At 38.2% G+C, this 144,179-nt stretch overlaps 2 protein-coding genes across 3 annotated transcripts; one reads left to right on the top strand and one right to left on the bottom strand.

Annotated features, from left to right (window-relative positions):
- Positions 1 to 50,686: 50,686 nt before the first annotated feature.
- Nkx2-4 (NK2 homeobox 4) lies at positions 50,687 to 52,769 on the top strand. Its single transcript, XM_052725805.1, has 2 exons — positions 50,687 to 51,152; positions 51,567 to 52,769. The coding sequence occupies exons 1-2, from the start codon at positions 50,699 to 50,701 to the stop codon at positions 52,187 to 52,189; spliced, it is 1,077 nt and encodes a 358-aa protein (XP_052581765.1). The 5' UTR covers positions 50,687 to 50,698; the 3' UTR covers positions 52,190 to 52,769.
- Positions 52,770 to 58,443: 5,674 nt separating this feature from the next.
- On the bottom strand, positions 58,444 to 143,828 carry Xrn2 (5'-3' exoribonuclease 2). Of its 2 annotated transcripts, XM_052722859.1 has the most exons (30): positions 143,644 to 143,828; positions 129,393 to 129,520; positions 129,202 to 129,313; positions 128,688 to 128,799; positions 127,649 to 127,707; positions 127,483 to 127,572; positions 126,669 to 126,741; positions 126,395 to 126,445; positions 125,791 to 125,948; positions 124,625 to 124,699; positions 124,406 to 124,539; positions 124,256 to 124,313; positions 124,065 to 124,172; positions 112,576 to 112,620; positions 110,488 to 110,619; positions 107,924 to 108,042; positions 104,976 to 105,111; positions 100,480 to 100,587; positions 100,299 to 100,388; positions 99,620 to 99,692; positions 94,931 to 95,014; positions 92,369 to 92,466; positions 91,675 to 91,754; positions 89,874 to 89,930; positions 78,602 to 78,670; positions 78,383 to 78,514; positions 76,252 to 76,379; positions 68,618 to 68,681; positions 62,936 to 63,074; positions 58,444 to 58,633 (listed from the first exon to the last, which is right to left on the bottom strand). In XM_052722859.1, exons 1-30 carry the CDS (start codon positions 143,716 to 143,718, stop codon positions 58,568 to 58,570), a joined length of 2,853 nt encoding a protein of 950 aa, XP_052578819.1. In that variant the 5' UTR covers positions 143,719 to 143,828; the 3' UTR covers positions 58,444 to 58,567. The 2 variants fall into 2 exon arrangements, with proteins under 2 accessions (XP_052578819.1, XP_052578821.1); XM_052722861.1 differs by lacking the exons at positions 127,483 to 127,572; positions 127,649 to 127,707; positions 128,688 to 128,799; ... (1 more) ...; positions 129,393 to 129,520; positions 143,644 to 143,828 and having other exon boundaries at positions 125,791 to 125,844; positions 126,669 to 126,728.
- Positions 143,829 to 144,179: the final 351 nt, after the last annotated feature.

The following is a 144,179-nucleotide window of genomic DNA, read 5'->3' as shown; positions in this document are numbered from 1 at the left end:
GCCACCAAGACTGTGGAACTGGGCTTTTTGGTGCCTTCCCTTTGTTGGAGATTCTCTGAGTGGGTGGGGTTTGGAGAGGCAGGAATGGGGCTTTCCAGATCATGCAGGAGTGAGCTGGAGGTTCCAATTGAACAGTGTGTATATGCTTGCTGCTGTTTCATTTTATTAAGTAATCTTCAAATTTTATTTGTTTCACGGTAACTCATTGTCTTGGATTTGGACATCAGTTGGTGATTTCATCTCATTCTGGAGTACTTCAGGCACACCATTTATCAATGCTTACATTAAGTGTTATGGCTTTATTTATAGAACAGGTACATTAGTTACATTTAAAGTTGTCTACTCAAACTATTTTCATTTTAGAAAATATGGTATCAGTTTTTTTATATCAGAAACATTTAATTATCCTCACTTAGCAGAAACAGTCTCCCAAATGAGGAACACTTTTTAAAAAACGATATAAAAGTTTTAAAAATAGTGTAAACAAGATGGTCCACCAGACAAATGTTTCACAAACAACACTAGTTTCCAATCCCGAATATTTGCAAGTTTATATAACTTGATATATATGGAGCTTAATTGACACAGATATTTTCCCAAATGTCTCTCAATCTGCACTTGAATTCTCTACCTAGAGTTTCAGCAAATTATAGTTCTGTCCTGATTAAGTACTTGATTGTTGTCAGTGATTTTTGAAGGTTTTCAATGATTTGCTTAAGTTCCACTTCAGACACTGTGATCAACCTCTGTATCAATTCTCCTACATCCCTACAGCAAGTATGTTCTGAAGGATGCTCATAGGGTCTTGATCATATCTTTGCTTTAGAGAGAGGTGAGAATCGAGCCACTGACCTAAACTCTGGAGAGCTGGGTATTACATGGCTTGGTAGGTAGGAGCTCAATTACATATTTTTCATTCAGCGGACTAATTCCTTTGAAGAATCTTAAAGAACCTAGGCCACATGAGGCTTTTTGTGAAAATTTGACAGGCAGCTCTCCACCAGATTAAAATTCCAAATCTTCTTTCATCATTTGCCATATTGATCAATACCATTTTGAATATCTGTGATTACTTTTCAGAATTTTGCCTGAGCAAAATTCTATACACGAGCATCTGGTTTTCTTTCACTGTACCTTAGGTACCTCTGCTTGTGATAACCTCCTCTACTCTACCCCAGTTAACAACATTTCTTTGGACAGTTGGCTGCTTTTCTAAAGTATGTATTTTAAATAATATGCTATATTAAAATGAACAAACATAGCATTGGCCTATTATCATACCTTGAAAATGTTCTCAGCCTTTCATTTTACCCTGCAAAAAAAATTTAGATGAAATAGAATATTACATATTCAGAAAGATAAAAATGAGTGCCTTTATGTGCAAAGAACTCTGTGTCCTACTCTACAGATACTTGCTCAGCCATGTTCATTGGTGCTCTATTCACAATAGCTAGGTAATGGAAACAACCTAAATGTCCTTTAACTGATGAATGGATAATGAAAATGTGGTGCATATATACTCTGGAATACTACTTATCTGTAAAGCAAAACAAAATGATGAAATATGCAGGTAAATGGATGGAATTAGAAGAAATTATATTGAATGAGGTAACCCAGACTCTCAGAACAATATAGACAAATGCCACGTATTCTCTTCTTACTTGTGGCTCCCAACTCCAAATCTTTCAACATAAGCAGCTCTCACCCCTTGTCTTAGTTACAGTTTCTTCTGCTGTGAAGAGACACCATGACCATGACAACTCTTCTAAAGGGAAAAATTTAATTCTGGCTGGTTTACAGTTTCAGAGGTTTAGTCCATTATCTTCATGGTGGTATGCAAACAGACATGGTACTGGAGAAGGAGCTGAGAGTTCTACATCTTGATCCACAGGCAACAGGAAGCGAACTAAGTGCCACACTGTGTGTAGCTTGAGCATAGGAGATCTCAAAGCCCACCTCCACAGTGACACACTTCCTGCAACAAGGCCACACCTACTCCAACAAAGCCATACCTCCTAATAGTGCCACTCCCTATGGGGGCCATTTTCTTTCAAATTTCCACACCCTCATCAAAAACAAACAAACAAACAAACAAAAAACTTCTCTTTGTAACAGACAGAGACCATTACAGGAAACCACAACCAATTAATATGCAGATAACAAGTGATCCTGTGATTCCCAGCCCCAGTTGACACATCTACAACACAACTCCTGCACCCAAGGCTCAGGGATATCAAAGTAGAGGAGACAGAAAGATTATAAGAGCTGAAGGAAAAGCAAGTCTTCTCTGAGATTGTGTCTCCTAGAAATATCAGGGAAGTCTCATAAATGTGTAGTGGGTAGCTGTTCCAGCTTTGACCTTGAAGCACTAACCCTAATGAGCAGCCAGTAACTGCCACACCTGTCTATGACCCCAGGAGTGTGGCTGAGACAGGAGCCCTTAAGACTGAGATCTGTAAGTGCTGGCTCTCTTGGTTCCTCGTGATCCTGGATACTGCATTGCAGACCAAGTCAAGAGTTCTCCAGAGAATCACGCTGGACTGCACCTCACCTCTCTCAGATCCTGTAACCAAACCCTTTACTGGTTGTAAGTTACCCCGAAATAAACCTCGTTTAACTACCAGATAAACTACACGGAGTTGCCTTGTTAAATCCCCGCTTTAAACATGGCTGTCTAAACAAGATGTGAGCAAAGACAACACCAACATGGAAGGGGGAAATCTCAGAGCCTGATCCTAGACAATATATATAATGTTCCATGTGTACTTTACCACTAAACCACATCCTAGCCCAATGACCTATTTTCAGTTTTTAAACATATCGACCACCTTTAAGATTCTAAAAATCTCTAACCACTCTTCTGTAAAATCTTAACTACTTATTTCACAACACATTCCTCCTTTTTAACACTTATCTTCCCTGGTATGTTCCATGCTCTTTTTTAGTGGTTGTTCCTCAAGACTCATCTTCTTCTTTGCTTTCCATTCACTATTTTCTCCCTATGAATGCTAGTTGGGTTTTGTCAACTTGACACAAACTTGACAACAAAGAGGGAATCTTAATTGAGGAACTGCCTACATCAGACCATCCTCTGGGCAAGTCTACAGAGGCATGCATGTCTTGACTGATGATTGGTGTGAGAGGACCCAGCCCACTGCAGGTGGTACCATGCCTAGACAGGTGGTCTTGAGTAGTATAAAAAAATGCAGGTTCAGTAAGCCATGAAGAGCAAGCCAGTAAGCAATGTTAAGCAATGATCTTCCATGGCCTCTGCTTTTCAGTTCTTCCTGTTCCTTCTTTGAATTCCTGTCCTCACTTGCCTTAATGATAGCCTGGGGCATGGAAGTGTGAGCAAAAAGAAACCCTCTTTCCCAAGTTTGTATGCATTTTGTCACAGCAATAGAAACTAAACTAGAACACTAAGCATCCCTCTCTTGCGATTGTTTTGTCAGATGCCTAAATCCAACCTTGGCCCACTCCTGAGTTCCAGGACTATATTATCAGCCAGCCTAATTATTTCTCAGATATTCCAAACTTGAACAACATTAATGATCTCTCCCTCTTCAAACCATAGCTTACACTGAAATCCCTAACCATCCATTCTAGTTCAGTAATGCACGGCTTGATATTCCTCCTTTATTCCTGATCTCTAACAGGGCTCATCCTAGTTTGCTAGAGGCCTGCCAGAGTAGCTAGTATTAATGCCACCATCCAGCCTCTTACTAGACTGTAGTTGAAGTCCTTAGCATGCAAATCAAGCCCCTCAAATCCCTTGCTGATCCAGGTGTAGTCCGACTTTCTGTCCCCACTTCCCTATCTCTCTTCATACTTGTTTTACGTGGTTTCTAACTGAGTACATCACATGCCTGATTCTGTTGTTTCTCTTCACAGGATTGCTGTTCTCTCTGCACTTCCATTAGCCCTCCATCTGCTGATCCTACTTATTATTTCCAGGCCCAGTTTAAGTAACAGTTCCACAACAAGTCTTTCCATATCCCTCCTGCTATATTTGACTGAACTAGACTTAGTTCTCTGGGCTACCACCATGATTTGAACCCTTGTTTTGATGCTCTCTGCAGACTAACAAATAGACTGTTTCATGGCATGTGGACTTGTCTCACCTTCCACATTTTTAACTCCTAGGGGGTAGGACTACCTGTGATCCAATTCTTTTAATTTCTAGCAACTCCCAGTCACATGGTAAGCTGTGAACAAATGTTTCAGATGACTTTTATTTCTTCCTATTACAATTATGCTAGTTGCCCTGAGACATTATAGCCAAACCTGCCAATTTTATTTTGAAGTGCTTTTTTTCTGATAGACCAGTCATAGCTCACTCCTTTATCTAGCTTCACATCTCACCTCTGCTCTGTCCTATAAGGCATCATTGTTCTATACTCGTACCTGCCATCTTTTTTTCTTGCCCTCATCTGTGATTCCCCCCTCCCTTTTTATTTCTCCTCCCTCTTGCAATCTCTCACTTCACCCCTTTAAGTCCCTCCCCCATTCTGTTGTTATTAAACAGGGTCTTGATATGCAGGCCAGGCTGACCTGGAACTTAGTCCAGGCCCAATCCTTCTGTTTCAGTCTTCTAAGAAAGAGATGGGATTATAAGCATGTGCCAACTGACCTGGTTTACCCTCTTCTCTGAAATTTGCTCTTACGAAAGAGGTGGGATTACACTTTATTATGAGGATAGGTAGAGCTAACAATTCAATTCTCTTCAAAGACTTCTATACTGTTCTCTTGTGACAGGATAGTGGAGACTGTAGAAAATTACATCAAGATTAATATATGAAAATCCAATGACAAAGCATAGAGAGGTTGGGGAAAATTATGAATGGGAGAGGCTGGGAACTATAAATGGTCATACACTGAGTGACTGGACTGTTTTCCTCAACTCACCAAGACTCTTCTATTCTTGGGAGTGTTCTTCTCTATGTCTAGATCTAATGGGTCCCTGGGACACAAAAACCTGGGATCAAATGTCCTCTGAACTTACACCGGAAGCTCCTAAGCACGTTTCCCTAGCACTATTGACTTCCTCACTGTTTCTCTGATCTCCATGGCTAAATTAAAGGCATGATTTTTGTCTCCATATCCCTTTCTGGTGACTGTGGGGGCCCACAGAGACTCCATAGTGTGGCCTTATTTCATCTTGACTCAAGGCCAGAGAGTCAGAGCTTGTTTTGCCCTGCAAGGCTGCATAATAGGATGTTTTGGCCAAAGGTGTGGTTACCAGGTATCTTGTACATCAAGGCCTAATTACAGGATGCTTTGCCATAAGGCATGGCTACTAGATGTTTTGAGAATTAAGGAGGTGTTTACACTTGTTTGTACTTTGAACCCTGATGTCCTTGAGAGGGCGAGGTCTTTTGCCCTGCTTGCTTTGGGTATAAAAAGGCTGTGAGTAATAAACTCAAGGCGGCCAGGCAAAAGTGGTGCACGCCTTTAATCCCAGCACTTGGAAGATAGAGCCAGGCAGATCTCTGTGAGTTCGAGACTAGCCTGGTCTTCAGAGCGAGATCCAGGATAGGTATCAAAACTACATGGAGAAACTCTGTCTCAAAAAAAAAACCAAATAAATAAATAAATAAACTCAAGGTGACTGAGGTATTAACCCAGAGCCCTCCCAATGCTATTCTGTGTCTCTGTCTTTTTCTTTTACGTCATCTATTTTTTTACCAATCTGTTATTTCTTAATCCTCACTCCTCCCTTCAAGACTGTTCAGAAGTTGTGCAGGACCCAGCAGGTGTCTGCTGGGATTTTTAGTTTGTCTATATTGTTGCTTTTCTTTCAAAATCTAATAAAATTGTCCTCAAGTTTCCTTCTTAGTCTGTTTTTTAATTATTTAAGAGACTATGAAACCCCCAAAACAGAATCTCATTTTCTCCACTAACAATCTTGTAACAATTCTTCAGCCCCTACCAGGTGGTTCTGCACTTGAATGATCCTATAAGCTCTAGCAACACACTACAAAACATCTTATAGAAATTCTAACTTGCAAACCAAAACAATGACATTCAATAGAGGTTAGCAAACTTGTTCAAGGACAGCTAGGCAGTTGGCAGCAGCCTTTTGAGTCCGCTGTATTTTCACTTTTCATCATCCCTATGAAGAGAGCTTTACACATCATCACTCACAATGCTGAAACAGTCTCCCACGAAAACCCATCTCTCAACACTAGCTCATCTTATCTACAGCCAGTCGTTGTTCCTATTTTTGATTGCTGAATGTATTATATTTTTCTATGTTTGCTAAGTAGGTTTTCATGCATTATAAATAATGCAGAAAGACAATGTCTCAATATGTGAACTAACTAAACATCAGTCTTTATTTTGCCAGATAATTACAAAATAATAAACACCTAGAAAAATTCAGATATAGTTTTCTATACTCTATTGTCTGCAACAGCATTGGGTTTGATTAGCAAGGGGAAAAAGAGCTGAAACGAAAAAATGGAAGAGGGTTATTTACATCCTGGTTTGTTTATACATCCTCTAAGAAGCTGTAATGCAGCACAATTTCAATGATTGTCACAAAATTGGTAGTTCTCAGCAGCACCTAAGATTCTCCATTGACCCGATTGTTCCTGGAATTCATTATAAAACAAAGATAAGGATAATTTTCGTAGGATTATTGTTAAGAGTCTGATTGTGTGTATAAGCAACTACGATTTTCAGTTTTCTGAATATAAAAGCATGCCAAACAGAAAGCAGTGATTAGGAAGAAATCCAAGGCATGTCATACTCAAACTTCATAATGTGTCAGTATTTGTTCTGTTTTTAGAATTCAAATTCAGAGAAACAGCAACTATATCCTTTTGGATTCATCTTTACTTAATATTCACTTCCTGGAGCTCATGCAAGCATTCTACTTCTTATATTTGCCATGCATCTGTGCTTTATTTTTATTTTTTTAATGGTTAATCTTCTAAATACTGCATAGGTAATTTCCAAAGTAAAATGTCTTCCTCAGTGCATAAAAGAAGTATATTCAACTAAAAATAAAGGCCCAATGGTGGTTAATTTGAGTTTACTTGTATAAGCATTAATGTGAAGGTGTGTTCCTCACTCTACAATAAACAGGAACTTTAAACACTGTGCCTTTAAACAGGAACATTTTGGTTTGGGTTTTTCCAGAAGCGATTCCTGCTTTTAAATATAATTTTCATCTTGTAAGTATCTGATTTTCCTTGGACTCAGATAGAATACTGCACAGGTAGGTAATGTCATTTCTTGCTTAGTATTTTATTTGAAGGCATATAATGTTTTCTCATTGACTTCTATTCCTCATTGGTATTGTTAATTATGATCACCTGATCAAGGTGTGTCCAATTTCTCAAACTAATAAGCCATCTTTAAGAAGATACTTTAAGGTGACACAAATGACTGTTACCTATCAAAACTTCTTAGAAAGATTTGTCAATGGATACTAACCTGTACTTAAAAGGAATAAGTTCTGTTGGTCTCTTACATAGTAGAGTGACTGTAAAAATAATGCCCCTGTAGATTTTCCAAAACATTAGAAGAGTAAATTTTTGATGGTTTCACCACAAATGTAACAGCCTGAGGAGATTATTTATTTATTTTGATTTAAACATAACACACTGTAAGCATGAACTAAAACACCAAATGATACCCCACAAGTATCTACCATCTATATACCCATCTTTAAAAAGACATAAGCAAACAAAAACCACATGCAAATTGAAATTTAGTATGTGATAAAGACAAGCATCTGAGCTGAGGAGATGTCTCAGTGGGTAAAAAAGCTTGCTCTTAATCATGAGGACTAACCTAAGTTTGAATTCCCAGCACCCATGTAAAAATTCAGGCATGGATGTAGGTGCCTGTAACTCCAGCATTGATGGACTAAGACAGGTGGATCCAGAGAACTCACTAGTCAGCCAGCCTAATCAAAATGAACTTCTGTTTCAGTGAGAGATCTTGTCTCAAGGCAACAAGGCAGATTCATAAAAGATATCTGATGTCCTGGTCTGGCCTCCCCATGCGCGCGCACGCGCACACACACACACACACACACACACACACACACACACACACACACACACCACAGTGCAGTCACTTGCACTTTCTTGTGTGGGAACCTGCACTCCCGTGTGTATCACACACATACCACCACCACCACCAACAACTCAACAACATATGTACATGCACATACCACCTTCACACTAAATAAAAAGAACGTCAGAGGCAAGCATCTTAGCTGACTCAGGAGAAAAGAGGTGTTAGATGTTAGGACAACTAGGGGATCATACAGAAAAGATTATGTTTTTATCTACTTCTCACACCATAAGAATTTTAAATGGATCAATAATTTCACTGTAATGTGGCAATAGTGGTGCATGCCTGTTGTCTCAGCATTTGGGAGGCTGAGACAGGAAGATTGTTATGAGTTTGAGGCTATATAGTGAGTTCAATGCCAGTCTGAACTACAGATTGCACCTCACCACCCCACTTCAAAGTTTTTTTCCACATAAAAAATGAATTTGGGGAAGGGGCAGGGAATAAAGTGAATGTCTCTATAATCTAAAAGTAAAATTATGACTTTAAAACCTAGATATGTGCTGACAATATAGTTCTGTTGATAAAGTGTTTGCTGCACAAGTATAAATTCAATCTGAGTTCAATCCCCAGTAGCCACATAAAAATTGAGCCATGGTGATGCACATTGTAATTCTAGTCAGAGAGGGAAGAAGAGACAGGATGGTCTCTGGGGCTCACTCACCATCCAGTTTAGCCTAATTAGCAAGTCCTAAACCCCAGTGAGAGAATCTGTCCTAAAAAGACCTAGCAGGCAGCTCCTGAGAAATGATAATCTAGGTTGTCTCTGGCCTCCACATACACACATGCTCAGGTGCATCTACACACACATGTAAACCATGCACACAAAAACACACAAATACAAACTAGAAAGAATAAAAGAAAGCTAGGTCACAAAATGGGCTCCACAATGGCAGTGCTGGTGCTGTTTAAACAGGGAAGATCAGGTCCCACCAGAACTGGGTTTTTCTAGAAAACAGAAACCTAACCTCCAACACTCATTCTCATCTCTTCCTGGAGCGTCCCCACACTAATTCTCAGGCTGTTTGGGCCTACAGGCCACCTCCCAGGATAAAACTGACAAGGCTTTTCCTTCCAAGCTGCTGTTTTCTACTCTAGTGAGCCAGCCAGGCAGTTTGTCCTCCAATAAACTTTTTGCCTACCTACAGAGTAATGTAGTTTGGTGGTTTTGCTGCACTCACTAGGAAAATACAGGGTTGACATTCTTATATAGGAAGAGATTCCAATGAAAAGGAAAAAAGTCAATAGCCCAAACTGAAAAGAAAAAAAACCAAGAATTTGAACAGAAAATTCCAGGAAAGAAATTCAAATTGTGTTCTAGTTGGCTTTCTATTGCTATGATAAAACACCATAGCCAGAAGCAATCGGAAGAGGAAAGGGTTTATCTTACAAGTCACAATCAATCATCAGGGAAGCCAAAGCAGGAACTCAAGGTAGGAACCAGGAACCCAGAGGCAGGAACCTGGAGGCAGGAAGTGAAGCAGAGACCACAGAGAAATGCTGCTTACTAGTTTGCTCCACATGGCTTGCTTAGCCTGCTTTCTTATACCAGCTAGAGTGGACTGTGCCCTCCTACATTTGCCTACTGGCAATCATATGGAGGCATTTTTTTCAACTGAGGTTCTCTCTTTCCAGAAGACCTTAATTTGTGTCAAGTTGACAAAAAACTATCCAGCACAGCTGGTGTCCCTAGGTTCATTCTCTGTGTGAAGGGAAGAGGGGGGAGGGAAGGAGAGGGAAAGGGAATAGTAAAGAAATTCTTAGCCATGTGAAAAGTTCTTTACCACATGAAATGATGTTGAACCTTATTTGCAATAAGAAAAATGTAAATTAAGAGAAAACTGGAATATCATTTATCAGATTAGCAGAAGTTATCAAAAACACTAGTGGCAGAAATACAAAATGACATAACCTTACCAGGAAAAGAACTTGGAAATATGTTGCAAGGGCAGTTCTTTTACCCAGTAATTCCATTGTAAACTCCAAACACATCCTGGAAAGAAAAACATGAAATGATACATATTATTTACTTCAGCATGCTTTGTAATACCAAAGACTTGAAACAACTCAAATTTCAATCAGAAAGAGGACTAGGTGAATGTATTATAACACATCCATAAAATGGAGCATCATTTACCTGTTTAAAATGACTAGCAAATATATATTACCTCCACACAGTGATCTCCAGGATATATTGGCATGTGAAAAAGTAGATTCCTGGGAACTTCTCTAGCACCCTGTTTCTCCCTGTTCCCTTGATGTCTCCCTCTATCATGCTATTTCTTTCCTTGCTCTCCCACTCTGTCTCCGTTCCAGCTCGATCATCCTGTTCCCTTATGTTCTCATCCCCCATCCTCTACCCTCCATTGCCCCTCCTCACCCCCAGTTCACTCATAGAGATTTCATCTATTTCCCCTTCCAAGGGCAATCCATGTGTCCCTCTTAGAGTTCTTCTTGTTAGATACCTTCTCTGGAGCTGTGGGTTGTACTCTGGTTATCCTTTGCTTTACATCTAGTATCCAGTTACGAGTGAGTACATACCATGTTTGTCCTTCTGAGTCTGGGTTACCTCACTCAGGATGATATTTTCTAGTTCCATCCATTTGCCTGCAAATTTCATGATGTCATTGATTTTTACTGCTGAGTAGTACTCCATTGTGTATATGTGCCACATTTTCTTCATCCATTCTTTGGTTGAGAGACATCTAGGTTGTTTCCAGGTTCTGGCTATTATGAATAATGCTGCTATGAACATAGTTGAGCATGTGTCCTTGTGGTATGATTGAGCATCCCTTGGGTATATGCCCAAGAGTGGTGTAGCTGGGTCATGAGGTAGATTGATTCCCAGTTGTCTAAGAAACTGCCATACTGATTTCCAAAGTGGCTGTACAAGTTTCCACTCCCATCAACAGTAGAGGAGTGTTCCCCTTCCTCCGCATCTTCTCCAACATAAGCTGTCATCAGTGTTTTTGATCATAGCCATTCTGACAGATGTAAGATAGTATCTCAGAGTTTTTTGATTTGCATTTCCCTGATGACTAAGGATGTTGAGCAATTCCTTAAAATGTCTTTTAGCCATTTGAGATTCTTCTGTTGGAAATTCTCTGTTAAGCTTTGTAGCCCATTTTTAAATTGGATTGTTCAGTTTTGGGTTTGTTTTTTTTTTTTTTTTTTCTTTTTTTTTGGTTTTTCGAGACAGGGTTTCTCTGTGTAGCTTTGCGCCTTTCCTGGGACTCACTTGGTAGCCCAGGCTGGCCTCGAACTCACAGAGATCCGCCTGGCTCTGCCTCCCGAGTGCTGGGATTAAAGGCGTGCGCCACCACCGCCTGGCGGATTGTTCAGTTTTTAATGTCTAGTTTCTTGAATTCTTTATATATTTTAGAGATCAGCCCTCTGTCAGATGTGTGATTAGTGAAGATCTTTTCCCATTCTGTAGTCTGTCATTTTGTCTTACTGACCATGTCCTTTGCCCTACAAAAGCTTCTCAGTTTCAGGAGGTCCCATTTATTAATTGTTGTTCTCGGTGTCTGTGCTACTGGTGTTATATTTAGGAAGTGGTGGCCTGTGCCAATGCATTCAAGAGTACTTCCTACTTTCTCTTCTATCAAGTTCAGTGTAACTGGATTTATGATTTATGTTGAAGTCTTTGATCCACTTGGACTTGAGTTTTGTGCATGGTGGCAGATATGGATCTACTTGCAATCCTCTACACCTTAGACTACTAGCAATAGTGGAGAGGGTGCCTGAACTGATCTACTCTGGCAATCAGATTGGTGAATAGCCTAACTGTCATCATAGAGCCTTCATCCAGTAACTGATGGAAGCAGATGTAGAGATCCACAGCCAAGCACCAGGTCAAGCTCCAGGAGCCCAGCTGAAGAGAGAGAAGAGGGATTCTATGAGCAAGGGGCATCAAGATCATGATGGGGCATCCTACAGAGACAACCAAATCAAACTAGTGGAAACCCATGAACTGTGCATAGGTGAAAAAGTTGTTTAGCTTGGCCTGCTTAAGGGGCCCCTGGCTCATGCACCAAGATCCATCCCTGGTGCATGAGCAGGCTTTTTGGAGCCCAGAACCTATGGTGGGATACCTTACACAGCTTTGGCTCAGTGGGAAGGGCTTGGACCTGCCCCAACTGAATGTACCAGGCTCTGCTGACTCCCCATGGGAGTTCTTGCCTTGGAAGGAGGTGGGAAAGGGGGGTGGGTTGGGGGACAAGAATAGGGGGGGGAGGGAAGAAGGAGGAGGGAGGAAAGGGGCATCTGTGGTTGGCATGTAAAATGAACAGAAAATTTCTTAATAATAACAAAAACGTAAAGTAAAAGTAAGTGTATACAGTATACTCCCCCTGGCACACAACTTCATTATGGGAACATCAACTGGATCATTTTATATTGTGGGTAATTACTTGTTTAATGTCTAATAATAGCACCAAGGTTTTAAAGTTTACGTTTTTAGGAAAGAGATATGAAAATATATACTCCAGGAGATCCAGAAATTGGAGGGAAAATTCAGAACTCAAAAATATGTTCATGGAGGTATTACACAATATTGGTGTACACTGTAAAGATGTGTCTCTGCCTATCATGCCTTCTGATTGGTTTAATAAAGAGCTGAACGGCCAACAGCTAGGCAGGATAGGATTGGCAGGATTTCTGCGGAGAGAGCAGAAAAGGAAGAGGAATTTAGACACACAGGTTTTGCCAGGATACTCAGAGCAAGTTGGACATGCTGTACTGAAGAGAGGTAACTGAGCCATGTGGTAGAACATAGATTTAAAAAAAAAAATGTGTTAAGTTATAAGAGCTAGTTGGAAACATGCCTAAGCTAAAGGCCAAGCTTCAAGTAGGCAGAAAAGGGGGAAATGCTATGAAATAATCCTTTTGTACACTGTGAAGATATGTCATTCTTATTGGTTTAATAAAAAGCTGATTGGTCAGTAGCCAGGCAGGAAGTGTAAGTGGGAAAACCAGACTAAGGATGCCAGGAGGAAGAAGGGCAGAGTCACAGGAATCAGAGAAGATGCTAGGAGATACAGAAGAAACAGGACATATAGAAAATGAGGTAACAAGCCATAAGCTACATGGCAGAAGGTAGATAAGAAATATGGGTTAATTTAAAATGTAAGAGTTATTGACCAAGTATTTACAATTAATATTAAGTTTCTGAGTGGTTATTTGGGAAGTAGCTGCTGAGGCACAGGAAAACTCTGCCTACCATCTCCATGTCATTATTTGGGGGCTAGCAATCCAAAAATAGTCCAACAAGAAAGCTTTCTACATGGAGGCCCAGCATGGTGGTGCACAAATTCAATCTCAGCACTCAGGAGGCAGAGACAGGCAGAGATCTTTATAAGTCAGAGGCCAGCCTGGTCTGTAGCAAGCTCCAGGTCAGCCAGGACCACATGGTGAAACCCTGCCTCAAAAAACAAAAACAAAAACAAAAACAGAGAAGTAGAATATAGATGCAAAATACCTAAAAGTGTATGAAACATATATAAGGCAAATATATACAAGTCAGATATATTTTATATACTAACAACGATCAAAATTAAGTTAAAGTATTTTACTTTCAATGGCAAAATCTACAAAATGTTTGGAGATAAATATGTACCCTAAAACATGCCTGTTAAAAAATTTTAAAGCTCTAATTAATGTTCATAAATCCAGGTATGTATTGTGGAACATAACTAATTTTAGAACTCTGGGAAGAGAACAGGAAGACCACAGGTTCAAGGTAATCCATAGCTACATGGTGAGTTCAAGTTCAAGATCAACCAACATGAAATTCTGTCTCAAAAAAAAAAAAAAAAAAAGGTTCATCAATTCTACAGCTCAATATTGTCAGGATGACAATTCTCTGTAAACTGATCTATAGAGTCTAAAACAATTCCAGTTAAAATCCCAATACAATGCTTTGTTGAAATTGAATGTGTGTATTGAATGGCTCTAAAATCCTTTCAATTTCATACAATCCATTCCAGATTAGGAAGAATCCTGTTGGAGCTGGCTGTTGTGCTCTTTCTCTCTTTCTCCCTCCATCTCTTCCCCTCCCTCTCCCTTCTCCTCTCTGGTTTTTGGAGAAAGGTTCTTGTTATGAAAACCTGGCTGGTCTTAAGCTTGTCATCTCCTGCCTCTGCCTCTATAGTGTCGGGATTACTAAACCCAGCTACCCAATCCATTTTGGATCTGTTTGAAGCCACTTTCTCAATCTGTTTGAAGCCAGTTTTGTAGTACCAGAGAGACAAAACAATAGTAACTGCCAGGCAGTGGTGGCACACACCTTTATCTTTCTGAGTTCAAGGCCAGCCTAGTCTACAAAGTGAGTTCCAGGACAGCCAGGACCGTTACACAGAGAAACCCTGTCTCAGAAAAAAATAGTAAGCACTCTCAAGAAAATGAGATTTAATCTGTCAGCCAGGCACCTTAAATTAGATTTTTACATTTTTGGCATATTTTTTCCTTTTCCCCCCTCATATAGTTTATCATTGAAATTTTTGCTCAGAGATATGCTCCCACAGCTAAATGTTTCTTATCAAATGTGAAGTAAATGCATCTTTTACTAAGGAAATGAAGAGACAGAAAGAGAAGTAAAGGGGTATTTTGCCTGCACGCACACACACACACACAAAGGGATAGGATTGCAAGTATTTAGTTATAAAAACCAAAATTAAATATAAATTTAATATAAATTCTGTGACTCTTAAATCAATAAAAAATAAATTTGTGGAAAAATAGTTACTTGTTTTTTGAGACAGGTTGTTCTGTATAGTAGGCTGGTCTTGCTGGTCTTGAATTTATACATGAAGCCAGTCTTAAACTCTTCATCTTCTTGTCTCCACCAAAGTTCTGGGAGTATAGTTGTGTGGCATCACACCTAGCAAAGTATTTCACTTAAATTTAAAAAACATTGTAAGTGAATGTAAGATTATACGACTAACTTTATAAATATTACAAAATGAAACACAAAATATGCCATTATGTGTATCTAAAACTTAATTACAAAAATAACAGGATGAGAGGGTAGAGAAGTACAAGTGTACCAAATCTCTTGACTAACAGAAGATATTTCAACATACTGCTTTTCTCTTGTCTCTGAAGATTATAGAAATAATGACTATTATTTCTGAAAAGTGTGAAAGTAATCACTAGCAGAATTTAAGACAGGAATATGTCTTTTTGATTGCTGAAAATGCAGAAAACATACCCAAGTATTTATGAAAAGAAAAAGAAAAAAGGGGAAATAACAAAACTAAAACAAGATGACAAAAGCAAGACAAGTCTTACAAATTATAATAATAATTAAAATACATTCAAAGACAAATCCCTTGACTCAGTAACAACAATGCCTCATCAAAAAAACCAAAAGGTCAGGTGAGTATTAGCCAGGCAATTCAAAGAACACAAAATCAGGTTACAAAATTAATATCAAACAGTTAAGAATTTAGGGCAAACATTAATTGGGCAAAGATATTAAAGCAGATAAAGAATACAATTTTCAAAATGAATTAGTTTCATGAAGTTGTACTTTCTAAGTAGAATTACATTAAAATATACAGATGTTATATATTCATATCTTACATTTGCAAGGATACATTTACCAAGGCTTTGTAAATGCCACAATGCTCTGAAGTTGCCCATTGTCAGCCAGGGTTGACATTAGTGTCAAAGACAAACCTTTGGGTTGCTGCATCTTCTTTGAGCTGTTTGCAGACCAATTTCCAAAGATAGAAGAGAAGTTTTCTTCTCTAAACACCAAAGAAAGGGGAGTTGGTTATAAGGGCTCCTCCTGTCATAGAATTATTCCAGGATCCATATGCCAGGGTGGTGACTTTACATATCATAACAAGCAAGTCCATCTATGATGAAAATTTCAACCAGAGCATACCAGCATTTTGTTTGTGGCAAATGCTAAAACAAACACAAATGCTGGCCAGTTTGTCATCTGCACTAACAAGACTGGGTAACTGGATAGCAGGCACATGAACTTTGGGAAGATAAAAGATAGCAAGAGTCTTATAGAAGTCTAGGAATAGCCCAAACTAGCAAGATTAACTCTTAATATTTTGACTTGTGTTCATCCCAACAACCTGACCATTTCTTCTGTAGCTGAGAAGGATACTCATTTCCTTCTAAGTCTAGCTGGATTGCAGAGCTGCTTATGATTATGAATAAAACCTAAACAACAACAACAAAAAGAACAAAAATTACCAAATTTTATATGAGCAGTGGTGGTAGGAGGCAGAACAGGCACAAGGAAAATAATCTTTTAATGATTGTTGCTGGCATATCAAATAAACAAAAGGTAACTCTTTTGGTCAGGTTCCTTGGAAAGAGGCTCTGAGAAAGCTACTGCCTGCAAGAAATTTATTGGTTGTACTCTTAAAATTAATACTTGTAAGGGAATGGTGAAAACTGAACGGGTACAAAGGAAACCCAAACCATGCTGCAGGTGCATTGAACACCTTAGATCCTGCAGGAAGCTTTGGAGCTGGCAGGATCTTTCAAAACAAAGTCCCCACTGAGGGAAGGCTTGAAAATCTTTGTATTTCTTTACAAGTCTCTAGGGCAGAATGCATTCCAGAAAGGTTTAACCTCTCTGCTGAAGACGGTTACTGGGAACGGACTCAGCTCTGTTCTAATCAGCTAACAGTCTCACAGTGTCCAGGGCAATGACAATACTGTTCTCAACAAAAAGAGGAGGAGCTAGAATCTCATGAGGACCACTGGATGAGAACAGTAATATATGGAAGAGAGGTGAACTGGATATACACCCCCTAGATTACTCTGATATGCTTCTTCCAATACAAGCCAGAAGCACTAAAACCTAAATAATGCAATGTTTAAGGCTGACTTAGAAATGTATCATGCCTTTCAGGCTGGAGAGGTAGCTCAGTGGTTAAGAGCACCTGCTGCTCTTCCAGAGAACCAAGTCAAGTCACAGCACCCACATGGAAGCTCACAATCTTCTGTAACTCTAGTTCCAGGGAATTCAATGCTCTCTTATTGTCTTCATGAACAGGAGGCATGCACATAGTGCACAGAAACACATGCAGACAAAATACTTACACACGTAAAATAGTAAGTAAAATTTAAAAATAATGCTTTTAAATTTAAAAATTGAACTTACTTTCCTAGCCAGCATCTAGGCAACATTTACAAAATTTTACCAAATATTAGATTATAGAAACTGCAGAAGTACATTAAAAGCATATTATGTCCAATATTGTTCTAAAGATGGTAAATATAAGCTATAAAATAAGACAATAATCAGCTAAAATTAATTGCTGATTAATTAATAATAAATTATCAGAGTCCAAAATAATAAGGTTAAATCAAATGAAATACAGAAAGGACACTACTATTGCTAACAAGCAAAAGTTGTTTTTGGATCAAGGGGGGGAAAGTGAAGAAAAAACTTTAACAGAAAAGTGAGCAAAATAAACATGATATTGCATTGGTTGGAAGCCTTGTGACCTGCAATACTGTCATCACTGCTTTCACCAGAGCTCCTACGGCTGCCTTTTCTCATTTCCATACATGTATCAGACCATATAATCCTTCTGTTAACCTATTTTTCTTTCTAGATTAGGCAGATTTTCACTAGAAAAAATATGCTGGAGTGAAAGGTTAAGTAAATAGGAAATAAGCAGAATAATTTGGCCTGCATCTCAGTCCTCGTATATCAGGAATAGTCACTTTGTGTCTTGTGTCTTGTGGTACATGAAGAAAGGTGTACAAAGTATGAGGAAGTCTCACAATGGGTTTATCTCTGTATTTTCTGGTAGATAATTAATGTCATAATTTTCCTTCATTGATTTCTCACTGCATGCTTGCAAAAGTCTTATCTTTCAACTTCAGTGATAGCATTATATCTAAAAGGTACCAAACACAGAAAGAATGGTTCAGGAAGAAACAGAACTTCAAGTAATCAACTTCTAAAATGTTTAGATGAAAAGGCGGAGGATATTTTAGATTAAAACCATTGTGAATTAATACCACAATGGAAATTGGAGCCTATAATTTAGAGTATTAATTTTAAAAATTAAAAGGTGTATTAGTGAGGGTTCTTGATAGAAAGAGAACCACAATGAAAAAAAGAGATCTATACACAGTCGGCCCTTGAGATCTATAAAGGACTCGTAGGACAGTCACTCATGGATACAAAAATCTGTTGCTATGCTCATTTCTTACATGAAATATCATATACATAGAGTCTATATATTTTTCCTAAGTGCTTTATTTTTTGTTATTGTGGTCTTTGAGGTGCTGGATATTAAACCCTTAGCCTTATGTATGTTAAGGAAGAACTCTACTTCTGAGCTACACCACCAGTCCCCTATCTCAAATAGTTTGAATTATCTGTTATCTATATCATATATAAAGTCACACAATCTAAATATCCATTATACTGTATCATTTAGAGAATAATAACAAATGTCTATACACATTCCATACAATTTTAGAAAATAATTTTGGTCTATAGTTAAAGACACAAATGTGAAGTTCATGTATATGTAAAGTTGACAGTATGTATAGGACCTGGTCAATAAGACTTTAGGAGTTAGAAAATCTGTTATCTACAAGGCAGAATCCCATTCCCTAGAGACGGCAATCTTTGCTTTTAAGACTATCAGCTGACTCAATGAAGCTCACCTGAATTATGGAGAGTAACATGTTTGAATTCATGTACACTGATTTAAATGTTAATTGCTTCTAAATAATGCCTTCATAGTAACACCTAGACTGATGTTTGACTAAACAACTTGGCACTGTGGTCTAGCCAAGTTGATATAAAAATTAATTATCAAATTAATTGTCATGAAATTTTATAGTATCTGTGTATAAATTCTATACTCTAGAAACATGTAAGCATCACGCTATTCCCAGGACCAATATTTCTAGATGCATTAGAGCACCATGCAATTCCATGCATAAATCTGAGTCACTTGAGAATAACTACTAAGAGCAGCCTAGAGCAAGTCTTCATAATTCATTCACATCTCTTAAAGGACAACAGAAATATTCGAGTGGTAAACACAATAACAGTATTTGATGTAACCATATTATTTTAAGAACTTAGAACACTGAATGGCAATATTGGAGGATCATAATGTATTAAAGTTTAATATTTTATAAGTCCACTCTGCAAAGAAGGTGACTAAGGTTTAGTATTTTAGCATCTTTTCTTGGAAACTATGGCTGTTAATATCAGTTTTACACTTTGATAGCACTGTTTCATCAATGTATTATGTTTATTTTTATAAGAAGACATATTTCTCTTTCAATAGTTACTATGTTGATATATTAACAGCAATTTTGATATGCTACAATCATGACATTAGCTACGTCATGCTGAAAGTTTTTATAAAATAGTGCTTGCTGAATATTTTCTGAATTTTGAGTTTGTTGATTTGATTCTATTTGACATATGAAGCAAATCTATAATCTCTTTACATTTTACTTTTGAGTTCTAGTTTTAAGTACACTGAACCAACAATATTATTATTAGATTATTACCTTCATTTTATGTGACAAATTGCCTCTTTCCAAAATTGGATCAGTGGCTATTTTTTCTTTTTTAAAAATTTTTTTTTAATTTTGTGTGTGTGTGTGTGTGTGTGTGTGTGTGTGTGTGTGTGTGTGTGTGTGTGTACAGAAGTGAGAGCAGGTGCTTGTGGAGGCCAGAGTTGGAGCTGGAGTTACAGGTATTTGTGAGCACCTGGTGTGGGGGTACTAGGAACCAAACTCAGATCCTCTGGAACACCAATAAGGACTCTTAACTGATGAGTCATTTATCCAGCCCCTTATTTTTAATTTTTGAAGTGTCTACATCATCATTTTCATTTTCACCAAATATTTCCAGCAAAATATCCTTTCATTCCATGAACTTAATTGAAGTGTGAAATTTCTGTTGAATTGTCAGAAATTTCTGGTTTAGAATTCTGATAAAGAGAACACAAAGTTTTATTGTGAAATGTGCTTGATTAATGCTTTGAAAAAGAAAGCAAACTTTTGTAGATAGGATTTTAAAAGATACAGTATAAAACAAAAAACAGAAAGCTAATCTTTTAAAATAAAAAACTACAAAAAGAATTTATAACTCAAGAACCTGTATATGCCAACCTTACACAGAATGCAAAAATTGCATAGCACTAAGTGGTGAAATATAAGTAATGAGCCAAATTTATCTCAAAACTAAATATATTCACACACATGCACATATATCTTATCTAAGTGAAAAAAATACTGAACTCAAACGGCCATTTACACTTTCCACAAAAGCAGATATATCTATAGGAAAAAAATCTCTATTATGTCAGTTTGTACTGTTGAAAGTGGTTACCAAGAAAGACAGAAAATCTAAAAAGCAAGCAGTTAAGAGCAGTAACTGCTGCCTAAAGAAATAGAATGAAATTACTGACAATGACAGAGTGATTTCAGGAGGAAATGAGAAAATCATATATCAGCAAATAGAATTTTCACAAAGGAAAATAGCCCCAGTTTATCAAAACTTTGATACTCTGTATTCTAGAAATAAATGCACTGCTGACATCTGATTCATAGAACATTAGTAACTAAATCACCATGTAATAGAGAAACTCAGAAGACTGAGGCATTACTATTAGAAGAGTATAAGGTCATTGTGCACCCATATGGTGAGAATCATTTACAATCTGTCTCAACATAAATGTCTGAGTTGCCCAGATATCTCAGGCTGAGTGTGGTGAATACCCACATCACGATCTTGTGAGTTACTGGCATGAGTATTTTTAAGGTAGTTAGTTGATTATTTCTGGCTATTAGCAACTTTGTAAATGTATTTGAGTATTAACACACCTATGAAGGAGTGAATCCTTTTCTCATCTCTCACCATTAGAGGAGCCTATGGATATGTAAATGAGACTGCTCAGAAAAAAGAGAGACTACTAGTTTTTTACTTTTGACTGCTATCTGCATTTGAGTTTTCCCTTCTCTATCCCTTTGCCCCACACCTGGACAAGCTGAGAAAATCTAGGCACTCCTTTCCTGCTTTTCTTGAGCCATTTCAGATTTGCTTGGAATGCCTGCTCTGCTTTCTCCAGAACTAATTATGTAAGTAATAAAGTTTTTTATACCTTCTTGGTGTGTGTGTGTGTGTGGTGTCACTAATATCAACATCTGAAACCAATTTTGAGAAGGTGTCCTTTCCATTCCCCAGGGGTAACAAAATAGTTCATAATATATCACTGAATAGGAATTCCTTCCCCTGTATTTTTCTTTTATTCAGAAAAATCCAGGCTACTGGTTAGTGGCTTACAAATTACAATGTTGGTATAGATTTGGTGACAGCTGTAGATTAAAAAAAATGGTTAACTTAATGACATTTAATTTGCTTACAGCACTTTTGGAATATTTGTGGAAATGACTGTGAGGACACAACATAATCAAACTGAACTCCTGATCCTACCTTACTTTTGTGGTGTTCATAAGATTCTATTTCAATACTTCTCAACATTCCTAATGCTGCAACCCTTTAATACAGTTCTTCATGTTGTGGTGACCCCCAAGCATAAAATTATTTTGTTACTTCATAACTGTAATTTTGCTACTCTTAAGAATCATAATGTAAATATCTGATATGAAAGATATCTGATATGCAACCCCTGTGAAAGGATCATTTGGGCCCCCAAAGGGGTTGGCACTCACAGGTTGGGAACTGCTGTTCTATGTCATTAGATCTGTTAGAGTGACTTCAGATTATATTACCCTTCTCCATTTCGCCATTCAGCATTTTCATAACAAGACAGATCTTCTGTGCTTAGACTTTTTTTAAAAAGGCATTAAAATCAATACATTTAAATATCTTTTTATCTGAGAAAAGTGTGAAATGCCAGAAACTACAAAAGAAAACAACTATATAAAATTGTGTTCGTTTTGTCAAGGCAGAGAAGAAGGTTTTCAAGGCCATAAAACATGGTAGCTTCTGTTGCCACCCAATAATAGTTCAAAGATAAGAGTTGCTGGTGAAGGGAACAGAAATCCTCCCATATCTTTTCTTCCCTCAGTTATGGTGATGTCCAAAGTGATTGAGAACCTTTGGCAGTATAAGGAAAACCCCAGTGTTTAGTAGTGGTGCTCTATCCCTAGCTCTCTGCACTACCAACAACAATAGAGACAAAAATCTATCTATAGCTAAGTAAAGCATGAGGTAGGGATTAGTTTAGAGCTGTGGTGGTTTGAAAGAAAATGGCCCCCAAAGGGAATGACACTATTAGGAGGTGTGGCTTGTTAGAGTAGGTGTGGTCTTGTTTGAGGAAGTGTGTCACTGTGGAGGTGGGCTTTGAGGTCTCACTTATGCTCAAGTCATGCCCAGTGAGACAGACCACTTCCTCTTGCCTTCAGATCAAGATGTAGAATTCTCTGCTACTTCTCCAGCACCATGTCTGCCTGCATGCCACCATACTCCCAGCCACCATGCTCCCACCATGATGATAACGGATTAAACATCTAAAACTGTAGTCCACCACCTCAATTAAATGTTTTCCTTTATAAGAATTGCTATGGTCATCATGTCTCTGCTCAGCAATAGAAACCTTAACTAAGGCAGAAGTCAAGCACCTGGTATATATACTACAGGTCTTGTCAAAAACCACAAAGAGCCGGGCGGTGGTGGAGCACGCCTTTAATCCCAGCACTCAGGAGGCAGAGCCAGGCGGATCTCTGTGAGTTCGAGGCCAGCCTGGTCTCCAAAGCGAGTTCCAGGAAAGGCGCAAAGCTACACGGAGAAACCCTGTCTCGAAAAACCAAAAAAAAAAAAAAAAAAAAACCACAAAGAAAAAATGCTTCAGATATAGGCAAGGGAGAAGTAGGAGTCCCTCCAATCTTGATGCACATTTTTGCAACTCAAACTCATTTAGACAACAAAGATAAAAACAAAGACTCATTTATCAGAAGTTCAAAGATACATCTCTACTCTCTCAGTTATGTTTATTCTTAAATATAAACACATTTTTCTAGAAACTGATATTTAATTATTGGACTGTGACAACCTATGACAAGGATGGCATAAATAATTTCACTGTGATATCAGAAAGGTTTTCAGATGACAAGTTTAAACATGTTAACATTTTCATTTCATTATTCTGGCAACATAATTAGTTTTAGGATATAAGTACAGAAGGTGTTTTTAAAAAGGTATGGAAGGTGTTAATTCAAGTACAATCTCTTTATTTCAGCTCTGAGATTTAAATGTCCCGCCAAGTCCCACGAGTCCTGGAGCCCACTTATAAAATAAACACACAGACTCTTACATTATTTAAAATGCTTAGCCATTAGTTCAGGCCTATCATTGTCTAGCTCTTACTCTTATATTTAGCCCATTTCTATTAATCTATACTTTGCCACGTGGCTCGTGTCTTATTGGTACCTTACATCTTCCTTGTCCTGGCATGGCTCTAGCAGTCTCTCCGACTCAGCCTTCCACTTCCCAGAATTCTCCTCTCTCCTTGTCCCGCCTACTTCCTGCCTGGCCACTGGCCACTGGCCAATCAGTGTTTTATTTATACAGAACAATATCCACAGTACTGCCAATGAATTATGGTTGCCTAAGGCATTTTTAGAAGTAAAATATATACAGAAATTATATAGAGTTGCTTTTCACCTTAATTTTTTACATTTATTTATTTATTATTTGTGGTATGGCATCATGCACTCACCACAGAGCATGTGTGGGAGTCAGGAGACAACTTGCAGGACTTTCTTCTCTCCTTCCACCCTGTGGGTCCTGGGGATTGAACTCAGGTCATCACTCAGGCTTAGCAGCAATTGCTTTATCCACTGAGCCATTTCATCAGCCCTTCTTTGTATTTTTTCCATGTCAATAATTAGATAAGTAGAGAAATACTGATAACAGTGCTATGTCTTAACCACACTAATTAAAAATTTGTAAGATTTGTAGACATTTAGATCAATGAAATGAAAAAAAGTTCAGGCATTATATATATATAACTGATTTTCAACAAAGGCAATTCAATAAATGATACTCAAGTAACTAGATATTCAAGGTAAAAAAGAAAGAAATAATTAGAGAAGAAAATCAAAACAAATTGCATTCACTCCTTCTCACACGCTATGCAGAACTTGACTCAATGGACCAGGACCTAAATAAAGGCAAAACCCAAAACTAAAACATTAGTGAAAAAAGCACAAGGGTGTTAACGAAATCCTGGTTACATGATTGCACATTTGTCAAAACTCATATACTTAGAAAGACTAAAAAGAACAAATTTTTACACATATATTTATACTTAATTTTGATTATTTTCCAAGTATGAGTGTTAAAACAGTATTATTTTATCTGACATTATGACATACTCCTATAATTCCAGCACCCAGGATTCTAAAGCAGAAGGGTAGCAATTTTGAAGCCAGCCTGGGCAAATGAATATCTTGTGAGTTCTAGGACATCCTAGGTGACATGAAGAGACCCTGTCTTAAAATAAAGAGAAATCACTTTTTATACAACTTCTGCCACTGGCCACCAAATATGACTTGGATAAAAGCCAAACTTTACTGGGCTTAGCTCTTTTCTGTGAATGAGCATAAAGGACAATGTCTTACTTTATAGCCTCAGCTGGCCTGGAATTCACTGTGTAAGCCAGGCTTGCCTCAGACTCACAGAGATTGGCCTGTCTCTGCCTTCCGAGTGCTGAGATTGAAAGCATGGACCATCAAGCTCAGTCCCAGCTCAGCTCTTTAACAAGTATATTGAAGTCAATATAAGTGGCTTCTAGAACATAATATATTCATAAACATTAAAGTAACTAGGATACTAGAAATACTTTAGAATATAAAACTTAGAAGCCATATATTACATTTAGTTTAGAACCATTATTACTTCAAAACTATATTTCCTAGTCCTTGAAAATAATCTTTTAAAGATTTCATTTTTTAAGCTTTAGAAAAATGAATTTCTTCAAAATGAAACAGTAAAATGTACAATAACAATAAGTACCTTTCTTTCATTAGTAATAATAAAGTATTTAGTGAAAAAGCAAAACAAAATAAACACACTGCACACAAGCTCTGTATTTTCAGGAGTCTTGCTATGCACAGCAGTTTTCTAAGAATAGACATCAATCCCAAGATCTCTCTTTTCCCTGAAGAAAGAAGGTTAACAACATAGAAGTTTGTATGTAAAGAAAATTCTATTCTCTCCTTGTTTCACATACATGCTTATGAGCATGTCCTGAAAATCATCATTATACAGAAATTCATGTTTGGCTATAGAGATCTCCTTAAGGTACATGCCAATGAGCTGAATTAGTAACTGATTCCTTACCTTCATTGTAAAGGAACGAACCTTAGCTTAAAACCTGAAATGCAGTTCATAACACTAACTACATTAGTTCTTTCGAAGACCATCACCATTATAATTGAAAACTGGACTTAAACTCTAGTTAGGCAGGCTGAGTGTGTGAGGTAGAACACCTATTTAGACTTTAGGTTCAAGCTTTAGTACCCCTGCCCAAAAAAACAAAAAACAAACAAAAAAACCCACCACAGATGATTATTTAGAAAGCAAAGTGGACCTTTTCTTTAAACTTTTTTTCAGTGCTGGGATAGAACACAAGGCCTTGTGTATGCTAGACAAGTGCTCTGCCACTGAATCCCATCCCCAGATCTCCTCTGAAGGTTGAAAGAATTACTCCTGAGAATCAAAGAATCACCACATTGGAAATTATATAGTCCTACTGCTCATCCAAGATTATTTTTCCTTTACCATAAGTACCTGAGTTTGTTGTTTAGCTTCTATTTTCACATGATCACCTGAGGCCCTCAATTCCTCCTGTGTTCATGAAAATCTCAGTGGCATTCTCAAACCTATCCACAATTAAAAGCAGACTTTCAAATTCTCAAGGTACTATCTATATGTATAATATTGTTAAATACTGTGGTGGTATTGTGTTCCCCAAAATATTGTGTACCCTAATGAACTTATCTGGGGTCAGAGAACAGAAAAGCCATTAGATACTTAGGATAGGTAGTGGTAGCACACGCCTTGAATCCTAGCATTTCAGAGGCAGAAATCCATCTGTTCAAAGATACAGCCAAGCATGGTGACTTACGCCTTTAATCCCAGAAAGCGAGCCTTTAATCCCAGGGAATGGTGGTAGAAAGCAGAAAGGTATATAAGGCGTGAGGACCAGAAACTAGAAGCTTTTAGCTGGTTAAGCTTCAGGCTTTTGAGCAGCAGTTCAGCTGAGAGCCATTGGGATGAGGACACAGAAGCTTCCGGTCTGAGGAAACAAGATCAGCTGAGAAGTTGACCAGGTGAGGTTAGCTGTGGCTTGTTCTGTCTCTCTGATCTTCCAGTGTTAACCCCAATACCTGGCTCAGGTTTGATTTTATTAATAAGAACTTTTAAGACTCATGCTACAAAATACTTTTCTGAAAGGCCTTTATTTTGGATTAAAAATTGGATTAGCTCTATCTACACATAATTTCTACTAATAGGTCATTTGATACCATAAAGAATAAATCTAATTTTGCTCTTACATTATAATTCTCAAAATATTTGAAGATAACTTTAATTTTTCACTTAAAATTACATATGTAGCTGGCAATTCCCAGGACAACAACAATAAATATCTTTTGGTCACAGGGTTTTGCTTTATAGCCTAGGCTGGCCTTAAACTCACATCATGCATTTCCCTGCCCAAAATAGGTATGTATTTACACCATGCCTGATAAAGTTTTTTCTTTTCTTTTTTTAAGATTTACTTTAATTATGAGAATGTGTGTGTTCATCACATGTGAGTTCTGGTGCCCATGGAGTCCAGGAAAAAGTAACTGATCCCCTGGAGCTGAAGTTACAGGTAGCTTTGAGGCAACTGATGTGGTTTCTTGAGAACAAAACTTAGTTCTGTTCAAGAGAAGTATGTACTCTTAGTCACTGAGCCATCTCTTGGCCCCTTGATAAAGTTCTTAAAACATGAAATTCTAGATTCTAATACATAGCTTGCTTAATGGTTTCTAAACGTTCATGACATTTTAGCTCTGATGTGAAAAAAAATTATTTTTATGTATCCCCTTTTATAATAAAAGCAGAAATTATGAAAAGTTGAAGTCAATGGCTTTTCTTAAGGCCCACCAGAGGATATGTTCTACAGAAAAGCATAAACCTGTAATCTCAGCAGGAGGAGGAATGTTACAAATCCCAAGATGGTGTGGTTCCACAGTGAGTTTCAGTACAGTTTGAGTTGACTCTGTCTCTGGAAAAATAAAACACAAACAAAGCCTCAAGGATAGAAGTCTACTGCCATTGTATAATACAGAAGAACAGAGAATCCAGAATTAATTACAGCCTATATCTGCCAACCTGGTGCAGAAGTGAATGGTCTATAAGCTGGTAAGAACAATTTAATGGTGAACGCGATTAACTCCTGTAGTCTGAAGGTCAACTACTATGAGTGAAAAACTCCTGGTAGGTACAGCATTAAGAGAATCCACCTTTCATGAGTCTTACCTATAAAAACCCTAGAAAGTATTTGTAATTAAAAGACAGTGAAGAGTCCTTTAAGATTCTGATAGCGAAAGGAGAAAGTAATAACTGTGACATATACCAAGAGACTTCCTCTACCTATGCCCACTCTCAGGAGAAGCACTTTATCAGAGACATGTGATCTGAAGAAAGATATTTCTCTACTCCAGTCACTGTAACTTTTCTGACCAAAAGGATTCGAGAGGTACTCAGGAGATGGAGGCAGAATGATCATGAATTTGAGAACAGTTTCAGACTATGAGATACAGTCTCAAGAAAAATAAGTTATTGTCATCATTAAAACATTAAAAATTCTAATGGAAAGAATTACAAGTAACAACCCATAGGTAATTTAAGCAGAGAGCTGAAAACTAAAGTAAAGAAACATTGTACTTCCTTTTTTATTCTTTCCAGGTGTTCAAGATACCAAAGTGACAGACATGGTAGGTCCTCTGGTTGAAATCCTCTATTTCCCTGGGTCTTCCACAATCAAAATCTATATATCATCTCTGTGAAGGAATCAAGAAATGGCTGAACAGAATTCCTGCTACTGGTGTGGATGACATGGCAATAGTCACAGTCAAGAAAGGCAACTGAATTCATACCCCAAAAAAGGCGGGCTGTTGCTGTGGAGAAATTAAGATGAGATAAAGCTTCCATTATCACAGAATCAGTTGCAAATGAGTGTGTAGACTTATGACCCAGGATTACATCCAATGTAGCCTGTACTACATGGCCTCTCAGTGTATTTGTAAAGTATAACACCCATTAAAAAGTCCTTGTTTTAAAGAAACTTGCTATAAATCATAATCAGTAGGTAGATTTGAAGAGTTGACAGTAGAAACTTTCCTAACTCAAATACAAAGGGAAGAATGAAAAAATAAGAACATCTAAAAACTGTGGGGAAATTTTCAAAGCTGGAACATATACCTAATAGGAATAAAAGAGAAGAAGAAACAAAAGAAATAATTGATGTAATAATGCCAAGAATGTTCCAAAATTAATGATAACACCAAACCGAAGATCCAGAAAGCTCAGAGAACACTGGTAAGATAAATCTACACTTAATCATATCATACTCAAGAGCAGAAAAGTCATAGTAAATTACTAAAAACTATACAAAGGAAGAAAGTGGGATCAAATATTCAGATATTAGCACTGTGGTAATGATGAAAGGAAATGACATTATCTATAGCTAAAGAGTTAGAAAGCAGGGGGAAATGAAGAATCAAATTTAGAAAGTAAAAAAATCCTCCTACTTCCCAAGGTATAGTTTCTTGTAGCTGATATGATTTCAAATTATTTTCTAAGCACATAAGCACACTGGTAAAATTTTAAGTATATATTTAGTGTGCATGATAGTTGCTTTTTTTAATGAAATGCAATCATGTGGATGGATAATCTCTTAACCTTTTTTATGAATATGGGTATTCTGCCTGCACATATGTCTTGTCCACCATGTGTGTTCAGAGCCTGTGGAAGACAGAAGGTGGCATCAGATCTCCTGAGACTGGAGCTACAGCAGGTTCTAAGTCGCCATGTGGATCATGGGAATTGAACCCAAGTCCTCTGGAAGAGCAACCAGTAGTCTTAATTGCTAAGCCTCTTAATTTTTTTTTAATCAACAGTATCACTGTTGTCTTTAATGGCTATGAAAGTAGGTGAATGTAGCATTCTCTCACTCTTTTCAATCACTCAGAGCATCATTCTAGTGATGAAAATACAGAGTATTCGTAATACTAAAAATGTGCTGTCTGAATAATTTTTATGTGTAAGCATGTCCAATGATATTTGTAAGATGCTTTCCTGGAGGTAGATTTGATAGATAAAAGGAGATGTCCATATAAAACTTCCAGGCAAAAATGCTATATTATTTTACAGACTTGTCAACAACCTGCCTGTGTGGTCTTATATTCTCTAGCTCTATGTATAATGTAGATTTTCCTGGGAGCAAAGAATGTTTTTTCATGGATATTTTATTTGCAAGTCCTTCACACTATGGAGGAATAAACACTTTTTTTCAGGTGGTGATTTATCCAATATCCTTTGTAAATTATTCTCTGCTGGCTTGTTTGAAGGCACTGTCACTATAAGTAGCAATATCAACTATTTTTATACAAGTAGTACAAATTTTCCCTCATCATAAGTATTTTTTGTGAGTGTCACAGCTTGCTCAACTACTACTATTCTTGGCATTTTTTCTCAAAATCTCAAAATGTGGAAGGCTGCAGTCACTTCTTAGCAGCTTTCTCCCGAGCTGCCAAATCTGCCTCTTTCTGAGTAGCCAGAAACACCTCTTGTTCCTTCTGGTAAGCTGCCAGCCCTTCTGCATTGAGATTTTTTTTTTCACTACTCAAATACCCAGGTAATGGGCAAAGGCAATGATAGATTAGATAACATACTCTAGGGCAAAAGTATCATCTTTAGTTTTGACATAAGAAATCTCATATATGTGCTTCAATGTGACCAGGCCTACAATCTCTTTCCTTGTTTGCCAAGCCCCCTTCTAAATTCCAGCAGCTATCTTTAAGAAGTAGAAAACAGTGGGTTTAATCTTGAGCTCAACTGTCCTGCTAGGCTTCACAAAAACATTTATAGGTAGAGGAATGCCTCCTTTGATGTCTTGTCTTCTCATGAATTATTACAAAATGGATAAATAGTTATCAAATTGATAAGTTTATCAAAATTGGTAATAGAGACACCTTGATGACCCAAGGTGCTGCTCATTGGGGACCAAGGCCCTAGGCTAGCCTGCCATGCCTGTATAATGGTCCAGATCTTACCTTGGGCTTCCTGAGGGCTAAAGTTACCCAGCTTAGCCTAAACATGATTCAGGGACTAACAGTCTTAGTTCACCTCCCTATCATATGTCTTTTAGCTTTGCTTGTGATATATTTTGCTGCATTGGAATTTTGAACTCCTACAGAATTTAACCTGTAATGTTTTCCAAAAGCAAATCCACACTCTTCATTCTACACATGTACAAACCAAGTCAGACCAAGTCACTTGCCAAGTTTACATTCCTACCTAGTATTCTATCAAAATACAGCTATTTCCACTTAATTATCTTGAACAACAAAATAGCAAAAATGATAAATGCAATTGATAATTTTAATATCATAGAAACCCAAATGTTGTATCAATTTTCATGTCATTAAAAAAATTCAGCTGGGTGGTTGTGGCACAGGCCTGTATTCACAGCACTTGGGAGGCAGAAGCAGGTAGATCTCTCTGAGTTTAAGGACAGTCTGGTCTACAGAGCAAGTTCCAAAATGGCAAGGACTACATACACAGCAAAACCATCTTGAAAAACAAACAAAATAAACCCAAAACTCTAAAATGGAGTATGACATCTAAGGGAAGATCAAAGGGCTATCCTGTCTGGAGATTCACCACAGGAGAGAATCTGAGCTGAGCCTTGATGTACAGTAGTATATGGGCTCCTGGGAGAACAGCACAAAGGCAGAGTGGCAGAAGTACTATTGGGCTAATAAGAAGACCAATCTGACTGCTCACAAAACTTGTTCTGGAAATAGAACTGTTAGGAAAGTCACCTACAAAGTTATTGTTGGGGCCCTATAAGAGCAATGGATATTCTAATTAGAAATCAAGGAAATTGAGTACTTCTGTAAAAAGTCTCTTCACTTCTCTTAACCTATGAGATGGCTAGATACAAGCTGGTGTTATTATGTAAGGAATCCTGAAGAGTGATATAAACAAATGCACTCTTTTTCTTGATGGATATCCTGAAAAAAATGAGGAGAAGGAAATATGGTAAAAGCAAGCAGCCTAAGATCTACCAACAAAAAGTATGAGATCTAGGAGTTGAGGGTGTTGCATGGCAGTAGTTTGCTGTTCCTGTTGCTATATTTATTTATTTACTTTTATTAGTATGCAAAAAACAAGTTTGAGATTTATTACTGATCAGAACATAATGGATTCAATTTCATATTTCACTACTTGTGAAGAGCAAGAAAAGGGAGTGAATATTGGAATCATACAATGAGCACAAAGTAGAGGGGAAACAATAACAAACCCAAGGGTGTTGCAAAGATAGTAGCAGCAATGATAACAGTAAAGTCTAAGAAAATAATACTGGATGAAATCTATTGTGAGAGCCCACAGAGGTTTCCTAGTGAGATCTGAGCTTGCTTTACACAGCAGGGCTGCATTAGTGGATGACTTAATCATGTGTGTGGTTACCACATGTTTGGGATGGTCTGCACTTAGCTGTGCTGTGGAGGAGGTCTTTTGCTCCACCCCTTGGCATTCCTTTAAAAGCCCTTTAGAAGAGACAGAAGGGGTGGGTGGTTTTGACCCAGGCTCTCCTGAGGCTATCTTGTGTTTCTGTCTCTCTCCTCTATATTTCTATCTACATATTCCTCATTTCTTCCTGCTAAAGAGTACCCTGGGGGAAAAAGTGGGGGCAAACCCCCTACAATCTATCAGACTGTAAAATAGAGGTGTGGCAATAGTGTTTAATTTTTCTAGCCTCTCACCACCTTACTTTTGTGAGCTGTTCTCTACCTCTCCCATCTCAAACACATAAATGTCTTTAATCTAATAGTTTTGAGCCCTCCCCCCCCAGGTTAGTACTTGCACCAAGCGCAATATTTTAGTCCGTTATAGGATTAGACTGCCAGACATCCTATAGAGGGTTGCTGTCCTTGTTTCTTGCCAAATAGAGGTAGTGATATGAGAAGGAAGAAATGACACTATTGCATAGAGAGACAACAAAGAATAAGTGTCCTAGTGAGATGTGAATTACTAATTCCATTTGTCCCTGAAGCTCAGTTGTATGAGCTTGTCTATGAGACTATTCCCAGTAGTATCCAAATGAATCCATCTTTTCACATAAATTACTTGAAGTTAGTTTCCTTAAACAAAAACAAGTTGTGAATACCACAGAGGTTTAAATGTAAATTAGTAGCATGAGTTTCTGCATGAGGCTGAATTTGTTTCTATGTAAAACTTAAAGAAGAGTAAAAGAGATTCCTGTTTGGTGATTCTTGGAATTTTAGATCCATACATTTCATCTTGAGTATCTTCAAATCTGTCCTTCTCCATCCCCATGGCTGCTACTTTAATTTAGGGAGGGAAGGAGGGAAGGAGGGAAGGAGGGAGAGAGGGAGGGAAGGAGGGAGGGAGGGAGGGAGGGAGAGAGAGAGAGAGAGAGAGAGAGAGAGAGAGAGAGAGAGAGATTGAGAGAATGAACTAAATGTTATTGAAGCCATGTTTTAGCTGGTAACTTTGTCCCTAAAGCATCCTTAGAGTCTATGTGTCACTCAATAAGTCAGATGGAGATCTACCAAAAAAAATCCAACTTTCACAGTTACATTTGGTCATTTGATTATGAGATCTCTTCAGCAAACTAACCCTGGCTGGCTATTTCATTTATTTCCTTTCTGCAAACTTCTTTTGCTTTACCTCAACTGTACATCCTTTAAGAACAGACAATGCTTACTCTAAATTTAAATGAGGGGAATATGTCTCCATTGGAAAACTGGACCAGGTTCATGCTATTTAAACAGAGACAATGACAGATAAAAGTCTACCTCAAGGTATACTTGTAGTAAATTAGTTGCAACTCTGTGGGTTTGGGCCAAGATTTTGGCACCAAAATGTGAGTTTTGCAACTCTGGAGGAAGGTAACCTGACTACTTGGGGAGTAAGGCAATACCTTGTGTGCTTAGGACAACTCTGATGGCTGGAGCTGCAAAGAGACAGCTGGATACCTGGAGGGTGAGGTATCCTGGACACTTCGAGCTGCTTGGGGCAGCTCTGCCCTGGAGGTGTCCTGGACACCTGGAGCTGCTTAGGATAGCTCTGACAGCTGGAGCTGCAAAGGGACATCTCAGCCCTGGAAGGGAAGTTCTTCTGACTGCTCGGGAGAGTCAGGCCTGGAACTGCTTCAGCAGGGAAGGGTATCCTGACTGTTTGGGAGAGTCAGGCTATACCTGGTGTGGTGGGGGATGGTCTCCCTGCAGGATATAAAAATCCTGCTCCTCTTCTGGAGAGCCACTATAGCTGAACTTTGCTCAGCCCCCACTTAAGGGCACTTCCTAGCAGAGCTCTGCTTCTCCAGCCTAAGAAATTGCAGAAATGTAGCAATCTCCTCCAGCTCTGGAGAAAAGTGTTACTTTTTCAGTTTTTTTAGATCTCCCTTGCTTTGTTCACCGAGGGACATCTCAGCAAGGATTTTCTGTTCAGCTCCTCCTTACTCTGTCCACTGAGGGACATCCAAGCAAGGATCTTCTCTATGCCAGTGAATGAAGATCTTCACACCCAAAACTCTTTTGAGAAAGAGATTATTTGGGAAGGAATCCAGGAGAGTAGCTGCCTCTACCAGGGTGGAGAGAACAGCCCACAACTGACCAGGCAAGGTGGTTTATACAGGATGTCTTGGGGGCAGAGTCAACCAGTGGTTGGTTAGTTTTTTTCTGCCCAGGGATTGGCCAGTTTTGTGGGCTAGGGACAGAGATGAGCCTGTGCTTCTTTCACTGGCCTTATCTGAACCATCTTTCCCTAGTTCTGGACTCCAGGGTCAGGGTGGGATTCTTTAGCCAGCCCCCTTTTCCCTACAATACTAAAACTCTAGACTGACAGAATGTTACATGATTTTGGAAAGTGCTCAGGTCTTCAAGAGTCCAGAGGAAGGAATATGTAGACTTTTAGCTTCTATGTGGCAAACAGCAAGAAAATAGGGGGATGTCACGCCAATACCACTGTAGCACCCTCACCATGATAGGGGCTGAGCATTGTGAAGAAACTGAGGGTAGAGAATAACCAGATATAGGAGGCCAGTCCCCATGGATCCGACTGATTCGAGAATGAATAGTCAAGCCAACCAGGAATTATGCTGCTGGTATACTGGTTAATTGGCTCTTCAAAAAAAAAAAACAAGCAAACAAACAAAAATGCCCCAACTTGTAGATTTTCAATGTTCTGTGATGGGAATATTTCCATTAAATTGACTTCAAGAAATAAGAAGAAACCCCTAGTTTGACGCAGAAGAGATACTAGCTTTGTCTCACTCACACAAGTCATTTTGAGCCAGTCTGACATGTAGGAGCCAGTGTGAGTTTGAAGCAAAGATCTCAAAAGGCTTACAGAAGCAAGTAAGCAAAATGCTTGATGTAAAGAACTAAAGAGAAGCAGGATTTATTCTGCTCATGGTTTCAGAGACTTCAATTGCTTACAGTGGGGAAGGTATACCAGAAAGCATATATCATGAAGAGAAAGCAGACAAAGAGGAATGTTTTTGCTTAGTTAGTTTTCTCTTTCTTCTCCACTCATTCTGTCCAAGCTCCTATCCTATGGAATTCTGTGGCCTACATTCAAGTACAATCATCCCTTTAAATTAATCCTCCCTAGAAATAAAGACACACCCTAAAGTGTGACTCACCAATCCCCTTGTAATGAGTCTTTTTCTGTCCTGCCAGCCAGCTCCCAAATAATGACACAGAGACTTCTTACTAATTATGAAAGCTTGGCCTATAGCTTAGGCTTGTTCCTAACTAGTTCTTATAACTTAAATTAACCCATTTATATTAATCTACATTCTATCATGTGGCATTACCATGCTCTCTTCCATCCTGTACCTCCTGTTTCTTCTCCCTGTTTACTGGCATCTCCCCCTTCTTCTTCCCAGAGTCCTCTCTGTCCTCATAAATCCCTCCTAATCACTTCCTACCTAGATATTGGCCATCCAGCTTTTTATCAAACCAATAAGAAGGTACCTTAGCAAAGACACATCTTCACAGTGTAAACAAATATTCTGCAACATCCCCTAAATTATTTTAAATCTGAACAAATTGGCAATGAACATTAACTATGGCAAGTCCATCACCTGCAACCTGACATACAAATACATTACTTTAAATCATGATTTCTCACCACTGTCTCCCCAAAAGGCTAATTTATATTTCTGTGCAAACTTCACTAGCCCAGTCTAAAAGTCCCCATAGTTCCATCCAATGTTATTCAAAAGCCCAAGTTCAAAGTATATACTAAAGGTCAAGCCATTCTCTTACCTGTGAATCCTTGCAAAATAAAAATGTTCTATATTTCTAGTACACAGTGACACAAAACAAATGTTCCTATTTTCAGTAAATAAATTTTTTTAACTTCATGTGTATGAGTGTTTTGGCTGCATGTCTGTACACACATGTATGCATTTTCCACAAAGGCCAGAAGAGGGCATCAGATTCCCCAGAACTGGAGTTACAGACTGTTGTGAAGTACCATGTGGGTTCTGGGAATCAAACTCAGATTCTCTGAAAAAGCAATCAGTTCTCTTAACTGCTGAGTCATCTCTCCAGCCCTAATATTCCTATTCTTAAGAGAAGAATGGGACACAGAAAGGAGGGATAGGACCAAAGCAAGATCAAATCTAGGAGGGAAAACATTAAATTCCACAACTTTCTTTCATACACCTGGAACACATGGTGACCTGATGTGAGCTCTACCAAGTGTGGGCAGTCCCATCCCTATGGCTTTAATGTAGGCCTATATGGCTTTTCTTATGCTGGGTTCCCTTGTTGCCTATAGCTTTTCTTGGCAGACTTCCACATTCCTACTATGTCCAACATCCTAGAGTCTCCATTACAGCTTACAACCTCAGGGCTTCACATCTTGACCTCTCATGGGCTCTTTTCAAGGGAAACTGACACACTATCTGATTTCTAGACCTTGCTTAAAAATACAGATGCCTCCATGACTCTGTAATTTATATCTGCATGCCTGTAAGAGCAGTATCACATGGATGATGCAATGGCTGGGCCCCTGTGGACTATGGTTGCAGTGGCCTTTAAGTGTATGGGTAGTTAAACCTAAGAAAATTCTTCCACTCTGTTGTTGTCTGATTGATATAAATATGATGGGATAAAAGGGTAGATTATTGAGTCTACTTTTTTTTTTTTTTTCGTTTTTCGAGACAGGGTTTCTCTGTGTAGCTTTGCGCCTTTCCTGGGACTCGCTTGGTAGCCCAGGCTGGCCTCGAACTCACAGAGATCCACCTGGCTCTGCCTCCCGAGTGCTGGGATTAAAGGCGTGCGCCACCACCGCCCGGCCTATTGAGTCTACTTTTAAAAAGCAACAACTTCTTTAAAATGTTTTACATTGCTCTGTATTTTAGTTTATTGATAAAAGTTAATTTTGTTATACTGTTTATATATTTCTACTCTTGTTCAAGGTATTATGTTTATGCAACTCATTTAAAATTGTAATGTATAATTAAGAAATACAGATTAATAGTCATCTATGATAATCAAACTTATAGTCATATTAATTAGGTTTTCTAGATATGCAGAGATATATTTTAGATATATAGGTCATCTTCAAACACTTCAAAGACCTACAGAATACTGCATTTAAAATGTTTTAAGAACTTAGAGTTTTCTGGACAGTGAGACACGTCTGCTCTTGACAGCACCAATTACTTCAGAGAAGATGATGGGCATCGAAGAAACTCCATAGGAGTTTGCTTTCTTTATGGTATAAGTTAGCCATTTGGGCAAGAAACTGTTCTTGCCTGGACTGCTTGATAATATGTTATCAAGACACATGGAAAAATGACCTCTAAATTTTGCCAAAACAAGGCGAGATGATCCTTCAGGTTCCTGCTTTACATAGGAGACTACCAGACATTCTGCAGGACACAGGAAGAAGCAACTGAGAAACTCTAGGCCTATAGGCTAAAGGTGGATACCCCAACATTGCAGAGAAACTCTGGGTGACTGTCCAGACAGCCAGCTGTCTCTGTCATTCTAGATTTTTGGAAGTTGCTTACAATGCTCTTCCTGTTTACTTAGGTAATATTATATCCTTCTGGGGTCTTTGATGTAGCTGAAGACTAGATAGTTATAATTTTCCTTGGTTATGATAAAAGATAAATTAGATATGAAATTTTAGACTCACAAATATAGGACAGATTATAGAGTATTTTCTTTAATTTTGCCAAAAACAAATAGACTAGGTATTATAACTGTAATTCTTACTTGATAACTGCTCTATTATATGTAATTTTACTATATTAAAGTTAAAACCTTCCTTTTTGATTAGACAGAAAAGCGGAAGTGCTAGGGGATGTCTTTCTGTACACTGTGAATATGTGTTGCTCTGATTGGTTGAAAAATAAAGCTGTTTGGCCAATGGTAAGGCAGAATAAGCTGAGGCCATACATTCGAACTGGAGAGAGAAGAGAACAGTGGGGCAGATGCTGTGGGCCACAGCCAGGAGAAGCAATATATGAAAGTATAGGTAAGCCACAAAGTCATGTGGCAATGCATAGATTAATAGAAATGGGTTGAGTTAAGATATAAGAGCTAGCTATCAAGAAGTCTGCCAAAGGCCATACAGTTTGTAAATAATACTAAGCCTCTGAATGATTATTTTATAAGCAACCACAGGAATGCAGGGCCAGGTGGCACCAGAGAAATGTGGGGCCATGGGGCTAGCGGGACCTGAAAAAACTTTCAGCTATATTTGGCATTTACTGTTCACGTTCCTACCTACATTCTAATATTCTGAGCTCCCACAAGAATCACCCATTAAACTCTGCTTAGAGCATTCAGGCCTCTCTAGCTTAAACTTCCAAACTTCACTATTCTTGTGTGGCTTTTTAGAACAACCTTCTAACTGGATGCTCTGCATCAAGCATTAATATTCCTGAATTCTTTGTCTATACTGATGCTAGTATGATTTCCCAAAATAAAAATCTAGTCTTGTTCTTTGTGGATAAAATCTAACTACTTAATGTTTAGCAAAGTTCTTTATAATCTGGGTCCTACCAAACTTTCCAATTCTATCTCCTATTGATTCTTAGTTTGTAGTTTCTGCTCCATCCACATGAAACAATCTGTCACTCTTGGAATACTGTACATTTTCTTGGGCTTGGCACGTGTCTATTTTTGTTGCTATAACAAGGTATCCAAAGTTGCACACTTATTAAGAAAAGTTTATTTAACTAACAGTTATAGAGAATGAGTCCAAGATCAAGTGATCCCATATGTTTGACCACAGGTGAAGGCTCCCTTAGCTGTACCACAACATAGTAGGAAAAACACTATATGTAATAAAAGGTCAATAGTGAAGAGTAGCCTTATTTTAATAACAATGCACTCCTATAAGAAGTGATAAGTGAGGTCTCAAGAAAACTGTATTAACCCCATTCAAAGGCAATGCCCTAAATGGTATATAAATGGCATATTTATTGATAGGGCTCCCTATTTCCCTTTTTTGGTGCTCGAAATTGAACTTAGGGCCTTGTGCATGCTAGAAAAGCACTCTACTACTGAACTGCATCCCCAGTCACTGTCCCTCTTAAGAGGGACTAAGTTTTCAGCATTTGAAGCTTTGGGATACAAATTCAAATCATATGCAAATCATAGCAGTAGGCACTAAGTGATCATTGATTTAAATTACTAGATGCGGTGATATATGCCTATACTCCCACTCCCAGCTCTAAGAAGGCTGAGACAGGGTTGTAAGTTCAAGGCAAACCTTGGCTACATAGGTTCTAGGTCAGCCTTTTTGAGCCTGTCTCAAAAAATATATATACCATTCATTCATTCATTCATTCATTCATTCATTCATTTACACATACATACATAACTTCTACAAATGCTCCTAAAATATTCTTCTGTCTGAATATTATTTCTACCATCTATCTCCTTGACCTACAAAGCTAATAAAGTCTTAATCTATTGTTTCCTCAATGCTATTCTTCCTTGGTATATAATTTTCCATTGCATTCCATTTGCTTAATAAAGTTTGATTGATTTCAGGATTATGCAATTCATTTTATTCTAAAAATATATATAGATAGGGGGTAGATAGGTAAAGATAATAAGGAGAATAAAGAGGAGGGTAGTTATTGTATACCTGAAGATCCAAGTTTTCACAAGTAGGATATTATTTCACATTTTGGCAGAGTGGCATGTGACAAATGAAGAAGTGTCATGAGGTTACAGTAAAATGACAGCGCTGAAGGAAATAAACTTTTCTATATATCTAGATTTATAACTATATTAACATTATTCCTCAGCCATCACTATTTACATATTGGAAATAAGTCTTTTGTTGTTCTTATAAGGGAGTGAAATGAAGGATAATGTTGTGGAATATTATTTTAAGATGTGTTACATTTGTTTATGATGGGAAATAGTTGTTTAATGATGCAAAGATGTATTGCATTCTTTTATGCGGCATTTGTTTAACTCTGTGAAGCTGTGTTACTTTGCCTGTCTAAAACATCTAATTGGTCTAGTAAAGACCTGAAGAGCCAATAGCTGGCAGGCAGAAAGAATAAATAGGAGGAGAAATCTGGGAAGAGAGGAGTAAAGATGGAGGAGAGAGAAAAGAGGAGTCCAGCCACCCAGCCACACAGCCAGACACAGAATAAGAAGGAAATAAAAGATATAAAAAAATAGAGAAAGGTAAAAGTCTAGAGACAAAAGGTAAATAGGATAATTTAAGAAACGCTGGCTAGAAACAAGCCAAGCAAAGACCAGGAATTCATAAGAAAGAATAAGACTCCACAAGATTTATTTGAGAGCTGGGTGGCGCCCCCCCCCCCCCCGCAAGGAGCAAAAGATTAAAAAACAACCAACAACAGAATAAAGTAAATATCTTGGGGGAGGTGGAATTCTTTTATCTGTCACATTTTTACAGTTAAGAACAGTGAGATTCAAAAGGCTTAAATAATATTTGCCACCACATTTTACAGTTTTGTGGAGTAGGATTCAACCAAAGTCCATGTAATTCTAAAACATAGTTACTTTTTAATATAGTATACTGTTCTTAAAATAATGAAGATAAAAATGAAACCAGTATTCTAAGCTAATTTTTTTAGTTTGAATACTAATATACTGATACCCCTGGACATTATTTCAGGGATCTGTCTCTTCATACTTTATATATTCTTTGGTTAATTTTCTTTTCTTTAAAATGAGTGATAGTATTTTTCAAAAGCAAAAAATACTGTATATACTAAAATACTTATCTAATACTTAACTGGACTATTAAAGAGTTTAAGGCTGTAAAGATGGCTCAGTGGCTCAGGCACTTGCCACCAAGCCTGATCAATCCCCAGGACCCACATGATAGAAAGAGACTTGTTTCCAACAAGTTGCCCTCTAACACACATCATACACACACACACACACACACACACACACACACACACACACACGCACACGCACACGCACACGCACACGCACACGCACACACATACACGCACACACATATACACATGCACACGCACAGGCACGTGCATACACAGGTGTGTACACACACAAACAAATACCATGGTCCATGTATACACAAACACATACAAATGTAAACACAAAATAAATGTAATTCTAAAATTTGGCTATTAGCTAGTGTTGATGAGAGACATGAGAAGAAAGTTTATGCACTCTTATATGTAAACTGATAGTCTTTTGAAAGATAATTTGGCAGCTGCCACCAAATGTAAAATAAACTCGACCTTTGACTAAGTTTGACTTCTAGAAACAGACCTTGCAAAATTTTCTGTACAACAAGGATCTATATGTATGTTACCAAAACACTGTTTATAATAGAAAGAAAAAAGGAGAATGGGGATCGGAGGAAAGAAGGAAGGAAGGGAAGGCAGGAGGAAGGGAGGGAAAGAGGAAAGGAGAGAGGGGAGAGAAAAAGAATGAACATAAACTCATTGGAGACTGGTTAAGCAACTTATGTGAGCTCATACTGTAGAACAGAATGTGATCATTAAAAAGATGATGGATATCTACACTGTCACAAATATTTATTATATATATATAAATAACAAGGAAATATGTGTAACTACTTATGTGCCAATAAAGAGGAAGTATAGTCGAGTAAAGGAAATCAGAGTATATGTAAAGATACAATTACATAAAAAGATAAGTATGTTCTAGAAACACAAAATTACTACAGAATATAATTATGTATGCACATATATGTATTTATGCACACACATGTAGAGCACACTATACCATACCTATATACATAAATGTATAAAGAAATACCTGGAAAAGCACCTTAAAAAAAACCCTCAATAGTGATAGTTCTGGAGACAGGGATTGTGTGTATGCAAAGGTGATTTTCCATTTTACTAGCATGGGTTGGTCAATAGTATCTGTAAAGGGGCTAGCAAGCAAAAAACTTAGGACTGTGGGTCATATAGTCTTTGTTGTAGATGTTTTGTTGCAGTATCATGAACACAGCCATAGACAAATGAGTGTACTGTGTTCGATAAATCTTTATTTATGAGTACTTAAATCTGAATTTTATAGGGTTTTCACATGAGATGAATAAATATTATTTGATTTAATAGCTGAGCATGCTGGTGCACACTTGTAATCCTAGCACTGAGGAAGATAAAGCAGGAAGATTGACATGAGTTTGAGGTTAGTGGATACCAGACCAGCCAGGACTACTTAGCAAGACTCTTTCAAGAAAAAAAAAAGAGTAAAACCAATTTAGCTCCTGGGATATACAGAAAGAGATGCTAAGCCAAATCTGGGGCACAAATTTTAGATCTATGTGAATTTCTGTGAAAACATATATTTGTAATGACAAGGAGCATACGTTTAGGTGTGGACATAAGAAATTTGAATAAAATACTATAGAGTCATTGTCTCTCAATACATTAACGATGAGTGACACATGGCCACTGAGCCCTTGAAGTATGGTTACTCCAAGCCAGGAGTGCAGTAAGCATAAAACTGCACAAGCCTAGCACAGGTAAAACCCTCCTTAATCATTTCATATACAGTGGCTACAGAGATCATTCAGTTGTTAAGAGCACTGGGTTCAGTCTAACCACCCACATGGTGGCCCACAATTGTCTTTAACCCCAGCTCCAGGGAATCCAATGCCATTTTCTGGCCTCCATAGACACTGCACACACACATTACACTTACATGCTTGAAAAACATTCACAGACATAAAAATAAACAAATTTAAAAAATTAACTTCATGGATAAAAATAATATTTCAGATATATTTGGCTAAGTACAACCCACCAACTCAAGCATTTTCAATTACATATTGCCTTATATTTCTATTAAACAGCACTGATATATGTATATATATATATATATATTATATATATACACCTTTATTACTTGAATTGATTTGCAACAAGCTTCTCTTTGTTACTTGTAATCTTAATAATACTATGTTGATATTAATAATAAATAACAATTGTCTGTAAATTTGCAATACATTATAACATGAGAAACTATACTGTTAAGTTTTCTAATGAAATTACTTTATTATTGTAGGATTTGTAAGAAAGAAATACCTTTCATCTATTAACCACTAACAGGCACTTGAAACTTTCAGGCTTTCTATTGTGCTCATACTATAAACATGTGCATACGTGTATATACATAGCCACTGAATCCATACATATCCATATGGATACAACTATCCAGATGAATATTAACTTTGTAAACTTTGAGTAGCCACCAAAGTCATTGGGCAATACAAAACTAGTCTCTCATAACTGACACTCAAAGCTAGCATAAATCCTGATCCATCACCCTTGTAGAATTACAAGAAAGTGATGCACAGTTTTTGGAGATCTCCTTTCCTCTCCTATTCAGAATATTTAATTCCATGCCAATGTCAATCACACTTTTAAGTTCTATGTTAAATAAGATAAACACATAAAACGCATGACAGCACTGAGTATGTTACAAAACATTAATTTTTCACCTTCCAAGTAGGACATGAAGCTTTATATATAGTCTGTAAAGTTAGATGTTTTCCTTCCTATTCTTTTAATAAAGTTCTTATTTGTGAGATATTGATAAACTGCCTTTTTTTTTACAAATCAGAGAAAAAACAAACTGCATTTTTTTTGCCTCATACAATTCTCCTGGATGTCAAAATATTCATATGAGAGATACAACTGGCTTGAACACATACAAATGATACAATCTAAATAAAGAAAGCTAAGTGCAGTTTGTGGTTAGCTTTCCTTTTCTTTTTTTTAAAAAAATAAGATTTCACTATAAAGCATAGGCTGACTTCAAACCCAACATCTTCCTTTTATCAGCCTCTTTACTGCTGGGATTAAAGGTGTGTGCCACCATGCCTACCTTTGTGATTGGACATTCATGGTCATGAACAGTCAAACATTTTCATGACTGCTTACTCATGTTCATTTATTATCTATAAAAATAAATTCAATCACAGAGAATACATTGAATATACACAACATTCTCCATTTCTTTTTTGGTACAGGTATAAAACAGATACCCTAATTTGTTCATTAAAAAACCATGCTCAAATAATCTCTTTTGACACATTTTTTTCATGGTAAGGCTCTTGTCTTATGTGACACTTGTCTCTGCTAAACCTGGTTTTATGCGAACAGGATTTCAGAGGGCATTGGAAGCCCCGGGTTTCCCTTCCATCCTCCAGTGTCTTTAGAAAGCAATTTCTAAACCACCATTTCCACTACCCTTTTAATCTCTGCAAATTGTTGGTAAAAGCTATGTCAAGGCAGTCTGCCAACAGCAGCTTAACCATATATGTATTATCACTGATTATTCTAAAGAAATATTGTATTTAAGAGAATCCACTGTAAAATATGTGTCTATCAGATTATAAAGACAAAACATCAGACCTTTCAACATATATCTTCACATGTCTACAGTGATAAGCATACAAAACATAAAAATGCATTCTTAAACTGCCTCATGAATTATTTTATTACCCAAACCGTAGGGCGTGTGTGTGTATGTGTGTGTGTGTGTGTGTGTGTGTGTGTGTGTGTGTGCAATGTTTGTTTATATTAGCTAAAAATTAACTTTATGAAAGTATCAATTCAATTGTTAAAACTTTCATCCTTACTACATAATTTGCCTTTACCCACTGAGGCTCACCATTTTTAGTGTGGAATTAGTGATGTGTTGAAAACTGATTCTACATATATAGACTTTTCATTATGGAAAAGGTAATTTGCCATTTTTGCCTTTATTTGAGATTATTATACATTCTTAACAACATACTCATACCAACAATAAATTGCTTTCATTTAAACTAGTACAGAATTTCTGAAGCAATTCTTATTTCAATGGAATTTTATTTTAAACTGAATTGCAATGCCCTATGCTTTGTGAAACTTTTGTGTTTTGTGAAATTCCTGTATTTTCAAAAGGAAAAAAAGCAAACAAGAAAAAATGGTTTTAATCAGCTTTCTCATATTATTGCTATATAATTTCCTATAGGGCAAATTTCATATGTAGTGTTTCATTTTTAAAAATCTTAAAATAAACATTAGACTTGTTAAAAGGTCAGATCCCATTCTTAGATCACTTCACAAGCTAGGTATTTTAGGGCAATGATTTCCAAGTACATTTGACAAACGTGTTGTGGTTTGAGACTGACTTTTTACTGAGGGGATAGTTTACAGCACTTGGCCTTGGGGTTGATCCTCAGCACTGCAGAACTAAAACAGCATTAAAAACTCCACTACTATTTATTTGTTTGTTTATTTATTGACAAAGTCTCCTCTTATAGCCCAAGGTGGCTTCACACTCACTATGACACACAGGCTAGCCTTGAACCCACAATTCTTGTGCCTCAAGAGACTTGAGATTACAAATATGTTACTGTATTCAACTTGATTTTATTTATTTATGAGATCATATGAGACAACTTTATCAATCAGGTTTTCCTGATGGTACTCACAATGAATAGAGTAATTAAACTATTTTGTATCAGGCTTTTTTAATGCAAATTATTGAGCTAATAACTGAATTGGTTGAAATTTACCCAGTTTTATGAAGACACTAGTTTATTGCTTTCTTGTATGCACAATTCTCAACCTAAAATTCAGACTTATATACATAAACAGCTGCTAAATAACATCTCAACATTAGCAACAGACAGAAAAAAGAAAAAGTTAGAGAAAGTCTAATTGTAATATTGCTCAAGTTATTCCTTCCAAAATGTACATAAACTTTAGTAAGAATGCAATAATCTAATAATCATCTCACCAAACATTTTTTAGAGTTCTCCTTCAAGTAAGTTATGGCAATAAATAACCCAACTACCCAGCACTGATATAAAAAGGACACCTTCTTTGATCATTGCAAGCTAATGTGTAAAGCTAAAGTGATACCATGTTAATATAATTTGCATTAAAATCACTTGACCAGTTAGATTGAGGAAACTGACTGCATATGAAAAAAGTTATAAAAGTGTATATTTTTAAAAGCTATGTGTAAGTCATTCCTATTAAGAATGTATAGAGATACAACATTTAAAATTTGCTCCCTGCACAAAATAATAATTTTTTCTTAAAATTCAAAGTATTCTTTTTTCTATAACAGACATTTAATGACATTCTAAAACATGTGAAAGAAATAATTAAATGGAGATAAGAAAGTTTTAAAGTTTCTATGGTACCAAGATATACAAGTAAACTTGTTATTCAGAAACAAAAATTATATTTCAATATTGTCAGTTTTCCTACAGCATACATAACTTTACTGTAAACCATTATTTTTAAAACTATAGAAAAATGTAGATATCTAGTTCAAGTTTATATTCCTAAGGTAAGAGAACTGTAATATAGGTGTATTTTTACTTCTTGTTATATATACCATGTTATTTTCTGCTGTGAGTTAAAAACTAAGATTACAGCTTTCCTATAATATTAGGAGAAGTACATTGTCTGGTTTGGGTTGTTTTATATTTCTTGTTTGTGGAGGTGTTTTTTGTTTTGTTTTTTCCTTTGTTTTTTGCTTTGAAGGAATCATATTTGAAATTTACTATTATGATTTAGCCAAAGATAATATTTCTGATATTTACCATTTGTTCTCATGCTATACTAATAGTTGTACTATTAATAATTGTACTAATTTAAAACAAACTCATTGGTTAGACTTACCATCAGTAAGAAAGCAGAAAACAATTTTCAGTCTAAAAGTATACAAATCATAGAAAATGATCAGTCAAGAGTCTTTTTGCCAATAGTTAAATTATAAGGATTTTTTTATTTTGTAAAGAAAATATGAGAGTACTGTGTATCAGAGAAAGTAATAAATATAGGAGTAAAATTAGCAAAAGAAATGTAAAATAATTTAAATAATCAATTAAAATCAAAAGCATTTAGGAAGACTAAAAACAAAAATGGGAACTAGATTCCAGAAATCGATAAAATTAGCAAAAATTTAAAATAAATTTCATTTTGTCTCCTTAGCATTTGTTTATATACCTTTGCTGCACAAAACTTGTGCTGTTGACATGATTCTTTATTTCTTTCCAAGTAAAAAGATCATAATTGTAATATTACAGCTACTTCTTCAACATGAGAATTTCACTAATCAAATTAGTTTACAACTATTTCAAACTAACCACAAGTGCAGCAAATGTCTCATTTCTAAAATAGAACTTACGTTCTTGATTAACCAGCAGAGAGTAATATTTTCAAGAACAGTTCAACTTGATGTAGAAATTCAGGAGCCATTGACAATCTATGTGCCACCAAAGGAAGACAAAACCTCCCTCTTGGTTCTGGCTGGAACTCTACGTCAAAGGGGGTCTGTCACAAGGCCTCTCCCCTCTTCCCCAGGCCCCTCTGGTTGAGCTTCATGACAACAGTAAATCCCAACTTCAGGGAAGGCTCTTTCTTCTGGTTTTATTTTAGGGTTTTGTTTGTTTGTTTGTTTTGCCAAGGTTTTTGTTTCTAAGGTTAACAAACATATTAGAGATTTTCAATAAAAGTCAATTTTTTTTAAGGCCAGGAGAACTTACTGAATCTTTTTGTCTTGCAATTTTTTCTTTATCTGCTATAGGCTATCTTAGTAACAGTGTTGTGTGATGTGTGAAACTATAAAAATCTGAACTCTGGAAAAAAGTCAAGGTACCAAAAACCAAACACATACTGTGTGTAAAGCAGTATTGTGCTTAAAAATGTGGAGCCAATCCCAGCAGCAGAATAAGAATGTCAAGTGTTGTGAGGAAAGGAAATGGGAAATGAGACTAGAGAGAAGAGGAGGAATTATCTCTTTTCACTACTATATTCCCTCGAGAGTATTTGTCTCCGTTCTTCCCTTCCTTCCTGCCTTCCTGCCTTCCTTCCTTCCTTCCTTCCTTCCTTCCTTCCTTCCATCCTTCCTTCTTTCCCTTCTCTTTCTTTCTTTCTTTCCGCTGAGTGACAACATGAGGTCAGAGAATAAAAACAAAACATTCCTGAGAAATACATTTTCTGTGACAATTTCTGTGCCAAAAATAATTAACAATCTATTACTATAAATTTCTATTCAGGATTTGGGAAGGAAATAATTGGATGAAACAAGTTTGATGGAAATCTTCAATAGAATACCAAACTATTTTGTCTTTAAATATACATGTATACATTCTGCAGATTCTATTAACAAATTCATCTGCACACACACAAATAGCACTTGCATTTTAAAGGTATGAAATGTCTAGAGTAAGACACAAATAACTGATACAAGAAAACGTTGAAGATTTTAAAATGTGTTTTCTTTCAGAACTGCTCATGTCCAGGAAGGGAATTCTACTTGGCTTATGATGTTCCTAAGCAGGCAGAAAGTGAATTCTGGCAGAGACTCTGTTTGTTTTGTTTTTCAAGATGGGAAAGTTCCACGTGTGAGTGCACTGATAAACTAAGCAGCAAAATATATTATAGCTACTTATAAAATTACCACACTGAAGTTCTACAAATAAAATGTCACAAGATAAAATGTATAATTTGAAAACATAGTAACATTCATCTGAAAAAATTTTAACCAGTTTTCCCAGCTTGGACAACTCATCAACACGAAGTTTATGATAATGTTTTCATTTTTTAAATGTGTCTAAACTTGAAAAAGATAATGGTTTGCATGAGACCTTCATATTCAGATATTATGACAACTATATTTACTTACCTCATCTACCTCATCTTTGATTAAAGTTTAAGATTACTTCTTGTTGTTTTTGAGCTATTAAGTAGTATGCAATACAATTTAAACAAAGTTTAAAACCCATATTTTAAAAGAATCCCAGCATTTGAGCAATCAATCTCTCTCTCTCTCTCTCTCTCTCTCTCTCTCTCTCTCTCTCTCTCTCTCTCTCTCTCTCTCTCTCTCTCTCTCTCTCTCTCTCTCCCTGGCTTCTCTGTATATCATTAGTTTACTGAAATATAAGTAGCAGTTCCAGTTCAAGCTCAAGTGTCTCAAGTTCAGGAAAGACCTGTAAAAGTAGCATCATGTCAGACTGTAGCAATATCAGTCTTGTTAGGACAAATAACCGATGATTATAAACAACTGGTCGAGCCTGGCATGTTGTCCCACAGTATGCGTTTGAAAATATTAACCACTCCTCTGGTTGTCACTTTCTTTCCTTGAGTTATCATATGGTCTTTTTTTTCCCTACAAAGGGCAGATTCTTTGCAAAAGTGTGCTGAAAAAAACACAATTGTTGATTAAAATAATAGGACAAAACCACCAAGAACATTCAAACCACAGGACTGAACCCAAGAAAAAGATAATGCTGAACTGTTCAGATCTTCAAGACATGGACATGTGCTGCCAGGTTAAATTTTGGTAGTTATCCTTTTGTTATTAGACACAATAAAATCTTGCTTAAGAAACATGTTTCTTTCTTCTACTCCGGCTTCCAGGAAAACTTTAAAAATGTGCCTTTATTTTCTTCTTATCCTCATGTTTTCAAATTTTACCCATGCTTGCACACTTCTTTGTCCTTTTTCTCATTCAGCATCTGGTGTAAGTTCGTAAGTATAAGTTCTTTGTCATTCAGGCACATTTGTTAACCGAGAGATGACAATTTTTAAAAACCAGCTGACAGGTTTGCGTTTTTCAAGAGGCGCTGTCGTCTTCACCTGCTCTGCATCCACATCCATTTTCAGAATCCTCAAACAGGTCATTTTTCCATTACTACCCGAAAGACCTGCTACAGACAAGTAAAAATACTTGAAATTTCTGAGTCTCTCTCTCTCTCTCTCTCTCTCTCTCTCTCTCTCTCTCTCTCTCTCTCTCTCTCTCTCTCTCTCTCTCTCTCTCTCTCTCTCTCTCTCTCTCTCTCTCTCTCTCTCTCTCGTCAGGGTAGTTACAGAAGAAGAAATCCTAATCAGATTCTGGGCATGGGAACAAAGGAAAGACAGCGGCAATGGAGGTGCAAATTAAATATGAAACATTTTTAGCAAATACACTTTCTCTTGTTCAATTTCCATCCTGAGAGTAGGAACAGCATACTTACGAGCCAGCATCTCTGTTAGTCAGTATCTCTCTGTGTTGTCTCTCTTCTTTGGATTTGGATACTTTGAGCTAATTTGGAAGTGTCCGTTAGGTTGCCTACAAAATGATGCTTTAAAGGACCTAACGATGCATAAATTAGGGAGCCCTACAATGGCAGAAGACGGTCATTGTACCTCTTCTCTTTATGCGCTCTTATGGTGGGACCCAAGAGCCCTTCTTTCTTTCTTTCTTTTTTTAACACTTTAGATGATGGAGCCAGTGAGGGGCTGGCAGCTAGAAAGGAGGTGAGCCCTACAAACCACCCCCCTCCTAAACCTAACAGCTGGTTGTCCCCCCACCACCACCCTCGACGTTACACTGAACTTTGCTACAAAGTCACTTTAGGCAAACTCCCTGTCTGAATGAAACAAGAGTGGGGGTCTTTCACGGGCCTCAGAGTTTCTATTTCTCGAGGGCGAAGGTAACCCAGACACAAGTGTGAAGGATGAAGATAGCAAAGGGGGGTGATCTTTTCAAGAAACACCCGACTGGCCCGTTACCTTTTTTGCCTCCGTTATGGGGAAGGGGGGGCGAGAGAAAAAGATGTCAATGACCATTGTTTGCTCGTTGGGGATGTTGCTCCGCCCCCCGAGTCTGTCGTAAACCTGGCGCTGGACTAAAATAAACCCGAGATTCTGCAGAATCTCGGGGGCTCGCCGCGCCGCCGACCGCTCTCCACTGGCGCTGCCGCCGGGCCGGCCGAGGTGGCGGCGACGAGCGGCCGCCGCGTCCCGCCCGCCCGCCCGCCCGCGCTCGCCCCGGGCCCCCCTACCTGGCCGCCCGCCGAGCCATGTCGTTGAGCCCCAAGCACACGACGCCCTTCTCCGTGTCCGACATCCTGAGCCCCATCGAGGAGACCTACAAGAAGTTCGGCGGCCTCATGGACGGCGCGCCGCCCGGCCTGGGGACGCCCCTGGGGGCCGCCGCCTACCGCGCGCCGCCGCCCGGCCCCTCCTCGCAGGCGGCGGCCGTGGCGGGCATGCAGCCGCCCCACGCCGTGGCCGGACACAACGCGGCGGCGGCGGCGGCGGCGGCGGCGGCAGCGGCGGCGGCGGCGGCCGCTACCTACCACATGCCGCCCGGCGTCTCGCAGTTCCCGCACGGCGCCATGGGCAGCTACTGTAACGGCGGCCTGGGCAACATGGGCGAGCTGCCCCCAGCCTACACGGACGGCATGCGGGGCGGCGCGGCGGCCGCGGCCACCGGCTGGTACGGCGCCAACACGGACCCGCGCTACTCGTCAAGTGAGCGGGGCCAGGAGCGCGGGACTGAGGGCGAGCGGGCGGCGCGGGCTTTTCCCGCCCCGGCCGGGGCGCGAGGGTGCTGGCGTTCCGGTCAGCGGCGCCCGAGGGCCGGCGCGCGGGGGGTCCGGGGACGCGGCCTAGGGTTCGTGAGGGGTTCTGGGTCACGGCTGGAGACGCACGGGGCGGCCTGGGGCGCGCGGGGGGTTCTTGGGAGCCCCCCGGGGCGCGCGGGGGGTGGCCGGGCCCCTGGGCGCACGGGGGGGAGCGGGGCGCGGGCCGCGGCGCCCCTGGGGGCCTGCGAGGCAGTCGAGGGGCCCGTGCCGTCACGGAAAGCGAGGGGGGCGACGGCGGCGGCGGGAGCGGTCCTCGCGGGCCCGGGGCTCACCGGCCGTCCTTCTCGGGCCCCCTCCCCAGTCTCCAGGTTCATGGGGCCGTCGGCGGGCGTGAACGTGGCCGGCATGGGTGCGCTGACCGGCATCGCGGACGCCGCCAAGTCCTTAGCGCCCCTGCACGCGGCCGCGCCGCGAAGGAAGCGCCGGGTGCTCTTCTCGCAGGCGCAGGTCTACGAGCTGGAGCGGCGCTTCAAGCAGCAGAAGTACCTGTCGGCGCCCGAGCGCGAGCACCTGGCCAGCATGATCCACCTGACGCCCACGCAGGTCAAGATCTGGTTCCAGAACCATCGCTACAAGATGAAGCGACAGGCCAAGGACAAGGCGGCGCAGCAGCTGCAACAGGAGGGCGGCCTGGGACCCCCGCCGCCGCCGCCGCCGCCGCCGCCGCCCTCGCCTCGCCGCGTCGCCGTACCCGTGCTAGTGAAGGACGGCAAGCCGTGCCAGAACGGCGCGGGCACCCCGACGCCTGGCCAGGGAAGCCAGCAGCCGCAGGCCTCGACGCCCGCGCAGGAGCTGGAGGAGCTGTCGCCCAGTCCGCCCGCGCTGCACGGTCCCGGGGGCGGTTTGGCGGCCCTGGACGCTGCCACCGGGGACTATGGTGGAGGAGTGCTCGGCGCCAACCTGCTCTATGGCAGGACATGGTGATGGGCCCCCCGGGGTCCGCCTGCGATTCGCAGGATCTGCCAAGAAACTGCAAGAACGAATGGGGAAAATGTACAGAAGCTGAGCTTTTAGTGCATGGAGATAAGAACGAATGAGTCTCGGAGAGGGTCAGGCTGCTTTGAACCTCTTTGCTGGGGGTGGGAGAAGGCTATGGCCCCAGACCGAATAATGTGACACCGCACTTTGAGGTGGTGATTTTCCTTCTTTTCAGAAGTTCCTAAGTTATGCGAAGAACTGACAGGATCCACATTCACCACGTTCCTAACCAAAGCTCTCAGAGTTTTAGAAGTTGGAAACTTTGTTGGTGTTTGTATCTCTATAAATCAACCAGCTTTCACGATGAATCCTTGAAGTGGAATTTATTTTGGGAGATTAATTTGCAAAGCCCCTCCCCTAAGTGCAATTTCGTTAATGCTTGATTGAAAGTAAATTGAATTGTAGCCCAAAGTGGATCATATACACAGCAACATGATTGCCGAGGAATTACTGCCATTTGGGTAAAACAGAGCAATGGAATAAAAAGAATCGAAATCCTAATTATATGGATCGTTACTGTTTTTACATTTAAATACTGATTTTAAAATATCTTGTTCATTATTAGGCAACCAAGTAATTGTATATTATCCTTGAACAGCGCAATCCCCACCCCCAAGATGAAGCTCATCATAAAGAAGGGTTGCAAAATATTTTTATGTAGAATCTGGTCTTTCCAAATTAGCTGATAAACATACAATTTCCTTCTATAAACATGGTATTTATTCTCGTTAAAGTATTTTTGCCTGAATTTGAACTCCTCTACAAAGTACTAAAAGTACTAAAACAAGCAAGTAAAATTGCCAGTATTACTATCAATCTATTTTAAAACATGTCAAGGTGATTTATTGAATTGTAATCAAGATATACAGAAAATTAAGATAACTATACTTTTCCATCATATTTAGAACTTAGGAGTTGCACCAATTTTTATTGTATAAATGTATTTACTCTTTAATATGCCAATTTATATTTCCAATATTTCAAATGGATATTTAAATATAACTTAAAAAACCTTAAGTACTTTTTTCTAAGAGTTAAGAGGTCATTTCTTTTTCTTAAATGTTGTAGGGATTTTTTTTCTTTTTCCTTTTGGCACAGTGTGGCAACACAGCTCATTTTCTCATTATTAAAATAGTCATATTGGAGGGGGGAAAGCCAACTGAATAGTGTGAACTAACAGAATTAATGGAAGGTAAAAGAAATAAAATGGGCAAAACGTACTTTCAAATAATCAAAACAGATGGTCACAAGAGACCCCCCCCCCCAACCCTCTTCTGCATTTGAGTTTTTAGAAGAACAAATTTGGGACTGAAACATTCGATTTCCTTTCATGGTTTGAACATTTTTCTGGAAAGTTCCAAGTAACTGTATAGGAAGGCACATAGAAGTCAAACTTGATCTCCAAAATGTACTTTATAAAGTAAATCCTCTTTAAAAAATAAATTAAATAAATAAACTCTAGTTCCTCTCACTGCAAGGAAAGGGAGGGGCTGTGGAGCAAAGAGATTGTCTTTTGTCAAACCACCAGTGTGCTTTTTTGGAGGATGGGATTTAATTTTAAATAGACAAATTAGTAAAACAACAAAAATAATGGTATGATAAACATACCGAAAAATCTCCTAACTTGGGTTTTGCATCATTAGTAGACTGACTTCAGAAATCAGTGTTAATCTCACTGGTAAAGTTATTACTGATGTGCTGGGATTCAAAGTGCTTTGTTTTCATCAGTTTGACTGTTACCTCTAGAAAATATGTTTTAAAAACCCACACAGTTTATGATTCTTTTTTTATTTTTACAGATCAACACTTACAAAAACAATAGCTGTATGGTCCATGAGCATCCAGTGATACCCTTAAGGAAAATAAACTTATAACAGTTTTTTTCCTAGAAAACTTATTTCCAGGACAAAGAATCCTTTAAATTAAATGAACTCTACTGAAAATAATGTCACCGGGAGCAAACAATCTTTTTTCCATTCACCATTTTCTTAAAGTGTATTTACTGTAGCCATATCTTTTTCCATCCAGCATTCTCTTAAGTAGTTTAAAAAAAAAAAAACAAAAAAAACAAAAAAAACCCAAGCTTGAGGAATTGCTGCAGAGGGCTTAACATTCTACACCCAGAGACTTACTGAGCACATCCTGACATTAGGAAAAGGTTTGATTCCTGAAACATTAAAAGAAATGTTTTTACTATAGAATTCCACTTTCTGATTAATGCAAAGCAAGAGCCTTTTTCTTCTTTTGCAGTTGGTGCTTCACAGATCTTTTATGAAAATACAAACGGCTAGACTAGGTGAAACTCATTAACTGAAGAGGAGGATAAGTGTCTCCACAACCAAGAGGGAGGACTGGAGCAGGGGCTGGGAGGAACAAAGCCCTCTCTTAAGTTGAGCTGAGGCCATAGCAAAACCGGGTTTCAGAAATGCTAACTCTGCAGATGTGACATTTTGCAATACATTTTGGGGTCTAACATCTTTTCCAGCAGAGGCCTGGAAAGCAAAATGCAGAAGGAAAGTTGCAGGGAGTAACAGCAGGGATGCTAGGTACTTCCGTGTGGTCTTCATTTGGATGTAAATTGAAGTATGAGAGTGTGTGCAGTTTTGAAGGACACAAGAAGGATGTTTCGTATATGCAAGGGTGAGAGTGTAACCCAGTTGTCCTATTTAAGGCTTTGCTTAGAATCACAATCTAAAGGTCAGAACAAGTAGTTAATCAACACAGATGTGTTCTGCTGGTAGCTGTTTACTTTCAATTTAAAGCAAATCAGAGACTCAATCCTGTTCACTAAATGCACACACCTTCCACAGGCTTGCTTTGTTAACTACACCGAACAGTAATGGTTCTAAAAATGAATTTATGGGCCATAATTATATAAAGATGTATAGATTTGATTTTTAGGTGTCAATTTGTGCAAATGAGAAAATAAAGCATTATGTGATAGCAATATAAATTCCAGTTCAGATACAATGAAAGCACAGATAATACTACCCTGCCATTTAATACCACAGTATTATGGTGGACCCCTGTATGTTAATTATAGGTTTTTTGAAACAATGTTATTTGCTATCCACAAGCACAATCTCAAGTGAGACAGAGAACTCAGATACATTTATAAGACATGAGTCGCCTTCTTACTGTTAGGAGAATTGGTAAGTTTCTGGGGGAAATTTCAGAGATGCCAGACTGGGGAACCACATCCATATCACCCAGAGCTCTTCCCTCCAGTGAGTATGGAGATTTGTGATCTCCAGGTTACTTTTTCTAAGTTTAATGGTGATCAAAGTTTCTGACAGAGAATTTTTGGTTGTTTAGTTTTGCTTTAGAATGTTTATCTGAAATGGAATGAAATGCTGTTTTTTTTGTTTTGTTTTGTTTTGTTTTTAAATCTCTGTAACCTCAGTAATTGTTTAGGTAACTTCTAATAAAAAAAATTAACCAGTAATACTGTATAAGCTTAAAGTGCACAATTTTGCAGTAGTGAATAGCTTTAGTGCCATTTCAAACATACAAAGTAAAGCATGTTGTCTTTTTACCCCAATTCCGTTGACAGAATAAAGAAAAAGAGCCACAAAGAATACCTGTTGGAATTAATACTGAGGAAGCATATTTCAAGAATTGGACGCTTGCTACTTTGTTCATTCTTTGACCTTTTTCCTGGTTAGAAATAGACTGGGTCAGTCACCAGGAATATAGTTGATGGCACCTTCATTTTCTGACCCTTTCACAGTGTGTATGAAGTCTTGAGAATAAAGACAGAGTTGTAAAGCCACTATGTGGCTTCTGATTGGGGACAAATTGACTCTAGAGAATGTCTAGATTTCAGATTTCTAGGCACAGCTAATTCTTAGTTATAGTCAAAACTTCGAATTTTAAACAGAAACCTGGGGCAGTGTGAGGGGTTGTGTCTCTGATTTTCCTACAGGTTCATCACGTGCACTTGCCTGGAGAATTGAAAGGATGAAACTGCAGGTCGAGACTGCAGTGCTTGGAGCTGCATCCAGGGAGTGGAGAGAGAATGCTGCAGTGCCCCCAAGATGGAAGGTCTGAGATTCCCCACACCCACCCTACTCCACACTGCCAGTCTGCCTGCTCCTGGGCAGGCTTTGGGGTCCTTGAGACTGTGGGGTGTCAGAAACCTGGGGCCAATGGCCTCAGCTTCCAGACTCCACAGGAAGGCTAATCGGGCCAGACACAGCACAACCTTGATTATGAGGGGCAGCTAACTCTCCTTGGCCCTGCTAGCCCACTGCTCCCAGGCATTGCCACCAGCTCAGCCTCAACTGTGAAGTCCTTGTGTGTCCTAACCCTTCATCCTAGTCCTGAGCATCTGACCTCTATGCAGAGGTGGAAGGCTCCCTATGCCCACACAGCCCCGTTTTGATGCCCCAGGTCTTTGCAAGAAAATTAACCTACCGGTCATTATACCGTTTGCCTCTGAAAAGCTAAATGGCAATCTAATACCCATTCGCAGACGTCTTTGTACTTTCACATCACCCCCTTGGCATTCTAGGGCTAAGGTAGTCGCTTGCTCCTTACTAGGGTCTCTTAGCAGATGTTTCCAGGCACTGACAACACAATTTATTGACTCTGAAAAAAGGTGCCCTAAAGGTAACATAATGGAATACAAGTAACAAAACTAGCCTGTTGCTTGCAACACTAAGACTTGCGGTGGGACATTTACAGCTGTAAATATCCCACTTGAAAGCTTTAAATAGCACTTCACTGAAATAACGTTATTTTTCTATTCTAACATGGTTACAAGTCAGTCAGAGACTGGGGAGGGGGAAGAGAAGGATCCAAGGGTTCAGGAACTGGAAGATTTCTCAGGACACACCCATTTCACAAGAGGGAACCTAGTCAGCTAACTTCATTAGGCCTTCTGCTTAGACTTCTTCAGGACCCATCAGCCAAAATCAGAATTTAAAAACTAAACCAAAACCAAGGAATCGGGGAAATAAAAAGCATTAGTGTGGGTTTGGGGAATCCATGAAAATATATACAATAAGACACATGCTCTCTTTGGAATATACAGTACTTTATTTAGCCGGCTTTAATATTTGGAAAATGAGAGAAGTTAGTAGTAGGACTCATTACTATAATGTGGAGTGATGGCAACATACAAAGTTGACAATGCCTAATGGAGACTTTGTTTCAACAACAAAAGGACCCTGCTGCTTTCACAGCATTAGCAGTGAACTCAACAATTCAAAATGCCTGTCTATTCAAAGATAAGGTGGATTTTTCCCACATAAGCAAAGATTAACAAGTGTGCTTTAGCTGTGTATTACAGCACAAATGTCCTAAGTCAGAAGGTCAAAGAGAAATCTTACCAGACAAGCTTAGGCTAGGATGGAAAATGGAGACAAGGCCTCAGTCTTTACAGGAAGGTGTCCTGTCTAAGTTTGTTTTGGTAATTAAATGAAAACGCTGTGTGTGAACTCGAAACACACAGTTAGGGACTTAGTGTGCTCAACTGAAAGGAAGGAAGAGCCCAAGTTGAATTCTACTATGAATTATCATTTAAAATATGCTGAGTATAGATTCTTTAGCTATAAATTAAAATTTTGAAATTGAATTTTTAGATGGTCCCTAAACTTAAGCAATTTAGAAGTCCTTAAAACCAGAAAACAAGTATGAAATTTGTAAAAATGTAAATATTCACAAAGATGTATTATTAACATGCTAATATAATAAATGCTTCTGTTGAAGTGCCGACCATATCCTGTTCAAATCTACTGCCACTGACTCACTTTTGACATCTAATTGTAGCAACTGTTTTCTGTAAAAGTTGACTTACAAAAAAAGGCATCCTAAGTCAAGACTTTCAGCTGAAATAAAGAAAACAAGACACCAGAGATTTTGAAGTTTAGTTATTTTTATTTTTTTTTTTTTTTACTAAAGTCCACAAATTTCTGTAAGACAAGTACTTTAATGAAATGTTTCCAAAGAAATGCTGAGCAACACAGGCTCTAGTCTGCTGAATGTGCAGTTCAAATGTCCATACCTAATTATTCATGTGTGTCAAAATCAGCATAAAGCTGGTTTGAATTTTAACCATAATGAAAACCCAAGACTTCTAATTTCATCAAATGTGTTTACAAGCAATAATAAAATTCAGACCCACTGTATTATGCAACATACATCTCTGGAAAGCAACATAAAACAGTGAGATCAGATCAGTAAAAATATACACACAGTTAAAAGAAATACACAAAGTACTGTAGTTTTATTAAAAACTACTACTTGAGAAAGAAATCTCCTTTCCACAAATAGCATAAAAGTGTATAATGATGAAAGGACTTGGAAAAGCTTTACAAAAGCCTAATTCCAACTGTATCTTCCCGAGGGTGGTGGCAAAGGGTATTTCCTTCCTTCTCTGGGATATCCCTGAAAGTAAACAAAAGAAAGAGTTTATCTTCTGGATTAATATGCCTAATAAAGAAATTAACTCTACATCTTTGTGTAAAAGCACGTCATGAAGAAGTGGACTGTTTAAGGTACATCACATGGGAAGTCTTCTTAAGTATGCGCTCTGAGCCTACAGCTCTACATAGCTTGTTACAAAGAACCACACAAAGGCTGAATTACTGAGCATCAAGCCAGCAAACATTAATAACCACATCTAAGAAATTCCCTAAAATACAAATGAACAATGAAATGTTTCTTACAAATATGTACAGTGGGTTTTCTTTTACATTTTTATTAGTTCTTTAAAAATTTCAAACAATGTATTTTGATCATATTCATCCCTTTCCCCTACTCTTCTCAAACCACTCAACTTTGTGTCTGTATTTTTTTCTTAACCCATCAAGTATAATTTGTGATACCCATATATATTCTTGGCTATATGGCCTTCACTGCAGAGTGGTCAATCCATCTTTATGTGGCTTATTATATTACTTTTACTGTCTCTTTAAAGACTTTCTATTTTTTGAAACTATTTCTTTATATAACTGTCTACTCTCCTTTTCCTCTCTCTTCCAAGCCTACATACATTTTTACATACAATGTAAACCATTTAGAAGTTTATTCCATCTGAATCTGTCTTTTGTGTATCTATAATCCTTTTCTTTTTTTGATGTCTATTATTCTTTAATTATAAAGAAGTAAATAAGACGCCATTAATATCTTTCCAATGTTAAGAGATAAAAAGGATAAAAAGTACATTTGTTTCAGCAAAACTGCATGTATTTAGTTATATAAACTTACTAATTTGAATTCTATTGATCTATACATACTTGTTTTAGTCTACACCTGTACAAGTTAAGGGAAACCAAATAAATACTAATGTCTGTGGGATTTAGACCATGTAAATATCAATGCCAGTCTTTGCTCAAGGCCCTTAAAAAACTTAAAAGATCTCCACAACAAAATTCACTATGCTTATTTTTAAATTATCTTCCTTTACCTGTCAGCTAATATCTCAAAAATTATGAGTTTCTCACTTTCTCACCTCAGAGGAAATCTCTTTTCTACAATTTATATATTTTTTTTTTCCAATTATTGCAAACTGCAGCATGGCTAAGACTTAAGTGGCAGCCCTGGCTCTGACTCCGCCCACTTCAGCTTCCCAACATGGTGGAGGTACCCAGGAGAGTCACGCTTACCCAGCCAACTCTGGGGTCCAATGCTGCCCATCAGGTAGCATGCAGCTGACCCATAAACCCGCTTTGTCTGTATAAGTAAATGCTAAATCTGCCATGCATCCTGCTGTGCAGCTTGGAGACAGCTCTGTGTACTGATGTGGGAATTTCCCATGCTGTGCTCAAGCCTGAATACTGCGGGTATCTCTGTACCATGGCCCGAATGAGAGACACAAGTAGGAAGCTGTTTTTGGCTCTGTTATTGTGTGTTTAGGTACCTTTTTAAAACTCTTTTAGGCCTTATGGAAATTCGAGGGCCCCAAGTTGGTATGCCAATATAGTGGTAAGTTTCTCAGGCCTGCCTGGCCCTGAAGTCCTTCAGCCGCTTATAAAATAATCACCCAGAGGTTTAATATTATTTACAAACTGTATGGCCTATGGCAGGCTTCTTGCTAGCTAGCTCGTTCATCTTAAATTAACCAGTCTGCTGGCATCTTGCTGTTCCTTGGGTAGTGGCTAGGCATTTCTCCCTACTCTCTTTTCTTCTCTCTGCATCTCTGCTTGAATTTCCTGCCTGCCTCTAAGCTGCCTTGCCATAGGCCAAAACAGCTTTATTTATTAGCCAATGGGAGCAACACATATTCACAGCATACAGAAAGACATCCCACAGCATTCAAACAAACAAACAAACAAACAGCAACAACAACAAAAACCACCACAACTTCCCCTCTCTCCCAATGGCTATCAGCTGCCAATAGTTCCTAAACTAAGGGTGGGACTTTGTGTCCACCTTCCCTTTCCACACTGGGATTTTGTCTGGTTTGAGCCTGCACAGGTATTATTCATGCTGTAGAGACAGTGCTTTAAAATTTTCCCACCATTCTGAGCCCTTGGTAAGAAAGTCATCTTATTTAACCAAAAGAGACTTACTGAGGCCTAATGACCAATTATTTAGGAATGTATTTTTTTTGTTCAATGAAAAACCAAAACATTAAGTAATAAAGTTACTACATAATTATGCTTGCAAAAACATTTCTATACATAAATAATTCATATGGTTGGGGATATATCTCAGTGGTAAGAGCATTTGCTGAGTGTGATACTGGGTTTTATTCTAAAAGAAAGACAACATTTCTATTTAGGACCACAGGCTTCCACTTTGTCACTTAAGCAGTTTACACTATACAGTATGATAGATCCTTGAGGCTGCAATATGGGCTAAGGACTTGTTTAGACATATCAATGTCACTAAAAATAAAATGAAGGCATGGACATGATTCTCTGTAATAATATATTGTAATTTTAATGGTCATCATTTAACAAAAACCAAGTGGAAATAAGACTGAAAAGAATGAGTGTATTTTCTAAAAAGAGTCTTCTAACTTGTTTATATATCTTCTCAGTGAAGAACTCCACCTCTTCTAACAGCTCCTTGGCCTCTTGCAGAGGCAAGAAGATGAACTGGAGTTCAGTATCTCCAGTTCTACCTCCAAACTATGAGGTTACAGGCTTTCAGTTCCTGACTTGCAAAATGAAGTGACTGGACATCTCATTCTCCAAGGTTTTCTCAGTTCTAAATGTCTTCATTTTAAAAAATGCTGTTATTTTAATTGCCTAGTGCCATCTAAACCCCAGTAGCACAGAGCAGCAATTTCCTGATGTGAATTTTCAGAGGTGGTGTGCTGTGGGATGGTCTGTATGGCAAATGTGTTGCTAATTAGTCAATAAATAAAACACTGATTGGCCATTGGCTAGGCAGGAAGTGTAGGCGGGACAAGGAGGAGAATAAAGCTGGGAAGTGGAAGGCTGAGTCAGAGAGACACTGCCAGCCGCCACGATGACAAACAGCATGTGAAGATGCCGGTAAGCCACGAGCCATGTGGCAAGGTATAGATTAATGGAAATGGATTAATTTAAGCTGTAAGAACAGTTAGCAAGAAGCCTGCCATGGCCATACAGTTTGTAACCAATATAAATAAGTCTCTGTGTTTACTTGGTCGGATCTGAGTGGCTGTGGGACTGGCAGGTGAGAGAGATTTGTCCTGACTGTGGGCCAGGCAGGAAAACTCTAGCTACAGTGTTGGGTGAAAAATTTAAAGGAAAATTCTATGAAATGATTTTAATGATTTATAACAAAATTTTCTCAAAAGGCATTAACTATAAACAATTAAGGCAACTACTTTCTTGTAAGGTTGAAACAGACAGGTTTTCCTTAGATGTCAGAGATCTTAGGTGGGGGGGGGGGGGGCGCACAAAGTAAGAACAACTTAGAAAATCAATATGCAAAGCACTACAAAAGGCCTGGAGGGAACGCCAGGTAAACAATTTAGAACCCCGTCACATCACTGAGAGTACCAAATGCCAGGAACACTACACACTCTGAGTTTCATCATTCTAATCCTGTTCTCCACCAAGGAATAGATTCAAGTGCATATAAATTCTGTCCAGGGTGTCAAATTGCTAGAAGAATTTATGTTAAGTAGACTCCAGCCTTAAATGTTGCTAGGATTGGATGGAATTAAAAAACAGAACTTGTATCATCTCAACTTATCTATGAATTATAGTGCTCATTAGAATCAATCACATGGCACTTTCCATTTAGTAAAAAAATGTATAGAAAAATCTTCAAAGAAAAATTTGCTTCCACAAAGAGGGACTCGATGAATCAGGTAAGAATTCTGGGATGAATAAAGACAACTGGTAAAGAGGCAGGGTATTTATTTATTTTTGTTGTTGTTGTTGTTGCTGTTCTTCCTTTCAGCGTCCAGTCAGTTTTCGTTTGTTAATGATGGATCTAGTTTATATTAGAAAATGATATTCTCCAGGGTAAAAAAAAAAAAGTGTTTTGGTGACTGTGACTCCTGCCTATTGACTGCTATGATAAGGGATACTTCTAGCCCGGGATTCTTGAGGATTGTCCGTGTATAAACTATTTAGGTGAGGTACTTCCCTGAGATGCATTTTTAACGATGACAAAAGTTGAGCTAAGTTACTCTATTAATATTTTCTCCAGAACTACTGGTAGGAAAATATTAAGTCCTAAGAAGCAAGCTAAACAGTGAGTAATATTCTGCTTTTTCTCTGCAACCCACATTGTATTTATTACCTGTCTCCCTCCTCGATCATCACGTCTGGGTGGATATCCTCCAGGCCCAGCCAGCATCTGGTACTGGTTTGGCTGAAAAGCTGCATTTTGGGTTTGGAGCATACGGTTCCACGGCAGTAGAGGTTCAGCTCCGACACTTCTGTAGAAAGACATATTTATATCAGAAGTAAAGCCTGCTTTACAACACAAACCTAAAATAGTCAGGATGTCTCCTCCAAATTTTACGACAATCCAATTTGCCTAGATTTGTTTATATAGGATATGCAATATGGTGGCCTTTATGTCTCTTGTAACCAGTGCATTTCATAAAGCACCACAACTTACTAAAAGGGAAGTTTGGATGTAATGGGATGGCTAAGATGGTCCAAGTGCCTGCCTTACAAGTCTGATGATCTAAGTTCAATTCCGAGGACCCAAGTTGGAACCTTCACATATGCACTGTAACATACATAACCCTGCCACAGTAGTGTGCACACACACAATAATAAATAATTTTTTAAAATGAGGATGCTTAAAGTTAACTGATTAACTTTTACAAAATATTTTGTACAGTTTTAAATGTGAAGTTTCTTTGTATCATTTGAAGGTCTAGATCCACAATCAGCAAGCTGGCTACATTTATGATGCTGTCCAAAAGAGTAAACATGTACCAGTAAGAGAAAGAGGCTTTATTTTCAAAAATGTCCAGACTCGTTCTTAGATTCTATTCTTTCTAGTTAATTGCAGGTTGCAAGTGAATTCTTACTGCTGAGTATTTTGAATCCAGGGTAGGGGACTTGGCTGTTTTTTCCCATCCATTATTCTGCTCAATATGTCAGAAGGTCTGATCGTGAAGAAATCTTTTCAAGTTCTATTGATGCAGCTTTCAATTGACCATGGTGACCTAGCAACATGAGCACTAATTGGCATGGGCTGACTGGCATTTGGTGTACAGTTTACATGGGAACGCAGATTCAACAGCTATTATAACCCAGTTTGTTGTCCCAGATTACTAGTTGAAAGACATGTTTTAATTGTCTTCAAGTGCCTATTTTAACTTTAGATATACAACAACAGGTACAAGGCATTAAATCATAACTTAATTAAAACCTGTCACATAAACAATGTAGCAAAGATATTTCTAAAGGCAATAATCACTATTTAAAATGGAACTTTCTCAGTATTCAATTTCAACTTTTATTTTATAGTCAGGAGAAAAACTAAACAGAAGCAAAACGTTCCTGTGTACCTTAACGTTAGAAACATTGGGGCCATAAATGATGCTAGGAAGAATTCAGTGACATTTTACACTAGGACTGGGCAGCATTCACTATAACAATATCAGCATCAGAATTTCATTTCTTCGTGAGAGAGAAAATCTTAGGGATAAAAGACTGATGTTGTGCTCACTGGGTGATGGACTCATTCTTACAGCTGGCTATTCATCTGACTATCCCCTCTACTCTTTCTTCACTTACAACAAGCCTTCTTAAAAACAACAAAAATGCAAAGTGATTATTCTTGTGACCAGAGCTCTACTACAACAGGCTGCATGGGATTCAAAGTCAGAGTGAGGTGCTGGTTCTTATCAGTACAAACAAATTCTGGCAAGAGCGGCCTATCTGATTCATAAGAACAGCTCTATGAACACACAAGATTGGTCTTTTCTGGCCTCTGCAGAGATGAGTGATCTGATAATGGGTTATGATCAAGGACCATCAATGTTGGGATGTATGTGCAAAGCCCACAAGTCGAAACTGCAACTCATACACTGCATTGTGATTAATTTTTTTAATCTTATAAAATAAGCTGGAAAACAAAGCCATAGTGTAAAACATACAATTTTTCTTTTTGTTCAAAATAATCACTAATATTTTTGCTAAAAGATAATTTCTATGATAAAAATAACTAATAATAAAATTTAAACAGAAAGAACAATTTAGCAGTGGTATGTATTATCACTCCCGTTTGAGGGCAGAGACACATGTATTGACCACAAAGCAATCATTTTTATGTTAATTATATTAATTTGCAAATATAAGCAAACTGAAAATTATTTGACAAAAGTCTGTAAAATGTGAGAGGTAAACCCTAAAGTTGGCCCACCATAACTTTTAGTAGTTAGGACAGGTATAGTGGCACACACCTTTATTCCCAACACTCTGGGGGCAGAGGCAGGCGGATCGCTATGAATTTGAGGCCAACCAGGTCTACTTAGCAAGTTCCAGGATAGCCAATGCCACACAGTGGGACCCTGTCTCAAAAAAGCAAATTAAATAAATACAAAAATAATAATTAGTGGCTATAGCCAGGCAGTGGTAGAGCATGCCTTTGATCCCAGCACTTGGGAGGCAGAGATAGGCAGATCTCTGTAAGTTCAAGGCCAGCCTGGTCTACAGAATGAGTTTCAGGACAGCCAGGGCTACACAACACAGTGAAATCCTGTCTCAGAAAGAACAGAACCTAGTTAGTGGTTATAAACTGAGGTAATTTATAAGCCAAGGCACTTCTTAGTAGGTACCACAGTGGCAACAATATTCTTTTTTTTTTTTTTTTTTTTTTTTTTTTGGTTTTTCGAGACAGGGTTTCTCTGTGTAGCTTTGCGCCTCTCCTGGAACTCACTTGGTAGCCCAGGCTGGCCTCGAACTCACAGAGATCCGCCTGGCTCTGCCTCCCGAGTGCTGGGATTAAAGGCGTGCGCCACCACGGCCCGGCGGCAACAATATTCTTATGTTTCCAAATTACTGCTCTGGAGAGTAGTTGGTAACTGAAGTCCACAATTTAGGTAGTTTAAGTTTGTACTATGGTTAATCACAGTTTTTAAAGGTTTTCCCATCATTGAGCTGAACATCCACAAGTAAAAAAACTAAAGTAAATGGTTGCCTTGTATAGGCTGAAAAGAAACTAAAATGATGGCTAACTCTGCTTAGTACTGGCACCATTAACATGAAGTTACTTTGTTTTGGGGAGGGGAAAGATGGCTTGTTTGTTTTTGAGACAGGGTCTAAGTAGCCCTGGTAGGCCTTGAACTCAAATCCTTCTGCCTCACCCTCCTCAGTGCTAAGATTACAGATGTAAGCCACCATGACTGTCTCTTACTGATGTTTCTTTCTTAAAGAAATGACATTTATTTATTTTTGTGTATTCACATTTGCATGTGTGCATGAGTGTGAGGTCAGAAGACAACTTGCAGGAATTAGTGTTCTCCTTCCACCATGTGAGTCCTGAGGATACAAATCAGGTTGTCAGGCTTGGTGGCTGGGGCCTTTACCCACTGAGCCCTCTCCCTGGTCCTCTCACTGTATTTTTAGGTCAAAGGAATATATGGATTTAAAGTACTATCCCAAAGGAAAAAATAATTCAAGACAGCATACCATAGTTTAGGAAACAAGAAACATTCAAAGGTAATAGGATTCTCAACAACACTAAAAGATAGTGCACTGGAAATGCCCTGAACTAGGGATTACAAAAACTTGGCTCTCATAAGACTACCACCATTTACTATCCATAATTTCTTGGTAAAATAAAACTGGTTCCTCCTCTCTGTCTTGTAAGGTCTGAATAACTGGAATGACAAGTGCCTTGGAAATGAATAACGGATTGTATCCACTTATTAGCTACAGCTTAGGAGAGCAGAATTCAAACTTTCTTTTTATTTATGAATAAAATGGTTTAGTTCACTAGTACTTGGTAGGCTGAGGCACAAAGAGTGCAAGTTGCAGACCAATGTGGTCATATAGTAAGACCCTACCTCCAAAAGTAAAGAGTTCCAATTCCTAAATAACCACGAGTTAAGGATTCTATAAATGCTTACCTTTAACTTTTTCTTTCAGGGATGATTTTAAAGTACCTAAAACAATCCAAAATACATACAGAACTCATTCTTAGCTTCCTGGGTTCACAAAGTCGTCAGGGTACTAACAGTACTTGGTAAGGTAGAGTAAGAACAAGAAAATGGTCAACAGGGCAAGGAAGGGGACAAAGATGGTAGTCTTAGAAAAACTTCACGTGTGTACAGAGAGAAAGGATAGCCACTGAAAGTGCAAAAGGAGCCTCAGAAGTGCAAGCCGAGCCTTCATTTCCTTTGACGTGCTGTGGCTCAGAGTAAACAGTCTGCTGAGTTCTGTTCTACGAAAAAGTTTCTTGGTAAAGAACAGCATGGAAGAGTGACCTTGGATAACTGAACTATGTGTTTCACTTTTAGTAAAAATGAAAATTAATTACATCTACTTTAGAAGGTTGCTGGGAGAAACATACAGTCACATTTATGAAAAGATGTTAACACAGTGCTGATAATTCTTAAGCTGAAGATAATCATTAGAGATTGTTATTAACATAGCAAAAAAGTGAGTAACAATAGAAAGAAACCAAGTACAATAATTTAGAAGAATTTATCCCTTTATTTCTATTTTAAAATGGTGTTAAGTTGGTTGTGTTGCATACTTGTAATCTCTACTCTCAGACTTGGGAGATTAACACAGGAGGATTGGAAGTTCGAGGCTAGCCTGGGCTACTTTGATGATAAATAGTACATGCTGTATGCTTTGAGCATGTGCACAGAAAACATCAACATGTACTTACCAGTTATATTAAATTTAAAATATGACTTGCATGAGGTAGCTGACACCATCAGTAAACAGTTGAATTACACAAATCTTTATAGTAATCTTGAACAGAACAACAGAAAGAATTCTAGAGGAGCTAAAGAACTATCGAGTGTTTGTGCAAGAAGAGCACTATTTCTAGCCCCATTTGTTAACGCACTACATTCATTACAGATGTGAACAGACCAAAATGGCTAACTCAGCAAAGAAAAAACAGATAGTAACTGGAAAAGGGAAAAAGGAAGCTTTACTGTGATGGGACTCCATCTGTTTTTGCATTTACTAATGCTAGCAAAATACAACCCAGTCTGGATTTTAAAGCACCATTAAAAATATTATCCCACAGATGTTAATATAATTATTCATAACATGCCCAGCTGACTTCTCATGGATAGTCCATCTGACTTAGAAACACAGAACTTATGAATGAAGGAACACATGTCAAACATCCCTTGTTATTAAACCATGTCACATTCTTCCAAGTCCATGGTACTTATTAGACTGCAGATCCCATAATCCTCTTCTGAGTCCCTTCTGCATTTAATTCAGTTGAGTCTTAAGTAGTTAAAGAAACTGTTTTCAGTGGCAACTAATAACTACTGACCTACAGTGACACTGCCCTACAATAGGCCTGTCAGCCCTGAAAAAGTTGTACCAAAGAAGCTGATTAGGACTTGAAGAGGTCTGTAGTAAGAATCAATAGCTGGTCTGTACTAATGCTGTGCTGCTGGCAGACATGATAAAAGTAGAAGACCATTAGTTATGCCTCATTAAACTGCACAACCCTGCTAAAAAGAAATTTGTTTAGCCTGACAAAAACCTAATGCAATTTTAAACTCTCTGTGTTGCATTTTTAGAGTACCCCAAAGCTTCAATAAAACAAAGCCCAAGAGAACCAAGAAACATAGGAAACTATATAAACACAAGCATTTTAATTTAAAGTAGTAACTTCATATTTCCTAAAAAACAGGTGCAGGGAAAATGATCTGGAGTGAGGGAAAGTGTTATTTCAAACTAGGTAGGTTTTGGTTTGTAAGTAGCCAACACACTGCAGATGTCGATACAGGAAGCATTTAAAGCATGCTTGCTTTAGCATTACCTGTCAAATCTCTGCTGCTGGAAAAGAGGAGGAGGACCTCGCCAGGAATCTTGGGGCCTCATATCTGGAAAATAAATGGGAGGAGTTCACAGAAGGCTTATTAAAGCATTCTCTATCACCTGCCCACATAGTTTATAATTCAAAGTCTGAAAAGGAAATGAGATAGTGTGTAAACCAAGTAAGCAAGCTAGAATCAGAATTAACTATGAATGCAAAAATAACCAACAGAATCAGCAAAGACTTTTGTTGATTATGGTTTTGTTGCTAACAAGGTGGTTTTGGTAACCTTGGCCATCCTGGCACTTCTCTCTCACTTGTTACAGTGTGTGACTATGTAACACATACACACACTTTTTACCTGTGTACTTTAAATGCTATACAAAAAAGAGAAGATCTCAGCCTTCTTCCTGACTGTACACTGAACTAGTAGTAACTCTAGTAAACTGTGATACTTTCCTCATGAGTGTGCCAGCTACAACACTGTCAAGTGGAAAGCATACAATCTCCCCAACACAAACCACCAAGAGAAGCTAATGAAAGAACCACCCATTTTCCCACATTTCTGGGTCATCAACCCACATCTCATTACTGCAAATCTGAACTGGCAACTTTAGAAGAAACCATATGGCTGCTGCTCATCTACATAAACTGAGCATTACAAGCAAGGAAAGACCCACCAACTCCTAGTCAGGCATGGCATTCGCATTCAAAGCACTCAGAGGGGCAGTGTCAACTAACCACTGCTCCTGGCTTCAGCCTTGCTGTTACCATCTGCCTTTAACAGGGTCTGCTTTAACCTAATTAAAACAGCTGGATGCAGACATTGTGTAATGAGTTCACTGTGTGAGGACAGTACCCACCTCCAGACCCCCAAGAGCAAGGGCAGCACAGCTTACCACACATATTCAGGACTACATTTCAACAGAAACCCAAACCCAAACCATGCTTTTCAAATTTACTTTCTTTTTTTTTTTTTTTTTTTTTGGTTTTTCGAGACAGGGTTTCTCTGTGTAGCTTTGCGCCTTTCCTGGGACTCACTTGGTAGTCCAGGCTGGCCTCGAACTCACAGAGATCTGCCTAGCTCTGCCTCCCGAGTGCTGGGATTAAAGGCGTGCGCCACCACCGCCCGGCTCAAATTTACTTTGTTAAAGGAAGGAAGAAATGAAAGCTTTAGCTAAGAACCAAAAAATGAACAATTTGGTTTTACAAAAAAAGAAAGAATTATGCTTTTAAAAATACCGTAACGCACAAATGGGCAAAGGAAAGTACGTGGCAACTGATGACGGTAGCATGACAGAGCTGCTTCCTCTGCCCTGGGCTTTCTTCCATCTCCACAGGACTGAGAAGGCCAGTCTGAGGCAATTCTCTCCATGTGGACATACTCCCCAAATATTCACACCAACCTGCATGGTTTCCAGCAGCCGACTAGGGACTCGTTTTTTCAGAAAGGAAAGGAAGCTCTTCAACCAGAAAGCCAAGTAGTCTCTCTAGCTGAATTACAATCTGTTTTACTGCTTAAAAATGAAGTACTAGCAGTCAAGCCGAGCCACAACACAGAGGTTTCTCAATGGTCATCAGATATGAAATACAGCTCAAGGCCTCAACAGAAATTCTGGAAGCTCTTTACCATGAAGTTTGCAGAAATGAAGAAGAAAGTTGCCTAGTGGACCCAGAGTGAATTACTACCACTGACTATAAATTGCCAGAAAAATCTGTATTTTACCTTATTTTTTGAGACAGGGTCTCATGTATCTTAGGCTAGCCTTAAATTCTATGTAGCTAAGGATGACCTTGAACTTCTGGTCCTGCTGCCTCTACTTTTTGAATGCTGGGATAAGAGGTAAGCACCACTACCATGCCTAGTACACATGGTGCTAGGAGATGGAACCCATGGCTTTGTGCTAGACAAGCACTCTACCAACTGAGCTAAACCTTCACCCCAAGGAAAATCTTAAACAGATAAAGCCTAGACATTCTTCCAAGAACAGCATTTATTTCTTTTGTGTGGCTTCCTTGGATGGAAAACTTGACATTTAGTAAACACGGTTAATTTTCAATGAGTTGCAATTTATGAGAAAGCAGTCTACTCAAAGTGAAAATCAGCATTTGCACTTTTTCTGATTACTTTTTTAAACCTGAAGATCAATGACCAATTCAGATAGCATACAAAAATTAGTAAGAATCAATTAAAATGTTTAAAAACTATCATATTTAACGTCTTTATGTGTAGAGAATTAGGTAACAGTCTGACAAAAGTAAACAAAACAAACCAACAGAGTGAATCTATTCAGACCCTGTTAGCACTACACTGCATGCCTCTGCACTTCACCTCGGAAACATGCCTTTCTTCATCATTAAGACTTAACTCTCTAAGTCTGGTTCCATGGTGTCCCCTAATAACCACAGAATACATACTCTCTATGGTACTTAGAAAAAGCTCTCACACGAAACCTGATTTATTACAGCTCAAATGAACAGAATGAAAAAGAAACATGTACATTAAAATACACTTTCTATAGCACTTTATTCTGAAAATGAAAGGGAAAATTTGTTTATTTTCTCCTAGAAAGTGTACAATTGGAGGGTAATGCCATTACCACCATCAATACATACAAATTCAATTCAAACTTGCTGCATATTAAATTAAGAAAACATTATTTTCAGGAGCTGGAATTTACTACACAAGCAACAAGGGTTAGCACTTCCTAACAGTCTACCTTTAAGTTCTAGAAAATGGTGACAAACACTCCTTCCCATGTCACAATTTCCAGTACATCAAGTGCTTCCATATATAATTCTCACTTTTAGAACAATCTCTCTTCACATAATCTCAGTATTAGCAAATATATGGTGTTTTCTAAAACCTGAGCAAATACAAAATTTTTAAATTTTCTGTCATATAATTATTAAGCATCCTTTGTTTTTAATACAAAAAGAAAAATGAAAAACAAAAAAATTGTCAAAGGTACCTTTAACAATTTTTTTTTCATGTAGCTCTGAGTAATACACATAGCCCTTAAGCATTCATAAAGCAGAACTATTTCCTGGCTGGTAAGTAATGAAGTAGACAGTAAAACAAACTTATTACCATTCATTTGTATGGCTCTAACAGAAGATCTTTTTGAGTGGAAGGAAAAAAACCCTATGAGACAATGAATTGCACTTCAGAAGGTACAAGCACAAGGGAATAAAAAGACAGTTAATTTTTTCCTTTGGTCTTTAAAAAACCTATCTGTTTTCTAGAGCTTTAAGGCCACATCAACCAAGCTTTGCCATTAGCTTCTCAAGTGACAATTTATTTAATCATCTTGCCAATCACAGAAAAGATTCCATGTTTACTGACTACAGTAATCACAAATCACTTTTCATATGCAGCTAATTGACAAGTTTACTGACCAAAATGAGGAGAAGTCATACATCAGGTTCTTTGGAATGCAGAAACTGAATGCTAAATTCATACTGAGTATTCAGGGCTACACTTGACTCCAACAAGTTATCAATAAACAAACAATTACAGCCCCAAAATGTCACATTAAAGGCAAACTAAAGACCAACCATAAGAAACGCCAATGGCCAACAGTTGATAGAAGTGGCAGTTTGGCCAAATGGTTCATCTTCAATGTATTTTACACCATATTACAGAAAATAATTATGGCGCTAAAAACATTTTTTGTAAGATAAATGTGGTTTCATTTTCAAATTTACTAAAATAAAAAAAGTTTCTGACCAAACTTTCAAGTTTCAAATTTATAGTGATTTTCTTCTACAGGTTATGGGCTCCTGTTAAGTCAAGTACCACTGACCTAGGGCAGCATTTCCCAAAGACAGATGTTGTCTTAGTTAGGGTTTCTATTGCTTGAAAACACACTATGACCACGGCAACTCTTATAAAGGAAAAACATTTAATTGTGGCTGACTTACATTTTCAGAGGTTTAGTCCATTATCATCATGGTTCTACATGGTGGCATGCAGGAAGACATGGTACCAGAGCTGAGATTTCCTATAACTTGATAGGCAGGCAACAGGAAGTGATCTGAGACACTGGGTGTGCCTTGAGCATATATGAGATCTCAAAGCCTGCCTCCACAGTGATATAATTCCTCCAACAAGGCCATACCTACTCCAACACAGCCACACCTCCTTACAGTGCCACTCCTTTTGAAGGCCATTTACTTTTACTTTCAAACCACCACAGATATGTTGGACTGTGTTATTGTTTGGGGGGGGGGGGGTTGGTTTTTTGAGACAGGGTTTCCCTCTGTGGCCCAGTCTGGTCTCAAATTTGTGGAATCCTCCTCCTGCCTTAGCCTCCCAAACGGTGCTGGGATTAGAAATGTGTACTATGTCCAGTGCAACTGATTTTTGGTAGTCACAAATTAGGCCTTTATTTTGGTGTGTGTGTGTGTGTGTGTGTGTGTGTGTTTTCAGATTATTTTTATTTATCTGTTATGGATGTTTGCTTGCACATGTCTGTCTACCATGTGCATGCAGTACACTCAAAGGCCAGAAGAGAATGTCAGATTCCCTGGAACTGGAATTACTAATGGCTGTGAGCCACCACCTAGGTGCTGGGACTTGAACCTGGGTCCTCTGGAAGAACAGCCATTGTTCTTAATCACTGAGCCATCTTTCCAGCTCCTGCTGTACATTTTTTAAAAAGATACATCCAACCCATGTTATAATAGTGATATAACTTATGAATTTAAAATAAACTGAGTAAAAAGAAAAGTTAAAGGTTAAGTATCTACCAGACAATATCTAAATAGACCACAGTGGAAGTAGGCTGTTACAACTTAGGAACATAATGCTTTGGGTTAGTTATGGTTTAAGTGTCCCTCAAGGATCATATGTTGAAATATGATTCTCACTGTGAGGTATTAAGGGTCCCAGGCTACTATTTAAGGCACTGAAGTAGGATTACTTTAGCCCAAAAGTTCAAGGGAAACCTGTACAAAATATTAAGATCTTGTCAAAAAAAAAAAAAAAGGAAAGGAGAGGGTATGAGCGGAGAATGATAGGGAGAAAAAGAAGTGATTGGGGTTAGGCTAAGCTTACCAGGGTAGATCCCTCGTGACTAAATCCTGGTTAGTTTACTCAGCCTCTACAGAGTGAGTTCCAGGACAGTCAGGGCTACACAAAGAAACCCTGTCTCAAAAAAACAAAAGAAAAACAAATGAAAAACCAAAAATCTTTCAAGCTGTCCTACCTTCGGCATTTCATGAACACGGGATGGAAGGAGCCGCTTCCATCCCATGGTTGGCACACACTTCTACCTTTGCTGCTCAAGTCTCTTTGGCTCTGCAGAAGTATATCCCATGCAGTACTTAAGGATCCTGCTAACTATCTTCTAAGAAACAGTAGCAAAACTAAGATTACACTGGCTGTAGCATTTCTGCGTCTCAATTCTTTTTCTTATGTGGTACAATTATAGACAGAAATAAATGGTTAAGATCCATAAGAAAAAGAGAACCGAAAAGGAATGTGTCAATAAAGAGCTGGCTTTGAAAATGACCTGGACATGCTCTCACTGCTTCCTAGCAAAATCTCAGGGTACAGAGAGTTCTTTCAAACTCATTAGACTCCTCTATTGCACATGGCAGGCATTAATAACAAAGGTAAGGAAACACTCAGAAATGTCATCTGCTAGATATTAGAAGCAACTAGTTATTCAGCAATTGCACTACATAGATTTCCATGAATTCACTAAACTCTGCACCCCTCTGTAACACACACACACACACAAAAATAGAATGAAGTATTGGAGAGAAGGCAGCAGTTAAGAGTACTCATTCGCAGCACTCATGTCAGGTAGTTCACAACCACCTGCTAATTCCATCTCCAGGAATTCTGATGACCTCTCTGATCTCTGCAGCACCTACACACATGTGGCATACATATACATGTGGCATGCACACAAACACACAGACACAAAAATAAAAATCTTAAAAAAAAAAAAGTATGGAGGTACAGAGTTTCCCTAACAGTGAGCTATGACATTGTACTCAATTTCAGTAAGTCATATAACACAGCAAAGCCATAGCATCAGATAGCGTATTGACAACAAGTGGGCCATGAAAAAATGAGACCTTCAGACCTCATTTCTTCTTAGATACTACATCCATAAAATCTGTGCTTCAAATTAGAAATTGGTTTGTAAATCAACTGGCATTAAAATTGGGATAAGCGGGTCTTTGTGAGTTCGAGGCCAGCCTGGTCTACAGAGCGAGATCCGGGGAAGGCGCAAAGCTACACAGAGAAACCCTATCTCGAAAAACCAAAAAAAAAAAACAAACAAAGAAAAACTGTGATAAACACAGAGCCTGTAGACATGTCCTAACCATCACCAATTACCTGGCACTTAATAACTACCTAGCGTACCCTCCTAAAGCCAATGCCTAGCTCTATGGTATATAGTACTGAGATACAATTTGGATCAAGAAAGGATGGCTTAAGTCTGGTGTGGCAGATCAAGCCTGTTATCCCAGCACTCAGAAGGCTAATGCAGAATTTCTGTAATTCTGAGACCAACCAGGGCTACATACTGCCAAACAAAGCCTTATCTCAAAAACAAGAAACAACAGTAACAAAAAAGCAATTGAGATGGGAGGGAGGAGAAGTGGAGGGAAGGAGGGAGCAAAGTTTAATGATTTCTGAGTTCTTTGCACTACAACAGCATTCTTTTTATTCCACGTAGTAGCAGAGGTCAAACACAGGAGCCAGACAAGCAAGATAAGGATCTACTGTTAAGCCACACCCCTGCTCCCATCCTTCTTTTGAAATTTAATTTTTGTAAAATACTACAAATATTCAAAAAACAGATTTTAAGCGTTATTGCACCTCCGAATTAACAAATGCTAGCCTTTTGCCAAAGCCAGACTGTTGTCCCCACACTGCGACCTTTGTCTGGTTGGATACCAACCATATAACCAGGAATGGAAAAGTAAAGGCCTTATTAAGATAGTGTAGAGAACCTGGTGCCTGATCTGTATTTTCATGGTGAAAAAGCAGAGCCATGGAGCTCAACAAAACAAAACAAAACAAAACATTAAATGGGAATAAAGTTAAATTCAGTGGAAAACCTAAGCACTCAACTGTTTTCTATCATTAATATGGCAATCAAAATATTATCTTACTTCTTTTGTGGCTAACATTCTAAACTGTGCCTAACACAAGTGTTGAGAAGTGAAAGAAAGGCCAAGGTTCTCTCAGATGAGAAATATTACCACCTAAAGCAATGCCTGGCTCATGTTAGGTAGAGCTAACATACAATTTGGGCCAAGACAGGAATACTTTTGCCCTTCAGCATCTAAATGATCACTATTTCAACTCTTAAAGTATTTGTATTAATGGATAAACATCCATCAACTAAGTATCTGCACCGTGAACTAAGAAATAGGTTTATAAAATAAAGAAAAGGAAGAAATTCAGTTCACCTTACTTAATTAGCTAAATATAAACAAGAGAGAAAGTATCTGAAACATTTTTCATACAGTGTTCTCTTACAACTCTTCTAGCAATGTTTAATTCTATTTCTCCATCGAAACAACCAATCTTTTTGGCAATGAGGATGAGAGCCAGCCTGTGCTGTCCTATTTCATTTAGAATGTAAAGTAAGCGATCAGTAAAAACTTACTTGACATAAGTTTTGGAATCTGCGCTTGCCCTCTCAACAGCGGCCTGTATAGGCTGCCCTGGTAAGTTGCGGGTGGCGGTGCAGTGCTGCTGTAAACACCAGTCCCTGAGCCTCTCGGCATAACATGGCTGTCAAAGAGACCCCGCATAAGAAAAAGGGTTGAGAGAGATACACAAAGATATATTAACACATGAAGCTAACAAATCAAACACGAGTGTTGCCTCTTTATTTTAGACCTGATTAATATAAAAATAAGGTTCATAACTAATGTTCAAAACTGTACACATGGTAATAGTGGTAGCAAATGTTCATCTGCCATATAAGATGGTCATAATCCTCTAAACATCTAATTACTTATGCAAAAGGCAACAACTCTGTATGCATAAGCTTTTTTTCTCAATGATCTGTTCTGTTAATGTCACTACTAATTACTATCCTGTATGTTGCTATTTCAATTTACCAAATCAAACACTGCCCTGTATCTTTCTTTACTCTCAGTAATTATAACATGCAATCTAGACTATTTCACTATGTTACTGAAACTTTTCTCTCATTTAGTGCTAGATTATAGGTTCTGATGAACAAGACATATTTAGGTGTACAGCTATGCTCCTTTAAAACTATTTTCTCAAGTTCCAAGTAATAAGAATTTACATAAAATATTGTCTTTGAAACTAGGAACTCTACCTAAAAGTACTTCAATGTTGCCTTCTAAAAGATTAAAAATGATACAAAAATCTTACTCGTCTACTCTAAAGTTGTTTCTTTAATTACCAAGAACAAAGAGTTTCCAAACAGTGACAGTATTAGCTGACATTTTCAGTGTTGAAGTTATCACCATTTCATAAGGCAGGCACAATTACTGTCCACTTTACATATTAGGAAACTTAGATGTTCAGCGGTATAACTTTTATAAATATAGGAAGAAACTTCAAAAAAAGAGACTAAGTTTTACTTTTAACCTCTAAGTCACTATTTTTCTTTAGACATCTCATTAATATCAAAAATACCTATTAATGAGTTATAATTGTAATTCCTGAACTATGAGTTATTAACATTTCCTTCAACAAGTTGCTTTTTCTGACATAGGGTCTCACTTTGTAGCCTGGGTTGGCTTCCAACTTGTGATCTTGTCTTAGCCTTGCAGGTATTATAGGCATATGCTACCACACCCACCCCAGAGCATCATTTTTTGTTTGTTTGTTTGTTTGTTTGTTTAAAGTTTTTTCGAGACAACGTTTCTCTGTGTAGCTCTGGCTGTCCTGGAACTCATTCTGTAGACCAGGCTGGCCTCGAACTCAGAGATCCACCCGCCTCTGCCTCCTGAGTGCTGGGATTAAAGGTGTGTGCCACCACCCAGCCATCACCATTCTTTTTATCCCAGCCTTAACTATCATTGTTTCAAAGTCCTCTAAATATAGCTTCTTCTATCACTAGGAAAAAAAGACAATCTGACATCGAATAAGAGTAAAAGATAAAAACCACAAATGTATAAAGGAAATATAGATGATCAAATAAAAATTATCTTAGCTGGCATAGAAATGTCAATTCAAACTACAGTGAGATACCAGCTTTCAAGCAAAGGAAAACAAAACTTTAAGAGCCTGGTGTCTTTATGTACTAATATATTAGTTAATACTTCATAAAGATACTTGGTTGTAATGATACATGACAAATGCAAACCTCATTGATATTAAAAACAATATTTCATTCCTTTGTCTGTTAGAAAACAAGAAAAACCTATTAAGAGAATAGACTCTTCGTGCAATAAAAAAAAAGCAATATATTAAGAAATACAGATGTGAACATCTAAAGTGAAGAAAGGTTAATCCCAGCACTCTGAAGACAGAAGCAGGCAGATCTCTGTGAATGAGGTCAGCTTGGTCTACATAGTGAGTTCCAGACCAGACAGCCAGAAAGATCCTATCCCACAAAAAACAAACAAACAAACAAAAACAAAAAACAACACAAACAAAGGGATGGGGGTAGATTATCAAAATTACTAATATAGATACAAAATTGTTGTACTGTATAGTCTCTTAAGTATCTGTGGCAGAATTACTGACTTGTTTATAGAATGACTCAGGGGGAAAAAAACCCATACTATATAAACAGGAATTGTAAAACTCACCCTAAAGTTCTAAAGGCAGACTGGTCCAGATGAACAGGCCGCCGATCCCGATTAAAGCCAAGCTGGGGTTTCCACTGCCGCCCATTGCTGGATTTTTCCCAATCACCAGGTTTTAGAACTGCTGCTGGCTTTCTGGACATTTAAAAATACACTATTTAGGATACAGGGATGGACGCTATAACAAAGCACAAATCTAAGTAGGTAGTTTACTGTTGTTACCTTGCTCCTGGAAGCATTACAGCTTTAAAAACATAATCTTCAGCAAACTGTGGATCTTTAAAATTAATACTGAAAGAGAACAACGAAAATTTTAAAATGACTGTGTCATTGGTTTTAATTATCAAGTAAACAAAGAGACTTTTTTTTTGGTTTTTCAAGACAGGGTTTCTCTGTGTAGCTTTACTCCTTTCCTGGAACTCACTCTGTAGCCCAGGCTGGCCTCAAACTCACAGAGATCCGCCTGGCTCTGCCTCCCGAGTGCTGGGATTAAAGGCGTGCGCCACCGCCCGGCATACAAAGATACTTTTTATGTTAAACAGAGAAACTAAAATTCAAAACTGTCCAAATTATTATCTTAGATAATGACTGTCAAATGGTTAATATCTTTCTTACCAAACTACCTCTGATCTCTAATATATTGTCTTCAGGTAACTTTCTCTATAGAAAGAACCAAGTTCTAGATAACTGTAAATGACCACAGAAAAAATGATACACATTATCCCAAATTTTGAGAATTTCTAGTACAATACTGGAAAAGGTGAGGAAGTTTATAACAAAATCTAAAAATAAAATGTGTACACATATAGCTAAGCAACTGTGCTGGCTAGTTTTATGCCAACCTGACATAAGCTAGAGTCTTCTGTGAGGAGGGAACCTCAATCAAGAAAATGCCTCCATAAGATCAGGCTGTGGGCAAGCCTGTTAAGTCATTTTCTTAATTAGTGACTGATAAGGGAGGGCTCAGCCCATTGTGGGTAGTGTCACCATTGAGCTAGTGGTCCTGGGTTCTATAAGAAATCGAGCTGAGTAAATCATAAAGAGCAAGCCAGAAAGCAGCACCCCTCCATGGTCTCTGCACCCAGGTTCCTGCCCTTTTTGAATTCCTGTCCTGACTTCCTTTGATGATGAACAATGATACAAAAGTGTAAAATAAATAAACCCTTTCCTTCCCAAGTTGCTTTGATCACAGTGTTTCATCGCAGCAATGGAAACGCTAACTAAAATAGCAACTTACAGGGGAAAACAAACACTAAGAGCTTCACTAAACATCATAGCTGGAATTACACACCCTGCTTTAATAAAATCTTGGTTAACAATTAAAGATATACTGAGGAGCTCAATCAAATGCCCTTTTTGGTGGTGGTAGTATATTTATCTAGGCCCTAAATTGTTAGGTGTATGTCTGAGTCTTCCTTCTGACTCAGGAAAAGCTATTCTAGAAGTTTAGTTATGCATCAGGGTTATACTCAAGAAAGCTTATGACACCCTTATTCACCATGTTGTAAGTTATAATCTAAATGTGTGAATAATATTATAACTTGTTAAAGAAGCCACGGTTCATTCAACAAATGAAATCCTCAGGAGACAGGTAAAAAACTTAGTAACAAAAAATGACATGTGTAAAGTATATACACAATAGACCAAACATACGTTTCAGTAATTATTTGTTATTTTCTTTGTGTAATCATTATCACCCTGTCAATCCTATTTTTTTTTTTTGTTTGTTTGTTTGTTTTTTCGAGACAGGGTTTCTCTGTGTAGCTTTGCGCCTTTCCTGGGACTCACTTGGTAGCCCAGGCTGGCCTCGAACTCACAGAGATCCGCCTGGCTCTGCCTCCCGAGTGCTGGGATTAAAGGCGTGCGCGACCACTGCCCGGCTCTATTTTTTTTTTAATATTTCCCAAACTCTAATAATTACAATTATTTACTATAATCCATTAAAAACTTTTGCCTTGTGGTGGTGGTGCATACCTTTAATCCCAGCACTTGGGAGGCAGAGACAGGCTGATCTCTGTGAGTTCAAGGCCAGCCTGATCTATAAAGTGAGTTCCAGGACAGCCAGAGCTGTTACACAGAGAAATACTATCTCAAAAAACAAAACAAAACAAAAAAATTTTACTGAAAAGGTTGACATTTTGAGGCAGCTAATTATTTTCTTTCTTGTTCAATATTATCCTTTTTATAACTAGGGTCCATACTGAAAAATTTACTATAGTGAGACTTAACTGTATATTTTTTTTTTTTTTTTTTTTTTTGGTTTTTCGAGACAGGGTTTCTCTGTGTAGCTTTGCGCCTTTCCTGGGACTCACTTGGTAGCCCAGGCTGGCCTCGAACTCACAGAGATCCGCCTGGCTCTGCCTCCCGAGTGCTGGGATTAAAGGCGTGCGCCACCACCGCCCGGCCCTTAACTGTATATTTTAAGTACACACATCACAAGTACAATAAAAAGTAGCATGAGCATAAGGAACTACTGAACAATACTTCGTTTAGATGACTGGTTCATCTTCCATCTCACTTCTTACTTGCAACAACTATCTTTATCCCTGGTGTCCTTGCTGGGCAAAGTGGCAGAGAGAGGGCAAGACAGGAACAGCAGTGAAATGTTCAGTCTTGGAAAGAACACGGAAATGATGTATTTGGTGGGGTCACTAGGGCTTTGGAAATACCAAGAAAGAAAACTAGCTCTATATGCTCTCAAGTACTGCCTCATAGCAGCTATCTTGTTTCATTCAGTAGGTTTCCAATCTGCTAGGTTGTCCATTACACACACATCAGGGTGGCCATCTGCACACAGACTGATTAGGCACCAACCCTGTCTTCCCTTCTAAAATCAGAAATAAAGAACGTTTCACAGTTTTTGTTTTTTTGAGACAGGGTTTCTCTGTCATAATTGTTTTATAAACAAGAAAGTAGACATGCAACAAGATGCCATAGAAAAGATGCCAAATTAAAGCTGTGTGTACTTGCCTTCCATAAACAAAGGTATGCATGAATGGGGGAGAGGGACAAGGGAATTCTTTTAATTGGGAACCAAGGAAAACACCCCAGGGGCTGCAGTCTGAGGTACAGTAAAACTAGTTATGGTATGGCAGAAAAAGAAATTGCTGAAATCTATAAAACACCTGAAGAATTAAAACTGTCTTTCTCAAACTATTCCAAAGGACCAAAAAAAGAGACTGTGCCAAACTCATTCTATGAGGTATCTCTATCATTATTGAGATACCAAACCACATAAAGGGCATAATAACCAAAAAGAAACATATAGACCAATATTTCTGATGAACACACATGTAAAGATTACCATCAAAATCCTGTCAAACCCAATATCAATCAAAAAGATCAAACACCACGATTAAGTAAGATTTATCCCGGAGATGTAAGGGCATTTTCACAAGTCAGTGAAAGTAGTGTCTTTGGTATATGGTTTGAATGTGTAATGTTTCCCACATGCTCATGATTTGAATGTTACTTGTAAAACCAGGAGGTGGCCTACCTGGAGGAAGTAAGTCACTAGGAGCAGATCTAGTGAGTGAATTATTTATGGCCTCTTCCTGCCACATTCTGTTTCCTGGTTAGTAATGAAGAAAAACAACTCTCCTCTCCTATACATTTCCATCATCATAGTGCTCTGCCCATGTATGTGAGACCAAACAACTGTGGCCCAAACCATTTAAAGCCCTAAATCAAAATAATTTATCCTCTCTTAAGCTGTTTCAGGGACCCTGTCACAGCAATGAGAAAAGTAACTAAGCAGCATTACACTAACGTGATGGAAGTGGATGTAATGTAATTAAAGTAACATAATTAAAGGGGAAGGCAAAATCATATGCTCCTCTTAATAAAAGCACCCAATAAAACCAACATTCTCTTTGTTACACAGGGTTTCTCTGTGTAACAGCCCTGGTTGTCCTGCAACTCAGTTTGTAGATCAGGCTGGCCTCAAACTGGAACTCACAGAAATCTGCCTGCCTCTGCCTCCCAAGTGCTGAGATTAAAAGCATGAACAGAGAGGGAGAACAAGGAATAGGAGACCATGGTAAATGAAGACCACATGAGAATAGGAAGAAGCAAAGTGCTAGAGAGGCCCACAGAAATCCACAAAGATACCCACACAACAGACTGCTGGCAGTGATCGAGAGACAGCCCGAACTGACCTACTCTGGTGATGGGATGGCCAAACACCCTAATTGTTGTGCTAGAAACCTCATCCAACTACTGAGGGATCTGGATGCAGAGATTCATGACTAGGCCCCGGATGGATCTCTGGGAGTCCAATTAGCGAGAATGAGGAGGGTTTATATGAGCGAGAATTGTTGAGACCAAGGTTGGATAAAGCACAGGGACAAATAGCCAAATGAATGGAAACACATGAACTATGAACCAATGGCTGAGGGGTCCCCACTGGATCAGGCCCTCTGAACGGATGAGACAGTTGATTGGCTTGATCTGTTTGGGAGGCATCCAGGCAGTGGGACCAGATCTTGTGCTCATTGCATGAGTTGGCTGTTTGAAACCTGGGGCCTATGCAGGATTGTTTGGCTCGGCCTGGGAGGAGGGGACTAGACCTACCTGGACTGAGTCTACCAGGTTGACCTCAGTCTGTGGGGAAGGCTTTGCCCTGGAGGAGATGGGAATGGGGGGGGGTTGGGGGGAAGGTGAGGGGGACGGGAGGGGGGAGAACAAGGGAATCCGTGGCTGATATGTAGAACTGAATTGTATTGCAAAATAAATTAATAAAAAAAAAAAAAAAAAAAGCATGAACCACCACTGCTGGGCAAAATACAACATTCTTTCATGATAAAAACCCTCAATAAGTTAGGCATAGAAGGAAAATGTGTCAATATAACAAAGGCTATATGTGAAAAAGCACAACCAATTTTAAGCTTTAATAGGAAAAGGTTGAAATTGTTTCCTGAAACATGGAACAATACAAGATACAAGTCTTTTTTTTTTTTTTTTTTGGTTTTTCAAGACAGGGTTTCTCAGTGTAGTTTTGGTGCCTGTCCCAGAACTCACTCTGTAGCCCAGGCTGGCCTCGAACTCACAGAGATCTGGCTGGCTCTGTCTCCTGAGTGCTGGGATTAAAGGCATGTGCCACCACCGCCCGGCTACAAGAGTCTTATATTCACCACTCCTATCTAACATACTTTTGTCAGGGTAACTAGGTAAGAAAAGAGAGAGGACATCCAGAGTGAAACAAAAGAGCGAAGGAGCCAACTTACTGTTGTCAGATTATATGCTCTTATATACAGAATCCCCTGAGGACTACCAAAACCCAATGGAATTGATAAATTTAGTAAAGTTAAAGGATACAAAACTCAGCACAGACACACATACATACACACAGAGAGAGAGAGAGAGAGAGAGAGAGAGAGAGAGAGAGAGAGAGAGAGAGAAGCATTTCACCCCATTACTAACAAAGGGGCTATAAGGCAAATTTTTAAAAAGTAGTCTATCTAGTGGGTCTAAAGAACTAGCTCAGCAATTAAAGGCACTTGCTGCTCTTGCAGAGGACCTGTATCCACACCAGGCAGCTCATAACCACTTGTAATTTTAGTTCCAGGGAATCCAACTTTGGCTTCTAATATCCACAAACATGGAGCACATACACATAAAAAACACTTTTTTAGAAGCAGTCTCATTCCCATATTCAACATTTTAAAGGTAGAAAAAAAACCCTACGAATACATTAAACTAAGAAAGTAAAAGATATCTTTATGAAAATTATATGATACTGACAAAAAAAATGTGCAAAGATATACAAAAAACTATAAAGATGGCCCAGGCTCAAGAAATGGAACCATTAGCCAGGCGGTGGTGGCACACACCTTTAACCTCAGCACTTGGGAGGCAGAGGCAAGTGGATATCGGCAGAGTGAGTTCCTGGACAGCCAGGGCTACACAGAGAAACCCTGTCTTAAAAAATCAAAGAGAGATTTTTAAAGGGAACAAAGACATGGTCTTCTTCCTAAAAACAAAGAAAAACTCAATTTAATTGAAGTAGCCCTCTTCATTAGGGATCTGAGAGAACTGTAAACTCTACAAAAATGATCTGAGCACTTACTATATTCTCCCAAGGAAGACACAAAGCTAGTTCTACTGTTGCATACAACAAATGCCTTAAATTCTCAAGACTTTATTCTCACCTGGAGTAAGCATAGACAGTTTAGGCAAGAGCCTTCAAAGGGCATGTTCAAGTTCTGATGACAGATTGAGAGGATGATCTATCAGAAAGTCACACACAGAATGATCTGAAACTAAGAAAATGAACAAGACCAGCAAAGTAACAAGCTCCCAGAAAAGGAACTAGTCCCAAGGTGCCAAAGATTATCTCCTCTGGCTATGTAAACCAGGCTGGCCTCAAACTCAGAAATCTGCTGCGATTAAAGGCTCACACTAGCATGCCTAGGTAACAATAAAGAGATTTCATAAGAGCTGAAACTAACATCTGGGAAAACAAATTCACTCATTCACCCACATATGCAGTTGACTTCATGCACCATTCCTTTAACTGTCTTAATTTCCAGTTTTCCATGCTCATGCTCTGAAAGGGAAAAAAAAACTTCAAGCCAATAGGCGAAATAATTCCCAAAGCTTCCCTCAGAACTGCACCCAAACAATAATTTTTATATGTAAGATATTATACAAATCACTTAGAGAAAGAAAAGTATCTAAAAATATATTTGGATATTCTAATTCAGGGAACAAAGATATTACTTATCTTAAAGACTAAATCATTCTTTTTCTTTGGATATCTGAAAACATAATATAGATAGTGTTCTAAAGTTAAAGACTTTTGGATTTTTTAAATCATTCCTAAAAATGTGTATAAAAGTATTTTCATTTTTTTTTTTTTTTGAAATGTACTTTCCAGTGCTGTAATATTAGCCACAACACAAACTTATTCCCTAACACAAAAACCCACTAGGCAAAGATCCAAAGGGAAAAAAATTGATTAAAGTTCAAAAGCCTTTTAAAAAACACTTTCTCTCTTCATTTACTTATCTATTTGTGCAGGGGGACACACATGCCGTGGCACAAGCGTGAAGGTCAGAGACAGCTCGTAGGGTTACCTGGTCCTCTACTTCCACTATGTGCACTTCAGACATTGAACTCAGGCTACCAGGTTTGGCAGCTGGCATCTTCACCTGCTGAGATATCTCTGGCTAAGGATAATCTTTGATACAGGTCCACACATTTCCCATGCCGTCAGCATTCTCGGGTTTATTATCTTGTAGGTGTCTAGGTGGAGCACTGAAGGGAAACATAAAGACGACGACCCCCAATCTCCGAGACCAGAAACAGGGACCAGTGTGCAAGTAGAATTTATCTGGGAGAGGTAGCAGCAACACTGAAAACAAGAGAGAAGCACGCTGCCCCTCTGAGAAGATCAAGGAAGAGGCAAGTCAACAACAGAATGGCTATAGCAGAAGGGCTATATCTCTATAGCACTTGCCCCAAAGCCTTAAACAAAAGCTCCTAAACCAGAGCAGCCTATGAACTCAGGAGACTGTTCAGCTGAGGCCAGAGAACCATGTTCAGATTTTACATTATTCCATACAACTCTGTGCACCTGAGAATATTTTCACCTGCTTTTTCCAAACAGATGTAACAGTGCTGACTCACTCAACATCATTTTGACTTAGTTCATTTTCAAATATATTCTGAGGAGCTGTCAGGATGGTGAAAAGGGTAAAGGCACTTACTGCACAAACCTGGCAACCCAGTTTAACCTCTGGAACCCACAAAAAGGTAGAAGGAAAGAACCAATTCCACAAAGTCATCCACTGACAGTCACATGTGCTGTGTGTGCGTGCACATGTACCTGTATGCCTAATAACAAATTTTAAAATTAAAAAGAATTATTCTGACAAATGCTATTTCAACACTACTGTCTAAGAATGGTAACATGTTTCTCAAAGCAAGGAGAAAACTCCAAACAGCAAGCTTCATTTTTACTCTACCTTTCCCTATACACTCTGTAATTAATGCTAAACCAGCATGCCAATGCAAACTGTTCTTGCAGGGGAGTTTTTATGATCCATATACTTGACATTTTAAACCACTTAAAGAGTTTATAGAATTGTGACATTCTATCAGGAGAGGTTAACCAGTTCAGTGTCCTAGAAGCCAAATCCTCCCAAGTGTTTTCCACCATCAGATCTTCTGTTGAGTGCATGTATCCCACTTCCTTCAAGCTTTTGATTCTTAGTTACCTATCTGCCAGCTCTGAGCCTTATAAATACTGTGGTAATCATTACATTTAAAATTCCATTTACACACAATCCAATTAAAAAACAAAAACAAAACAAAATGTCCTGAAGAGATGAATTCATTCAAAGATGATCAGACCAAGTTTGAAAGACACCTCTTTGAAGAAAAACAAGTCATACTGAAAATGTCATACATAAAATTATACAAGTTATATACTGTTTTAACAGAAAACAAGCAAAAAGCAAGAATATTTCAAACACTGAAAGGAAGGCAAAAAGGTCAAAGTGATGTTGAAAGGGCCAGCCCGAATGGCAAGGAGGTAACCTTAAGAAAGCAGAGATTGAGAGCCGGGCGTGGTGGCGCACGCCTTTAATCCCAGCACTCGGGAGGCAGAGGCAGGCGGATCTCTGTGAGTTCGAGGCCAGCCTGGTCTCCAAAGCGAGTTCCAGGAAAGGCGCAAAGCTACACAGAGAAACCCTGTCTCGGGAAAAAAAAAAAAAAAAGAAAGCAGAGATTGAGGCCACAGGACCAATGACCCTTTCACAGGAGTCGCATAGCTGATACCCACATTATGATTCATAACAGTGGCAAAATTACAGTTATGAAGTAGCAATGAAAATAATTTTATGGTTGGGGGTCACACAACATGAGGAACTGTATTAAAGGGCCGCAGCATTAGGAAGGTTAAGAACCACTGCTCTAAATCATGACCGGCCTGGAAAGTACATGTGGAGTATGTGTGCACGCCTCCTGCCCCTCCAAGAAAAGAGGCAATTGTGCGGCTGCTCTGTACTTTTCTATAATTTAAATCATATATAGAATGATTTATATATTTAGAGTTTGTTGGGGGATATTCAATCACACTATGAACCCTGAGTTTGCGTTTGCATTGATTAAATAAAGTTAACCTTGGGTTAGGAGGCTGAATTAGCAACTAGTTGACAGAAAGTAATCATAGAGCAGCAGAGGGCTGCTGGGAGAGAGAGAGAGAGAGAGAGAGAGAGAGAGAGAGAGAGAGACAGGAAGCTGGAATGATGTGGCCTTTTCTGATTTGGTGGAACAGAAGCACAGGTCTTTCAGAGACACCAGCAACGACAGAGAGGTAGCTAGCTGCTACTCAGCCTCTCTGAGCTTGCAGGTTTTCACCCCAGCTTAGAATCTTGAGTCTTATTTATAAATAGAACGATAGAAATTTAGTTAAAGCTACTGTTAGCGGCAGTGACAGCGCAGGTGCCTGTGGGAACAGAATTCCCGCCAGGCTATGGCCTGAGCAGCCAGGCTGCTCTGCTGTTAGAGAAGCATGTTGGTAACTACAGAGTTGCAATTGCTGGCTGAAACAGCAGTAGATTAAGGTTCAGCCACTGTGCCGAAGATAAAACAACAGGAGTTAGCAAGATTATTAGAAAAAACACTACCCAAACAAATTAAAATAGTGAAAGCAAAAACAAAAACAAAATGAGGACAATTAAATGAACATCAAAGGTAAGCTACTAACACACCAAATGGCTTAGGAAATCAGTATGAAAGAAATAAAAGATCTCCCAGGACACTGGTTCTATGTGTTTACAGTCTTTTATGAACTTGGGAGATAAGACCAGAGGTGACAGGAACCAATCCAAAGTCAATCTGAGGAAAGAATTTTTCAAGAATAGAAGGAGATGCTGGCTGAGGGAAAGTATGAAAAAAGCCAAAATAAATGACTGGAAGGTTCTATTTTTTTTTTTATCTTCACTTATGAAACAATTATAATTGGAATATACAACTTGTACATATTGTGTACATACACACACACACACACACACACACACACACACAAAAAAAAAAAAAAAAAAAAAAACCTAGATCTTGGCCTCAACATCATCTCTCAGAGAAAATGCTGAAAATTACACTGTAAAATAAAAATCAGCTCAAGCTTTCCGCAAATCTCTAGAAAATCGTCTCAAAAAGTCCATGTTTGAAGTTAAAAGTTTCAACATATAGTTGAATATGTGCCTAGAACTTAGATTTGCTTTGTAAACTTAGTGAGAACAGCAGACACATTAGGTATCAAACATTACAGGTTCAGAAACAATAAGCCAGCAACATCATCATCTATCACCCAAAAAATACTTCAGGACTTCTCCACTGATCTGTAACTCTCCTTTGGGCAAACTTCTCCATCATAATTAGAAACTTGAGTAGAATTAACTATTTCTAGAGGGGTAGGTAGTAAAGCCTTTGAAAAATGCAGAAAACTCGAGGAGTACAAACAAAAATGTGACAATTCAAAAAGAGAACTAGTGTAATTAACTGGCCTGAAGCACCAGTGTGAGGCAGAGACCCCACAGGTTAATGCAACGTCCACACTTAATGTGGCAAAGCCAGATTGTTTGGGATGGGCTTACGAGCACGGCTTTAAAGTCTACACTTCACCCTTAACAAAAGACAGAGAGTCAGGACAAACCACATACAAAGATGAACAGCAAAACAAAACAAAACAAAACAGCCCTTCTAGAACAGCAGTTAGCTACTAACTAGATCCATTTAAGCCAGGAAATAAACTGGTTATATTTTGCAATGAGAAATTTAAGTGAAATCTAAAGTATCACCTGAAAGTATGAGCAATTTTAACAATGGGTCAAAGAGAAAGACTTAGAATTATCAAGTATTTACCAAATTCTTAAATGTGTTTGCTTTAGTCTTGCCCAAACACTGCCAAAAATGATAACAGCATAAACTCTGGCACCCAGAGCTGCAATTATATCACACAGAGAAGCAGTGTGTTCCTATAAACTTTTATTTGCAACAGTTACATTCCTTTTTTTTTGGTAACTCAACAGAAGATGCTGAAGTGAGGGATAAATTTTCCAACTAATCTTAAGAAAATATGCTACATAATATTTTTGTTTTTTAATTCTGCAAGCCCACAATTATAGCAATAATTACAGTAACAGTGAAGCAGTGTGAGCCACAGGGGCATAAAGGTCTGTCTGCTTCTGTATAGCATGCTACCCACAAACCCCATTCTACCTCCCACTTTCCTAATCCTGGAAGAATCAGAGGTTGTCAGGGGAAACCAGAAAACAGATAAGCATGCTTGTTAAATCAGTAACCTTAACAATATACATAATTTAAAGTCAAGAGGCTCTGCTCTGAGGTCTGCAACACAAGGACTCTCAATCTCCAAGAACTGGTGAATTAACACTGCTATTTCCTTGTAAATTAGAGATCTGTTAAAATTCACTTGTAAATGTGAAGCTGTGCCCTGGGCAAAGGCTCTGAATTCTAGAAAACTTACCTGACTGCAGTGTTCTGTGTCAGGTCCCGTAACATAGGCACAGGGGAACATACTGTTCTAAAGGGAAACAGAAGAATCACTAGTGTGCATAAGGAAACTCTTTGAGCAAGTAAGACACGCTGTTTGTGAGGCTTTTGAAAAAATAAATCATTAAACTGCACTAACAAAAACAATATATAAGATGACTATTAAAAGTGAAAACAATTATGGATCAAGAGTTTATATTAACATCTTTAAAACAGAACAAGAGATACTCCCCCTTCCCCAATTAATCCTAAAGGTGCAGGAAGAGATTAACCAAAAAAAAAAAAAAAAAGTTTAATGGGAGCTGGTTAAGAGTGAACACCGCTCTTCTAAAGGACCTAAGTTCAGTTGCCAGCACCCATGTTAGAAGGCTCACAACCTCCTATAGTTCCAGCTCTAGGGGGCTCTGACACCCTTTTCTGGCTTCCACAAATATGTGCACTCACATGCGCATACCCACACAGACAAGAACTCACATGATTAAAAAGAAAATAAGTAATTTAGGAAAGGCCAAATAGTCATTAACCATAAGATATTTAATCTCACTAGTAACCAGAGAAACACAACTCGAAACCACAAGAGATCATTAAACAGATTAACAAAAAAGTGGTAACAATGTCTCAAGGGTCTGCATCAATCTCTCTCACAAACTACCACTCACTGGGATGATACTATACTGTAGCCACTTTGAAATATCCAACACACTCTAGTGATTAGTAAGTCCCCTCCGGAATATGTGCCCCAAGTAGCTGTCCAAACACTCTGGTCTCAGAACTGTTGTATATTCTTTAAAATTACAAAGTTGGGCTAGGGAAATGATTCAGTCAATAAAGTACTATACAAGCATGAAGACCAGAGCTCTACCCCAGCACCATGTAAAAAGCAGAGCATGGCAACCTGTCCTTGTAATACCAGGGCTGAGAAAGTAGAGACAGAAGGATCCCAAGTACTTGCTAGACAGCCAATGTAGTCAATATGCCAGCTCCAGGATCAGAGAGAGACCATGTCTCAAAAAAGAAAAGAAAAATAAAAAGGTAGAGAGTAAATAAATGAGGAAGGTATCCAATATAGCTGTCTAGTTTCTATACAAGTGAATATATGCACACACTTGTGTACACACACACACACACACACACACACACACACACAGATGGAGAGGGGGATCGCAAAGAACTTTTATGTTGTCTATAACTATTTGTCTATTAAAAAATTTAAAATACTAAATTAGCATAAATAACATTTCAATATAAAACAACTGTATTTTACAAAGCCCAACAAGAAGAAATAAGAATATTACTGTTATTTTTTTTAATTTAAAAATCTGGCTTATTGGGTTGGGGATTTAGCTCAGTGGTAGAGCACTTGCCTAGCAAGCGCAAGGTCCTGGGTTTGGTCCTCAGCTCAAAAAAAAAAAAAAAAAAAAAAAAAAAAACTGGCTTATTTATTTCAGTTGTCTTTTCTGCTTCTTATCCCACATCTTGCCTCTGAAAACTCCAATGTGTGTTCAAGAGACAGAATGGAAAAAGCAAGTGACATTGGAATAGTAGTAGCATATGGCAAAAGTTGTGACTGTGCAGGCGCCTTAGTTCCTTCTGGGTTCTAAGAAACCCCCACAGAAGGCAGCAAAGTTACTAAATGCTGCAGATGGGCTTGGAATCCATGTCTTTATTTTAGTCCAGCAGAATTTTGTTTTAAGTATAATTTTCACATTGGACAAAAAGGAAAACCTAAGTAAGCTTCCTTCTAGTTGTCTCAATGATACATAGCGGGTACTTACTGATCTGGAAGAATGGCTTCTTCATCCAAAGAAAACTTGCCTTGAATCCCATGACACAATTCAGGTGGCACATCTATTGGCTGTGAAAAAATGCATTCCTATATTTAATGAATGAATGGTACACGAGGATGCATCCGAGACTTGTGTACCTTCTCTTAAGAGGATATAAGTTCAGAGGACTGATACTCAGGGCCAAAGGTGAAGGTGCAAACAAATCAAGGATCTATCTATCACCAGGTGAGCTGATAAACAGATTACGCATTTGCTTCATGCTGAACATCATTTAGTCATACAAGGAAAGGACATTTGGTAATGCCCATGACAAGGATGAACTTTCAATATGCCAAGTGAAATGAGGCAGAAAATGAGGATTCCAGTTATATGAGGTACCAAGAATAAACAGACTCATAGAGATAGGTAAATACAAGACTCTGGGGGATCACAGAATGGGGAGGTGTTGTTTAATACTGTCTAAGGGGCACAGAATTTCTGAATCGGTAAACAGTAAAGTTCTACAGATGGACAGTGATGCTAGTTGTACATACCATAAATACATTCAGTGTCACAAAATTTTATACTTCAAAAAGTTAAGGGTAAATTAAATGCTACACACACACACACACACACACACACACACACACACACACACACACACACACACGTTCCTAATTATTAAACAAACTGTATACTGTACCTCTGTGGAACCTGTCTGATACAGCTCTAAAATGAAGTCACGTAATGGGTGAAGTTTCCCCACAAACAAAACATCACCTCCAAGACTATTTCTCCTGTCTAAATAAAAGAGTAAGACCACAGTCAAGCAATTACATCTCATAAGACCTATTTTTATAAAGCTACAACAAAGGAAAGCACCTACATCCTAAAAATAATCCAGGCACAATGTTTATGAAAAATAATTTATAAGTGATAAACTTAAATGTGTGATGTGTGGCTCTTATAATATCTGAAATGAGTTTTCAAATGAGTAGCTCTAAGAAAGAGGTTATTACTGAGACATACTTGGATATATTGCAAGATAAAGGGCAAGACTGTCTGTTATAAAGCACCCGATTTCTTGTAAATACAAACAACCACATCATGACAAAGATTTGTCAGTTTCTTAGACTTGTTACATTGACACTAACTGAAATTTTCAAAACTGAATTCATCTTTACATTTCCCAATTTAAATACTCTATATTAATTATAAAATGCTACATTTTATGCAGAGTAACATTTCAAGTTAGCCCTCTAGGAGTAAATGCTTATTTTATCCAACTCTTTCAAGAAAAGTTAATCCTTTGATGATAATAGGAAGAAGGCAGATGGAGAAAATGAGTAATGCCTTCCTAAGAGGCAAGAGTATTTTTGTGTGTGCATGTCATTAAGAATCAAAAAAGTCAAAGGGTATTCTTTCTTTTTCTTTTTTAATTAACCTAGGAATGTTTATTTCCTTCTTAGTGTCTTCAAGGACCCAGTCATTGTTCAATGGTGTGGTGTTTAATCTCCACAGGTTTGTGAATGTTCTAGGGTTTTTCTTACTGCTGATTTATAGTCTTATTCAAGCAAGATCAGACAGAATACAAGCAGTTATTTCCATTTCCTTGTATTTGTTAAGACTTGGTTTGTGTCCTATACATGGTCTGTTTCAGAGGTAGTTCTACCGTCTGCTAAGAAATATGTATATTCTGCAGTTAGGATGAAATGAATGTCCTATAAATGTCTGCTCAGTACATTTGACCTAGGATGTCATTTAATTTCAGATATTTTTGTCAGGATTACCTGTCAGTTTCTGGGGTTAATTCGTGACATTATCTCTAGCAGTACTTGTTTTATCAAACTGAATACACTTGTATTCGGGGTTTAGAATATTAACATTCTCTTGATGATTGTTCTTTAATCAGTATGAAGTGACCATCTTCATCTGTTTTCACTAGTTTGGGCTTGAAATACATACTGTCAGACACAATACCTCCTTGTTTCCTAGGTCCACTTGCTTGAAATAACTCAAGGGACATACATATATATTCTTGAAGTGTACTTTTTTTTTGAGGGTCTCATAATGTAGCCCAAGCTGAACATAAACTTTCAGCAATCCTCCTGCCTTACCTCCTTCAGTACTAGGATAATAGGATTGTGCCACCAAGCCCAGTTGAGCAGTCATTTTTTAATAAATTTAGTAAATACTTTTGAATTAAAAATTGCAATAATTATCCAGAGGGCCTAGTCCAGTACCATGGGGGCTCCTCAGCTATTGGTCCACAGTTCATGTGTTTCCACTAGTTTGGCTAGTTGTCTCTGTACTTTATCCAATCATGGTCTCGATATCTCTTGCTCATAGAATCCCTCCTCTCTCTCATCGATTGGACTCCTGGAGCTCCGCCTGGGACTTGGCCGTGGATCTCTGCATCTGCTTCCATCAGTCACTGGATGAGGGTTCTATCATGACAGATCGGCCATCCGATCACCAGAGTAGGTCAGCTCAGATACCCTCTTGACCATTGCTAGTAGTCTATAGTGGAGTCATCTTTGTGGATTCCTGGGGACCTTTCTAGCACTCTGCTTCTTCCTATTCCCATAATGTCTTCATTTATCATGGTATCTCTTTCCTTGTTCTCCCACTCTGTTCCTGATCCAGCTAGGACCTCCCGCTTCCCTAAGCTCTCTTTCCCCCGACCCTTGCCCTCCATTAACCCCCCTCACCCCCAGTTTGCTCCTGCAGGCCCTCTGGATAAGTGAGACAGTTGTTTAGCTTGAACTGTTTAAGGGGCCCCCAGGCAGTAAGACCAGGACCTGTCCTTAGTGCATGAACCAGCTTTTTGGAACCTGGTGCCTATGCTGAGATACTTTGCACAGCCTTGGTGCAGGGTGGAGGGGCTTGGACCTGCCTTGACTGAATGTACCAGGCTCTGCTGACTCCCCAGGGGAGACCTTGCCTTGGAGGAGGTGGGAGTGGGAGGTGAGTTGGGGTTGGGGGGGAAGACTAGGGGATGGAGGAAGGAGGACAGGGGAATCGGTGGTTGATATGCAAAATGAATAGAAAATCTCTTAATTAAAAAAATTATAATAATTTAGTACTCAATTTACAGATAATAGATTAAGAAGCAAAGTTAATGTCTGTTGAAAGAAGTAAAACAATAACTTATTCCTTCCATATGAGAAATTTGACAAATGAAAAAAAAGTGTAATTTTATACAGAAATGTAAAGTCTATGTTGCACAAACTCAACATTGACCAAGTGGCAGTGTGACTCTTACTCTCTTCTGGAGTGAGGTCTGGGTACACCTCTTCCAGGGCGGCTCGCAGCCTTCGCTCATCCACAAATGGCAACAGAGCAACACCTGTGGAAACCAACAACCACCTGCTGTTAGAATCACCTGAGTTCAGATTTTCATTGGTTCAAATGAACACTCTAGTAAAATATCTCTGTTGACACAAAGACATTTGGAACTGAACTTTATTTTGTCATGTAGCCAAAACTCAGATGCAAATACTTTCATATGAGGTAGTAATGACCAAGAATGTCTCCGTATTTTTCATACTTCCAATGTTGTCACCTTACTAAAGTCCTCAGGCCAACAGCAACTCATCTTGCTAGAGCTTGAGCTTGTCCTTTTGTCCTTCCCGATTCTTTATAAAAATGAAGTCATTTACCCATCATACTCAAAGTTCTATTTCTGGACTACATGAAAAGTTTCTTCAACTTCCAAGCTTCCACAGCACTCTGCTTATATTTTAATCTGACTAATTTGTATGCAAACATTCTTTAGAGCCTTGCCTAACTAACTTTCTAGTGGGAAATAGAACAGACTATGCATGTGGGGGCTGAAAATTCAGAGTGTGCTGAATTAAAGGCATTGTTTTATTTGAGCCTACGGTTATCATTTTTAGGGAAGCTTATCCTTAATACAGGACCTATTATAATACTAAAAAAAGTTACTGAAGCATATCTATGTTTTGTTAGAATACAGCAAAAATAGTATTTTGGCCAAATAAAACTTAAAGATAAATAGCAACAACAAATAGAACTAAACAATTCTAAAACAACCACTCCAAACCACTGTATTTGAAAATTTTAAGAAAGGAAAAGGCTTCCAAAGTAGACATTACTAACTTAGTTACTATTATTTTCTCAGTAAGGAAGCATTTGATTTTACTACCACGTAAGAATCTAAGTTAAAAACAAACTAAGTTCTGGTATAAATTTTGCAGTGCCTAAAAGAAGTGATCTCAAAATTTTCAGCACCTATTATCTAGGAAAGCCCAATTTGATTACTGGGAAACACAGGGAAATAAAGAAGTTGTCCAAAATCTGTTCAGTCATACACTTGGGAGAAATATACCAACAAATACCCAAATCATTATTTAGCTTTTATTTTCTATCCATTTGACTTAGGATTTAAGAAAAGCTCTATAAGACTTTCTTTCCTATAATAAAACTTTCCTACAGTATTAATTCCAGAAGCTGCATCCAATCAGCAAACAACTTGCAGTGACACTGGCAGTGATAAAATCACCAAGGAACAAACAAATCACCTTTGTTGCCTAGAACAGAAAGAAATGGCTAACAGCAGTGTGCTGGTGATAAAAGCGAGAAGAGCAGATAGCTCATCTCTGGACGCTCTAGTCCACACACTGCCTCTTCTGATCCTCACATCTACCCTGATACAGTCTCGGGTTCTGTTCAGATAGTCACTTCAATAGAGCTCCTCTAGAGCCAGACTCCCTAGGTGTCCAGATCTTGGTTTCACTACCATAAAATTTTGAACAAATTACCTAAGTTATCTGTTCACATATATAAAACAATCAAAATTATTACATATATAACAAATTTTATAAAATCATAATATAGTTACATTACATATGATGTGTTCAAAGTACACACACTCAAAAAAAAGTTTTTTTAAAAAAGTATCCAACTACATTTCTCTTTTAAGGTATAATCAACCCGGGCAAGAACTTTACCAAGTAATATACTGACATTGCCTCCAATAAGTTTTAAAAGTGTGTTTAAAACGACTTTTTTTTCCTTTTTTTGGTTTTTCAAAACAGGTTTTCTGTGTGCAACAGCTCTAGAGATCCGCCAGCCTCTGCCTCCTGAGTGCTGGGATTAAGAGCATACACCACCATCACCCAGCTTAAAATATATTTCTTAATAGTACTAAATTTCACATCAATTTTTTTTTTACTATGGATGGCATCTAAGTGAAAATATTAATGTAAGTAATGATATATAAAATACAAAGAAATAATTAAAAAAAAACAACCCTGATATTTAAACCATCCTAAAACATAAAACTTTCCAAGAGACCTCCTGATGGTTAATCTTCACTTTCAATTTGACTGGATTTGGAACCACCTAGGAGACACAACTTTAAGTATATTTGTATAGGTGTTTACACAGAAGTTTAAATGAGAATGGAAGAACTTTTCTGAATGTGGGCAGCTCAATCTTAATAGCTGGAGTTCCCAATAACAAAAAGGAAGCCAGCTGAGCACTCTTTATGCTTTCTGACTTGAGTTCAGTAACTAGATACTTCATGTTTCCCACTGCCATGCGTTCCCTATGTGTTAGACTAGGTCCCTCAAGTCATGAACCAAAATAAACCCTTCCTTTCTTGGGTTGCTTTTGTCAAGTATTTTGTCACAGTAATAATAATTAATATAGACTCAAAATATTCTAGAAAAATCCTGAGCAAGAATAAAATGGGAAAATATAATTTCTGACTTCATAAAACATGTAAGTCATTAAAACAGTACAGTACCAGCATAAAAACAGATATAAAGACCAATGGACTAGATTAATAGCCTCAAAATTAGCCAAATGATTTGCAACAAAGAATACCAAGACCAGCCAACAGGAAAAAGTCTTTGTAACAACTGAAGCATTAAAAAAGTCAATATCCACATATGAATGAATGAGATTAGATCCTTATCTTACACTATATAAAAGTATTAAGTCAAAATAAGACTCTGAAGATTGAAATAAAATAACTAAAATTGTAAAAATTTTAAAAGAAAAGCTGGGCGGTGGTGGCTCACACCTTTAATCCCAGCACTCGGGAGGCAGAGGCAGGTGGATCTTTGTGAGTACGAGGCCAGCCTGGTCTACAGAGTGAGTTCCAAGAAAGGCGCAAAGCTACACAGAGAAACCCTGTCTCAAAAAACTAAAACAAAACAAAACAAAATTTTAAAAGAAAACAGGCAGATTCATGATACTGGACTTGGCAAATGATTTCCTGAATATGACATCAAAGACAAGCAAAATAAATAAAGTAGACCACCAAAATTTAAATGTTTCTGACATTAATGGACATTATAACAAAATGAAAAGATAACCCACAGAATTGGAGAAAATATATTTTAAAAAAATCACATCAAATAGTATTAATGTTTCATGCTATAAAAAAACTTTAATGCAACAACTAAAACTCAATCCAACTTAATGGATTTGAAGATATTTCTTTAAGGATATAAATGCTCAAGAGGCATATGAAAACATGCTCACTATTACTATCATCAGGAAAATGTAAATAAAAGGTATTGTGAGTTACCACTTCATAGTGATTAAGGGCAGCTCTTTAAAAAAAAAAAAAAATCCAAGGGAAAAATATTGGCAAGGATGTGAGGAAATTCCAAACTGTTGAGCATTATTTTATCTTCACCCTGGAAGACTATGTTGAGAAGATTCTTTGTCATTGATACAAATACTGTAACTATAATAACATAAGTTGGCAAGTAATCTATATGTTTATATATTTAAGTTTTTATTTAATAAACCTAAGCAAGGACTGAATTATGTATTTAATAAACACAAATATATTTACCTACTAATTTTATTACCCCTCTATTTTCTTATGCCTCTTCTCCTTAATTAAAACATCCTCCACAAAGTTCCCTCAAAAACCTCCTGAGAGTCTAATCCATTTGTATGTGACAAAGACATTTTATATAGTCCCAATTTGTAGGATGGATTTTCCATTATCCTTAAAGTAATATAAAATTATCACTACTACTGAAACCAACCACCTCCACCTCCCCCCCACCAACCAATTTCTTAGAATTTCCAAGGACAGCATTGGGCTGGGGGGAGTGAGTGTTGGGAGGCTGATGTGGATCAAAGCCACTTGTACATGCCAAGCAAATGATCTACCACTGGGCTATGTCCCAGCCCTTCGATCTGTAATTGCTTCATATGTCCCTCTGTCTCACAATTATGAGCTTAGGATCCTAAAAAAGTGTACAGCACAAGAAAATGTCACTATTTGCTGAAAGGAATCTTTGGTGAAGGAGTTTTTTATTGTGTTTTATATTCAATAATCAGCATGTGTTGAGTAGTGAATAACATCTTAAATTTAGTATGACTCTTAAAAATTGCCTTTCCTACAAAATATATTTACACAAGGAATTTAAAAACAGACAAAATAAATGAGTGTCAAGTGTTGAGTTTCTAGGAAATTTTTACAAGTTACCACAGTATAACCCCAAATGGGCATGACTATTTCTTTCTCAGCAGCTTCACAAGGTGACAATGGACTGCTAACTAAACAAAAAAGCCACAAAGGACATTAAACCAGCAATTTTAACCTATATCAACAAGTTACTATTTACCATAATATTATTAAAATTACTATCAACCATTGACAATCATAGATTGAATAGATACATCCACTAAACATGTAGTTATGAAAATAAGTATGGTTTCCAGAATTCTTCATTAAAATTCTTTATTAAAAAATAATAAATAAGTAACTTTATTAATAAAATTCTTTATTAAGACCTGTAAACATGCCAGGCAGTGATGGCACACGCCTTTTGACGCCAGCCTAGTCTACAGAGCTAGTTCCATGACAGCCAGGGCTACATGGAGAAATCCTGTCTCAAAAAACAAAACAAAACAATAACAACAAAAGTAAACAAAAACGAATGAATATCTAGATTTTTACCTTGCCATGCATATTTCTTCCCATTCAAATCAATAGCAAAATCTTCTGGATAGAAGTCAATTATACTAGAATCCTGTCAGGGAGAAAGTAAAAGACTCAAAAACAAAAGCCACATGCCTTGTCACAAAAAAAACATAATAGGACTCTTGTTCAATTCATCAATCTTTAATGAGAAATGAGGTGTATTTTCTCTAAATGCTAAGGTATGAGGTTACTAATACCAGGTATAGTGAAACAAAATCAACAACTTTATTTAAACAAACAAAAAGAGTTTTAGAACCAGGTAAAGTGAAACAAAATCAACAACTTTATTTAAACAAACAAAAAGTTTTAGAACTGATAATTACGGGCTACATGCATGCAGTGAAGGGTTTAGTTACTCAACATTTCCTACTTCGTGGCTGGGTCTCACTTTTTAACTAGCACCAAAAAACAAGCCTAGGGGTAATTTTGGTAAGTCAGATAGAAAGTCTGAGGTCATTATATAGGGATGAAACAAACAGAAATAGTTATGCAGGGCACAGTGACTCACAACTTTAATTCTGGTACTGGGAAGTCAGAGTTGGATCTCTGTGAGTTCAAGGCTAGCCTGGTCTACAGAGGGAATTCCAGGGCTACAAAGTAAGTTCCCTGTCACAAAAAGTTACGTTTCAACACATTTGAAAACACTAAGACTTACAGGGTCACTCATGAGCTTCCGCCATGATGGCGGTAGAAAGTTACCACTTGCAGCTGGAAAGACCCCCATGAGTTGTTCCAGTGGTTTAAACTGCAAGAGAGGGAAAAGTTAAGGTTAAAGACTCCAAACTTTGATTCAATTCAAATTCCTATTTTTTTTTTTCCATCAACTTGAAGCTTACCGGTTTTGTGCCCTTTTCAAATTCAGAAGACATGTCTGCAATACCTTCAAAGTCTGAGGCAAATGGTGCATAATGGAATGGATAATACCACTTCCAGGAAGCACAGCCCTAAAATCATTAATGACAAATAAAAGTAAAATATTCTTAATGATGAATGTGGTAAAAAATTAGATTATGACTATTAGTCTATGATATCCTATTTGTAAAATAAAACTTCTGGTATATACTCCACTCATTCATTTTTCTGAGTTCAAAATATTGTCTGCTTCATATCAGTGGTTCCTTTACCTAAAAGATATGGTGAAACTTCTTAATAATCAATAGTTAACATCAAACTTTATATTCACAAACACAAATGGGCTATGTTGTAGAGTATTATTTTAAGGTGTGCTATTTTTGTTTATGTTGCATTCGTTTAACTCTGTGAAGCTGTGATACTTTGCTTGACTAAAACACCTGATGGTCTAATAAAGAACAGAACAGCCAATAGCAAGGCAGGAGAAAGGATAGGTGGGGCTGGCAGGCAGAGAGAATATATAGAAAGAGAAATCTGTGAGAAGAAGAAGAATATCCAGAGAAGGAGGAGTCGCACAGGGGCCAGCCACCCAGCTACACAGCAAGCCACGGAGAAATAGTAAGATTTATAGAAGTAAAAGAACAGGAAAGGCCCAGAGGTAAAAGGTAAATGGGATAATTTGTTAAGGAAAGCTGACTAGAAACAAGCCAAGCTAAGGCCAGGCATTTATGAGTAAGAATATATCTCCCTGTGATCTGTTTGGGAGCTGGGCGGCAGGGCCCCCCAAAAGAGTACAAAACAACCAATAACGTGGGGGTGGGGCTTGAATTTCCACAGTGCCTAAGAAAGCTTAAAAAAAAAAAAAAAGATACAGCTCCTTTAAGAGTTTCTACCTGCTAGCAAGCCTTTGAGTAGCCAGTAAGTTAAGCAGGAACAAAAAACTAAGTAAAAACGCCTGCTACAGTGCAAGCATCAGCATTCTAGAGCTCTAGGAGGGTTTAATACAGCTCTTGGTCACAAACCTCCAACCGGACCAAATGTGTGTAGGCTTAAGAAAGAAAGAAAAGGGGTATGGACAGTCATAGAAAGAAAGAAATAGTTTAAAAATAATAAAGTCTTTAAACAGAGAAGTAAAATAATAAAAAAGAAAAAGCTACGTAGAGATGGGAAATACATAGGGAGTCTAGATCCTGTATGTTATTGTGTTGATTTTGAATATTTTGAATGTTGTTGAACAAAGACAGCTGGTGGCAGACATAGGCTTGTGAACAAGACTGCAAAACTGAACCAACCTAGATACTTTAGGGTTATCTTAACTTTGAAAAAAAAAATCAAAAAATATATTTGTCAAATGGAAATCAAAAATGCTTTGGAGTTTTGTTTCCAGAGGAGATGTGAGGCTGTGGATTCCTTCAGGGATAATATGGATCGGGTGTGATCAAGGGAGACCTCCCAAACCTTGACAGATGATATCTATAAGCAAAGATTACTGCAGGTCTTCCCAGGACTTAGGTTATTATCTACAATTTTCTCTGGGACTCTAAAGATACTTCACCTACAGAAAGAGAATACTATGCCCACATTCCCAAGAAATAGGGTGGGTGGTTTTTGGTTATTTGGTGGGTTATGGATGTTTGTTATCATTTGGGGGAATATAGAATATTGATAGAAATTTAAAGTTATTTTTGTTACACTGTATATGTTTCTAATCTTGTTTAAAGAATTTTTGTATATCGATAAAATTTTAAGGTAATTTTTGTTACAACATATTGTATGTATGTTTCTATTCTTGTTTAAGGTATTGTACCTAGCAGTTCATTTAAAAGTGTAAGGTAGGCAGAGCCAGGAGGATCTCTGTGAGTTCGAGGCCAGCCTGGGCTACCAAGTAAGTTCCAGGAAAGGCACAAAGCTACACAGGGAAACCCTGTCTTGAAAAACCAAAAAAAAAAAAAAAAAAAAAAAAGTGTAAGGTAAAGTTCTATCTTTTGAAAGCTATTATAAACTATATAGTATAATCAGGAATATAGGTTAGCAGTTAGTCATTTATAACAATCAAATTTGTAGATATGTTAGGTATGCTTTCCAGATCATATAGAGATATATTTTAAATAGATAGTTTTCAAGCCTTTCAAAGACCTACAGAATATGGCATTTAAAATGTTTCGTTAACTTAAGATTTTTCATGACAACGAGACACATCTGCTCCTGGCAGCATAATGTACTTCAGAGAAGATGATGGGCACTGAAGAAACTCCTTATCGAGTTTGCTTTCACTGTGGCAAGATTAGCCACTGGGCAAAGAAACTGCTCTTGCCTTTGACAATGCTGCACTTGCTGACAATGAGCTGTGTGGACTGGACATGCAGGACACACAGGAAAAAGACTGCTGAACTTTACCAAAACAAGGCAGGATAGTCTTTCAAAATTCCTACTTCACAGAAGAGTCTGTCAGATATTCTGCAGGACACAGAGTAAAGTGACTGGTGAACTTTGCCAAAACAAGTTAGGACAGTCCTTCAAAATTCCTGCTTCACTGAGAAGTCTGCCAGATACTATGAGCCAGTAGGCTGAAGATGGATGCCCCAATGTTACAGAAGGAACTCTGGGTGATTGTTCAGGCAGTCAGATGTCTCCGTCATTGCTAGAGTTTTGGAAGTTGTTTGCAATGTACTTTTTGTTTACTCAAATAATATTATATCCTTCTGAGGGTCTTTGATGGAGTTGAAGACTAGATATTTATAGTTGCAGTTTTCCTTAGTTATGATAGAGAGAAAATTAGGTATAAAACTTTAGATTCATTAAGATAAGATAGATAATGGAGTATTTTCTTTTAATTTGCCAGACACAAAATCATTACATTGTGAATGTAATTTGTACTTGATAACTGTGGTTTTTGTTTTTGTTTTTGTTTTTGTTTTTTTTCGTTTTCTGAGACAAGGTTTCTCTGTGTAGACCAGGCTGGCCTCAAATTCACAGAGATCCGCCTGGCTCTGCCTCCCGAGTGCTGAGATTAATGGCGTGCACCACCATCGCCCGGCGATAATTGTTCTTATTGTGTTCATTCTTCTTATGTTAAAAGCTTTCATTTTTTTGTTTAGATGAAAAGGAGGAATGTTGCAGAATATTATTTTAAGGTGTGTTAATTTTGTTTATGCTCTGGAACATTTGTTTGATGATGCAAAGATGTGTTTAATTAAATAAAATTCACTTGCGGTCAGGAGGCTGAGTCAGCAACTAACTGACAGGAAGTGGTAGGGAGGAGCCAGGTGGAGAAGGTTTTTTAAGTAGGGGGCAAGGAGAAGCACAGGGGTTTTTTGGAGGACATGAGCAAGGACAGGACGTGAGCTACTTGCTATTCAGCCTCTCTGAAGAGCAGAATTCCACCTTAACCTTTGAATCTTGAATTCTTTAGAGGGACAGGGATTTAGTCAAATTTCCTTTGTAGCTTTGCAAGAGTCGGAGCCTGAGGCAACAGAATTCTCCCTGGATACAGTCCTTGAGGCCTAACTGCTGCTACAACAGTGGAGTTGTAGTTGCTGATTCAGACAAATGTGGCTTAAAAGGCAGCAACAATTAAACAAAAGGACAACAGGCTAAGATATTTATCCTTAAAATATATTTGACGACATTTCTTTCCAATCTCAAGCTTCTATCATCAAATAAAACCAATTCACAAAAGGTTCAATATTTTATTTTATGTAACATCATAATACTATATGACAGGTGTTATAATCAAATCCTTTCAAATTTCTAATAGTATGGTTTATACTGTATCCTTTTGTAGTTGTAAAGTTTCTCCAGTGTCCCACCCGGTCCTACAGCTGCTCGCACCCAAGTAAATATACAGAGGCTTATATTAATTATCAATTGTACGACCTATGGAAGGGTTTTTGTTGGCCAGCTATTATAACTTAATCCAGTTTTATTAATCTGTAAGTCACCACGTGGCCATGGCGTTACCAGTCTATTGGCAACTTGCTTTCCCTTGAGCGGTGGCTGGCGTCTCTTAAGACTCCGCCTTTCTCTTCCCCGTCTCTCTCCTTGGATTTCCTGCCTGTCTTGCCATAGGCCAAAGCAACTTATTTATTAACCAATGGGAATAACATTTATTTACAGCATACAGAAAGACATCTCACAACATTGTTTTTTTACTTAGTGACTATAAAATACTCAGTTATTTTTAAACTCTATTTAAACAAACAAACAACCAAAATACCAGTAAACTTTAATCATCTTAAAGACCAACTCACACTCTGATCCTAAAATCCTTTAACATAACAAAACCAAATTTTACTGATATAGTAATTCCTAAGGAACTTCCAAGTCTTTACAAATATTATTCATGGTAATTTTTAATAGAAAGTTTCAAATAACAAGTGTGGGTTTTATCTAAGGATATTCAACATTATGTACAATTATAGAAATTACCAGTTTTCTAAAATGATTTCGAAAAACTTAGGAGGAAAAATTCTTTTGGTACCTGGTAATAATATCGAAGAACCCAGCACAGTCCTTCAACATAGGACTGAACAACCTTACGTCGGAATTTCTCATCAGCTGCGTCTACATCAAATTTGTTCTTGTAGTATCGTTGCTTCCAACCTGCTTCCCATAACCTAAAAACCAGATGAAGTAAGTTTATACTGAATTAATACATCTGTGGCTAGATTGTCTACTGATTCCCAACATAAAACAATTTGTATTTAATGTCTAAGGGAAATTGAAAGAGCTGAACAGAAAAGTTAACAGAGATTCATTTAACTTTCTAAAATGATGAACTCCACTTTCAGCATTTATCCATGATAATTAAACATCAGGAACCCAAATATTGATTATGGTAAGGCCATTATAGAACTACATTTTTAAAAAAAGAGAGGATAACCATTTATTGAGTAAATATATTATACTTGTTTGTGCCAATCTTAATACTGCTTCCCATATCTTCATTAATTGAGTAGTAATTCTAAAACTATGTTGTAATATTAAAATATTGAAGACATTTTATATTCAAAGTTCATCACAATGCGTTAAACCATATGAAGAAAGTTAAGACATTTTTAAAATGGTATTTTAAAGGTTAAACAAAAAGGCATAAAATAATCTAGGAAGCATGTGGGCAGAGATTGTGTGCATTCCTGTTCTCTCTATCCTTGCTTGCCTCATCCTTCTTGCAACACAGAGTTCTGATGTCTTACTAGGAGACAGAGATTTATTTCTGCATCCCCTCCCCTCATATCCCTATTCTCCTCACTTATGTTCTGTTATAACCTAGAAGCAGGTCAATTAATTCACTAATTATCACTAATATTGAAAATGCACAATCACATCTTAAACCTCATGTGTGTGTTCTTACATGAATGACTGAGCACCACATGCATGTCTCATGACCATGGGCATTGGATCCCCTGGAATTGGAGTTACAGACAGTTGTTAGCTGCCATATGAATACTGGGAATGAAACCCAACTCCTCTGCAGGAGCAGGCCACGCTCTTAACCCCTGATCTATCTCTCCAGCCCCACAATCAAAGTTTTAGCCCCCCAAAAGTGTTGTGTTTTGTTTTCTATTCTTTGAAAGATTTAAAGAATTTATTAAAGGAAAAAGAATAAACTAACACTTTCAAAAAATCAAGTTAGACTAAGAACATCAAGCCATTCTCCATTAAAGACCTTTTTGTGTTTCAGACTTTAATAACTGCAGAGAATACACTATCCTCCCAAACTATCAAAAACGAAGACTCATAGAACTAGAAGAAATGGCCTCAGCCAGGCAGTGGTGGTGCACGCCTTTAATCCCAGCACTCGGGAGGCAGAGGCAGGAGGATCTCTGTGAGTTCGAGGCCAGCCTGGTCTACAAAGTGAGTTCCAGGAAAGGTGCAAAACTACACAGAGAAACCCTGTCTCGGAAAAACAAAAAACAAACAAACAAAAAAATGGCCTCCACTGGTTTACATAAAAGTACCAATGAAACAAACGTTAAGAGCCTCAACCATTTCTTGATAGAAGCCTTGAATATCCCTGGGATCCATGAAACAATAAATGACTGAACAAATCAAGTTACCTATTAAACCAGTATTTATCATTATGGCTACATAATAAACAAAAACGATCTAGCTGGGTAAGATGGCACATGTCTTTAATCCTAGAAAGGCAGAAGCAAGCACATTTCTGTCAGTTCAAGACCAGCCTGGTCTACAAAAAAAGTTCCACACAAACCTAGGTTACTCGGTGCCTTGTGTTTAAAAAAAAAGGGGGGTGGGGGTGTTTGGAAAGAGCTCAGAGGAGAGCTAGCTCAGAGGTTAAGAGCACTGGCTGCTCTTCCAGAAGACTTGGTTCAAATCTCAGTACCCAACCACCACCTGTAACTCCAATTTCAGGTGATCTGACATCCTCTTCTTGCCTTTCCAGGTACCAGGCACACACATGGTACACAGACATACATCCAGGCTAAAACACATTTTAAAAAATCAAATATAAAAGAAAACTTCTAGGATGGAAACCCAAAGTGACAGAGATGGCAGAGACCAGAGTTAGATTAAGTAAATGTTTATCTCATGGCTATTCACTGAGCTGATATTTTTTCCCACTGATCCAATATTAAAGGATACTAGGAAAATAAAGTCATGTATGACCTACACATGAAGTTCTTAATTTTAAGTAAGAATCCCCACATTTTATCTCCTGTGCAAGAAGCATGCCTTGCTGAACTTTGAAAGATACCATTTTCCTAAATTCTTAGCGGGCTACAGTGTTTTAAATTGTTGACCTTTTGCAAAGGGAGCACAGAGTAATCTGGACTTAGGTATAGGAAAGGCTAGTAACCTTTTTATATAATGATTCCAAGTTCAGTCTCTGAACCAATTACAGAATCAAAGTTTCCCACTATAAAATTTAAGTATACAGTTAAAAGGAAACTCCTCTGCCATGAAACAAAATTGTACATATGCAATTCTGTAGTTCTTTTAAAAAGTATATATTTATATCTTAAAATGGCTTCTGCACATTTCAGTTTGAGGAGAAACCTGTTCAGTTGAGAATAATAAAGCAAACTATGTTATTGTCCAAATGTATCTGAACTTTCTAGGTTAAGCAACTTGAAAATTTAATCTCCAAACAGTAACATTCAGATCACATCATTGGAGCTAAATATTCATGCCTAGCCAATCTAGTGCTTGGTCTCAGAGGGGAAAGTAGCTTGGAAGACAGAAAGCTGCCTGCATACTAATCTAGATACTTGGGTTTAACAGCAATAGCTTACACATCTCCCTGGAATTAGTGACTATTCTAACTCTCCACATTAATTACTGCTGGATAAAAAGATCACAGGCAAGTATCTGAAGGCATTGCTGCTCTAAGCTAAATAGCATTAATTAGACCACATCTATTTCAGCAATTTGCTAACAAAGTGCTACCAAAAAAAATGGCTTTACCTGACGTTATCCTCTGGCTCTGGCTCACTGTCACTGTCTTCTGCTTTTCTCTTAATTCCTGCTAGTGGAGATGGAGAGCCATCAGATGCAAAACTTGTATTAGGAGATACTGAGGGACTCTGCAGACAATTATGACATTACAGAAGAATTTCATTATTCATTTTACACAAGAAGATCTTGGTAAACATCTACCACATAGAATTTCATGCTGATAATTTTTAAAGCTATTAAATAGAGAGCAAACGTATGCCTTGTCCCACACCAGCCCCCTTCCCAAGAACTCCAACAAAGTACCAAGCTTTTCTACATTCAAACGCCAAAGAATTATTAAGACAAAACGTGTTTTAAGAGAACAATAGTTTAACAGACATAAAAAAAATTATTCAACTTGAACCTTGATTTCCTTTGGTAGTTTCCTGGTATTATGAATTCAAAATCATTTTCTACTATCAAACAGTTAAATTTAAAAAAAAAAAAAAACTCTGAAGGAAAAATTATACATATGGTACATATTTACTGTACTACAGAACAATGACACACACACATACATCCATCAGATAAAGCTCATGAGAGTGCCATCAAATAGTAAGTGTTCAGTCATACCCAACCACCCCGGAAAGCAGCAATTTAATGAGACTCCATCTGAAAACTGTCAAATTATTTTATATGTATTGTTTTAAAATTCAGTATATAAAATAGAAAAATGGAGATTTTTATTAGTACTACAAAAACTTTAAGCTATCAGTTTTCCTTTGTACCAAATTCAAAGAACACAATAGGACCCTAAATATTTTAATATTAATTTTTTTCAAATCTTTTGCAATTACAGTTAAGATAAATGACCAAAATTGTCATGATACAAAACACTTTCATAGTTAAGCTTTCTTTCTATTAATCACGCAGATTAGCTATTTTAAGTAAAATGAATTACTTTAAAATTGAGAGCTCACGCCAGGTGGTGGTGACGCATGCCTTTAATCCCAGCACTCGGGAGGCAGAGGCAGGCGGATCTCTGTGAGTTCGAGGCCAGCCTGGGCTACCAAGTGAGTTCCAGGACAGGCGCAAAGCTACACAGAGAAACCCTGTCTTGAAAAACCCAAAAAAAAAAAAAAAAAAAAAAAAAAAATTGAGAGCTCACAAGGCTCTCAAGGCTTTAATGATACTAGACCAAAAATCTTAGCATGAAGACAGTTCACACTACACACCAAGAAAAGTTAAGCTATACTTCACACAGAACTAAAAGTGCTTTCCTTTCCAAAGATGGATGTCAGCTTTGTTCAGAGCAATGTGTACCCAAGGCTAGAAGGATGGCTCTGTGAGTAAAGCACGTGCTGTACCAGCACAAGAATCTGAGTTCAACCCACACACATCTCAAATGAAAAGCCAGACACATGCCTTCAATCCCAAAGTCTGTGAGTTTGAGACTAGCCTGGTCTACACAGTGAGTACCAGCCAGGGCTACATAGTGAGACTCTGTCTTTAAAAATAACTGTAAAAGGTGAAAACTAACTCTACAAATGGTTCTATGACTTCCATAGTGCATGATGATTCACAGCACCCCTCCAGACACACATCATATACAGACGTCATAATAATTATTAAAGAATTTCCTTTAAAAACACATACCCTCAGTGTCTAAAACCAGTGCAGAAAGGTATCTTTGTATTTGGAAAATGAGAGAGGCATTATCAGACAGACAGATCGGAGTCTGCCATACCAAGCTCAACCTCTACTGGAGGCATGCATGGCCTTGAGCAATTGAACCTCTGTAAGTTTCACCATACACTGATGATGATGTTCTCTTTAGATGATATAACAAGTATTAAATCAAATCATGTGTGTCAAAGATTACTGACTAGCATTCTGCCTGCCTAGCGCAAGTTGTTAATCAACCAGTAAATAATCACTATTATTTAAGCCTTATCTATTTGGGTGACATTCATATTAACTGTCCAAGTATAGAGAAGTTGTATGCTTTTCAAAATGCAGTATTTCTTAGGCTATCAAAAAAAAAGGTACTCCTCAATGACTAAATCTTCATGGCTCACTTAAGCATGGAACAGTTTTGAAAAGCTATTTTAAGGTATCCCTTACTACCCAAATTCTGGTTCCTCTGTATTCGTAAAGGTAAGAAACAAATGGCAAAAGCTCGTAACTGGTCCCAACGAGAAGAAAAAATAAGAGAGCAAAAATCACTGTCCTCTCTAGCCTAGGCCTTGCGACATCTGGATATCCCAGTCATATTCTTAGTACCACCCACCACTCAGTTCTTTGTGGTAGAGACAAGCAGCTATAGTCCATGTAGTACAGGAATACCATAGCCACTTAGCTATCTCTTTATATTAACTTGTATTGTCTGTCCTATATACTTTTCTTTCACTTCATTTAGTAATTTTCATCTTGATAAAGATATATTTAATAAAGTTAAAAATATTCTGAGACAAAGAGTGCTGGGAAAAACCTGCCAAACAAAACCTTAGACAAAAATGATAAAATCCATAGACACAATTCTTAAAGGAACTGAACATTCATCATGCAACACCACACAGAAACAAGTCACTTACAGAGTTACCATGCATCCTCATTTCATAGGCCGCTTGTCTTGGATTACTGGCTATGTGACAACCTGGTGAATTTCTTGAACCCAAGGCATGAGGTGTTAATATTCCACTAGGAGTAAAAGCTGGTTGATCTCTCTAAGATGAAACAGAAGTAAAATTCATTTACAACGCAGTTAGTGACAGGCAGCAAAGAGGATAAGGGGACAGTCTTCATTTTAAGTGCTTTACTACTAAACTCATCCAACACCCAGAGACTTCCAAACACATGACAAGGTTACTACACCGTACAAACAACAGTCGATAATACTTAGTAACTTTGCCCTAAAGTCATTTTAAGTCTCATATTAATGTTTGTTCACAATTTTAGAAAACATACAAACTATAATTCAGGTGAGAAAAATAACAATATATGTATTTTTAAAAATAGTAAAACAACTTTTATTTACTCATACTCTGTTACAACTAGGCTTTTTATTTCTTATTAAATAGAACTATAATTAGGGCTTTAAAAGGTAATAGCTATGGTTGACTGATAAAACAGATATTAATAGAGAACAGTATACATGATAGAAATCATACATATCTCACCCAAACTAAGTACTTGTGCTGGCTAGTTTTATGTCAACTTGACCCAACTAGAGTCATCTGAAAAGAAAGAATCTCAATTGAGAAAATGCCCCCCATAAAATCTAGCTGTTGAGCATTTTCTTAGTGACTGATGGGGGAGGGCCCAGCTCATTGTGGGTGGTGCTACCTCTGAGCTGGTGGTATTGGGTTCTGTAAGAAAGCAGAGCTGCATCAGTTCTGCCTTCAGGTTCCTGCCTTCATTGCTTCTGATGATGAACTGTTTATGTGAAACTCTGAGTGAAATAAACGCTTTCCTAGTTGCTTTTGGCCATGGTGTTTCATCATAGAAATAATAACCCTAAGACAGTGCTCTTGAATCCAAATGCAATGGTAAGCAACTTAACATTTCTCCCTTTAGTTTCCAGACACTGCTCAGTTCTTAAAAAACACAGTAAAAGTAACAAGTTTGAAAATCCATCTGGTAAGGAAAAAAAAAAGGAAAGAAGTGAAGTGACTATAAAGTATTACACAATTGCATAAAATCTATCACAGGCAGACAAGCAGCAGCATAGTTAAGAAAAAGGACTGATCAATACTGGGAGCAAAACCAACAAGGGAGGCCATGCATATGACAGGGGGACACAACAAAAGCAGGAATATATTTGGAAGTACAAATGAAGAAAACATTAAATAGCATGACAGGTGAATTTAGAAGATAGCAGGGGAAAGCTAGATGGTCAAAATTAGACCAAAACCAAGACAGAACTGAATTCTGAAGAGACTGAGGAGTCTGAGGAGATTTCAGAGCAAGAAAAAAAGTTCAGAAGGTCACATTCTAAGAGGATTAGAATCTGACAAAGATGAGGGAAGAGAAAATGTGTACAGTAACTTCCAAAAAGATGCAAAGCGTCAACTATTCTTATTAGAAAAACTTTCTAATTGTTACAAACAATTCTAATAGCCAAGTGCCACTTGCTGCCCACTTCCTGTCCATCAGGTAGAACCCCAGACTCCAAAGCTTAGGAAAGGCTTCATTAAAAATGAACCAGTGGCCGGGCGTTGGTGGCTCACGCCTTTAATCTCAGCACTTGGGAGGCAGAGCCAGGCGCATCTCTGTGAGTTTGAGGCCAGTCTGGTCTACAGAGAGAGATCCAGAACAGGCACCAAAGCTACACAGAGAAACCCTGTCTGGAAAAAACAAGCAAACAAACAAACAAAAGAAACAGTGACTGTGTATAATATCGCATACCAGTAGTCCTTTGCACTTGGAAGAATAAGGCAAGAGGATTGAGAGCTCAAGACCAACTTGGGCTAGACACACAGATATATTATTCTCTATCTCACACACACGTACTCATGCACACACACACACACGCATGCGCAGACCCCAGTATTCGTCTGCTAGCTCCAAGACAGCAGGCTGGATATAGATGTTCTTGACTGAATAAGGAAGTTACTGTAATGAATAATGTCCTCAAAAAAAGTTAAGCTATGAACAATCTCATGAAATTAATTAAAACTCACCTTCATCCTCTTTCTTTTTTCTTTCTGTCGTCTTCTAAAACTGTCCTAAAAGTATAAAATCCACATATTCTGTCAAATAATTACACAAAAATGTCAGAGTTAAACATTAGCAGGAGTGATTCGAAAGACCATTTATGTTTTAAAGGAAGATAGCAATAATCTGTGTACCTAACTAAACTAGGCATCATACTATATATACAAAGCCCTGTTTATCAGAATTCTAGATGAGCAGAACGACTGATTTTAGATAAAAATAAATTGTTCTTAAAGTTTTAGGATCTTAAAACTACATTTCAGGAAAAATGAAAGAACTATGACAAAGACCTTAGCTTTACACTAGATAGAATAAGCTTTTCAATATGGAGAAAATACAAATACAAAATCAACGACTTTTAAATTGTTAATATAATTACCATTTAAAACCTCCACAAGATACTTGAATAAAAACACTCAGTTACATAATAAAGGCTAACCACTAATTCTAACACAAATAGCAAGCAAGAAAGAAGTGGGATTCCACAAACACTAACCCCTACTTCCAAAAAGTTATCCACAGAAAAGAGGGGATTCAGATTTACTGTTTCTTCTGAGCCAAGTTTATACACAGGGTAGGGTTCTTTTTCCCTGTTCTCAAAGGGCAGCCATGATTTCAACTCTCTAGGATGTGGGGCTGATATTGCTCCTCATTAACAACAGTCCATTCTACAGGTTTGCACACCCATGTTCAACAAAGTAAAACAACTAAACAGTCATGGCTGCTGCTGTGGCCTAACCTAAAATAGAAGCCAGCAGGTGTAGTACTGGTGGCTACCTAAGTGCATTCTGCCAAGCACAATGCAAAACTTTAATGAGATCTGAAATTGGTGCTTTCTGCCAGGAGAGGAGTTTTGTTGTTTTTCAAGACAGTCTCCTTGTATAGCCCAGGCTGTCCTGGAACTCACAGATCCACCTACCTCTACTGGAATTAAAGGTGTGCACCACCACACCACACCCAGCTCGGGAGAGGGGTTTAACAAAGCATAAGGATCCTAAGGATGAGGCTATGAAACCTCCAATGGTATGGAAACTGTTGATTTCTTCCTCTTTGATTTCTTTCTGTGGTTCTGGAAATACAACATAGGGCTTCTTTCATGTGAGTTAAGCACTCTACGTATTCAGCTATATCTTGGTAATTTCTTTTCTTAATTTACACCAGAGAGAGAGAAGTATGAGGGTTTTTGTGTGTGTGTGTGTGTGTGTGTGTGTGTGTGTGTGTGTGTGTGCGCGCGCGCGCGCGCGCGCGCGTGTGCACACAGGCAGGTTAGAGAACAACTGGCAGGAGTCTGTTCTCTCTCTTACCATGTGTGGTTCAGAAACCAAATGCCAGTCCACAGGCTTGTAACTACCCACTGAGCTATCTAGCTGGTTCCCTCACTAACTTCTTGAATCAAGCTTTCCTCCTCTCTCTCTTCAAAAGAGCTTCTATCTAGGCTGCAGACTGAAATCTGTCACTCTTTTCAGAACTTCCTTGAGTCACACTCTTCACCTGGCTTTCCCCTAGTCTTGCTTCCAGCCTTTGCTCAATATTATTGTTCCCTTGGGCCCAGTACTTGGACCTCTTCACTTCTCTCTTCCCATGGGAATGAACACCTGCTCTCTTGGCTTTAAATATGATCTATATGCTAATAACCAGGACCTCTCCCCCTTCAAAATCTCCATCTGGGTACTTTAAACTAAACATGTCCAAAATGGAATTCTCACCTCCGCCTCTAAGACCTTCCTGCACCCTAACCTTTCTTAGAGGAGCCGCTCCAAACTGGGGTATGGTGGTATTTTATTTGTACTGAAATGTGATTTTAATTGTACGTTAATAAATAAAGTTGCCCGGGGGTCAGAGCTATTAGAGCCATAGCAAGAGCGTGGCGTTGGTGGTACACGCCTTTAATCCCAGCACTTGGTAGGCAGAGCTAGGTAGATCTCTGTGTGTTCAAGGATACAGCCAGCATTGGAGACACACGCCTTTAATCTCAATACCAACCACTGAAGACCTGGAGGTCTATACAGACAGGCAATGACGAGGCAGTCATGTGGTTGGTTTTACAACCAATGAGAAGGCAGAACAGAAAGTCTATATAAAGACAAACAGACAGGAAGGAGGTCTCTTTCGAGAGGTCTCTTGGCTGAAGAGGCTAGCTGCAGGGTAAGGCTCTTAGCTCTGATCTCTTGGCTTTCGTCTTTGCACTGGCTCTGTGTTTCTTATTTAATAAGACGGTTGGTTACATCTACATTTGGTGCCCAACATGACAAGAATCCATTAAAAACCACTTGGCTTGGCTTGGCGGCAGGTCCAGTTTCTGGCCTGAGCGGCCCAGCTCCCTAGCTTGGGCCCAGCTCGGGCCCAGGTTGGCTTGGCCTCAGGCCGGAATGACTGTAGCCCCAAGCAGTTGCACGCAGTTGGAGCTACTTGCTTAAAGCTGGTACTACAAACAACTCAGGCCTGCCCTGCCAAACAGGGCCCCTGCGCCTGTAAAGCCAATGCACATGGTCGGAGCTTAAGGAAGCCAGAGCCAAGCCTTGACTCAAGCAGGAAAACGTGGCTGGATAGCCAGAACTTGTGGCTACGCTTTCTTGCCCGCCCGCCCTCCCTCCCTCCCTCCCTCCCTCTCTCTTTCTCTCTCTCTCTCTCTCTGGATTCACACCTTAGACACGGACACCAGGTGGCTGTTTTGAAATTCCCTTGGATTTCTACTGTTATACGCAGACTTGGTAAGTCAAATAAGATACCAAATATTTTAAAGGAAACTATTTAAAAGAGAATTTTTTCCACATTAAAAAAAAAAAATGGGGCCAGGCAGTGGTGGCGCACGCCTTTAATCCCAGCACTCGGGAGGCAGAGCCAGGTGGATCTCTGTGAGTTCGAGGCCAGCCTGGGCTACCAAGTGAGTTAAAGGAGAGGCGCAAAGCTACACAGAGAAACCCTGTCTCAAAAAACCAAAAATAAATAAATGAATGAATGAATGAATGAATAAATAAATAAATAAATAAATAAATAAAATGGGTTTTATGTGTACAGTGGAAGAAAACTGGGCTTTGTTTGAAATTTTAGGCAGTCTGACAATGGAACAACTATATGAGAAGATTAATATTGATCGAATTATGCAGTTTATTACTTTTCTTATCCTCATTTTACTATTCAAAAAGATAGTTAATTTAAGTGCCAGGATAACAGTTTCAGAAAAACCTGTTAAACCTGTAAAAATGAATTATAGAGAAATTCAAATTCAGACAGAAGAAATTAACAGTGAATTTGTTTCACAATTGGATCATAAGGTTACAGAAAGAAAGCCTGTTTTCACACAATCACCCTTAAATTATCTGGTAGCCATAGAGCAGCTACCTGGTGAAGAGAATAGACAAACTACTTGGATTCCAATTGAAATGTTAGACTTACGAAGATTTAAGGAGGCAATAACATCTTATGGCATGCATTCCCCATATGTAAAACAAATGTTAAACACCTGGTCAACTTATAATAGGATTCTACCACAGGACTGGCGGGAGCTGGCACAGGCTGTTCTAGAACCCAGACAAAATCTCCAGTGGAAAATGTGGTTCAAGAATGAGGCTAAAAATATAAAAAAACAATGGAGGGATAAAGGAACACAAGTCTGCCAGGATCAGCTTATTGGAGAAGGCCAATATGCTTCAGTACAAACACAATGTTTGTATGATGTCCAAACCCTAATTCTATGTCGAATGGCAGCGTTGAATGCATGGGACGGAGTTGAGGAACCAGAAAAAAAAAAAAACTGAGTTATTTACAAAGGTTATACAGGGCCCAAAAAAATCTTTCACAGATTTCTTACAGAGATTGACTTCAGCAGTAAAGAGAATGGTCCTGAATTCAGAAGCCAGTCAGAAAATAATCAAATCTTTGGCTTTTGAGAACACAAATGCTGCGTGCAAGAGAATAATCAGGCCGTTAAAGGCAAGATCTGCACCCTTGGAAGATTGGATTAGAGACACGGTTAATGTTGAGGCTCATGACCATGATGATATGTGGGTAGGAGAAGCAATTTCAAAAGGTTTGAGGAATGTTAGATGTTTTGGATGTGGAAAGCAAGGACATTTGAAAAGGGACTGTAGTTAGATCATTTTCTAGAAACAATGTTTCTTCAAGGAACACTGGTAACAGAATGCCCCTTCCTTCTGGAATATGCAGAAGGTGTGGTAAGGGAAAACACTGGACCAACGAATGTAGATCAAAAAGGGACAGACAAGGTAAACCTTTGCCTTGGGCTTCGGGAAACTCCCAGAGGGGCCTCAGGCAGGCCCCCACAGTAAATCCAGTTCAAACCTTTCCTGCAGTTGTAGAGGAAACCCCAACTCAGAGCAATTAAATAAACAAATGCCTCAGAATTTCATAAAAAACATCATGTCAATAGTAAAGGTTTAAAAAAGGATTTTTCCATAACCTGGCAACAAGCCAAAGAAATAGTAAAGAAATGTCCTACTTGTTCCTTCTACAATCAAACGCCATTACCAGCAGGATGTAACCCAAAGGGTACTCAGAGGAATGAAATCTGGCAGATGGACGTGTTTCACTTTGCAGAATTTGGAAAATTGAAATATGTACACCATACCATCGATACTTATTCAGGATTTCAATGGGCAACTGCTTTGAGTTCTGAAAAAGCTGATTCTGTAATCACTCATTTGCTAGAAGTTATGGCCATCATGGGTATACCTGCACAAATCAACACTGACAATGCTCCATCATATGTCTCTGTTAAAATGAAAGTTTTTTGCTTATTACAATATAAAGCATATTACAGGTATACCACATAATCCTACAGGTCAAGCAGTTACAGAGAGATCAAACAGAACTCTAAAGGATATGCTAAATAAACAGAAAGGGGTAACAAAAACCCCCAGAAATAGACTGCATAATGCTCTATTAATCTTGGATTTTCTCAATGCCAATGAGAGAGGAACAACAGCTGCAGAGAGACATTGGATAATAGAAAAAACTACAGAATTAAATCAGCCTATATACTTTAAGGATGTGCTGACCTCAGAATGGAAACCAGGATATGTATTACGTTGGGGACAAGGTTTTGCTTTTGTTTCTACAGGAGAAGATAAGCTGTGGGTACCATCAAAATTGATAAAGGTTCAATTTGAAGAAGAGAGACCTCTTAATTAGAGGAGGTGATAGATAGTTCATCAACCAGCATGAACATCCAATTTAAACTAACTTATACCAGTAACACATGCCTTTTCATTTAATCAGATAATAACTTGCCAAAAAAGAACATCCCCAAAATTAGTCTTGGGGAAAGGTTTTTGTTTTTGTCTTTTAGGAGAATGAAGGCTAAGGAATCTGAAGAACACTGGACAAATGAGACAACTGAGGAAAAAGGACAAATCATCTATCCCAGGAAACAGAGTGAAACGGCGTATGGGTATATATTATCTAAAAAATTTTATGTCTTCCTAAATGTTTGTTTCTGCTTTTCTCTAAAGATTTAACACTATTGGTCTTCTAATAGTCCCAGTTCAATTAAAATTTAAAGCTGACTTTGGAGTTGGAGAATGGCTCTCTCCTTTAAACTCAAGCATGTTGTTAAAAGGAAAATGCAAACTCCCTGTATCATGCCAGAAGAAAAGAGCCATCTTCTGCTATGGGACAGGAGAAAAGCCAAATTAATTAAGGAACTATTCTATTACTAATCTCAACTCTTTGATTCTATTCTGATTCTTTAAACTTTTCTTAAAGTACAAATTTTATACCAAATTTACAAGATTTATATATATATATATATATATATATATATATATAGAGAGAGAGAGAGAGAGAGAGATACATTTTAAACTTTGTTAAGATATGAATGGTCATATAGAGTACTAACTAATTCTAGAAAGAAAAAAGGCTTCAATTAGCTGCATATATATGTCTTTGTGTTCGAGTCTCTTACTAGTTTTCTGCAGGAAATCACAGCCAGGCCTAACATCAACTGAAGTCTCCAGGAAGAAGATGGGGCCCCACAACAACAACAATTCCACATGGACAATAATAATAATAATAATATCATTAAGCTGACAAACATCATCTACAGATCAGTTTTGGACTACAAAGTGCTCAGAGCAATTTTGAGATGGCTAGCTGAGATGATCCAGTCTCAAAGACTACTTGAATAAGGACTTGAGATAAACCCTGAACTTTGGCATTATACACAGACTGGATAATGAAGGATATAGTTACCTTTCCTAGAATTTGACAATTAACCTAAAATTTTTCTTTCAGGATAAAGATAACTTCGCTCATATCCAGCAGGAAGCAATTTTAAGAATACGATGCCCACATTCCCAAAGAGGTGGTGTGGGGCAGGTGGTTTTTTGGTCTTTTTAATGGGTTTTAGGTCTGGGATAATTTTCATTGTTTAGGGGAGTTGGTTACAAGTTGTTGTCAAGGGTTAGGAAAAAGTCTAAGCAAAGGAGATTAGATTTAAGATTCTTGTTTAAAAAAAGGAAAAAAAGAAAAGAAAAAGACAATTACTAGTTTTAAATACTTTACATTGGATTGGATTGTTTTATATTGGATACAAATTATATATATTGAAATTGATATTGTTAGAAAATGTTCTATGTATATTTCTAACTGTATTTATACCGTTCATTTAACAACGTAATGCAATTTTCTGATCCTTAAATGTTATTATTACCAACTATTAGGATATAAAGAAATGAAAGTTAGTAGTTAGACATTATAATAGAACTTGTAATCATATTAGGTACGTTTTTAAAAAGTGAACAGACATATTTTAGATAGACAGGTCATCTTCAAACCCTTCAGAGATCTGCAGAACATGGCATTTAAAATATTTTAATAACTTAGAAAATTTTTCTTTTTTATTATGACTATGAGACATGTCGGCTCCTGGCAGTACCAATCTACTTCAGAGAAAATATGGGCATTGAAGAAACTGCATATGGAGTTAACTTTCATTGTGGCAAAAGTTAGCCACTGGACAACAAAGTATCCTCGAATCAACAGGACAAAATGGACAGACAGGACATGAAACAAAGGAATACCGATTCTTGTCAAAACAAGTATGGTTATGGCCTTATCAAAAGGCATCTTCTGAGGCCAGGACAATATGGCACCATCCCTGAAGCGGTCTTCGCAATCCGGAAAAGGTACAGTGCCCTTTTCTTCAAAGGCAGCTGAACAGGCAGTGGGCTGATGGCTTCTGATTTGCAATGGAACAGCAGCTGAAACAGTTATTCTTGAAGAGTAACTAAGCTCACGCCTCTCAATAGCAGACTGGCATTTAATAGAGGGATGTGAAGAAGAATGGGATGCTGAGATGAAGCCACATATACACAGCCAAGAAGAATGGACAACTGAATTAAAAAAAAAAATCAACTATTTCCAGAATTTAAATTCCTGAATCATGACAGGACACTAGTAGATTCAGGTGTTTCTGGTACATGGACTGCTCTCACTCAATGTGAGGTTGAACTGTTGACCTTGTGTACATCTTACTTCACAAATGAGTCTGTCAGATACGCAAAGCCTATAGGCTGAAGATGATGCCCCAACACTGCGGAGAAACCTCAGATGACTGTCCAGGCAACTGGCTGTTTCTGTCAACTCACAAATTTTTTGGAAGTTGCTTGCATGCACTTTCTGTTTTTATTTTTGTTAGCTAATATTATTTCCTTCTTGGGTCTCTGAGGGAGTTGAAGATTAGTTAGTTATAGTTGAAGATTAATTAGTTATAGTTGAAGACTAGTTAGGATAAAAAATGAATTAGGTACATTTTGGACTTATCAAAATAGGATAGATAATGAAATTATTTTCTCTGAATTTGTCAAATACAAATGGACTAGACATTGTTTAGGTATTTAATACTTGTATATATTGTATATAGTTATTGTACTTTTGTATATAGTTTTTCTTATGTTAGTTATAACCTTTTTCCTTTTTATTAAAATAGAAAAGGGGAAATATGGTGGTATTTTATTTCTACTGAAATGTGATTTTAATTGTATGTTAATAGATAAAGTTGCCTGGGGGTCAGAGCTATTAGAGTCATAGCAAAAGCTAGTTGTTGGTGGTGCACGCCTTTAATCCCAGCACTTAGTAGGCAGAGCTAGGTAGATCTCTGTGTGTTCAAGGATACAGCCAGCATTGGAGACACACACCTTTAATCTCAATACCAACCATAGAAGACCTGGAGGTCTATACAGACAGGCAATGACGAGGCAGTCATGTAGTTGGTTTTACAACCAATGAGAAGGCAGAACAGAAAGTCTATATAAAGACAGACAGGAAGTTGGTCTCTTTCGGAGAGGTCTCTTGGCTGAAGAGGCTAGCTGCAGCAGGCGGGTAAGGCTCTTAGCTCTGATCTCTTGGCTTTCGTCTTTGCATTGGCTCTGTGTTTCTTATTTAATAAGACGGTTGGTTACATCTACACTGGGGTCATTCTTGACACCTCATTTCTCTTTTACAACCTGCATTTAGCCCATTAGCCAGCCCTATTGACACTACTTTCAAAACTCTGCCCTCCATAGTTAATCAAAACAAGGTAGGTGGAAAGTCAGATCTTGCCAGTTTTCTATCCAGAATCCTCCACCGATGCATAATAAAGCTAAGTTCTTAAAATGGCCTATAGGGGCACTAGACCTGGCCCTCCATCACTTTTTGGAACTTCACACTAATACTCTCACCTGCTTTGCCTCCTCTGCTCCTGCCACACACTACTTCCTCCGTGCTATTCAGTATACAAGGCAGCTCCTGTCCAGAACCTTGGCACTGCTCATCTATGGGTTTTAAGCACTTCCTTTAAATATCTACATGGCATACTTCTCTACATTCTTTATGTCTTTATTCACACTCATTTGTCAGTAAGGCCTCATTGTGAGTTCTAGAACTGCAATCTTATCATTACCACTTGGCCAGATACTGTTTCTGCTGTTCTTTTGTTTTGTTTTGTTTTGGTTTGGTTTTTTATCTTAATGGCATTTAAAACTCTACCACATTACATGGTTCAGCTGGTTACTGTGTTCATTGTCCATCTTCCCTTAAAGAATGCAAGCTCGGGGCCTGGAGAGATGGCTCAGAGGTTAAGAGCACTGACTGCTCTTCCAGAGGTCCTGAGTTCAATTCCCAGCACCCATATGGTGGCTCACAACCATCTGTAATGAGATCTGGCTCCCTCTTCTGTATACATGATAAATAAACAAATCTTAAAAAAAAAAAAAAAAAAAAAGAATGCAAGCTCTCAGAAGGCAGAAATTTTTGTCTGGTTTTATCTTGGTGTTTTGTTTTGTTTTGTTACTGCCTTATCACTGGCAATCAAAACACTGGCTCATAGCTGGGCTCAAAGTAAGGATTACCAAAGCTCATGAACTAAACAGCCACAATTTTGGCTTAATTGCTCAATTTTAATAATTACTGATGTATCCTTTTCTGAAGCCTTCCATTCTACTGTCTGATGAACATATGGCTCTAAGTGTTGGTAATCACACATAAACAGAACAACATACTGCTGGTGTGAACCTTATTGATCTCTAATTTTTCTGTGCTATGAATACCTTTATGAAAGTATCAAAAGCCATAAACACATTTTCTAGAAGTCTCACAATGAAATTCTGATATTTCCTGTTTCCAGACACAGGAAAAAACAATATGACTTCAGGAACACCAAGGTCACTAGGTCAGTTAGAAATCATATGAAGTCTGAAACACTAAGGTAGAAATCATATCCCATCCCCTTCAATGCTAAGTTATCATCAATATTTAATGGTATAACATCTGCTAAAGCCACATAACAAGACTGTTCTTACATGGGTTTTTTTATATCAGGCTGTAACAGAGTATTCATTATTTTTCATTAAGTATAAATAGCAATAAAATGAAAACACTGTTAAGTGTTGAAGATACATAGTCAAACACACACACACACACACACACACACACACACACACACACACACACACACACACACCAACTCCAAAACAGCTGCTCCAGTAGATACCTGAAGAAAACAACTCAATTGGAAAGAATGCTTACTTAGTCACTTAGTCAACTCATATTATTACTTAAGAGAGGCCCGAAGTCCTAAAACTAAGAGAACAGAATTGTGGTATAAAAAGTTGAAGAAAACAGAAATAATACAATTATTACTTGCTGTTTGTTCAATATAGCCATGTGCCTTTTTACAAAATCAGCTTACAAAAGTATTTGTTTCTCTGTAAGAAGCTACTATCAGCTTATTCCCCTATTCTGGTCTCCTTTGCTACCCCTATAATCAATCTCCAATCACTCTGACTCCAGGCTGCTGCTGCTCCAACCCACCAACTTCCTGAGGCTTTGTACCCCTGGCCAAGGGCTAGGTGGCATGACTAAATCACTCTAACCTGCAGCTTCTTTTCTACTTAGGGATCTCCTTCTACCTCTCTAGAACTGGTTCCTCTTTCTTATTTTATTTTATTTTTTTTTTTTTTTTGGTTTTCCGAGACAGGGTTTCTCTGTGTAGCTTTGCGCCTTTCCTGGAACTCACTTGGTAGCCCAGGCTGGCCTCGAACTCACAGAGATCCGCCTGCCTCTGCCTCCCGAGTGCTGGGATTAAAGGCGTGCGCCACCACCGCCCGGCTTCCTCTTTCTTATTAATGGTCAATGTTTCCCAAGGTCTTACAGAGCACTTTTATTCCACACAAGCTCCCATAGAATTTCACATTCCCACATTCCCACTCATGGCTTAAAGTACCTACTCCATCAACCAAGGTCCTAAAATTGTCTTCAAAACTTTCTCCATGTCAGGCATCCTGTAGTCCCCTCATACTCATCTCCAAAATGAACTTCAATTTGTATCTGGTCTCTCACCCTAATCTCCTATACCCCACAGTATTTACTATCTCAGTGAATGGAGTCAACATACACCAAACTGCCTAGGATAGAAATCTGGACTTCTCTATACCACTTGCCAGTCTTATATAATCAATTTCCAAGTGTTTTGTTTGCTTTAGTTCCTTCCTCTTCCTTCTAAGAGCTACCATCCTCCACAAGCCTACATTCTTCCATCATTCTTCCCTAGCTGAAGCCATCCAATTCATATCCTACACCTGGACTCCTGGAATACAAACTCCTAGGCCTTACCCTGTTTTTTAGAGTATAAATAGTTCCTATAAAACATGGCAGTCATGTTTTGGCTAGTTTTAAATTTATATCTTATTTTAAAGATTTTAAAGATTTTTTAAGATTTTAAAAAAATCTTATTTTTAAATAAGATTAGGAAGAGAAAAACTGCAATATAACTCAAATAATATACAATACACAGTTCCACACAGCAAGGATCACAGCCTTTATAAAATAACCAAGTACCGAGCTTGGGGTTATATAAGTGATGACACATTACAGTGGTATTACAACACAGACAGGTAAAAAGTACATCACAGCCTATAAGAGAGAGGAGCAATTTTAGCTATGGCAATGTATTTACCTCATCATCTTTTCTCTTTTTAAAAATGCTATCCTCAACTTCACCAACTGCTAACATGATCATCTGTACTCTTTGCAGATTGACATAACCACTTTCTGTAAGGTAACCCTGTAAGTGATAAAATACATGTAAAATGATCTTCTTAGAAAACCAAATATTTCTGTTTTTAAATTACTCAAGAATAAACTTACCCCAGTTTTGTGTACCACGTTTTTGTATATGTTAACCAAACGATCAATTGCACCTTCCCTGCCACCAGGAGACAAACATTATTCATTAGGACCACTGGGCTCTGCAAAGTCAAGAAGGCTGACATAGTCATTGGAACATCCTACACATACCTAATCTCTAATGACGGCAAGTGAGGAAGGAAATCATTCCCCACAAAGAAGCACATGAACACCCAGTCATCAATGCTCCTCTCCACATCAAATGGGAATGGTAAACTGGCCATGGTGAGTTCTCTTTCCAGATACTACAACAAAAAGAGAATGCTGACATCAAAGCAATGAAAAGAACATGTCTGAGGAATGCCAGTTCCAATACCCACTGAAACGTACCTCTCGAAGGACATTCAGCCGAAGGAAGATAAACTCCCCTTCTGCACAAGGCAGACTATCTGCAAGTTCATCATGCTGTAAGAAAGACAGTGCACATTATGACCAGCCTAAACCCTACATTTTTTTCTAGCCATACAAATTTTAGGGTTTTTTTAATATAAGACCCCATTTAATATTTATTTTAAGTACTAAATTTAAACAGCTCACCAAACCATTTAAAAATAATCACATCTAGACCAAAGGTAAGCAGTGCATATTTTACTTTTGGGGAGACACATACAGATGAATATTCTTTCATATTCTAGAATATTTTAAAAACTCTTAAAAAATGTAAAAGGAGTTGGAGAGATGGCTCAGTGGTTAAGAGCATTAGATGTTCTTTCAGTGGACCCACGTTCAGTTTCCAGTGTCCACATCTGTAAGCTCACAACAACTTGTAACTCCAGTTCCAGAGTACCATACACATATATACACACATACATACATGCGCCACTCTAAAACCTTTTTTTAAAGAAAAAAAATTTTAACTCATAGATCATTCTGAAAGTCGTGTTTGTCGCTCATCACCTACGTCCAACCAATGTTAGTATTCTGTTGTATATTCCTCTGGTCCCCACTCAGATACACGTATACTGCATTTATTCTATTTCCTGTCCAAAATCATATAGTATACTATATTTATGTTTTTCATTTTTTTCTCCAAGCACTCAATTCTTACAATAGAACACATGTAGAAGGGACTTCATCTAACCAAGTAAGCTCAAATAAATAGAAAATGGAAAAAACATAACAATGTCATGGTATTTAATATATCTGATTTGTAGTTCCCTTAAAAAAATAGTAATCATTTGAAATATCTTCCATAGACAATTCATATTCAATGGGCATCATCATCTATGAGAACTTACCTTCACAGAAACAAAAGTTACATTGGAAAAATATAAAGTAGAAAAAAATAAGTATGTATAAGCTTGTAAATACAGGTTTATTTCACATTATTTTAAAAGCTGCATTTCTGTGAAATACTTTTATGAGGCAGTCTGAATTGACTTGGTGGTTAACTGTACATTTTAAAATGGTTAAACAGTATACTTGGTGTCAGTGTGCATACTTCCCCATGATAACAGACGTTTCAAATGTGGTACTATCTATGTTGAAGTTCTTACCTTTCCTTTCTTTTCTCTTGGCAAACCTTCACAATCCTTGACCTCATGTCCAAACTGATTACAAAGAGCACATGGTTTGGGTTTGTTTGGTTTGAATTCTTCTCTGATTATGGTGAAATTAGGTTCATGTGTAGCAAGACCAAGCATAATGAGATCAGCTATCAAATGAAAAGAAAAAAACAAATGAATGGTACTTTGGAAGGATCCTTTACCATAATCAAACTACTACTAAAGGATGACACAAGAAAAAGTCCCACTAAATACAGAGCATAGGCAGCAAAAATCAAAGTCATCCTAGTAGTGGCTCTACCTACACAGTCATTCAGAGACATGGACCCACAATAAACCACCACTTAGGATTATATGTGGGAAACTGCTGCCCATTGTAAAGTCAGTGACATGATATCTAAAGTTTAAAAAAAAAAAAAAATTCCTGACAGGTGATCATTGACCACAATATAACAGCAAATCAACAGTGGTTCCTTCTAAACTTAGGCAAGACATCTGAGAACTGTCAACCAACCCTGAAATACCCACCACACAGCAACCCACCAACATACTCTGGTTTAAGCCAAGAACAGCAAACCCTCAAGAAGAAACGTACCATCAGCTCCACACAAACAATGATGAGTATTTGGGTCATGGTTAGGCTGGGCTAAAAAGAAGGAGGGAAACATATTTACAGAAACATCATACACAACAGAAGTACCAAAACTTGCCAAGTATTTTCTAGTTAATGCCTTTTTGTTTGTTTTCCAGCAGTGCTGGGGATAAAATCCAAGGTACCCCACATGCAGGTAAATCTTCTAACATTAAGCAATATCCCCAGCCTGGGATATGTTTGTTAGAACATACAATCAAATACTTTTGAATTTTACCTCTTTGTCTTCTAATGTAATCCATGATTTTGTGTTCTCCTTCACCAGGTACACTAGCATCAGATAATATAACCTATTAAAAAAGATTTAATATGTTTAGTTTACCTTCCCAATTTCTACCAGAACAAAGAGGGAAGAACTGACTGCTTTAAGAAAAACGGAGATGATTTCATTAATGTGGTGTTACTAGTTGGAAAAAATCTCTAAAGATGTGTGCTAAACACTAATACTACACCACTGATTAACTAACTTACCACATAGAATACAAAAGAATAAAAGGACTAGGGTCAGATGCCATTAGTACTACTGATCAGTTCACAGATTCTGACTACTTACTATCAAGGACAAAGTACCAAACCCAAGAGCAATCAATAAAAGAGTTACCAAATCTAATTAAAGGGAAACACACCTTAAGTTACAATTACAGAAAAGTTCACTCAAGTTTTATTTAAATCTTTATGAGAAATATCCATTTGTAAATGCAGTCCCACAACTTTAATCTGCTACATTTTTATATCTAATGACAAATCTATTTTTTCATTAAACTACATTCTTATTCATGTATTTTTAAAAATTATTATTCCCATTTTACAGCTTCTCATGAGGTGAGAGAATGAAATTGGCATTAAGAGAAAATTCAGCTATATAAAACCGACCGTGAAAGGTAACCCATTTCCGATAACTGGAAAGCGTCTCTTGTCTCTGACAGTCAACGAGCATTTTATGAGGGACAGGGATAAATAATATCAGTCATATCAGCACAGCCTCAAATGATCACTCTAATCTTTCTGAAGTACCAAAGTGTGAAACTTACTGTCAAATTTTTCCACCCAGGGTCATTATTTAAACGATCAGCTATGTAATAGCGAAGGCATTTAGCAAGATTGTCCATGAACTCAGTTCCCTAAAATGATAGAAAGAAAGAAATTAACCTATCATTTAAGAGTTAGCAGCAGCTAGCAAAGCCTGAGACTACTTACTGGTGTAATACAGTTGCTGTCAAATCTTTCTTTTACTTCTTCTGGAGGAAGATAGCCACCTAGACAAAAGAGGCAATGTTTTGTTTTCCCCATAAAAAGTGAAGTAAATTAATCAACATTAAAGCAGAACAGTAACAAAAACATTCAAATATGAAAGGAAGACATTATCACCTAAGAAAAAGATGACCCCCCTCTCCAAGAAGAAAATAGTATTTTATTTTCCCCCTTTGATTTAAACAAAGCTTTAACACAATGTTTCTCAACCTTCCTAACGCTGCAACCTTTTAATACAGCTTTTCATGTTATGGTGACCCCAACCATAAAATTATTTTTGTTACTACTCCATAACTGTAACTTTGCTACTGTTATGAATCATAATGTAAATATCTGATGTGCAGGAAATCTGATCTGCAGCCCCTGTGAAAGGGTTGTTTGACCAAAGGGACTATGACCACAGGTTGAGAACCACTTCTTTAACAAGACTGTCAAATAATATATAGCATACAAAAGATACTACAATATAGTAAAATAAAAATTATGAAGTCTTTCCTCTGTAACAGAAGGACATAAGTACTGGTTAATGGTTTTAATTTGATAATAGTTCTTAATAAATCATTAAAGCATTCTATCATAAACAACCTTTAAGAGTCTTAATTACAATCCATGGCTAAAATAACTATATACTTACACACTTAGAAAAAAATTAATATAGCATAGTAAAATTTACAAATGCAGGCCCATGACATCCTTTTCTCCAGCTGTAAAATCCAATTACAGTGTCAAACAAAATTGTGGCTTTCCTATCTACTATACTGCTATGGATAGCACACACCAACAAATAAACCTGATAAAACCAACCAGATATCACACTACATGCACTGGGTTAGGGAAGAACCAGTTCCAGCTGGCCTCAGTATCCCTCTCCCACTTCTCTCTCCTCTGAGACTTAGCTCTAACCTAGATACCCACCAGAAATTTTAAAGCCTTAGGAACTTCAGAAAAGGGGGGAAAGTCCAAATTAAAGATATACTCTTCCTACCTTTTGCAAGTATTTCTTCTCTGACTCGCTGCTTCTCAACTGCTGCTTCCATTCCTTCCTTTGATGCTCTAAACCTCCTTGAACGCTGTTGGTTCATTTTGGCACGTGGTGCCTAAAAAATGTATATCTCATGTTTATAAAATGCCATTCAAAATGTTCACAAGCAAATCTATACATTATTTTCAACCTCTTTTTATCCCCATAGTAAATCCAAACTGCCTCTTCTCTCAACACCTTTGAATGTGTCACTTAGTACTTTTAAGTAATTAAATTCACTTATCAGCCTATGTTACTTCAAAAGGGCAGTCATCAATAAGACATTAGCATTGCATAGTAAATGACACAAAATAAGCACTACAACAAAGTTTCAGTGAAATATTGAACTAGAGGCTTCTCTTTCTAAAATTAACCACAGTCAATATTTTCACTATTCAGCTGACTTTCATTGAGATATTCAGAAAACAGCAAGAACAAACAAACAAACAAAGGGCTTCTAAATTATTTTAGCACTTACCACTCCATCTATTGCCATGTAGAGAAGTCTTCTTGGTCTTACGATATTGAAAAGTCTGTCAATGTACTCAAAAATTGCAACCATCATTTCATCTTCATTTTTTGGTGCTGGCCTATAATAATGAGCGGACAATGTAATAGATACAGTACTTCTGTGACCTCTACTATCAATGGCAAAGATGGATTACATACTTGTCTTCAGGATGAGTACAGGGATGGATGATTCCATTCATATCCAAATACAGATTATCAAACTCCACATCATTTGGATTAGGTTTACTGGCATCAACTGGAATCTTCACACCACTGCATTCTTTTGGCTATGAAGAGGTGATAAATAATAGCTTGACTGTTAAGATCTAAACATGACAGGTACTAAGCTCAATATGAACCAACTTAATTTCAGAACTGGAATATTAAAATACTTCAAGTAAAACAGAATCAAATTAACCCATTAAATGTGAATGGCTTCTAATTCAAATTAATTATGTAAGATCACCAAAGTATCCAAGTAGATCCAGGGAGTCATCTTTATGACTTCCCTCATCATTCACATCAAGTTCTGTCAATTGAAAAATGCTTTTCTGTCCCCTTCCATGCCATGAGCACATCATGCTATTATATCATACCTAGAAAGTCACAATTACCTTCTAACGGAATCTCATTTCCAGTCCAGAGTTGAATCAGTAAAGCGCAAACACATCTAACACATCTTTGTCTAACCTTGCCTACTTTCCCAGTGCTTTCCACACCAAACAGCTAAGCAATGAGCCTGCCCCACAATAATATTATGTAGGCCTATTCATTTCTCAAAAGCCCCTATAAACCAGATGTAGTACCTAACACCTGGAACCAGCACTCAGGAGGCTGAGAAAGGAGGAGTGTCCTAAGTTTGAGGCTAATGGTCTACACAGTAAGTTCCACTATACATTAAGTTCCATGATTGTAGAGTAAGACCATCTCAAAAGAAAACCTAAAAACAGAACAAAACAGAAAAACAGAAGTTCCAAGAAAGTGCTGCCATCTCACTACCTCTTTCTATGCACCTCTTGGTAGAATGCCTTCTTTCTCTCTACCAACACTCACTTCCTAAAGTCTTCAATAACTTTTCAGAGCCTAGACACAAATCAGAAGTCACTCGCTTCACGGTATCTGTAACATATCACCCAAGAAATGAACTCTTTCCTTCCTGCATTTCCTTAGAATTTTGCTTATATTCTTATATCGCCAGTTTTATGATTAATTTGTCACTTCTACCCAACTACGCTGGTAAGTCCTTCAAAAAGTGGGGTTGTACTCTCAAAGGTTCTCAATTATACGTTTATGATGACAGTGCTTTTGCCTTTTTCATCCAGAACTTCCGTGAAAGATTAAGACCCAATTTTTGTTTTACTAATAGTATGATCCCTCAAAACACATACAAAGCAATAGGACAAAAAAAAATTTTAAAAACCCTATACATTAAAAATCCATCACGTACATGCTAAATCATGGTTAAACATAAAACAGTATGCTTAATGATAGCAGTCACCAAAGTCCATATCCTTTGTGATTATATGAAAAAGTCTCAAATAGACAAATCCATAGAAAGAGAAGGTAGATAATGACTGTGTCAAGCTGAGGATGAGGAAAGGGTGACAGAAAAGAAAAGTGACTATTAGTGAGTATGCACTGCTTTAGGTAGTAAGAAAATCTAAATTTATATAATAGCAATGATCACACAACTCTGCAAATACACTGAAAATACTGACACTGCCAGGCAACATAGTGTATACCTTACTTAGATCCCAGAATATGGGAGGCAAAACATAGATCTTTATTAGTTTGATGACAGACTGGTCTACATAGTGAGTTTCAGGAAAGTCAAGACTGCACAGAGAGACTCTGTCTAAAATGCAAATAATCAAAAACAAAACAAAAAAACCTGATATTTTAAGTAAATTTCATTATATAGAATTTACACCTCAAAGGTAATAAGGAATGAACATGATCAAAATAATTTTATGTGTATGAAAATGTCACAGTGAAACCTATTATGTGTACCTAGTATGCAAATAAAGTTTTACACCTCAATAAAGCTGTTTAAAGAACAAAAATTAGAAGCTAACTAACTTAGGTAGGGAAAAACCTCATGAAGATAGTGATTAATAAGTAAGTTTATCCACGTACTGGACTGCTAGACCAAGTAAGATCTAAAAAGCAAGCTGGATGATCATAAACATACCACTGAACAAAAAATCCAGAGGCAGAAAAATACACATTATACCATTTACATAAAGTTTTGAGATATTGTTCAAAGCTGAATACACATGTAGTGAAGGCACAGAGAAAAGCAAGGGAATGATGACAAACACCATCTCAGAAAAGTGGTTACTCAGAGGAAGGGAAGGACATGAAAGCAAGCTTCAGCATGTATTGTAATTAGGGGGAGGGATATGGAAAGTGGGAACTTTTGGCAGTTCTGTAGACATATGCTGAGTCAAGCAAGAGGGGCTCAATCAGAGTTCCAGGAAAGCCAGGGCTACATACAGAGACACAAATAAACAAACAATAAATCCCAAGTCTTTGGAAATTGTTCTAAGAACAACAGTAACTTTACCAAGAAAACCCAGGACAATGCATGCAAAATGTACATACAATGGTAAAGAAGGAAAAAAGGGACAGAGCAGAAAAAATATTCAAAGAATACTGAAATGATTCCAAATTTTAAAAATATACCTAGAAGCTCTATGAACTCTAAAATATAGACATCACAGTAAAAATGCTGAAATAGATAAAAAGAAAAAAATTATATGGGAATATACTGGAAGAGCCAAGGGGTTGGGGGAAAGTCCAGATAGGCTAAAGAGTTGGCTCAGCAATTAAGAGTACTAGTTGCTCTTGCAGTGGACCCAAGTTTAATCTCCAGCACCCACATGGCAGTTCACCATGGTATGTAATCCCAGTCCCTGTGAATCTGATGCCCTCTTCTGAACTCCAAAGGGCACCACACACACACATGCATGCAAGTAAAACACTCACACATATAAAACAATAAATCTAAAACATTTAAATAAGCAAATACATACTAAATGCTTAGTAACTTTTAAAAGAACCTCAGTGAGAGCAACATCTTACTCTTCAGGGAAGCAGTAGGATGGCATAAAAACAGTAAGCACTAACTAAGGAAAACTTTTATCTAGGAACTAGGAAAGTTATCATTCAACAATGAAGATGAAGGCCAGCAAGATGCCTCAGAGGGTAAAGGCCCTTGCTGCCAAGCCTAACGACTTGAATTCAACCCCTGGACACCACACGGTAGGAGGATTTAACCTCCATATGCACATCATGGCATGCACCCATGGCCCCCAAATAAATTAAATAAAATATAATTTTAAAGCATTCAGGCCAGTGAAATGGCTCATGGGGTAAAGGCACCTTGTTGAGCAATCGTGGCCACCTGAATTCAATCCCTAGAAGCCACATAAGGGTGGACAAAGCCAACTCTGAAAAATTGTCCTCTGACCTCCATGTACATGCCACGGCACATAGTCACCATATTATACTATGCACACATAATAATAAAATTTTAAAATGAAGGTGAAATAAAGACTTCTCTTTAAAGAGAAACAGAATTTGTAGATAGCAGACTTGACTTCCTAGAAATATGAATGTCCTTCAGACTGAAAGGAAGTGACTCTATAAGATAATTCAAACTCTACAGCGATAACTTCAGAAAAATCATTTTTAAAAAGCAAAAAAAAAAAAAGGGCCGGGCAGTGGTGGCGCATGCCTTTAATCCCAGCACTCAGGAGGCAGAGCCAGGCGGATCTCTGTGAGCTCGATGCCAGCCTGAACTACAGAGTGAGTTCCAAGAAAGGCATAAAGCTACACAGAGAAACCCTGTTTCAAAAAAATAAAATAAATAAATAAAAATTAAAAAAGCAAAAAAAGACAATGAGTAAAAAAAAAAATCACTTGAAAGTTAGGAAGCAACATGAGAAAATGTTCATTCAGTACAAAAGAACGAACACAGGAAGAAAAAGTACATAAAACATAGGAAAGAAAAGGTCAAACAGCAGATGCAAATCCAAATATACTGGCAATTACACCATAAGTACACCACAGAAAGCCAGTGGACCAAAATGTATCTTATCTTTAAGAAAGAGTTGAGATTTAAACACACAGAGTAGAAGTTAACAGATAAGGAAAGAAATCACACAAACAACCAATGTAAGAAAGCTGCAGTAGCTACACTATGTATGTATGTGTGCCTGCTTGTTTATATGTACACCACATGCATGCAGGTACCCTTGGAAGCTAAAAGAAGGCATTGGATCCTACAGAACTGGAGTTACAGGCAGTTAGTTGTGAGCTGCCCAAGACAGGTACTGGGAACTGAACATAGTCCTTTTCAAGAGCAGCAAATACTCTTTAACTACTGAGTTATCTCTCCATAGCCACCCCACCGCAACACCTTTAATTTTTAATTACATTTTGTTTTTTGATGTGGAGGCAGGGAGCATGCACATGCCACTGGCCCCATGTAGAGGTCAAAGGACAGCCTGCTAGAATCCTCTCTACCATGTAAGTTACAGAGCTCAAACTCAGGTTGCTGGGCTTGAAAGCATATGCCTTTACCTAATGAGCCATCTCACCAGCCCTCAAAATAAGACTTTCAAACAAAAAATGTTAATAAAAGAACATCCTCTAGCAGGGTGGTAGTAGTGTACACCATTAATTCCAGTACTTGGAAGGCAGGCAGAGACAGGTGGATCTCTGAGTTTGAGGCCAGCCTGGTCTACAGAGTGATTTCCAGGACAGCCAAGGCTACACAGAGAAACTTTGTCTCAAAAAACCAAAAAGAAGAAGAAAAAGAAGAGCAGGAGGAGATGATGATGCTCTTCTAGCCTCTGTGAGCACCAAATATGCACATGGCGCACATAAGATGCAGGCAAACACTGATAAATATAAAATAAAAACATACCTTAAAAAAAAAAATCTCAAATCGAAACAGGCAAGATGACAAACATCTGTATTCCAGCACTCAGTCAGCTGAAACAACAGGATCCCGAGTTTGAGGTTAGCTTTGCTTACACAGCTAGACTATGCCTTAATAACAATAATAATAACAATAACAATAATAATAAGTTATAATAATAATAAAATAGAAATATCTCAATAACCTAACCCTTTCTCCGTTTCAAGACCCCATAAAAAGGGATGCACCAAGCCTAACGTAAACAAAAAGAATGCAAAACTAGAGTAGAAAATAATTACAGAACAAGGGGACGGGGGGGGGGGGGGGGGGGGGGATGATCAGTGAAACTAAAAGCTACTCCTTCAAAAAGACCAATGATACTGACAGCCAAAGACTCAAATTACTAGAATGAGAGACAAAAACTTACTCTACTGCCAACTTTATAAACCCAAAATAATTATTAAAATACCACGAATAAACATATCAACAACTTAGCTAGCACAAACATATTACTACAAAGACATAAGTACCAAAATCATTCAGGAAGAGATGATCGAAGTAAACCAATAAGAAACTGAATCAGTAATTCAAAAACTGACCAGCAAGAAAACCCAGGTGGTAAATTCTACCAACTATGCAAAAAGAATTCATACGAACTATTCATCAACCTTTTCCAACATTTCCTAATTCACTGTATAAAGTCAACATCATCTATAAAAGCTATTATCATCTTAACACCAAATCCAGACAAAGCGTAACAAGAAAAAAGCTACAGATGAGTATCTCATGGGACTATCAGTGAAAAAATCCTCAACAAAACACTAGCAAATAAAAGCTAGCCCCCCAAACACACACACACACACAACAACAACAGGACCAAGTGAGATTTAGCCCAAGAATGCAAACTTGATTTAATATTTAAAACTTAACTCAATATATCATACTAATACCAAAACCAACCTGGGCTACACAGTGAGACCCAGTCTCAAAAAATAAAACACAAATCACCCACTAAAAGATACTGCAAGAATACTACAAGTATTTTTTTGCAAATATACATGCAAAAAGAAAACTTTAGTGAACTGAACTGAATAACAACAATAATAATAACCAATACAATATGACCTCTGGGGTCTTTCCAAGGAATGCAAAATAGGTTTAACACATTAAAAAATAAAAGTCAATGTAATGCACCATATGAACAAAGACTAAAACTTCTTTAAGAAAACATGAGAAGAGCTCAAAGATCTTGACAAAAATGTAAGTTTAACAACAATGCAGAAATTTAAAAGAAAAAACTTACTAAACTCATCACAATAATTTAAAATTTTAAGGAGTTAGAGAAAACAAACCACTGCTGCTCTTTCAGAGGACCTGGGTTAGTTCCCAGCACCCACATGGGGTTTCAAAACTCTGTAATTCCAGTTCCAGGGGTTCTGACTCCCTCTTCTGGTGTCTCAGGCACTGTATATCTATGGTGCACAGACCTAGGAACACTCAGATAAAACAACCATAAACAAAATTTTTAATTCGTTTTTAAGAGGGTTATCTGAAGACTAACAAAAAAATTTATCAACCTAAAGAACTCTATCTAGAATATCTATATGAAACTGAACATAATTTTAATTCCCATATGGTAAAAAAAAAAATTGGAACAGATCTCTTGTCTAAGAAGATACATAAAGCACTTGATAACATGCTTTATTATCATTTGTCACCAGGAAAACGCAAGTTTAAAAACCACAATCAGATGACATTATGCTAGAATATCTAAACTTAGAAAGACTATCAGTAATGAAGTGAAGCAACTGAGAACTATCATGTGCTGTTGACGTAAAAAAGATGGCACACCGAATTTGGAACAATTGTTAAATCATGTGCCTATCACCCAATATCATTTCACTCCTAGATTGCTACACATAAATGAAAGTATATGTGTCCATTTGAAGATGTATGCCATAGATGCTTATAGGTTTTCTCTAACAGGCCCAAACTAGAAATAAGGCAAATGTTCCTCACTCAGAGGAATGCAAAAACAAATACAACACAGCCACAAGAACTTTTCAAGATCCTACAAATCTTGAAAAGATGAGCTAGACTGACTCATCCTGTGCTTACTTCAGTAGAATGTACTCAAACTGTAACAAACAGGTAATATTAGCATGGCCTGAGCATAAGACTGACTACTGTTCCTTAATCAAATTAGCCAAAAGAGAGGAGATTCAAATTGATAAAGTTAGAAATAAAAAAGGGGACATCACAACAGACAGTAAAGAAATTCAGAGGCCTATTAGAGACTACTTTCAAAACTCTATTCCAATAAATTAGAAAATCTAAAAGTGGATAAATTCCTAGACACATATGACCTACCAAATTTAAAGTATGTTTAAACAGATCTACAATGCACAGTGAAAGTGAAGTTGTAATAGAATCTCCCAACAAAGAAAAACTCAGGCCAAGACAGATTCATTGCTAAATTCTACCAGATCTTTAAGAAATGACACCAATGTTCTCCAAACTGTGCTACAAAATAGAAAAAAAAGGCAGCTAACCTAATTCTCAGAAAATAGTACCACTCTGACACCACAAGGGAATAATGGACACAACAACAACAACAAAACTACATATAGATCATTCTTCCCTGTGAACAGACACAAAATTCTCATTAAAACACTTTCAAACTGAATTCAACAACACATTAAAAAAGACTTTATAATCAAGTTTTTTTTTCATTCCAGGGACACAGAGATTATTCAACATACACAAATCAGTGTACACAAGTCTAACACACCACATAAGTAGAACAAAGAGGGGAAAATCATATGATTTCAGATGCAGAAAAGGTCTCCAACAAAGTTCAACACTCCTTTATGATAAAGCCTTAAAGAAATTAGGAATAAAAGGAACATACTTCAACACAACAAATGTCATGTATGAGTAACACACCCAATAGTAAAAGTGGGTTAAAAACAAATGCATTTTCTTTAAAAACAGGAACAAGACAAGGATGCCCACTCTATCCATTCTTATTACTAATACAGTACTGAAATCCTTAGCTGGAGTAACAAGGCAAGAGAAAGAGAAACCTGATACAAATAGGAAAGAAGAAAGTAAATTATTCCTATTTACAGACTGGATGTTCTATACTCAAAAGGCCCTAAGGATGGGTTAATTGAGATGGTTCAGTGGGTAAAAGCTATTGCCGTGGCACACATATTCTCACACACAAATTTTTTTTTAAGAATACCCTAAAGATTCTACCAGAAAACTCTTAGAGTAAACATCTTCAGTGAAGTATCATGATATAAAATCAACATTAAAATAAAACCAGTAAAAGGGCCAGCAAGATAGCTCAAGTTAACTACCAACAAGCTCACAGGACCCACATGGTAGAGAGAACCAAATTTGTTCTCTGACCCCCATAAACACACCAAAGCACACCCACACATACACATACGCACATACAAATAAAGTGTTGGTTGTTTTGTTTTGTTTTAATCAGTAGTGGCTGAGAATAAATGACTATTAAGTGTTCATCCCTAAATGTTCATTCCTAATCTGTATCAACTTCCATGCCACCAAGGCTCAGGGAACATCACAGAAGAGGAGACAGAAAGAATCTAAGTTTTAGAGGGTGGAGAAGGGTGCTGAGAAATGCTGTCTTCTGGACATGACATGGCCATTGCACTCAAGAGAAGCTGGGATTACACGTGTACTAAGCCTATACAAGATCAAGCCAGTCAGTATTGTAGCATGGATGAGGGAGGGACTCATAAAGCCCTGCCCCTAGCTAGAGAAGGGAGTCAATTTTCTTTGGGGGTATACCCCTCAGTACATTGTTGGTGCTCCAGCCCAACACCCATATATAGGTGAACAGTACTATTTGGACTCAGTCAGTGTCGTATCATTTAAAAAGACCAAACAAGACAAGCAGAAAACATATTCCAGCATTAGGAAGGCAGATAGACAGGTATCTTGTGAGTTAGAGGTCAGCCTGGCCTACAGAAAAATACTCCCTGTCTCAAATAACAGCAGTTTTTCTACATACAATAATGAACATGCTGAGAAACCAGGACAAAAGTCCCATCACAACAGCTTCAAAAACAAAACCAACCAACCAACCAACCAAAGCCATTCTACAATAAATATGACCAACGAGGTAAAAGAACTCTATAATGGGGATATGCCTCAATAGATAAGTGTGCTTGCTCTGTAAGAATTAAGCATTTAAGTTTGAATCCCAGGATCTGTGTGTAAAAAGCAGGCTGTGTGTACCTGTAACCCTAGAGTTGGGAGGATGAGACAAGGAGATCTTGGAAGTGTGCTAGCCAGTTAGCCTCACCTAAAAAGTGAGCTTCCAGTTCAGTGAGAAACCCTGTCTTCAATGAATAAGGTGGGAAGTAAATAAGGAAGATACCCAATGTCCTCCTTTAGCCTCTTCACACACGAGCACAGCACAAGCAACTACATATCCATGTACACGCACACACATAAAACCCCAAAATAAAACACTGAAGAGTACAGACACTAGAAGACGAAAACCTCCCATGCCTTGGATCAGCCCAAGAGCAATCTACAGACTCAATAATAATAATCCATATTAAAGTTTCAATGACATTTTTCACAGAAAGAAAAAATTCACAAGGGAGCACAAAAAGCCAAAGCAATCCTGAGCAAAAAGAACACTAGAGGTGTCACTCAATCTCAAATTAGACAACAGAGCCATAGTAACAAAAACAGCATTGTTACCAACCACAAAAACAGACATGTAAAAAGGAAATAAGAGGATTCAGAAATAAAACAGCAAGAGCCATCTTGCATTTGGCACAAGTGCCAAAAAACATGCCAGAGAAAGTCTCTTCAACAAACAGTGCTACAGAACTGAGTATTTACATGCAAAAGAACAAACTAGATCCCTATCTCTTGTTCAGTACAAAATAAATTCACAACAGAAAAAAATCTTAAATACTAGACCTGAAACTCTGCAACTAACAAAAGAAAATATAAGGAAAACATTTCAAGATAAAAGTGCAAGCAAGGACTCTAATTGTCTAGGAAATTACAGAAAAATGAGAGGGTGAGAAGATGGCTCAGTGGTTGAGGGCATTTGTTGTTCTTATATAGAGGACCCAAGTTTGGTTCCAAGCGCCAACGTGAAGTGGCTCACAACTGCCTGTAACTCCAGCTCTAGAGGAAATCCAAAGCACTCTTGGGGCCTCAGAGGGCACTCATACAAAGACATACATGAATAAAAATAAATTTAAAAAAATTAACAAATGAAATTAAGGCTCTGCATAGAAAAGCAAGCAACTGGTGTTTAGAGAGCACACAGAATGAAAAACATCCCTGATAGTTATTCATCTGACAGGGTACTAAGAACTCAGAAGTTATTACACACACACAATCTAATTAATAAATAGCGCACATTTTTAACCCCAACATTTGGGAGGAAAAGGCAGGCAGATTTCTGTGAGTTCAAAATTAGCCTGATCTACAAAGTGAGTTCCAGGATAGAGCTGTTACACAGAGAAACCCTGTCTCCAAACCAAAAAAGATAAAGTGGCCAATAATACAAAAAAAAAAAAAAAATCCTTAGTCGTCAAGAAATACAAATCAAAACTACAATGAGATTTCACCGCAGTGAGGATGGCTATCATAAATATCATATGCTGGCAAGGATAACAGAGGGTGGCAACACGCATTGCTAGAGGGAAAGTGTATGCCTGCAGCCTTTATGGAAATGCGTATGGAGATTCCTCAGGAAAAAAAAAAAAAAGAAAAGAAAGAAAAAGGTAGAACTACCATATGACATGGTCTAACTATTGTACCACTCCTGAATGTGTACTAGGAGGAATCCAAGTCAGCATGCAACAGACATATTTATATATCCGTATTTATTGAGGCACTTTCTTAACAGCCAATATCCCCCAATAATTCCATGTATACAGAAAGATGTGTATATACACACACTGGAGTATCATTAAACCACAAAGATGATGCCAGGTGGCGCGTCCTGCCCCCCCCCTCCACTCGCCACAGGCGCATGCCTTTAATCCCAGCACTCAGGAGGCAGAGCCAGGTGGATCTCTGTGAGTTCGAGGGCAGCCTGGTCTACAGTGCAAGATCCAGGACAGGCACCAAAACTACACAGAAAAACCCTGTCTTGAAAAAAACCAAAAAACAACACAAAACAACAACAACAACAAAAAAAAAAACCACGAAGATGACTGAAATTAAATCATTTGTGGGGAAATAGATAGAACTGGAAATTATTATGCTAAACAACCAGGCTAAGACAAATAATGCATGCGTTTTCTCATGAGGATTCTAGACTTCTGCTGAAAGAAGGTAATGGAGGGAGTAAAGAAGAGCAGAGTGCATAACATACACACATGAGAATGTGATAATGAAATTCATTAATATAACAAGTATATATATTTTTTTAAACTTTAATGAAGCTGGGCACAGTAGAAAGAATCATGAGTTTCTGGAAATCCTGGGCTATACAGGGAGACTTTGTTTCAAAAATGAAATTAATCTCAAAGTCTATGTAACATGAAAGTCAATGAGCCATGAAGACTATATAGCATAGGGGCCAACCAGAGGTTCAACTAGGTCAAGGTGCTTGCTTAGAAGGAAAGAACTGACTATAAAGTTGTCCTCTAACCTAAATACACATACCAAGGCATACATGTTATTGTCCCTCCACCTCTGTTCTGGATGCACATGTGCCTGCATACACCCAAAACCTTTCACCAGGCAGTGGTGGTGCACGCCTTTAATCCCAGCACTTGAAAGGCAGAGGCAGGTGATCTCTGAGTTCCAGGCCAGCCTGGTCTACAGAGTGAGTTCCAGGGCAGCCAGGGCTACACAGAGAAACATTGTCTTGAAAAAACAAACAAATAGGTGGACAGACAGATGGACCGGAGTGGGGGGGGGGGCGACTCTTACCCTCATCCTTCTAAACAACACTAATTAAACGGACTAGGTCACACAGGGTAGCTAGTTGGGAAGAAAGAGATTAGCAGGAGGGGAGCAAGATACTGTAAGGGAAGGGTGAATGTGATCTAAATATATTATATAAATGTGTGCAAATGGCACAACGAAAAGTAAAAAACTGATCAATTCCAAAGAATGAAAGAGGAGGGCCATAAGTTAGGAGCTTGACTTTCCTAGTTTTCACACTGGTACTGACAGTTATTAGCTGTCCTAAATACCTAACAACCTAGTATCAATAAAGTCCTCAAACACTGTCTGACACACAGTAAATGCTACCAAAAGCTTGGTTAAATAAACAAATATCACATAAACAGCCAGGCCTAGTGGCCAGCACCTTTAATCTCGGCACTTGGGAGGTAGAGACAGGCAGATCTCTTTGATATCCAGGCTAACCAGAGCCACATAGTGAGACAGAGTCTTAAAAGAAAATTAATATTAAACTTTTCATCAACAACAATAGCTGAAAAAAATGCTTCCAACATCTTCATGGGACCTGGTTTTCCAACTTGGACTGAACCATTCACGAGGAGAATAAAGGTATTTGGGGACCTAAAATGACAGAAAACTCAGATCACACAGTGGCATTTCCTAAGAATTCAATTCAAAAATAAAAATGAAGGGCAGCTTTAAGCCAAGAAAGATAAAATTCAGGAAACAGTTATTCCCAGGAAGCACCTCTAGGAAGCATACAGTTTTTTCAGTTTTTATGTAAAGAAAACAGACATAAAGACAACTCCAAGCTGGGAGTGGCAGTGTACATGGTATTCCCAGCACTCAGGAGACTGGCTGGGAGAGTTTAAGGCTAAGCAGTGAGATACTTTCTCCAAGGAAAAATTAATACTTAAAAGAGGCACAATGAGAAAAAAAAGTCAGAATGCATGATAAAATTATTTGGATGGGGAAAGGAAAGGTATAAAGTGACCCAATCAAGGGGTGAAAGGTGGGGAGACGTAAGGGGCCCACTCTAGTAAAAGATAGACAACCTAAACTCCAATCACAGTATATAACAGTCAACAAGAACACTTCTCCCTAGCTTATATGGCCAAAGCTTTGACAATCTTGATTGAGAACTAAAAGCACTGCTGACCAGTTAAGACAGCTTGAAGGAAAAAAGCTAACATCAACTTTAGAAACTAGAAAAGAATATTTTGTATAGGCGACAGAAACTAGTAAAAGGATACTTTGTACAGGCGATAGAATTTTTGTTTGAGGGGGACTCACATGTAAGCCTTGGCTTGCTTTGAACTAGCTATGTAGACTAGGCTCACCTAGAACTCATAGATCAGCCTGCCTCTGCCTCCTGAGTGAGGGGATAAAGGCATGTGCCACACCTTGGAGCGATGAAAATTTAAAGCCATTCTCCGTTAAATTACAAAATTTACCAACGTCAGATATATGTATTTGTAGCATTAGGAAGGCAGAGTGGTAGTGAATAAATGTCTAGGTCGTCTTCCACCTAGAATTAGATAGACCTAAAACAGATAAATCAAACATAAACATATTTAGAAACAGAACCAAAACAGTTCAAAGTGTCTGTCTTTGAAAAGAAGACCGGACGGGAAAGGACGGAACAAGGAACTGTTGCTTTCCCTTTGGCCCAGAGGAACACAAAGTTTTACAAAGGAAACTGATTCAGCTTAGTAATTTGTCTTTTGAGAAGACAAGAAACACTAGGAATGTCACCAAAACAAAGCTATGGTTTCTTCTAAGACAGGTGAGAAAGTAAATAACCTAAAGCAGGAGAAATAGGTTCTTGGAGACAGGCAGGTACTTGGTTCTAAAGCCAAAAGTGGGAGGGGACACATGTGTACGGAACTTTTCCAATCCAGAAATTCTAATTGAGAGTACAAAGTCGAACTCGGACAGAATCACGGGAAAGATGAAAGCAAAACTCGCGAATCGGAACGGCTAAAAGTCTACCTACAAACTAGCAAACTAACACCACTTGAGGATCCGGAAAGTGAAACCGCAAGCTGCCCCGCAATCGTCCAGTGGAGCCCGCCCTGGAGACCGACGGTTCCCCCGTCCTAGCCCTTCCTAACTAGCCGCTCTGCGAGTACGGTTAACTGCAACAAATGACCAGGCTCGGGATAGGAAAACATGCGATCCCGCCACCCGGAACGCCGGGTCCAATACACGTGTGGACCAGCAAGCGGTCCATGCCTCCCCCTGCAGCCTGCGTCAAGGGGCTGCCCAGCCAGGGCGCCCTTCCGAGCCCTGAGCTGCGCGGGCAACCAAGGAAACAAAGCCGTGGGCGGAGCCCGGGGTGCCCCGCTAGGCAGGCGGGGGAGGAGCCGCCCAGACCCCCCCCCCCAGACCCCTACTCTCCCTCGCTCCGCCCAGACCGCCTCGGGAATCCGCGAACCCGCGGAGCGGCTCGCGAGGCTGCCTGGGGCGGGTGCCCGGCCCCTAGGGCCGCGGCCTAGACGTGCCGCGCCGGGACCCCCCCCCCCCCCCGAAACGGCGTACTGACCGCCTCCTCACCTTCTCCTCCACGCAGTTGACAATGATGGACGGATACTTGCGGCTGAGCCAGCGGAAGAACGCCGGGACTCCCATGACCAGCGGGCGGCACGGGGCAGCGACCGGGCCAGCGGGCTAGTGTAACCAACGAGACTGGCAGGAGCAGCAGCCGCGGGCACCGGTACTTCCTCCCACGTGCGGTCAGAGACCGGAAGTGGCGTCACGCCCCACCGCGGGGGAAGCCGGGAAAGGATCTCGGCTAAGTGAAGGTTCGCCTAGACAGGACAAGTTTTGGTCTGTCTGGGCGAGCTGCGGGCCGGGGTGCTTAGACCTGGCTTGCGGCGTTCGCCGATCGGGCTCCGAGCTGGGCTCCGAGCTTACACCTTCGCCCGCGGTAGCAGGTTCTTGCCGGTGTGGTCACGACTTTGGAAAGGCGTGGCCTATCTTGCTTCCTTTCTGACAAAGTCAGTCTTGGGCTCTAGTTTCCATTTCCTGGTTTCTCTCATTTTTATGCTACTGTTCCTGGCAGAACTATGGGAAAAAAAAATCTAAGGTAT

Source organism: Peromyscus californicus, unplaced genomic scaffold (assembly GCF_007827085.1).
Source record: "Peromyscus californicus insignis strain IS unplaced genomic scaffold, ASM782708v3 Scaffold_7__1_contigs__length_154581171, whole genome shotgun sequence".
Classification (NCBI taxonomy): domain Eukaryota; kingdom Metazoa; phylum Chordata; class Mammalia; order Rodentia; family Cricetidae; genus Peromyscus; species Peromyscus californicus.
This window is presented reverse-complemented; position numbering and strand designations above follow the sequence as displayed.

What these genes read in the sequence shown, in the direction of transcription:
- Nkx2-4 (XM_052725805.1), top strand. Translation starts at nt 50,699, where the DNA reads ATGTCGTTGAGCCCCAAGCACACGACGCCCTTCTCCGTGTCCGACATC. An exon ending in GGACCCGCGCTACTCGTCAA is followed by an intron (nt 51,153 to 51,566) that starts GTGAGCGGGGCC and finishes CCCCCTCCCCAG; the next exon opens with TCTCCAGGTTCATGGGGCCG.
- Xrn2 (XM_052722859.1), bottom strand. Translation starts at nt 143,718, where the DNA reads ATGGGAGTCCCGGCGTTCTTCCGCTGGCTCAGCCGCAAGTATCCGTCC. An exon ending in AAAAAAGAAAGAGGATGAAG is followed by an intron (nt 110,620 to 112,575) that starts GTGAGTTTTAAT and finishes GTTTCATCTTAG; the next exon opens with AGAGATCAACCAGCTTTTAC. An exon ending in GAAGAAATATGCATGGCAAG is followed by an intron (nt 95,015 to 99,619) that starts GTAAAAATCTAG and finishes TGGTTTCCACAG; the next exon opens with GTGTTGCTCTGTTGCCATTT.